The sequence below is a fragment of the Melospiza melodia genome, chromosome 1 (genome assembly GCF_035770615.1).
Source record: "Melospiza melodia melodia isolate bMelMel2 chromosome 1, bMelMel2.pri, whole genome shotgun sequence".
NCBI lineage: Eukaryota > Metazoa > Chordata > Aves > Passeriformes > Passerellidae > Melospiza > Melospiza melodia.
This window is the reverse complement of record NC_086194.1, coordinates 46,413,639-46,523,585: the sequence shown is the minus strand read 5'-3', so window position 1 is coordinate 46,523,585 and position 109,947 is coordinate 46,413,639. Positions and strand designations below refer to the sequence as shown.

General features: G+C 44.2%; 5 protein-coding genes and 1 non-coding gene across 9 annotated transcripts; 3 read left to right on the top strand and 3 right to left on the bottom strand.

Annotated features, from left to right (window-relative positions):
* Positions 1-4,456: 4,456 nt before the first annotated feature.
* On the top strand, positions 4,457-15,953 carry LZTFL1 (leucine zipper transcription factor like 1). Of its 2 annotated transcripts, none has more exons than XM_063156695.1 (10): positions 4,457-4,522; positions 7,062-7,186; positions 7,641-7,835; positions 8,356-8,416; positions 9,279-9,347; positions 10,725-10,790; positions 10,921-10,998; positions 13,688-13,846; positions 14,328-14,431; positions 14,990-15,953. In XM_063156695.1, the coding sequence occupies exons 1-10, from the start codon at positions 4,520-4,522 to the stop codon at positions 15,006-15,008; spliced, it is 879 nt and encodes a 292-aa protein (XP_063012765.1). In that variant the 5' UTR covers positions 4,457-4,519; the 3' UTR covers positions 15,009-15,953. The 2 variants fall into 2 exon arrangements, with proteins under 2 accessions (XP_063012765.1, XP_063012756.1); XM_063156686.1 differs by having other exon boundaries at positions 13,673-13,846.
* Positions 15,954-22,160: 6,207 nt separating this feature from the next.
* Positions 22,161-36,616, top strand: SLC6A20 (solute carrier family 6 member 20). The gene is made up of 11 exons (XM_063156650.1): positions 22,161-22,399; positions 26,426-26,566; positions 27,288-27,379; positions 28,078-28,305; positions 29,662-29,772; positions 30,143-30,384; positions 31,256-31,418; positions 31,705-31,909; positions 33,251-33,410; positions 34,438-34,603; positions 35,503-36,616. The coding sequence occupies exons 1-11, from the start codon at positions 22,279-22,281 to the stop codon at positions 35,650-35,652; spliced, it is 1,779 nt and encodes a 592-aa protein (XP_063012720.1). The 5' UTR covers positions 22,161-22,278; the 3' UTR covers positions 35,653-36,616.
* Positions 36,617-36,917: 301 nt separating this feature from the next.
* SNRPD1 (small nuclear ribonucleoprotein D1 polypeptide) lies at positions 36,918-42,612 on the bottom strand. Of its 2 annotated transcripts, none has more exons than XM_063156661.1 (4): positions 42,521-42,612; positions 41,916-41,992; positions 39,338-39,529; positions 36,918-37,110 (listed from the first exon to the last, which is right to left on the bottom strand). In XM_063156661.1, the coding sequence occupies exons 1-4, from the start codon at positions 42,532-42,534 to the stop codon at positions 37,034-37,036; spliced, it is 360 nt and encodes a 119-aa protein (XP_063012731.1). In that variant the 5' UTR covers positions 42,535-42,612; the 3' UTR covers positions 36,918-37,033. The 2 variants fall into 2 exon arrangements, with proteins under 2 accessions (XP_063012731.1, XP_063012741.1); XM_063156671.1 differs by lacking the exon at positions 42,521-42,612 and adding an exon at positions 42,114-42,135.
* Positions 42,613-43,431: 819 nt separating this feature from the next.
* Positions 43,432-72,654, bottom strand: SACM1L (SAC1 like phosphatidylinositide phosphatase). 2 transcript variants are annotated; one of them, XM_063156628.1, is made up of 20 exons: positions 72,540-72,654; positions 64,561-64,658; positions 62,891-62,965; positions 60,872-60,999; positions 59,822-59,971; positions 58,502-58,561; positions 56,878-56,911; positions 54,110-54,211; positions 53,284-53,369; positions 52,999-53,085; positions 52,495-52,563; positions 52,329-52,408; positions 50,792-50,890; positions 48,125-48,263; positions 47,826-47,895; positions 47,663-47,735; positions 47,118-47,211; positions 46,941-47,033; positions 46,189-46,246; positions 43,432-45,510 (listed from the first exon to the last, which is right to left on the bottom strand). In XM_063156628.1, exons 1-20 carry the CDS (start codon positions 72,596-72,598, stop codon positions 45,374-45,376), a joined length of 1,791 nt encoding a protein of 596 aa, XP_063012698.1. In that variant the 5' UTR covers positions 72,599-72,654; the 3' UTR covers positions 43,432-45,373. The 2 variants fall into 2 exon arrangements, with proteins under 2 accessions (XP_063012698.1, XP_063012706.1); XM_063156636.1 differs by lacking the exons at positions 60,872-60,999; positions 72,540-72,654 and having other exon boundaries at positions 64,561-64,635.
* A 204-nt stretch (positions 72,655-72,858) lies between these two features.
* On the top strand, positions 72,859-72,931 carry TRNAR-ACG (transfer RNA arginine (anticodon ACG)). Its single transcript has one exon. It is a non-coding gene; the product is annotated as a tRNA-Arg (tRNA).
* Positions 72,932-73,765: 834 nt separating this feature from the next.
* Positions 73,766-106,403, bottom strand: LIMD1 (LIM domain containing 1). The gene is made up of 8 exons (XM_063156614.1): positions 105,108-106,403; positions 95,596-95,697; positions 84,515-84,582; positions 83,495-83,557; positions 82,011-82,141; positions 80,820-80,871; positions 80,062-80,130; positions 73,766-79,100 (listed from the first exon to the last, which is right to left on the bottom strand). The coding sequence occupies exons 1-8, from the start codon at positions 106,264-106,266 to the stop codon at positions 78,963-78,965; spliced, it is 1,782 nt and encodes a 593-aa protein (XP_063012684.1). The 5' UTR covers positions 106,267-106,403; the 3' UTR covers positions 73,766-78,962.
* Positions 106,404-109,947: the final 3,544 nt, after the last annotated feature.

Here is a 109,947-nt window from a genome sequence, read left to right as displayed (position 1 = left end):
CACTCTTACTGTTATGGATTATGCATTATAGAGGCGTCTCAGTGATACTACTGGATAATGGTGGCTTATGGCTTCTCTGAATAGATTATTAGATTTATTTTTTTCTGCTTGAAATTCTCTTTCCTGCTAAAGCAATAAAAATGTTGAACTTACAGCATCAGTCTAGTCTAGCAAAACAAACTAGTTGACATAATCTATGTTGTTTTCACAGTTCACACTGTGTGCATTTATGAGAAAGAAAGGCAAGTGAGAGCTGCTATGAAACAGCTCTCAGAAAAGTCTCAGAATTTTCCTAAGGGAATTTTCTTTCTCCATGCACAGCTAACAAGTAGCAATAAAAACTCAGTCCTACAGTTCTTCTATTACTCAGAGACTTTGCTAAAGAACCACCAGCTATAATATCATTACCATAGTAATAGTTATTTGTTAGTCATTCTTCCAGTCACAGCAATAAGGCAGAGTTCTCAGCTGATGTGCAGTGAGACTTCTAGAGATGGATAACCTTTCCCTGGGCAGTAAAATAGTTTGTGTCTACAAGTAACACCAGAGCTAAGCAGTGCCCATGGCAACTGATGGCTCCCCTCTATTTATTAGGTACAGCCCAGCTTCCCAAAGAACAAAGCTCTGAAGTTGTGGAGACAAGCACGTGAATAAAAAATAAATATCCTTTGCTTTCTGTTGAAGAAAAGCATAGATGAAATCCTCGCATGGATCTGAGATTTGTATCTAATTTCTTCTGGATGGCAAGCTCACTTTATTGTTGGCAGTATGTTTTCTTTGAAACTCTTATCCAAAATAAATGCAGTAATTCCCCTAGAAAGTTAAAATAATGTCTTTTTTTTTTTTTTTGCCATCAACAAGACCAAATGTCATTTGAATTGTACATTTAGTTGCATTAGGGCACCATGATGTAGGAGGCAGTGTTCCAAACAGGCTTCCCCATGGAAAATACTGTGTTTGATCCTGTGGGGATGATGGTGTCCTTCTCATGAGATTGATAGGACTCTCAAGTGTGCAAGCAAAAGAAGGGAGCTTGGATTGTTAGGGAGGTTTGCAGACACAAATGCAATGTGTCTTCTCCTGCACCTTTAAAGAGGCTTAGATTTGGATGGCAGAAACATTGCTCTCAAATCCTGACTGTTCTCCCCACACAGGACAAGATAATCTCTTGTCCTGGCCACTGTTGACATTTTCACTGCCCCCGGGTCCCGGCTCACTTTGGCTGGAAGGGCTTGCAGACCTCTAACTCCTGCTTCTTCAGGTCAGATGAGACATGTTTGAAGAAGATAACTGGTCAGAATTGTTTCCTTAGAAACTACTGGTTGTGAGTAGTAAAGCAGAGATCTGTCCCAGTGGGTTGTGAGGGGAGCAGAGGGAAGCTGAGACCCCAGGTGCAGCTGTTAGTTATTTGTGAAGTAGACACTGCTCTTCGGGGCCCCTGATCCAAATGCTCCCCCTCCAAATACTAGCCATGAAAGGTGATAATTTTCTTTGTAATTCTGTGCTGTTTTCCTCAAAACCCCATTTCTGCCCTGGTGTCCTTTGTGGAAGCTCTGGAGGTTGGCAACAGCAAGCACAAAACCTCTTATCACAACCTAATGCACACTGCAGGTGTGACATGGACGGTCTGTTATCTCCTTTTCTCCTTTTGAAGACTGACATAGCACTAAGTGCAGGAGACAGCTAAAGCCAGACAACACTGACAGGAACGGATTGAAGGCTTAAACAAAAAGAAATAATGAGCATATGGTACATTCCCACAGTGGTTGCCAAGACAGACAACAAATATCTTTGAAGGTGGGCTAGAGAAATTGAAAGCAGACAAATTCCAGAATGATGATCAACCGCTGCAGTTTGGGCTTGGCTGGCAGCTCAGAAAGTTGCCGGTCCATTCAGTGGGGAGGGTAAATGGTAGTGAAGGCTCAAACTGTGCAGGATGCACATGTATCTTATTCTGTTCCTTTTCTTACTCCTGGTTATTGCCACAGCCAGAAAAGGAAACAAAATGCTTTTTAGTCTGATCCTGTGTGACAGCTTTTTGGCACCTGTTATTAGTTTCATCTTTTCCCAGCATCTCATTTGCCCTTGCTCTCTGCATTGGCAGAAGCGTAGGGGCAAAGGTGTCAGTGAAAGGGAGGTTCCTCTGTTCAGTGTTTTGTGCTGCTCTCACACCTTGGCCATTCAGAGGTTGCTCTCTCTGTGACTGGTACCTGAAAACACGCACTTCTGTTCTCTTGTGCTTCATTTCACTGGGGTCTCTTTGCTAATGAGTGTGCAGAAGCAGCCAAGGTAAACACTTCCAGGTGCAGGGATCTTTGCAGTACAGAGCAATGGCATCGTCAAGGCAGATGAACCCAGATCAGCAGAAGCTGAGGCTGTTACTGCAGCTCAAGCCTCCTTGAACATTCAGTCATTCCATTCATGCACAGTCATTCTAAGCTCTGTAGAGAGGAACTGCTGACGAAAAGGAATGAGAGAAACCCATGGCTGAACATGTTTTGGCCCAACAAGATGCCAACACTGTCTCTTAGGCTATATAAAATCCCCATAAAAGTTGCCAGTCAACATCACTGGTGGCAATGTGTGTTGGTAACACCTTTTTCTGCACAGCTTGCTGAGGAAGCTGAAGAAGTGATGCTGCCAGCATGTACTGTGTGGTGGAGCAGAGGACAGAGAGGTGCAAGGTCACAAGGCATAGCACAGCTCCTGGCCAGTCTTTTAGGCCAGTTTCAACTACTGTAGAGCTGCTTAAGCTCAGGAACAGCCTTTGTGCATATGGTCTGTCTTTCTGCACTCCCTTGATTGCCACATGGATGTTGTTTTCAGTCACGATGACAGGCTATTTTGATGGAATTTTGTCACTTGTTCCTGATTGTGTCTGAAGTAAATAAAATTTAGGTTAGATTTGCCACCAATAGAGCTGCCTACTCAAAATGGCCCATTAATCCTAAATTGGTCACTGCTGCTTTTAGGGCCATTAGTTAATGAAAATGCACTGCAGGCTGCAGTCAGTAAGACAAATACAATGTTGAGGAATGGAAATTGCAACGGATCCCATTTTCCCCTTTCAAACTATGGAAGAAGGGCAGTTTTCCCTTGGGGCTACTCTGTTTCAGAAAGTGCCTGGATGGAGCAGCTGCCCAAGTGCAGCATCTCTCCTGCCTGTGTGTTTTCCAAACAGCCTTTTCCCAGCTTGCTGCTTCCTGGTCTGTTCATCATTTAGCTGTGTCATTCCAGTGCTCTGCTTTCACCACTTGTCCAGATATGGAAGGTGATATTGGCTTTTGAAGAGTCCACTGGTGTCATGGGAGAAGGCCATTACATCCCTTCTTCCTGTTTGTAATGGGACAGATTCAATGATCAACATTCCCTCTGTCTGTGGCTCACTAATATTGTATCTCTGCTGTGACAGATCTGGTCTCCTTCTGCAGGCCTTGAAGAATTAATGGACAAAATCCATTAATTCTTAATTCACTGTTTAGTTGCTCCTTTTACTTACACTGGAAAATCCCAAGCTCTGTCAACATTACTTTTGTCCTCTCCTGAGGTGCAATCAGGATTCAATGCAGCTGGGCCACCTCAATGGGTTAGACTTTTCCCATGCATTCAGCTGATGGATGCCAGGTAATTTTTCTGCATTTTATAAACTTTTTGGGTGATCCAGGTGAAAGACTCTGGTGACAGTTACCCCACCTGCAGTACTCCAGCACAGGAAGGACATGGACCTGTAGGAGTGAGTTCAGAGGAGGACCACCAAGATGATCAGAGGGATGAGGACCTCTTCTGAGGAAAGGCTGAGAGAATTTGGGTTACTCAGCCTGGAGAAGGCTTTGGGGTTCCCTAATTATGACCTTCCAGTACTTGAAGGGAGCCTACAAGTTCTTGTAGTGACAGAACAAGGGAGAATGAGTTCAAACTGAAAGAGAGTAAGTTCAGATTAGTTATTAGGAAAATATTCTTCACTGTGCGGGTGATGAGGCACTGGAACAGGTTGCCCAGAGAAGTTGCAGATGCCCCAATCCTGGGAGTGTTCAAAGCTGGATGAGGCTTTGAGTCACCTGGTGAACTAAATGATCTTTAAGGTCCCTGTCAACCCAAACCTCTATGGCTCTGAGCTGTCCTGCTGACATGCTAATGCTTTGCAAAAATGCGTGTTTAGTGAAAAAGCCTTTGGGAAAAAAAAAATCTTAGGTGGTGTAAATAAACGGGGGATATTTCCCATCGCGCCTAAGGGCCCCTACCGCTTCAGCAGCTCACTGCTACACAGTACAGTTTTCCAGATTTCTCACTGCTACACAGTACAGTTTTCCAGACTGCACCTGAGCACGCAGGAAACACAAAGGTAAAGTTAAAAAATAAAATAAAATAAAATAAAACATCTGCTTTAGCTGGCACGGCGGCACGCGGGTCACGTGGGCGTGCCGCCGCCAATCGGAGCTCGCCGCGGGCGCTCGCGAGGCTTCGGTCTCCATGGCAACGCTGGGCCCGCAGCCGTCCGAGCGCCGGCGGAGCGGCCGCCATGGTGAGTAGCGGGAGGGGCCCGCCCGGCATTCCCGCTTCATTCCCGCTTCATCCCGGTGTCCCGGCACCGAGGCGCTCCGCCCCGGGCGGCCGGCCCGCAGCAGGGGCAGGGGTGCGGCCTGTCGTCATGCGGGAGCCCTCGGGGCAGCTGCGGCCGCCACCTGCCCTCCCGGGCATCCCTGCCATCCGTGCGGAGACTCCCAGGGCTTGGGGTTTGTGCGGGATCCGGTGGCCAGGTGGCTTATCTGCGTATCAGCGTGGCTGATCACGAGTGGCCTGTGCTTATGTGTTTATTTACTAGTATAGTTTCGTTTCTGTCTGTAATGAATAGAAGCTTTCAACTAAACCCTCCAACAACAGCAAAGACGACATTAATTTAGTTTTCTGTATGATCTCTCATCTGCAATATGTGGGACTTTGTGGGCAACATCCGTCTTGCAGCCACACTGTAAGTGGTTTTATCTAGTGCTGCTGCGGCTTCCTCGGCTGCACTGAGTTTCCAGAGTGTTTGTCAGAACCCAGGAGATCCCTCTGGCTGTCCTGAGCAGCCAAGACCCCTGCCTGGGGTCTCAGAGACCCTGGCACAGAGCCCAGGATGCCTGTGGTTTTGATTATGGAACAAGTTACCAACCTTAGATGAAGATCTGCAAGCCACGACAAATTAAGTAGAATGATAGTGAATTTATCACAGGGTGAAAAAGTAGATTTTGAGGTTTTTTGAATGGAGATTCAGAGGGGCAAGATGGAGACATCTAGGCATGTCCAGCCTTTCTTCTTCTTCTTGGCCTCCATCTTCTGCTGTGATGTTGGCACTTTTAGATTAGTTTAGAGTAGAAGCTCACTGTCTAACATAGGTGATTAGTATTAGAAAGTAACTGTAAACATTGTATATGTAGTTCTTAGAATAAAGACATAACGCCGCCCCAGGGGCAGGCAGAGTGCCTCTGTCTTGCTGAGCAGACCTCGGCAGGACAGGAGAAAGAGTTTTATAGATAAGATGCAATAAACAACCTTGAGACCGAGAAATGAAGAGCTCTGACTCCTTCTTCAAGCGCTGGGCTGGGAAAAGAGACTTTCTAGCTTCTTTCAAGGTCACTCTGACCAGCTAGAGACCCCGACAAGTATTGATTGTTCATCCAGGTATCCCAGGATAGCATTGTCACTGGAGCTTCCCACGTGATCAGATGAACTGTTTTGTCTGAGTTAGTACATTGGTGTCTCTCCCCATCATCAGCCAAGCTAACAAAGCACATTGGAGTAAATGAAATGGACCTGCCTTTGCATCAGCTCTCCAGGGACTGTGGTGACAAACTCCCACTCGTGCCCTGTTGTGCCTCCTTGTCACTCATGCTACCTGCATGAGCTGTGTAGTTCTGGTGTGGTTGCCCATGCCAGTAATCCTTTGAAATAGAGGCACACATAAAAGCCAGCTCTAAAATTACTTCCTTCTTTATTTGCCCTGGCAATATTTGTTTCTGGGTGTCCTGGTTTAGGGCTGTTGAGAAACAAAATCAGATTATCACTTAAGATCTTCATCAAAACCAGCATGGGCAGCAGGTTGAGGGAAGTGATTCCCCCCTCTGCTCTCATGAGACCCCGTCTGGAGTGCTGCATACAGTTCTGGTGTTTCCAGCTTATGAAGGACATGGAGGTGTTGGAGCAAGTCCAGAGGAGGAACATGAGGCTGACAAGAGCACTGGAGCTCTTCCCCTGTGAAAAATAGACATGTTCCAGATGTTTAGCCTGGAGAAGAGAAGGTTGTGGAGCGACCTCATAGCAGCCTTCCAGTAACTGGAGGGGGGCCACAGGGAAGCCAGAGAGGGACTCTTCATCAGGAACTGCAGTGATAGGACAGGGAGTAATGGGCACTAATTGAAAGAGAGTAGGTTTAGATTAGATATACCAAAAAAAATCTTTATTGTGGGGGTGGTGAGGCACTGAAACAGGTTGCCCAGAGAAATTATGGATGCCCCATCCCTGGCAGTGTTCAAAGCCAGGTTGGATGCAGCTCTGAGTAACCGGGTCTAGTGGGAGGTATCCCTGCCTGTGGCAGGGAGTGGGAACTAGACAGTCTTTAAGAACCCTTCCAACACAAGCATTCTGTGATTCTGAGAGAAGTCTCAAGAGTTTACATAAAAAGTAACAAACATAACATACTTTCCTCTGGGCTTTTGTTAGTACATCTATGGAAGATATATCATACAGCTACATTATGCATGTGTAATGTAGTACCAAGACATATTTATCCAAGAGCTTCATTTCCTGTACAGTCCTTCTGGTTCTGGTTCTCTGCCTCTGTCTCTCTGATTTTGTATGACTTTTTGGAGATTACTTGAGCCCTTGCTTCCAAGTGCTGGAACTTTCTCACCCACTTACGAGAGGTGCATAGGGACTCAATATACTAAAATGTGGTTGTTTTTCACCATGCTGGTTTGCATGCTAACCCTGTGAAAGCAGTCACAGGAACTAGTCAGAAGGCGAGTGTTCACAGTGGTTCTGCTCATTTTTCCTTATGTTTGTGCTTGTATCCTCCCCTGCAGGCAGAGCTGGGCGTTAATGAGCACCACCAGAACGAAGTGGTCAGCTACATGCGCTTCGCTCGCTTCAAGCGTGGCTTGTGTCTCAAAACAGTGGATTCTTGTTTCCAGGACCTCAAGGACAGCAGGTGCTGTGTGGGGTGGTGCTGAGCAAGAATAAAACAAAATATCCTAGCAGCAGTGGCAGGTTTGAATACTTTATGGGGTGACCTTTCTCTATTTAGGTTTTTATATTCTTGTATTTTCCAGAAGTTACAAGCCAAATGCTTTTAAACCCAACCTCGTCAAATTCTTAGGAATTAACAGAGATATTGACATCATGACATTGCTTCATATCTTGCTTCTGATATGTAAATTCAGTGCAAGGCTGTAGCTGAATTAATATTTGTGATTTTACTGATTTAGAGAGAAAATTCAAATAAAATAACAAATTAGTAATGCTGTGGTCATCTAATAATGACTGACAGTGGATGTTTTTAGGAAACATTGCATTATATGAGTGGTACCAGTGTAGTGAGATCTCATAACAAGGCAGAATTGTTACCTTTATCACACCTGACTCTTCTTGACGTCTCTGTTTAGACTGGTTGAAGAGACCTTCACAGTTGATGAGGTGATAGACATGCTGGATGGGCTGCAGAGTGTCGTACACAGCGAAGTGGAGTCAGAGCTCATCAACACAACTTACACCAACGTTTTACTTCTGAGGCAGCTCTTCTCACAGGCTGAGAAATGGTACCTGAAGTTACAGACAGACGTCTCTGACTTGGAGAATCGGTAACAGCTCTTGGACTATTCTTGCAACAATAAGAAAACATCAAAGTGTTGACTATTTGCATTCTTTTCCTAACCTTTCTTTTACAATAGTAAAAGAAACCTATTCTTTTACTATTGTATCAGTGATAGGTTAACTTCAATGTTTCCATCTATAAAATAGCAAGATACAAAATAATTTCAAAATTGTGAGCAAGATGTTTGATTGGTAATATTCTTGAATTAATCATTTAAGAGCAGGTGACTGGACTCAAAACTTTTGTTGTCTGGTTAGATTATATTTTAATTAAGAATGCTAAATCTATTATAATGCATGTATCATGCCGTTGCATGACATGATCTGTTGCATTTATGGTATTTGTGTAGGGCTTCATCCTGTACTTCTGACAAGAATTTTACATGCAAGAAAAAGCATAGCAGCAGCCTGGTAAAATGTGTTTCTTAGTGTAGCTCTTAGTAAAGAAATGCCTCCTTATATTTTTCCTTTGGTAAATAAATGCCTCTTTATTTTTTTTTTTCCAAGAGAATTATTGGACCAGGTTGCTGAGTTTGAAAAGTCAGAATATACCTCTTCAAACAAAAAGGTAGAATTTTATTTTAATCAAATCATAATCAAATGTCATGTGGAGTCATGACAGATGTTTAAAATGCTTAGTATTGACTCTCTGTGCCTAGGAGAAAACCAGAACCAAAACTCCACCATTTTTCTTTCAAAACAGTCTTTGAAACTCTCCAAAATTTCACATTTTGCATTTTGGCACCAAGGCTCCCTCTGAAGTGCTTTGGCTGTTTCCAGAATGCCTGTTCTGCCCCTCTGGGGTGTGCCTCACACACCTCATCCCAAGGTCAGCCAGATCAGGATGTGTTGAAGCATCTGCTCCTGGGTTTCCTTCCCTTGGCACTTGGGTTGAGACTGGGACATTCACTTGTGCCAAAAGGGACCCAAGAGCTGAGAAGATTGCACAGTACAGATATCACTCTAGTTTGTCTTGCATGAATATGGCTGCAAACCTTATTAAAGGTGTATTTATGTATATTATATTGTATTTATATATATAAAATTCATGTTATTTTCAATAACTTAAATGAAAAAATTATTAGGAGCTTTGTAAATACTTTTAACTCTTACAATCACTCAAATATTATGTTCTCCTTGCTCCTTTTTTCTTTTGGTTGCTGCAGGATTGTCAGTCTTCTGTCAAACCACATTTGCAATACTTTTATGTCTCTGTGTAGTATCTTTGTTTAACTTAAGCTCAAAGTGAAGTCCATAACTTAGGAGCCAAGGAAGCAGTAAAAAATGAATTTGAAATAAAAGGTTGTTCATTTGCTTTGCAAAAGAAAGCTGAATTGACTATCAGTGGTTATTTTGCAGGCTATAAGAGTACTTTTCTTCCCCCTAGAAATATGTATAATTTAATTTTTTCACCTTTGTTATTTCTTTAGTCCACTGCAGATCCCATTAAACCAAAACTTGCTCCATTAAATGAAGGTGGATCAGAGCTGCTAAACAAGGTAAGAACTTGGCTATTCAGGGAGTTGTGGTCAATGACCATTCTGCTTATGCAAATGAACTGAATAACTGTACAGTAATATTTGTATAATGTGTCTGTCACTATGCAGACATCACAGTAATATATCCCAGAATGTAAAATAAAATACTGGTAAATTAATAAACATTGTGAGCATCAGAAATTTATTGTACACTTCTGATCTCTAACGTGTATCACAGTATCAATCCTTCTTTTACAAAAACATTTTGGTCTTTGTAGTAATTAATTTTTCCTTTTAATGGAGTAAAATCGTAAATTAGTTCCATACAGCTAGCTGGTGCTTCAACAAAGAAGTAAATTAAAATATACAGCTGGCTGAAATTACCAGGTTATTGAACATTTTTTGTATCACCTAAAGTCAATTGTATTACATCCATTCTTTTTTGTTTTGTAAGTTGGTTAAATCCCTCCTGAAGAAACAGGCACTTAAAGAATTTGGAATTTACTGGTTTTGAAAACATTTGATTTCTCACTTGCTAAACATTTTCAGAATTATGAAACACTTTCTAGTACTTAATCCTATCAATAATTTTTATTAGGTATTGTACTCATTTTATTCACCTACACTTTTCTAAAATGTCACACTTTTTACAGTACCATTTTAAGTTTTTGATAATCAAGATAATTATCAAGGAGTTTTATTTTCTGTCTTCTGTTCTGTATTCCCAAATGATGTGTGGAGTACGTCTGTCTCAAATTGTTGCTATTTGCTGCAATAATTAAAGCATTCAAAGAATTCAGGCTTGTTTTGCTTATAGGTTAATGTAGTTCTCTTCCAAAAATAATTTCAAAATCATAACAGTTTTTCTTGAATATGTACATCTGTTGTCTTTTTTTCCCCAAAATCATTCAAAGTTCATGTGATGAATTTACTCTGATGAAACATGCGTATTTTCTGTGACACAGAACAGGAGATGCAGTAACCTGGTATTTGTCTCTTTTGAAAAGGAACTGCAGATAAATTCTTCCTTACCTGTTGATTGAAAATATGAATTATAAGCAACAATGTGATTTGCATCCCTAAACATGCAATTTTTAATCATGAATCTTGTTACAAACAAGATACTGATCTCAATAATCTCAGTGCAGTAAAGCATATGTTTAAGTGAACAGCCCTATATGTTACAGTAGAATTGGAGACTTAAATTGCTTTCTCACTGAGGCAAAAAACCACAATAAATTAATGAATTACTGATTTCTTGTGGAGGCCATTTTTATAACCATTTAGGATCACTTTTGTTTTCTTAAGTTATGAAGTGTATTTCCTTCCCTGAAATATTTGCAAAATCTGAAATGGTGCCAGGGTGTTCACAAACATTTCTTGTTCTTTAACCCAAAGACAGTTGCTCATCTCCAAGAAGAAAATGAAAAATTGAAGACCAGACTCAAGACCATAGAAACACAGGTAAGTTGCCTGTAATCTTGGATGCTTAATGTTGGTTACATATTTTAAAATATCTAAATAAGAATCCCATGCTTATTATGTTTTCAGTTAAAATACATTTCTGAGGTTTTAAATTTTCAATGTATTGCAGGCTACTGCTGCTCTAGACGAGAAGTCCAAGCTGGAGAAGTCACTGAGGGATTTACAGATGATACAAGGAGATCAGAAGGTAAATATAATTATATCCCTCTGCTCCCATTTAACACAACTGTTGCCAGCACATTCAAAATGTTGGTCTGTATGGTATGTTCCTATTCTGGCAAATAGAAGAGTTTGAGTTAGTGTTGTTCCTGCTGACGTTGTCTGTTCCTGCTAGTCTGTCAGTCAGCAGGTAATCCATAACATTAGTTGATGTTATGACATGGGTTCAGGAACTATCAGAACTTATATTCCCAGGGCTGATATTTGTATTAACAGACACAAATCCATGTCTGTCTGTTTCTTCATGTTTAAGAGTGATACCTGTCATTCTCAAGGTGGTCATGATACAAAGCAGGGACCACAAGCAGTCTCAGATGGAACTCTTTATTATTGAACGTGCCTGACCTTTTATGTACTTTCTAATTGTTTATACTTCTTCTATCCTAACTATCAGCTACAATAAATCAACATAACACTATTAGTAAAAAGTTACAGTGACTTCAGCTAACTTTCTAAAAATGCTTTGTCCAGCTACAAAGTTCTCTTCTTATCTTTTTTCAATTCCTCACTTCTCTTAGTCTCCTTAGTTACAGCCTTGGAGAAAACTCCTTATCACCTCCTTCTTGCTTCTCAGCTTCTTCTCAGTCCTTTTAGCTAACAAGCCTGCTGTTAACCCCTTCCACAGATACCTAACCTGGTTTTTAGAGCAACAATAAAACACTCATTCTTTCACACATTTGTCACTTGATGTTGAACAAGCCAGACTTGCTGCTTGTTTGATGTTTTGGTAGTTCTCCCTATATCAGCATACTGTTAAAACTGTTTCATTGTTTATTTTTATTACTTGAGGTTCCTAATCTGTTTTGTAAATGAGGACTCCAGCATGGTGAGTTGCTACTGGCAAATAAAAGTAAGAAGCCTCAAGTCATGTTGACACAAATAAATCTCTTCAGGTCACCTGAGTATTTTTCCAAGTTTCTGCCTTTATTTGTCAATAATTAGAATTTTCCAAAGTTTTCATATGTAATTGTGTCTTAAATTTAAAACATCTCAGTTCAGGCTTTCAACAAAATTAGAACAATTTAATCCCATTATTTTGAGTAATTGACTTTAAAATTCCTGCAATAGTTACAGATTAGGAAATAAGATTCAAGATAATAAAGCATTTCTATTTTAATTTTCATATTTTAATCCTGATTTCTTTTTATTTTGCTTTCTACCTGGTTTATGGTATGTACTTGGTTTCCTTAATATGTTAAAAGTTTACTTAGTAACTTTCAAAATTGTATTCAATAATATTTTTAATAGGGAACTTGATTAATCAGTCATGACAAAGATTTTCTTTCTCTGTTTTGTTAAACTTTAAATTATTAAAGGTTTAAAATATAAAGAGGTGTATTAAATCCTGGATAATACTGTTTGTAGTGTTGAAAGATTGGAACCAAATCTCATCCTGCTTTTCTGGTTAAATATGAATTGGCCTCAGTGTCAGGGCTGCTGAGTATCTTCAGCTTTTATGTTCTAATTTGCCCTCTGTATTCTGTCACTTTCTCTCAGTTGTTCATAAAGCAGTACATTTCAAACTCTTTGAGCAAACAAATGACTGCCAAACCACAGCTGGTTCTTAAGGATCAACTCATCAGATGGATTTTTTTTTAATTGATAGTTAATAGATGGCTTCACATAGAAAGCGTGAGTTACAGTAACTGGGAGTAACTCCCAGCAGTAACTGGGAGTAACTGCTCTGTTGGTTCAGTTTAATTTGAAGATTTAGAATTTTTGCATAATTGGCATATGTAATGGTTAGAAAATAACAATTAAAATGTACAAAATGGATGTAGTGCTTTTCAACACTGCAGCCTTGGACTCTGTCTCAGAATTCAAAATAAGCTTTTCATCTGTACAGGTATTACTATCCTGTTCTCAAGTCTTATGTTCCAGATAGAAAAAGGAACAAGGCTTTCTTACGTTTTAGATTTTATTGTTTTAAGGTGCTTCTAGTTCAGCCTCATCCTGAGTCATGACACTTTTGAGTTTGAAATTGAGCTTTAAAACCTGGGAATGTTTTGTGTTTGGTTTTTTGCTTTTCTTTAAATGAAAATCTATAGAACAGTTACACTATTATTATGTTTTATGACTCAGAACTGATGTTAAAAAAAGTTTCAGTTGATTCTGCTCATAAGGAAGCAGGAAAGTTGCTTTGCAACTTGGAGCCTGTTTGTGTAGGACACCTGAGAACGGTGCAATGTTGGTACCTGGCTGAGAGTGTGAACCTTAACACTTTCAGCCTTTCCTACCTGTCCCACACTAACAGCTTTGGAAATGTTTCAAAAACACGTTGTAGTGTAGACATTCAGATCTTAAATGGTAATTTACTGTTTCTATATGGTAAATAATTTCTTGTAATGTGATTCATCCTCTGGCTCTAACTAATTCCTAAACAAGCGAAATACAGGAACTTAAAATCTCATCTTGGCTGAGAAGACATTCCAGCCATCTGTAAAAAACATTTATTAACAAGATTTTAAGTTATAAATCAGTCCCTGCTCTAGCTCCTTTTTAGTTGAAGCACTTTGCAGGAGTAACTTGTATATCAGTATTAAAAGTGAAGGTGTACCTACTTTGTGTGGAATTTTGCACTTAAAATTTTAATTATTTCTTCTCTTGAATTTGACATATTTTAAATATTTCTTCTGTTGAAGAATAACGCAAACCAGGATATCACTGAACTGGAGAATAAAGTGGCAGCTTTGAAATCCCAGTTTGAGAAGACTTTGAATGATACTACTGCAAACCAAAAATTCTTGGAAGAAGACTTGGTGACAACAAAACATGACTTACTGAAGGTTCAGGATCAGCTATCCACAGCTGAAAAGGTTAGCATTTTACTGTAATGTGAAGATGCATTCCTTACTCACATTTTTACTGATTAGTGATTTAACAAGCATAAGCTACAAGATACAGAGTTTACCAGGCCACACTTTTGCCCTTGTATTTTTGTTATTTCAGTGGCAGAGCACATGAAACATAAAATAGCAAACCCACAATGAACTGCATAGTTATAATAGATAAATATTTAAAAATTGACTATTTGTCTCAATAGAAATTTTGCATGAAAAACATATTCCCAATCTTCTGAAGACTTTTAGCTTGATTTTGTTAGAAAATGAAGTTGGGGTATCTATGGCTGCCCCAGCAATCTCATTTGAATCTACCAGCTGACTTTATCTAAATTTGAGTAAGTTACAGAAAACTAGTATTGTCAAACTTGAGGAGGAAAAGCAAGTTGTTTTTTAAAAAAATACTTTTGTCTAGTCTTCATAATATGTAAAAAATAATGTTGATGTTATTGTGTAGGAGCTGGAGAAGAAATTTCAGCAAACAGCTGCCTATCGCAACATGAAAGAGATTCTCACCAAGAAGAATGAGCAGATAAAGGATCTGCGTAGAAAACTTTCCAAGTAAGTGATGCTACCCTGTCTGTCTCAACAAGATCCTTGTTCTGAATCCATGCTCTGCTCCCATTTTGTCTCTAAAACAGTCTATATATTTTCCCTTAAAAAGAAATTCTAGCAGGCTGTGCTCTGATTTTTGACAAACCAGTCCTTTGAATGGATGTTTGGTGTGGTTAGGGCTGGTGTGTGCAACAGCAGCTGCCATGTAGCAAGTAATGAGAGAATTTAGTGTGGACAGCATACAGGATATTCATGGTAGATAAGTCCTCAGGTGCTACACACAGAGATACAGATGGGAGATGCTCCAGGTGCTTTGGCAATTGTTTGGGTTTGTGGGTAAGTCATTCCTCCATTCTATTTGGTAAACTGGCCAGTTTTAAAAGGACAAAATAGTCTAAAAAGTAAATGCATTTGTCTGTGGCTTAAGTCATGCAGTAAACCATGACAGAAATATGTCACTCTTGGGTGTAATATATTGCTTTGGTTTCTTTAGAGACAAAATGTCTTTGGGGAATTTCTAGTCTGTTTTAATTAGTTTTCTATTTATTCTTTTTTAATCCTCAGATATGAGTCAGAAGACTGAAATACCAAAAAGCATCTGATCTATCAGAAGTTGTCATGGAAAGAAAATGTAGGCTGGTATTATTTTTCAATAATTTTTGTTTTGAATGGTGTATTCTTTGCTTCTAGTGTTTAAAATAATTCTTTATTAATATTAATTTCACACTGAAATTCTTATCTTACTTCCTTGTAAACCTACAATTTATAGGTATTAGTTTCTGCAGTCATGTTTTTAATGGTTAACCATTGACATTCCTTGAGAAATAGCAAACAGGACCTTGTTGAAGAACTGAGAACATTCCCTACAAAAAAAAGGAGTTTATTTTTGTTAAAAAAGGGAGGAAAAAGACCAAAAATATATGCATTAGAGTTTTTGATGTCTTCAAGGTGGAAACTCCAGTTGTTACTTTTGTGTAGTTAATGTAGTCATGAAGTAGCATTATATGTAAAAATTCCATCAGTGAAAGAGTAGGAGGAACCAAAAAGAAACGCTGATTCTGTGATGTTACTTCCCACTGGACATGTCACAATTCAGCCAAGTGTGGTCAGTAGCATTTTTCTAGAGGGCATTCACTAGATAATGAGATAAATATGCTTTATAGCCAGAGTCCTGGACTCTTTCAGATAAAGTTGTGCTTTTTCACTGTAATTGATTTAAAGCAATTTTGAACATCAGAAGACAGATTCTGATTTTGCCAGTATTCTAAACATTGAGATGATAATCTAAATACACATAGGTAAGTTAGTGGAGGAACATTTTTGGGAGAAAAGTTAGTTTAGATGTTTTCATATCCCTTCTTAATGTAACCTCACCAGAAAACAGCTTACTTCTCTTGAGTCTTCTACTTGTAATTCTCTGCCTTGCATTTGTTTGTCAGTTGCCTAATAGTGCATTCTACTTGTTCATCTGTCCCTGTTCATATGTATCTTGTATTTTACTTCAAATAAAATACTATGTTTTCAAACATTTGATCTTTAAGGAGCTGGATTTTTTTAATAGGAATGTTTTGTATAGCTATTTTTTTAATATCTGTAAGAGTGGGTGGCAGATCAGTAAAGAATCTTGCTGGAAATGAGAACATGTAAATTACAGATTCGTGCTCAAAGCCACATCACATCAAACAGCTGTAAAAGAGAGTAGCAGTGACAGGGCTGAGGGTGATGGGTTACAGAAACTGGCATTTAACAACGTTTTTCTCAGGAGCTGCTTGAACTGAAACAGATCTTTATTCCTCATTATTTCTTTAACAAGCAAAGCTGTTAAAATTGCTTAACTCAAATCTGCCATAGACTTGCAGTCTGAGTTCTTCTTTTTAAGTTTCCATGTTTTCTGTAAGTTCTGCTGTCTTTTGCCTCCCACTGTTTAAGTGAGGTTGGTTTGACATAAAGTCTCATGCCTGTGGGAGGATGTTATTGCTGTAGCACAATAGTAGAGAGTTATGGGGTGGCATCCTCCTCATCATTGACAGTTAAGATAATGAAAGGTATTCTTTTGACCCTTGGACAGTCACTAAAATGTTAGGTTCTTAATAGGCATGTACCAAAGAGCTTTTTGGCCTGTGTTTGCTCAGAACAACACGAGTACTTGTCTGGATGAATGTTGTGGGTTTTTTCTTCATAATAACGCTCACTTTATGAGATCAATTGCTGTTTCTAAAATGGCAGGTAAAGGGTGAAAAAAGCCAGAGATTCTCATGACTCCTGCTGGTCTTCTCATCAGTCTTTGACTCTAGAATATTAACTCTGTGATCAGCCCTAATTATCTACATAGGAACGTCTCAACAACAAAGTACACTGTCAGCTTCAGTATATGGCTATGTCTCAGTGAAATAAGTTGGCTTAGACAAGCATTGTTACACACCTTGTTACCTCCCCAAATGAATAAGGCAAATCTTGTAAAGAACTGTGCAGTGCAAAATTGAAACTCAGACTTTGATTTCCTGCCTTGCAGATTGCCAGTTTAGCGAGTGTGGGATCACTGAGTTGCTCGCTTTTTGTGCTGCAGAATGGCTAATTAAAAGTCTTGTGTGGAGCTCTTGATGAAAAATACATCATCTTTGGCAGGTGATGTACCTGTCAGAGAAAACCTGGAGCATTATACAGTTGTGATTTTTTTTCTTGAGATAGGTACAATATTTTGAAGATGGAGATGACATCTGAACCTCTCCTGACAGTGCCTGATGTTTCTAAAACTTCACTTCTTTCCTTGAGATGTAAATTCCAATACTCCTTTTAGCAGCCTTTGTTCCTCGTACTGCTCAAATAGACATCATCCATTTCTTCCATTTCAGTTGTTAATTCCCTAGGTATGCCTGAAGGGAATGTTTAAAAAGAAAATTCCTGGATGACTGTCTGGTCTGCAGAAATCAGATCCTTTCAGGCTGGTTGGGGTTGGTTTTTTGTTTTGTTTTGTTTTTTTCCTGCAGGCTGAAGAATATGTGAATGAAATCTAAGCATCTCAGCTTTGCTAGTGCTGACTCTGACAGACAACAAACAACCCTATGCTCCAACAGTGACTTCAGTGATTGTTAATAAATGAGACAGCAGTCCTGCACGTTGCCATCCTAAAGAGACCATATATAATTCAATGATCTTTAACTGTTCATAAAGTACTCATTAACCTGTTTTTATCTTGTGCCTAATAGCCATTTAAAAAAATGTCCTAAGGTGAGTACTAATACCTCCATTGACACTTAACCTGCAAGTGCACCTTTTTGTTTGATATTGAGACTGATATCTTGAACAGCTGAAATCTGGACATTTCCCACATACCTTGCTTTTGCGAAACCCAGTCATCTGCCAGGAGCTTAGATTTCATTCCAGCCAAAACGTTTGTAAGATTCCTTAGTTTGATTTCCTTCTTCTGGCATTATAAAGGACAGGTCTTTACATCTGTGTGACATGAAATGCTGTGAAACTACAGTGAAATCTTTACTGCCTCAGGAAGCAAATGTGAATTGTGTTGAGGTATCAGGTGGCTGAATGGATCAAGCTTAAAAGGTTTGATGTCTAGAAGGATGTGCCTTCTAAAACATTGTGAAGTAATTTGAAGGTAAGTTTGTATATGAGCAGGTAAGAATTGTTACTATAATTGTTACCATGGTTATTTTTGTAACTGACTTTGAGCAGAGAATGTGCCTAGGGAGTTACCCTGTGATTGTTAATTTTGACAGCATCCCAGGGAAGGTGTTGTCCCAGGATTCCTGCCCTGCTCTGGCTGCCCACAGACTCTCCCTGAAGATATCTAGATGTGCCTTCCTTAGCAGGGTCTCCTCTTGGACATATCCTGACACATTAGGCAGCTTCTTTGGAGTCAGCTCTTCTCCAAATAAAGGTGGGTAGGTACCTGTCATTCTGTTTCAACAGAAATTTTTGTTTGTTAATTATTTTGAAATTCTTTTTAGGAACTTGTTGAGGTAGTGCCTAGGAATGTGCAGGACTGTGGCAGGGCAGCTCACGACTGACAGCTGCTGGTGAATAAGAGAGCTGCCCAGAGACTTCCCCAGAGGTCAGGCAAGCCTTGACAGAGGAAGGGGCAACTGGCAGATGACAAGCAGAAGAACTGACTGAGTAATCCAGCTGTCTTTTAGTGACATGCCAGTTTCTGACTCTCATTTGACACAGGTCAGTTTTGAAGTCTGGGTGAATTAGGTACAATGCTATGAATCCAAACTTTATGGAGCGAGTACCCTAAAAAAATCACACAGTGGATAGAGCTGTGATGCTAAGGAAAAGCAGTGAAAATAAAAAGAGAGACTGTTTTCAGGCATGCTTTTCTTGAGAGGTTGAGGTAAAGTTAAACAGTTTTAAGGGTGATTGAGAGGCTGGAAATAACTTCAGGGTACAGACCTTAAAGGCATCATCTACAGTTTGGAACTAAGCAGCAAGTAGTAGTGATAAACTGGAAGGAATAATTGTAATCCTAGTAACTGCTTAGAGGAGTAACTGTAAGCTCCAATTACACACAGGGCGATTGCCCAGCTGTTGTCATGGCCTATGAGTTGTCAAAAATCCGGATGGATTCTTTCTTTTTCCTAAGGTAAGGAAACAGGCATCTCAAGGTAGCAACTGTCAACAGTGAATCCCAAAGAAAACCCATATGTGGAAGCTGCTACTCCCTTGTCTGTATATCTGCTTCCCTTGACAGCCTTACTGAATACATGCAGAGGCTGCAGACACTCCATGCCTTTGCTCTGATTGTCATCTGGCACACTAGCAGATACACACTAGCAGTGTTTGCATTTGGAAGTGAATTCCTCCAGGAAGTGAAGGTAATAAACAACAGAGCTGCTGACACTTTGTCCCCCTCCTGCATGACTGTCTCATCAAGGAAAGCCCAGAGGGTTTATTTTAAAATCCAAGGGGTATAGTGATATATGTTGGAGAGGTAGCATAATCAAGGTCCTGGCTACCTGGTAGAATTTCTTCCCTTGTTTCCATGACTTTTGCCAATCAAACTATTGAGCTTCTCTCCCACCCTGAAATCATGGTCCCCAACCTGTTGTTAGGACCCCAGATTCCCTTTTTGTCTGCATTTTAGGTAGCTGGGAGAGGCATTTGGCTTTTCACTGAACTGGCGTCAAGAGACACAAGACCAAGGTTTTTAGTTGATACCTTCACCTAAGTTCTTGAGGTTTTGCTTCAGTGAGAAATGGGATTCTTGTTTTGTTTATCAGCTTCTGACTTGGTTTACATAGGGCAGTTCTTCTGGGCAATCCCATCACTCCCTGATCTGCTGTGCAGATGAACCCCTTCCCTTCTCAACCACTCTGCCAAACCCTACATCTCAAATTTGTTAGGTACTGGGAGAAAAAATTCTTTCTAATCCTTCTTTAATATGAGCAGTGGCATGATCAAAATTTTTGCATATGTCTATTAGAGTCTTATCTTTGTCCCTAAAGATAAAGCCCAAGCCCTTCCCTAACCCAAATGAAAGCAGTTCAAAGAAGATAAAATCATTAACAATATCAGAAATAGCATATTGATAATCTGAGGTGTGTATAGAAAGTCACACAGCAAGAATTCCTGCGTGTTGTCTGTTTAAATACATTTAAATATATTTAAAGTGTGTGTCCCAAGGAGCCAGTAGATGACAGGCACTTTGCTGGGTGCCTATGTGCATGACCACCTTTCAAAAAAACTGACAGTAGTCTGTGATCTGAGCTATTTATGAGACTGACATTTGTGAGAGAGGCAAGGGTTCATCTCATTCCACCTGAACTTCCTGATCTGGCCTGACCCGAGATGAGACCATCACACCTCTCTGCCTGCACAATCTCCTCCAGTCCATTAGTAAACTAGTTTGAAATATAATGGGGAGGAGGTACAGAGCCAAGGAAATCTTTAACTTGATGATGCTCATCAGTAGGAGTAATCTATTCACACAGAAGCAACTCAAGTGGTAGCAATGTGCTATTTTTTAAGCCTGTCCTGTCAGCAAATTATTTAATACTGTAAGGTATTTATACACATAATTTATAATAAATCCCACCGCCAGGGACAGGCATTTGACTTTTTAATAATTTGTGAAGGTCTTGATGATGTGGGACAACTCACATTCTCTGTGTGTGTCTTTCAGTTTAACAGCTTATGGATTTAAAATTACCTTGAATTATTCCTTCCAGCAGAATTCTGGGTTATACCCATGAGACATATTGCCAGGGCTAGCTGGCATGCTGCAGTTCTGCAGGCAAGACCAGAACTGCATGGATACTGCAAAAAAAATCACAGACTCCCTCAAAACTCTACTACAGGCAGCTTTGGCAAACCCTGATGTTTTCCAGTGAAAACTTACATCTCTAGCACCACTAAAACACACCCCAAAGAATGGATGCACTTACAGGAGATGTGTAAACCTCTTGCCATCACCTGCTTTAGCAGACAGAAAAGCAGTGTCCCACTTGCTGACGCTGATAATACAGGTGGCTGGTAATACAGGTCAGCAGCTCCACCTGAGTGCTGCTGCTGGGCTCAGCAGCACTGCAGGACACACTCTGCAGTTCAGGCTCCTGTCCAGAGCCCCCAGGGTTGGAGTTCTCACCCATACCCACAGCTGGAGGCTTTGGCTCAGCCAGTGCCCAATGGGATGCTGGATCAGCACACCCAGAACTGGCAGGGACCAAATTCCTGGTGCTGGAGGAATGAGACTGACAGCAGCTGAGTGAGTCATACTTGTAAAATGATCCTGAAAGGTGCCCTGGAAAAACCCCATTTAAACAGATGAAGGAAGCTGAGTCTCTGGAGTTGCTCAGCTACTTTTTATTGCTGCAGACACTGCTGGCAGCCTCTTTTGCTGGGAGACCTGTCCAAAGTGGTTGAGCTCAAAGTGTACCTTGGCTGGGGCCCAAACCACAGGGTTCATGTTCAGAATGGCACCTCACTGTGCCTTCAGACAACCCAAAGCCCCCCTTGATCCTTCTGCCTCCACAATGGTCACAGACACCTTTTTCCACTGCCCTTTGAGTTTGGTCCCTGCTGCTGGAAAGTATTTTAGAATGGCAACACCTCAGAAAAGTTCACCTGCAGCAGTGGGGTTTGAGCATGAGGGTGAGTGAAAAGAGAGTGGCTGTTTCACCCTGTCACACACATGCAGAGCATGTAGAGGGAAAGCATTATTCCAGGAGGGTCAAACTTGAGTGTTGTCAAGTGTGCACCAAGGGTGGGGACCTGCAGGGCTGATAGGACTGCTTCAAGGCTGCTTTTGGAACTAGGGAGTGTGCTGGGTTGGTTGAGGTGAGCACCAGGGCACAGTGGTAGGATGTCTGAGAATTCTGTTTATTATTACCCTAAAAGCATTGACAGTCTCTAAACCCAGTCCTGATTGTGTGGGAACCCCTCTTCTGTGCAATCAAATTCAAGCTGGTGCCTCATGCACATGAATGCCACTCGGTAGGAAGGGAGCCCTGTGGGGAAGGAGTGTCCCATTTCCAAAACCCAACTTCAGCCCCAATGTTATTTCCTCACAGCTTCAAGTTGGCATGTGAGTCACCAAAAATCCCTCAGCTCACATCCTTCCCAGAAATGCCAGTCAAAACCCAAGCAGCTATTCACCCAAAGTACCAATTTTATAGTTCTGTGTGTGTCTATAATCTATTTACCAGCATTCCTATTTCAGTATGTGCCTGTTAATAAGATTAGTAATTAAAAAGCTTGATAGGAATTGGCAAGCACAGCTCCTCCGCCTTTCCCTCCCCTCCGAGCCGGGCTGGCGTGGAGTGTGAGGCACGGTTGGCAGAGTACCTGAGGGAGTGAAGGCAGGAGGCTCTGCTGCAACCTCTGCCTGCAAGAAAGCAATGGAGAAATCCAGACCCCTATGGGACAATCCCCTGCAGTTTGTTTTCGCCTGCATTTCCTATGCTGTGGGGCTGGGAAATGTGTGGAGGTTTCCATACTTGTGTCAGATGTACGGAGGAGGTAAGTGGGGTTAACATTTTCTTGCTTCCCTTGAGGAACAGTGGGGCAAGCTTGAAGTGCAAAAATGTGTTGTCCATGTTCATGCTCTGTCCCCCCAGCAAGGTCCAGGGCAGAGAGGAGGTCTGGCTTTCTGTTGTTGTGCAATCTGTTTTGTTGTGGCTTTATTTTATGTATTCTTTAGCATTAGGCTTTTACCTGACAGCTGCTGACAGAAGTATAGTGGTGTTGTTTCCTGTAAGTGCAATGAAACAATGGAGAGGTCCATGTTTTCTAAAAATACTGAGGTAGAGTGTGAGATGCAGATCCACATAGTATTCATTTATTATATTTTTGCCCCACTAAATCACTTTGAAGGTGTCAGAAACTGTTTCATGTTCTTGTACATTCACCTATGGGGACTTGGAAAATATTGAGAAGGGGAGATGATTATACTGATTTAACTTAAAGATCAGCTGTATTATTTCAAGTACCTGTCATTAATATCTTATCTTTTATACAAAGCCTTACTTTAGGAGATGATAACTTGACTGCAAATCTGCCTTGAAGTTGGCTGAAATGCCTTAATCAACAGGAGTTTCATAGCTAAAGCCTCCCAGCAACCTTTGGAACTAAGGAATAAATTGATTTGTCTTCCAAAAATAAATAAACCAACCAAAAAGACCTCAAAATCCTCTTTGAAAATTTATCCTCCTCCTGGGTCCAAACTGAAGGAAGATGATATTTGTGGCATATATGAGACACAGTTGTTCTTCCTTAGAAATGAAAAGTCAGTTAATTAGATCAATTAAAGACCATTATTAATAATCTCCTCTAGTATACAGCTACCACAGTTTTGAAGAATCTTTAGAAACAGGCTCTCTATAAGACAACCAAGTTTTTTTACTGCTTCATACTTCATCTGTTGACATGGCTGGGGACCCTTCTCAATCTTGCATTAAGGGACATGATGAGCATCTGCCTTATCTGCTTCTGGTCTCCTTCTGCCTTTTCTTCCTTTCAGAAAGAAACACTGAGATGTTAAACATCTTTTTGCTTTTATGCTTATTTTGTTGGCTTGTAGCTTACTTTGGAATGCACTTGTGGTGGTAGCAGGGGTTCATGCTGCTGTTTGAAAAGCCATCTCAGGGCTGAGACTTGCTATCCTGTGGGATCAGGCAAGAAAAATCCAGATAACATGGTGGGTGAAGTGTCAGTAGAAGATAGATGCTGCAGTGGCTGAAGCTTTCTTAGACAGTTCAGACAGTAGAAATTATCAATGTGCTGTAATTTTGTGTGTATTCCTCTCCACATGCTTTAAGGGTAAAGACTTCATGTCTGACACTGAATCTAGCACAAAACTTAAAATGTGTTTCTGTACACAATCCAACTGCACATGATCAGTTCTCTAGTTCCTATCATGGCAGATATCCTGAAGACAGCAAAACTCTGACTTTTGGGGGGCTTTGTGTCATTCTTTTAACCAACCAGCTGTATTGGGGTGAAAATTCTCTGAAAGGTGGTGAAAAATCTCTGAAATGTAACCAAAACTGGAACATTTGGTTAACCTGAATAGAAGCTTAAATAAGCTCCCCTGCTCATTGTAAGGGCTTTGGACTAGATGATTGTTAAAAGGTGCCTTCCAACTCAAACTATTCTATGATACACCCAAGAATTTTCTAAAAGTGTGTTTTGTAAGAATGCTTTTCCATTATTTTTCATTATATTTTCCATTGTTTTTCTCTTTACCACTTATATTTATGTGGGGAAAGGCAGCTCTTTCAACTGTGAAATTAAAACTCCTCACAGGAGGTTTTGCTTTTCTTAATTGTTTTATCCACTGCCCTCTTAAAGAGGATTCTGTGGCTTTCTAGGGGTTCACAAAACCCACTTATACAGAACATCATTTCAGGAACTTAAAAGCTGGAAATGTCAGGCTCTGGGATTAATTAGGGGGATGCCAGCTTGTTTGGCATCTTCCTTGTAGTAAAGCACGGATCCAGTCCCTGTCCCGCCCAGCAGGGCAATAGAGCCTTATCATGGATGATGCTGAGTATTTGTAACCTGAGTATTTGCACTTTGTAACCTGTCATTCTGTTCATCAGCAGTTTCCCTTCTTCTCCTCCTTCTCGCTTTCCTGCTGGGAGCATGACCTGAGCAGGGCACATTCTCACCTCACAGATGCAGTTCCTCTGTCCCTAAGCGGGCCGGGCCAGGCTCCACCGAGGCTGGGCCGGGTCTGCAGCGGGGCTGGCGCTCAGCCCTGGGTGAGGAAGCCCCCGAGCACCAGGCAGGAGCCTGAGCAGGGCCGAGGGTGCCGCTGGCCAAGCCCAGGGCCTTGAGCAGAGCCAGGGCACACTCTGCACCTTTTCCCAGCTACAGGGATCTGGCCTGGGGCTGGTTTGTGCAGACAGCTGGCACCGGAGGGAGCAACTCCTGGTGTCAGTGAGCGGGGAGTTGAGTAGAGCTGATTCCCACCTGACAAGGAGCTGGTTTATCGGCTGCCCAGAGTCACTTGTGTGAGTCCTTTTGGTTCTCCTCTTTGGGAAGAGCAGCACTAGCAGCAAGGTCTGTGTGCAAACAGGATGCAGAGCAAGGGGCAGGGGCTTAGCACTGGCACCCCCAGCTGTGGGGGGACACTGGGGTGAAGAACAAGCCTGAAGGCATTTCTCCTCCTTGCCAGTTGGCACAGTCAATGCCAAACATGTGGCAGCGCTGCTGGGAGGGCGGAAAACCTTTGCAAGGCCTAGTGCTGATTGCCCTGTGGTAGATGGCAGAGCTGCCTCAGTGGCTGCAGGGCAGCTCGCACCCCACCGGCACAGAGCGGCTGCGGGAGCTCTTAAACCTCCGACGGCTCCCTCGCGGCAGAGGAAGTTATCTAACAGACTAACAAAGGGGTTGTTAATAACAAGGGAGCTGGGAGGTGGGAAATTAATTCCCAGAATAAAACGGATTATTGCTCTGTGTTTATTTCCAGGTCTTTGCCTCAGTCGCTGCATGGAGTTCATTCCTCCACAGCGCTGCACAGAGTCCATTGCGAGGAATGTTAATGCCACAGATTAAATCCTAAATAAGAGATATTTACGTAAATATTTTGGCTTGCTGTAAAAAGGGAAGCAGGGAAACCTTCACAAAAATCCAGCTTTTGACTCAGTCAGCAGCTCTTTCTGAAGTGAGCCCCAGGTTGAATACAAGGATTTTCTTTTTTCTGGCAGAAATTGAAGCCAAAGCACATCCTGATTGCCAGACAAGAAGGTTCTTTTCCTTTCCTTGCTGTCAACCGTCTCACTCCTGCTGTTCCTCTTCCACGGGAGCATCTCTGTGGCTCTCCACGTGCACAGAAGCAGGGATGAGCAGTCCCATGCAGGAGACCCAATGTCTGTGTCCCAGGGTCTGCTCCCAGGCTGGGAGGAAAGGCCCTGGGGGAAAAGCCTTCATTCATTTGCTGGTGCTTGTGGGCTCAGGATAGGAATTTGGGAGCTTTTTAATTTGGTTTTTTGATTGTTTGTTTTTTATTTTTAAGCAAGGCCAGACTTCAACATGTCACTCAAAACTCTCTGCTTGACACAGACTTTGCTGTTACCTTTTCTTTGAGCACTTTGGCTGTGCAGCAGAACACCCTACACTGAAGTAAATCTTTCCCTCGTCCTCTTTGTCTCATTATGGGTTACAAGGTTTGGCAGGTGGCTGGTTACCCTTTAACAGCCCCAGCCCCCAGCATTGCTCAAACCGCCCAGATGCATCTGGGCAGCGCTGCCGCACAGCAGGGCCGACCAACACAGTTTAACAGCAGAAACCCCAGCCCTGCCAAGTCCCTGCGGAAAATTCCCTGTGCCCAGGCAGTCAGTGCCCACCAGCCTCTGAGACTCTGCCTGAAACCTCTGTGAGATGTCCTTCAGGATTAGTACTCCAGGAACCTGGACAGGACCAGGACCCAGAGCCAGCCAGCCTCTGGGGCACTGACAGCATGGCTTGAACACAAATAGGACAAAGTGGTGTTTATCTTGCTGCTGATCTGCTGAAGGCTGACTGTTGGGTTTGTTCTCCCAGGTGGCTTTTTGATCCCATACCTCATCATGCTGATTGCCGAGGGGATGCCGCTTCTGTACTTGGAGCTGGCCGTGGGGCAGCGCATGCGGCAGGGCAGCATTGGCGCCTGGAAAATTATAAGTCCCTACCTCTGTGGTGTTGGTATGTTCTCAGTTCCCATCTTTGTTTTCCAGCATGCAGGGAACCTGGGTGATTTTAGATTGGAGAGCTTTGTCTTTCAGAAAAAACCCAGGCGAGAGCTCAGGTTTTACTGGGTCTCACGAGGCTGAGCAAAGCCAGACACTTCATGGCGTGCATTTATCCTGTCCCTTGTTGGGCACTGGGGCTTGCTGTGTTGGGTCTGGATTCAGAGGTGCGAGTCCCCCTGCCCTCAGGCAGACTGCCAAAATCATGTTGTGGAGGCCAGTGCTAAACCCAGCCCTCAGGGCTGCCTACAGTGGGCTTTGAACCCAAGAGCACCTTCCCAATAAGCTCAACATGAGTGATAAAATGGTGCCTTAATTTCCTACTGTTCCAGTCTGCTATTTACCAATGTCCACTCTTGGCTATATTTTTATATTATTAAATGACCCTGAAAACCCAAGCCATCATCAATTTGCATAAGTCCACTTGTTTTTTTAATGATACATTGAATATCCATTCCCCGTGGCCCAGAGTATCATATCCAGGTCAGGATAGTCCTGGTGGGAGGAGGAGGCAGTGACTGCAGTGGCAGGGACATGCCCTGTGCACGTGGCTGTGCAGGGACAAAGCCTGTCCTGTGTCAGCCATCGCAGTGCTGCTCCTGCATCCCACAGATGTTGTGGAGCCCTGGGCATTTTGGGGTTTTCTGCTGACCAAATGTCTCCCTCCATACCCACAGGAGTTGCCAGTGTTGTCGTCTCCTTCTTCCTCTCCATGTACTACAATGTGATAAATGCCTGGGCCTTCTGGTACCTCTTCCACTCCTTCCAGGTGTGTGGGTTCCCAGCAGCCCAGCTTGGCCCTGCTGTGGCTGTGGAGGGTCACAGTGGCTTTTCCTTGGTGCTGGATGTTGCCTGGCACCATTGTCAACTGGGAATGGGGAGGTGGAGGGGTGTCAAAAGCTTCAGAAACCCAGGGCTTTGCTGTAGGGAAGAGTCAGGCAGTGATGTCCTCCTCCATGGTCCTCCCAGAGCCATTGGCCATTGTTTTCTCCTCACCATGGAATTCAGGTCAAGGCCAAGCTTGTGACACCTTGGTCACACGTGCCTTGGTGCCAGGGTGTCCTGCATCCTGGGATGGGCCTGTCTGATGTCGGGGAGAAGTTTGGGCCCACAGTAGAGGCTTGGATAGTGTCACCTCCAGGGGAGAGGGTTAAAGAGGCTCAGTCCTTGGAGAGAGAATCAGTCTGGTCACCCCCAAGGAAAAAGGACAGAGCTGATCTGTCCTTGGGTAGGGGGTTCAGAAAGGGTCATTCCCAGGGGAGAGGATTAGAAAGCATCAGTCCTTGGGCAAGGGAGATTGTCAAAAAAGATCATCCCCAGGGGAGAGGGTCATCCCCAGCCCCGGCAGCCCCTGCAGAGAGAAGCAAGCCCGGGCAGAAAGCCGTCCTTGCCATCATCATCCTCCCTGTTTCCCTCTGGCACCTCGGCTCTCCCTGCCATGCCCTCACTCCATGCCCTTCCTGCCAGGACCCCCTGCCATGGGCCATCTGCCCCCTCAACAGCAACCGCACGGGCTACGAGGAGGAGTGTGAGAAGACTTCATCCACGCAGTACTTCTGGTACCGGCAGACCCTGAACATCTCCCCGTCGCTGGAGGCCAGCGGCAGCGTGCAGTGGGAGCAGGCGCTGTGCCTGACGCTGGCCTGGCTCGTGGTTTACCTCTGCATCCTCCGTGGCACCGCCTCCACCGGCAAGGTGAGAGAGAGTGGGCACAGCCCTGCCCGGGCACAGCCCTGCCGAGCCCTGGGCACAGCCCTGCCCAACCCGGGCACAGCCCTGCCGAGCCCTGGGCACAGCCCTGCCGAGCCTGGCACAGCCCTGCTGAGCCCCGGGCACAGCCCTGCCCAACCCGGGCACAGCCCTGCCGAGCCCGGCACAGCCCTCCTGAACCCGGGCACAGCCCTGCCCAACCCGGGCACAGCCCTACCAAACCCGGGCACAGCCCTGCCCAACCCGGGCACAGGCCTGCCAAGCCCCGGGCACAGGCCTGCCCTGCCGAGCCCCGCCGAGCCTGGCACAGCCCTGCCCAACCCGGGCACAGGCCTGCCGAACCCTGCCGAGCCTGGCACAGCCCTGCCGAGCCCTGCCGAACCCGGGCACAGCCCTGCCGAACCCTGCCGAGCCTGGCACAGCCCTGCCGAGCGCTGATGGGCAGTGGGGAAGGGCTGCTGCTCCTTGGGGTCACGGTATCTCCCCTGCAGCACCGAGCTCTGCTGCCCTGCCAAGGTGCAGCTGAAGCAGGATCCATCAAAACGCTGAGTGATGCTGAAAAAATAACCCAGGGAAGTTCTTTAAGCACAGCCAGCTCTCTCTCATGGCCAGTTGGCAGGCTGCTGGCCATGAGGAAAGCTGCCTGCCCCAGCAGAGCCGTGTCAGGAGACGTCTATTCCTTGGTCTTTGCAAGGAAAACAAGACATCTACAGGGCATTTTTTACTTGCTTTTTATTCACAGCAGAAGTTATGAGGAAGTGGGGAGAAAAACCCCAATGTCCTGGCTGAGCCTGCACTAAGCAGCAAGCTGAGGGCTGTAATCCCCAAATCGTCTTAGCCAAATACAGAAAGCCAAGAGCCTGTAAACTAGGAATAACCTCTTAAACTTGCTGCAACTGATTCAATTAAATTTTGATTCAATTTGATTAAATTCAAGTTTGATTTTGACCTTTTATGAACTTTGCTTGCCTTCCTTGTAGAGCAAACATTGATGATGATGATGATGATGATGACCTTTGCCTAATGAGTTTTTGATAGATGGTTGTGAACTGGTGTTATGCCACCAAATTATGTGGAACTGAGTTTGCGAATGCGGCAAATATTTTAGATTTTTGTTTGATTTCCAGTCTAAGAGAACACACTTGGAATAGTAGCACAGGTCTTCAGGATTATGAAAAACTTATTTCCCTAAAATGTAAATCTAAAGTTAGATTTGTCTGATAATATTTCTTAAAAATTAATACAGGATAACAATCACATTAATGTGAAGTGAGACTGACATAACAGATTAGCTTTGTCTTACATATTCTTTAGACCAAGGTCTTTACCCTCTTTCCCCAGGTGGTCTATGTGACAGCCTCTTTGCCATACTGTGTTCTCATCATATACCTCATCAGAGGATTAACACTTCATGGAGCTGTGAATGGGCTCGTCTACATGTTCACACCAAAGGTACAGAAAAACTGTATTGAATTCTTCAGGAAACATTATCAGTTACTGGGCATGTAAGTTTTTAAAAGGTCTTGGTCCTCTTTTTGTTAATACTGAATTTTTGCTGCAGTAACATAGGTCTGGCAGCTGGGAACCTCAGCTGGGAATGGCTGGAGGCTGCCATGGTGCCCATAAGCTGCTTGCTTTTTCCTGCAGAAAAAGACCTTCCCATTGGGTTAACCTACTGCTTTCAGCCAGAGCAGTAACCCTGCCCAAAACCACCCCTGGCCTGTAATGAGTCCACAAAGGGCCCCATCCCTGCAGGCTGGAAGGGGCAGTGCTGGGCACTCGGTGGAGCTTCATGGCCTTGCTCTCTCATCTGCCTTTGCAGCTGGAGCAGCTGTTGAACCCCAAGGCCTGGATCAGCGCTGCCACACAGATCTTCTTCTCGCTGGGCCTTGGCTTTGGCAGCCTCATCGCCTTTGCCAGCTACAATGAGCCCTCCAACAACTGCCAGAGACACGCCATCATCGTGTCCCTCATCAACAGCACCACCTCCATATTCGCCAGCATCGTCACCTTCTCCATCTATGGCTTCAAGGCCACCTTTAACTACGAGAGCTGCATCAACAAGTAAGAGCCCTCTGTTGCACTGGTTTTCGCTGCATGCTGTTCTGGGGCAGCTGAGGAGGGAGGTAAATAAACAACAGCACGCAGCTCTGCCAGCACTGCCCCAAGAGCAGAGCTGATACTGCTCTAATAAAGCTAAAGGAGCTATTCAAAGCGATGAAGCCTGAGAGGAAAGGTCAGAGCACTTTGCCTTTTGACACCTGGGCGCTGCTTCCAGGCACAGGCCTGGTCAAGAGGGGGAATTTGTCTGGGCAAGCCACAGAGGCACTTTCTCCTGTGTTCTTGTCCTGGTTCATACTCCAGGGAGTGTGGGCGAGCTGATTAATAAATGCAATGATGCTCAGATCCCCCTTTTTAGGGCTAAGCCTTTAAGTTCTACGAGTTCATCCTCCTTGGAACTGATGCTCTGCAAGTGGCCAGCAGCCTGCAGGATTGTGTCCTGTAGCTGCAAGCTTGCGTGCAGTCCCTGGCACAGGGCCCACACCAGTTACACATTTACTCATATTTTTAGAGCTTTCAATCCATCTGTTGATCAGAGGAAACCAAGCTGCTAGTCCTTGCTTGTTGACCAAAGACTTTAAAGTTGGTGGGGTGTGGACGTGAGACTGCAGGGCAAAGGGGAAGAGACACCAGGCAGCGCTGGCCAGCACCCAAGATACCTGCCTGGGAGCAGCAGTGTGGGCACAGGAGCTGCTCCCTGCAAGGCACAAATGAGCACAAGGTTGCTGGTGCCCTGGCACTGTGCTGGAAATGCTGCTCTCAGCCAGGGACACTGAAGCCCTGGGACCAGCAAAGCATTCCCCCGGGGCTGATGGAGAAAAGAGATGAGGAGCCCTGAGCCTGAAAGCCATTAAATTCCTGTAATCCTTCCCAGGGTGATCCTGCTGCTGCTGAATGCTTTTGACCTGGAGGAAGGCTCTTTAACAGCAGACAACCTCAATGAGATGAAAGATTACCTCATGGCCACCTACCCACAGGAATATGCCCAATTAGCACCACAGATCAAAAACTGCAGCTTGGAAGCTGAGCTAGACACGGTGAGTTGTGGCTTTGTGGTGTCTCCTTTGCTCCCATTGAGACCAGGAGCTGCCTGGCCAGGGCTGGGGATCATTTCTACACCTCAGGATGGGGCAGGGGCTCACTTGGGTCATTAGCATCCAGTGTCCATGCAGTTGGGATAAACCAGTGAAGACCTCAGCTGCCTTTGCTGTGCAAAGCCACACCTGAGGTTACACTGCCATGACACAGAGTCACACTCTTGTGTGTCCTTTATTGAGCTGAGGAGCTGCCTGCAACTCAGTTTTCTCCCCTTGTCTCCATCAGGCTGTCCAGGGGACGGGACTGGCATTTATTGTCTATTCAGAGGCCATCAAAAACATGGAGGTGCCCCAGCTGTACTCTGTGCTCTACTTCTTCATGCTGCTGATGCTGGGCATTGGCAGCATGCTGGGGAACACGGCTGCCATCCTCACACCGCTGACCGACAGCAGGGCCATCGCCTCCCGCTTCCCCAAGGAGGTGATCTCGGGTGAGCACCTGCCAGGCTGCTCACGGGCCACACGGGGAGCACCTGTATGCATGTGTGTGAGAGTGTGTGTGTGTGTGCGTGTGCGTGCATGTGTGTGCGTGTGTGTGCGTGTGTGTGCGTGTGTGTGTGCGCGCGAGTGTGTGTGTGCGTGTGTGTGCGTGTGTGTTTGTGTGTGTGTGTGTGCGTGTGTGTTTTTTGTGTGTGTGTGTGTGTGCGTGTGTGTGCGTGTGTGTGTGTGTGTGTGCGCGTGAGTGTGTTTGTGTGCGCGTGTGTGTGTTTGTGTGTGCGTGTGTGTGCGTGTGTGTTTGTGTGTGTGTGTGTGTTTGTGTGTGCGCGTGTGTGTGTGTGTGTGTGCGTGTGTGTGTGTGTGTGAGTGTGTGTGTGCGCGTGAGTGTGTTTGTGTGCGCGTGTGTGTGTTTGTGTGTGCGCGTGTGTGCGTGTGAGTGTGTGTGTGTTTTTGTGTGTGCGTGTGTGTGTGTGTTTTTGTGTGTGCGTTTGTGTGTGTTTGTGTGCGTGTGCGAGTGTGTGTTTGTGTGTGCGTGTGTGTGTGTGTGCGTGTGTGTGTGTGTGCGTGTGTGTGCGTGTGTGTGTGTGTGCGTGTGTGTGTGTGTGCGTGTGCGTGTGTGTGTTTGTGTGTGCGTGTGTGTGTGTGTGCACAAGCTGTGGTGTCCACTGCCATTGAGTGAAGTGCCACTCCACTCTCTGACCTCGGGTGGAGCAGGGAATAGCAAATAAGCTGCTGGAAGGGTTTGCCTGCCCTTGTGATATCCGGCCATCCTGTGCAGGCCTTTCCCTTGGCAGCTCCCAAAGCACCAGGGCAGTCGTGGCTGTGTATTTCCAGGCTTCCCAGCACACCCCAGCTCCTTCAGACTCGTGTCTCCTGACTGGTGAAGCTCAAAGGGAGGGTACAAATGGCAGCATAGTTGCAGTAAGCTGTTCAGTCACATTGACAGTATCCCAACTATGAACCACCTGTCATTGGTCAAAAGAAATATGTGCTCCTGTCTGGGCATGGAAATCAGTTTTAAAAAACTTGTTTTAGTTGGATGCCCAGCAGCAACAGAAGATGCTGCATGCATGTGTGACAAGGCTGTAGCTGAGACTTGGTTGTCTTGGCCATGTCTGGGATGATGTGCTGTGACTGTGCAGGTCTAAAGAGCAGCAGTTTAATGACAGTCATGCATGCTAAGGGGCAGATCTTTTCCACAGGGAAAAGAAAATCCTTCTCCTCAGAGAGCTGCTCCGCAGAAATCCCACCAGCTTGTAAGTCACAAGAAGTGTGACATTTTCCCTACACAAACTTCCAGGTGTAATGGCAGGATCCCTGTTTTATCCACACAGGTGTTGTGTGTTTCGTGAATTGTATAATTGGCCTGATCTTCACCATGGAGGCTGGAAATTACTGGTTTGACATCTTCAACGACTACGCAGCCACCCTGTCGCTGCTGCTCATCGTGCTGGTGGAAACCATCGCTGTGTGTTACATCTATGGCATAAGGAGGTACAGCCGGAGCCCTGCTTCCTTCATAGTCTGACAGCTGGGGAGCAGCCATGGGCCAGGAATAAAAATACTGCCTTGGGATAAATATTTCTCCTGTGCTATAGGATCAGCAAGGGGATGGGGGTGTCCCCTGCCCTGCAGACCCCTTCTGGGGCCTTGGCTCAGGGTTCTGAGAGGCCAGGCTGGGCTGACACCATCTCTGCTGGCAGGGCAGTGCTAAGGAATTATATACACAGCTCCCTGCTCTTGTCTTTGGTCTTAGGAGCAACTTCTACCAAAATTCTGCTCCTCCCATGACAGGAATTCAACACCAGCACAAGAGTGCCAGTAAGTCTGGTTTCAAAGGTGGTCACCTCGCCCATTGTTTGTCTCCCAAGTCAATCCTGTGGGTAAAAGGAAGCTCTGGAATCAGAAGTTTTGAACAGCAGAGGCATTTGAAAATAGCTGAAAGGAAAGGCTCCAGCATTTGCTTTGTTAGTCTGCCAGCACAGAGGGCGTCCAGGCACATATGTGGGTATTTCCTCCCTGATGAGTTCAAAGCCTTTGAGTCAGATCCAGGTGTCGTGTGAGATGACACATGTACCATTCCCTGTGTCAGTGTTCCTCAAAGACAGTCAGGTAACAGCACTGGGAACACTCAGCTACACAAACCCGGCTGTTTTCTCCACAGCACTACAGCATCATTCCTTCTCTCTGTCAGCTGACACCAGTAACAGCCCAAGTTTATGCTTCAGACAGAAATCTCTTGCTGTACCTATTTCTAGCTATGCTCTGCAAGTTAGGATTCTCTTGGAAGCCTCACTGTCTTTGTTGACTTCCCCCTCACTGTGATTCTGGTGAGCCAGCTTTTCAGATAATTCTCTGCTCATTTGTGTTCAGCTGTACACCCTCTCTCATCTGGCATCCTCAGTTCTGTAGATGGCTTTTGAAGTAACTCAGAACAAGGTATTCATCAAGTATCTGTAGCCAGTCTCAAAAATACATGTTCAGTTTCCTTCACAAAAATATTTGGTTTTCTTTTGAACAGATTTGAGAAAGATCTTTACACCATGATTGGACGCAAGCCAAACTGGTATTGGAAAATTATGTGGGCTTTTGTTAGTCCACTGCTTATTATAAGCCTATTTATTTTTTACATCACCGACTACATCCTCACAGGAACATTGCAATACCAAGCATGGGATGCCACACAGGTAGGAATTTTGGGTCTGCACTTTTTTTCTGTTTTAGAGCTTCCTTACTTCCTGCAAGGATACAAGCTTCTAACTACACTCTTCCACAAAATGGCGTTCTGAAAGTGAGTAGCTGGAGTCAGGGCCATCCCTTAATTTTGTGGAAAGGAAAACCAGAGAATACTTGACTTAGTGACGATGCAATGATTCTGCAAAATCAACTAATTTCCCTCTATGATTCTTAATCAATCCTTAAATTTCATTCATGTTGAAGACCCAAATATCATCTTTAAAAATACACTTAAAACCCCCTACTTTTAAAGTGTATTTACTTTGAACAAAATTAGTGGTACTTAAAGAGAGCTGACCTGCTGCCAGAATAGTTTTCATAATTTCCATATACATTTTTCTTCATGGCCAGGACACTTTCTTAAGAATACTGGACTGTACATTTATCACAGAGCAATTACTAATGGATAAGCAATCACTGGTTTCATAACATTTTGTGGAAATGTTTCCATCGTGCAGGAACAAAGAACAAAATTGTTTTCATGTCATGGCCAATTTAGGACTCACAGCAGGCCTGGCCTGTTGACTGGGTGTCAGCATGAGCCTGCAAGGCTCCAGGAGAGGAACAGAGCCCTGGCAGAGGTCAGGGCCCAGCCACCTCATTAAGAAACACAAATCAAGCCAAAATCTGCTCTTTACCAAAGCTTGCAGAAGTTTCCCCCGGTCCTGCTGTCAGCAGCTCTGTTCCTGTCAGTTTTCAGTGTGTGTGGTTGACAGAGAACACCGAGGGCAGCTGTGGGCTGCCAGAGACTGCAAATGCTTCTCAGAGGTTCTGCTTAGGACACAGCTCTGCTCCTGGCCCGACTCTGGGATAGATCCCACAGATCCAACTCTGCTTTTCTCCCTTGCAGGGGCAGCTGGTGACCAAGGACTACCCAGGCTATGCCCTGGCGGTGATCGGGCTGCTGGTGGCATCATCCACCATGTGCATCCCCGTGGGAGCACTAGTGACTTTTGTAAGGAAGAGACTGAAGAGGGAACGAGTCGCAACTGTTGCATGAGAGGTGACAGCTGGATTTGGGAAGACCTTAACCCCGTCACCAGTGACTGGGCACTTCTGGAAGACAGCAGCAACCATTATTTGTAGCAGCTACTTATAGAGTTGAGAATGGTGGGTGCTATATTGACCAAAAAGTGCTCTTGGGGAGGTTCCACAATGGCTTGGGGAAAAAAAGCTCTTCTGTAACAAGATGAAGCTTTAAAGTGGCCTCTGTAAGAGGTGAGGAGAAGAGCAGCTCACAAAATGCCAGCTAGCACAAATTAACCAGCACTTCAGCCCATTACACAACATTAGGTGATTCTTTTCCACTCTTGTAGCACTGCCTGTGTGGAAACATGAACAACCAAGCAAGCATGTTCCTGCACCAATTTACCAGCAAATGCCCCCAAACCATTCAAGACACTTAAGCATACTCATTGTTTGAAATGACATCTGTATTTCATAAACAGGTGAAACTGCTTAAGTCTGGCAATGAGATGTGACAACTGCTTTCCTACATGGGAATAATCAGCAGGATGGCACTGGGAGATAAATGTGGCCAATGTGGCTTCTTTCACACTTGTGTCCAGCAAAGCAGTGAATATATATATTTGCATATATCTATATATATGCACACATATGTGTGAGCTGCACAAGTTCTCCCACCTCCAGAAGTTTCCAACTCCAGCATGCAACTGTGTGCTGTGCTGTACTTTGTATTTCCTAGGGATGTATTTTAAGTACACTGGAACATATATGTGATAAAGCTGCTTTACGAGCCCCACCCAAACAACAGCATGCCATATAATTAGCTTTGACAAAGTTCATATCCAGGTATTCTTTAATCATCAGATGTAACAATCCAGCAGTTCCATGGACCTGGTTAATTTCCCTGTGCAAATGTTTTATAAAGAAAGCAACATTGTTTAAATTGCAAGCTTCATGTAATAGAAAACATTAAAATTATATCTACGAACTTTAGAAAAGGTTGCTCTGAAGAACAGTATTAGAGACACACTCACGGGACAGGGGTTCTTAATACAGCATCTTAGCTATGGAACCATTAGAGGATGGCAAGTGCCTTAGAAAAGAGGGATTCATTTCAAACACTGTGAAAGCACAACACAAGTCTCTGGTTCTGGGGCAAACAGCAAGAGGAAATGTACAGCCCCCAGGGGTAGGCAAAATCTCGACAGTGACAAGCAAGATGTGTGCAGTCTGCGACAGCCCTAGAAACAGGACACACCTGCCTCCCTCCCCAGGCTTTGCTAACAAAGGAAAGACACCTTTTCACATTTCCGTTTATTAAAAATGGATACCATAAACAAGACCTGTACAAAATAAACCTGAAATTGCCTAGAATATGGTAATTGCCCAGAAATTGCCCAAAATATGATGAGAAGTTATCGTCTTGGGCCTCCTCTTCCTCTTCCACGACCTCGGCCTCTGCCACGGCCTCTTCCACGGCCTCTTCCAGCAACTTGGCAGGCAAAAGAAAAAGAGAACATAAAGTGAGACCGAGGAATACTTTCTTTTTGACTAAAACATTCTGTACTGAGCATAACCACCACACTGCTTCCCTGTGATAAGACATTACATTAGGTATTAAGTCTGGTAATGCTCAGTAAGTTTCAGGTAATATTTTCATCTTTTGTGTTAGTTCTTCCAGTATACACCTTCCACAGACTACTGTCTGTCCTTGGATTCACTGCAGAAAACAAGGACATGAAATAGTTGGCTGCTCTCAAATGACTGGGTAATCTGACAGGAAACCAGGATTCATTCTTTTTCTATATGTATATACAGTCTAGTTTTTTAAGAGAGAAATGCAAATTTTGACAAACTGTGAGATTCCCAAACTCATCCTGTCTCAGGCACCATGTGGAAGCTCAGCACTTTGAAAGGATCCCAGCATCCACCAGCTCCTACTGGTCTCAGTGATGCCTCTGCCAATTCCAGGTGTGATTCTAAGGCAAAGGTCTTGACTGTGTGCTCCCAGTTTTAATTACTGCTATTTAATTGTAAAGGGAAGACAGAATCATAGGACAGTGCAGGCCACAAGCCATTCCTGAATGTCATAAGATCCCTAAGGTGATAACACGCCTTTGCATCTCTGTCTCCCAAAGAAATGTGACCCACCAGGCTGCAAGGACACTCTGCAAACTTTAGATTATTGGTTAATTTAAAATGTGCTTCTGAGTGCAGGGCTCACAAAGATACTGAAAACTCTGCAGCAGCAGTGGCTCTCTAAGAGACTCCCACTGGCACCCACACTCAAGGAGCAGGCTGTGACAATTATTCTGGGATGCAGGTTAGAAATTCAGAAGAGACAGAAGGAGCAGAGACACAGGACAGATTTGACTTAAGCAAGGTGTCATTATATTGCTGGTACACACTGGCCCTGTAGAATCCACGGAAGCATCAGCCCCAGCTGGAGGATGACAGCAAGCAGGCAGCTGTGCTCACCGAGTGCCAGCACGCTTGGACACAAGGGACACGTGGCACACACAGCCCAGCCAGTATCCTGCCCTTTCCTCACCACTTGCTAGGGAACAGAAGCAAGGGCTTTACACTGCTGAAGGCCAAGGGCATTCATGGATTAAGGCAAAGCACAGCACAGCTTTGGTCTGAGAGCGTTTCCATGCACTGGGGATGCAGGGAGCATCAACTGAGGTAACTGGAGCTATCAGGGCTGCTTCCCAAAGCTGACACCAAGTAGGGATGTTCCCATTCACATCACAATGTGAGGTTCAGGAAAAAGCAATCCAACCACACTCATTTCTCTGTGTGGTCAGATTGTTTTAATGAACTTGAGAGGAGCAAAGCCCCTCTGGGAGCTTTATCCTTATTCCCCACCAAGGCAGCAGCTGCAGTGCTCACAGGGTGCTGCACAGCTGAGGTTCTTCACCAATGCAGAACTCCCTGCACGCCCACATACTTCAACACTAATTACAGGAGAAATGGTACAACATGATTCTAGAGCACAATTAGCTTTCACTTACAGCTTACTGTTTTTAAAACACACAGATTAACTGGTGGGCAAAATACATACTGCTGCTGATTTCCTGGGGTTTACTGGAGACTCATCTTTGGTAGTGTGGATTAAACTTGAGTTACAGTCTATACTGTTAGGCTTCCAAAGAGAAAGATTTTTATTCAGCAGCACTTTGAAAAAAAAGTTCCAGGAAGAGCAGAAGAGCTGTGACTGGAACACTACTGGGAGACAAAGCTGGAGATGCACTCACGGGAATACAGCCTTGATTCCCTCAGGTTCTCAAGTCTATCAAATTCACAGATACCAAATTTCAGTGAACCATGCAACACCATCTGAGATGTGGTCCTGCACTTATTGTCTGTGTGAAGCTCCCCATACAAACTGAGGAAACACGGACACCTGGAGAAGAGGAAGTAAATCTCTTTGGGTGCCAACTGTAAGACTCAGATAGATTAAGACTTACTCAAGCTGATAAACATTTACATGTTGAAAAACAGAAAAGCCATAACACAACTTCATGTGCATGAAGCTCTGCAGATGCCAAGGAGGTGGGCAAGGCAGACTGAGCCAGTGCCATGTCCAACCCTCAGGGATGAAGGAATTCAGTGCCAAATGCAGACACTGACAGACTCCAATCAGACACCTTCAGACACACAGCACTAAAATGCACACAAGGGCAGAACAAACACAGACCAGGAAAGCACAAACTCACCTGCTTCTCTTTTCTTGGATTTGACTTTTGGCTCAACATCCACTAGCAAAGTATCCAGAGGCAAACTGTCAGGCAGAATGAAGTAGCGGATGTTGTTTCCCCGGATACTCAGGGTCTCCAGCTGTACGGGCTCTCTGTTTTTCAGAGTCATTTTCACTGCTTTCAGGTGTGTGTTCATACTCACATCCACTCCTGAAACAACACAAGCCTCATGTCAGGGACAAGGTCTCTTGCTGCCTGTTTTTAAGTGCACACATGAAATGAGATTTATCCTGTTCATCAACACCTGCTTCTACCACTCATGAATTACTTCAGCCTGTCACAGAATGGAACTACATCTCTTTTCTCTCTTGAATTATCCAGTTACCATGAGAGGCCTTTAGCTCCTCGTGGTTAGAGATCTTTATCCAGGTCCAGGCAATAGCTGCTTTGTAAATGGTTAAAGCAACTCCTCTGAACAACAAATAAACTACTGCTTGTTACAGAAGGCTAACACTAATCTTTAGTCCTTTAAAAAGAAGAAAAACAACCCTTGGAGAAGAAAAAATAACCTGGGTAAATTCCCTTTTCTGTAAATCTTAGGAAAATCCAGCCACAAAAGCAACATTTACCTCCTGATAAAATACAATCAACACCAGAGTGAATTCTCTGTGGAAGTACAGAAAATACCCCACTGCAAGAACAACCACTGTGGTTACAAACTCTGAAAACAGCCAGTACACAGGAATTGTATGGAATCAATACTGTGTACACTATGCTGTGTTATGCACAATTCCAAACTGGAAAAAACATCTCAGCTGGATGCATGTACTGCGTAACAGCTGTGAGGAGCAACTAAAAAAACCCAGAAGTTTTTATTTTGCATAGAGCTTAGGTGGGATCTGATCTCCAGCTATGAAGATCAAAATGACAGTGGTTTTATTTTTCTGTCTGTCCCCCTCCCTCTGGATTTTACACAGTTCCACCTGACCCAGTCTCTTGGCTGCTGTGAGGGGCATTACACAAAACCTGTCCCCTCATCCCTGCCCCTGCCCTGGGAGGAACAGGACATTGTGCAATGTTTTTGCAGATTCTTACCAGAAAATGAGAGAGGCTTTGCTCAACAATTAAGCGTGAAAGAGCAGCGAGGTCAGGAGCCCAGCAGTGTTTGCTTCCCATCTGCTGGGTTCAGCAGAGCGTGCTGCGATCGGGCACCGAGGTGGCTCCCTCAGCTCTTAATCAAAGCTGATGGACCTGGCTGCAAAATAATGCCAGTTTTGAACTCTGCCAAATCCCCACGGATTGCTGCTGGCCAAAACAGCACCTCAACAATCCTCTGGAATAAAACTCAAACTTAACAAGAGTTGTAACCTTTTTATTTTTTTTTCCAAGAGTGCTGGGGCAGAAGAGCTTCTAAAAGCCACATGGGGGTGAGTTCAGTGAGGGAGATGCAGCAGCTTCCTCAGCTCAGCCCTGAGGGTTTGCCTCGTTAAACACACCGTGCTGCTCTAAACACATCTACCTGCTCTAAGTACAGCTCACGGGAACTCTCAGAGCAACGTCCCTCACTGAGGTTATTAGAGAAAACAAAATGGCTTGCACATGTTTTAATACCTGAGAACCACTTAATGAACCCTGCAGAATTCCCTGCAACGTCCAGCTCAGTGATATAAAGAAGCACCTGGTAATCAGGAACCCCCAGGAACGCGCAGGACAGAGCTCTGGCAGCAGGGAGGGAACAGATTCTCTCGGCCAGGATTCCTCTTTGCCCTGTATCCCACACCCAGCTCTGCCGCTCTCCAACCCGCCTCTCACACAATCAAACGTATGCAAATATGCACTTCCATCTAGACTTGCCTTAACAAAATCGTGCTCAACAGGAATAATTATTTTTTAGTCTGCATGCAAAATTTAATCGATTTAAGCCCACATCAGCTGGAAAAGGTTGCCCAGAGAAGCTGTGGATACCCCATCCCTGGCAGTGTTCCAGGCCAGGCTGGATGGGCCTTTGAGCAACCTGGTCTACTGGAGGCAGAGGGTTAGAACAGGATAATCTTTAATGTCCCTTCCAAGCCAAACCATTCTGTGACTCTGTGACCGTGCTACTAAAATGACAAGAGACTACCGAGCAAGGTTTGGAAGAGTTTGCTTCCCTCCTGCCTCCGAGCCTGTCTGCAGGCAAAGCTGCAGCGGAGCACAGAGGCTCCCAGCGCTACAGCGGATTTACAGCTCCCAGCAGAACCTCTAGAACAAATCTCTGAGCACGGATGGACTCACCCACTGCTGCACATCAAAGACAATCCGTGACCCACTGAAATTCCCAAGTACTTTCGTGGTTCCCTATGGAGAGCCGGCTGGTCACAGCTCCCGGCTGTTCCCAGCAACCCCCGACCATTTCCAGACACTTTTGCAACACAAACACGCCTCGCACTTGCACATAAAGCTATGAATTGAATTACAAAGCCCATCTCCTGCATTTCCCTGTGCCGGTCCCCGCAAGAGGGAGCACAGGACAAAAAACTCATTCAAGCCGCGAATGCCAATTGTCCGCCGAAAAGCAACCGGGAGTATTTTGCTGCATCCTCCCATCCTTCCGTACCTGTGATCGTTCCATGCACCTGCGTCCCATTCTTCAGCTCAATGGTCACAGTCTCATGGCTCAGCTTCATTAGAAACCTGGGAATTAAAAAAAGAATTTAAGAAAACCCCATCCCGTTCACTTGCACACAAAGCGGTACGCGTCGGACAGGCAGCACCCAGCAGCGCCGCATCCCGAGCTGCCCCGGACGGCGCTCACGGATCCTGCCGGGGATGTTCAGTGGCACACTCCACTCCACGTCCTGCCCAGCCACCGGCGCTGGGACGCTTCAGTGACACACAGCCGGACCCAGCATCCACTTCCAGGCCAAACGGCCATTATTGTACGGAGAAGGAACCATTTTAAAAATCGTTACAATCGCGGGAAGGCAACGCCAACCCGCTCCGGGGGATTTCCCTCCAAAAAGTAGGCCGGGGGCTTTGCTGAGCGACCCGCGCAGGCCCCGGCTCACAGCGGGGTCCCCGCCCGGCCCGGGCCGGCCCATCCCGGGCCGCTCCCGCTCCCCCCCGCGGTCAGGGGAGAGCGCGGGGCGGCCCTGAGGGCGCGGGCTCGCTCGGCGCGGGCAATCCGCCTCCATCCATCCCCATCCGCGCCCACCCGCTCACCTGACGAGCTTCATGGCGGCGGGCGGGCGTCCCCGAGCGCGGAGCGGCGGCGGGCGGGGAGCCCCGGGCGAGCGGAGCCCCTGGCACGGCGGGGCGGAGGCGCCTCTCGGTCAGGCCGCGCCGGGCCGCGCGCGCCAGGACTGTGCCGGACAGCGCCCCCCAGCGGGCGGGCGGACCCGCGGCGAGCGCCGGCAGCGCCCGGAGCCGCCCGTGGGGGAGAGGGCGGGGAAAAAGGGAGAGCATGGAAAAGAGGGATGGGGGAAAAAGGAGATGGGAATAGAAGTGTGGGGACTTGGTCTATGAAAGCCTGGCTGTTCGTAAGGTTTTACATCTACCAGCTCGCCTTCCTTAATTAAAAATAAATGTTAGAAAAGAAAAAAAACCAAACAAACCTACTTTGTTTTAAACCTGCTTTGAGCTTTAAAAATAGGAAAAAACTCAAGGCCTAGAAGCTGTAAAGCACTAATTTATTGTGAAAAAAGTTACAGCTTGAGGATCCAGAACTTTAATAGCAAGAATTTTCTGTGTTCATGTCAGTCTCTTTACCTAGCAAAGGTAAAAGGGAAAGGAGGAAGACACCTTGAATTTTCACCTATTGGTATGGTCAATAAAAGGCTGAAGTGCCGTTGAGGAAAAGAGGCATCAGCCCTGAGCAGAGGTGACACTGGGGATGCAGCACCGGAGCACTCCAGGCACAGGGGCTCCAGACAGACCCAGCCATGGCTGAGAGGAGCAGAACATCTCACAGTGCAGGCTGAGACCAGGCTCTGCCCGAGATCAGCACTGTTTGAGTGATGATCCCTGCAACAAGCACACACAAAACTGAAGCAGCCTTCAGGTGTGAATCAACTCCTAAGGAATGATTTGGGAACAGTCTGCTCCGAAGCACAAAAGGCACTGCAGACAGCACATCTAGAAAAGCTGAACATTTTATTGTCATTTAAGAGTAGTACACCATTTGTGATTTTAGAAATACAGACTCTTTGCAAAGCACTGAAACACAGGTGCCTTCCAACTTCTAAAACCTACATTATTCTAAGTCTTACAAATCTTTTATATTAGCAATACAAGTTTGGTCTTTGCTGCAACAAGTTCTTCACCAAAGATGCAACAACTTAGTTCTAGACTGCAAGACAACTGAGCCAAGTTTCAAACTCCACCTGCCATTGAGCCACCAGAACCACTGCTTTCAAATATTGAGTCTATGATGTTGTTGTACTTTGTGCCCATGAGGGAGTTCCACCTTTGAAAATTTTAAGTTAGGAGGATTTTCCAGTCAGCCACCAACTGGTATTTTTCCATTACAGCATCTAGAAGCAAATGGATACCTTGCAAGTACTAGTGCTCATGAACAGGTTATGTTTACACAAAACCCAGAGAGGCCTCCAGAAACATTCAAGGTTAAAATGAACAGTTGCAAAAGAAAAAAAAAAAAATCTGTACATATTTTCAGTCATAACACAAGGGAACACTGGAGTATCAGTGTTTTGTGTTCTAGCTTCAATAGTGACACCTGTGCTAGCCCTAGTAGTATTCTACATGTTTGTCCCTTCCCCCCATTTAAATTTTATACTCGCAATCTGAATATACAGCTGTACTTACAGGAAATATTAAACAATGCACAGCGCCTTAAGCAAGTTCCATGTCTGGTTTTGAACAAACCATATAAAATAAGTGACAAAATAGTTTAAAATTGGTCCTTATTTTTATACAGCTTGGAAGCACTAAATTTAAAGACACACATTAACCAGCACAAATTAGTCAGCAGATTTTTTTTTTTCTTAAAAGAGTGTGTTACAGTATCATGCATGAAAAGCAAGCTGCTGCTCCCAAGTAGAAATTCAGAGTTTAGACTTACTGCTTTCTTCTCAGGCTGTTATTCCCTCTGTCATAAATTATTTCAACATAACCAAGGATAGAAGCAGCTGACTAGCAAAACCATATGAAATTCATCTTTTATGTTGTGACCCATTCTTAAAGTAATGAAGTACTTTGGAACTTTAGCATAAGGAAGGTTGAATAAACACTGCAAAGGACTTTTACATTCTTTGATTTTGTTTACATCTTCAGAAAGAAAATTCTACATTTTAACTCGCTAACTACTGGATTTTCATATGGAGACTGTAGTATTGAAACAGTGCAAGACATTTGCAACTTCAGGAACATCCAATTACACTGCCCTTTCACCCAAACAATGATTAGCAGAATATTGCATCAGTTCTAGATAAACAAGACAGGACAAAAACCTCATTTTAGAATAGCATTAAGATTCAAAAATCTTTCATATTTAGTGAAAAGAATCCACACACGAATATGCACGAAGGACTCTTTAACACAGACTTTATCACAATGAACGTAATCCAGCTGTAAGTCTGGACCAGGACTTTTTATTGGTAAGAAGCCATATTTGTTCAGAGATCCCTAACAGATGTTCCATTAATAATGCTTCAACATTTGGGTATTTTGAGACATGAACAGCATCAAAGCTCTATCCTGTCAAGGCCAAAAAACCAGCTGGAACAACCCAGGTGGAGCATAAGCTTAAGCAGTCCACTTAAGCTCCAAGAACATTCCAGACACCAAAAAGCTGGCTTTTGTCTTTGCATTACTCCAGTGAGAGTGGAGCCCTGTCCACTAATGCAATATTCCAAAGACCATTGCAACTAAGACTGCCAAGTCAGGTCTCAGTTGAAAGCTCCCACCACCACAGGACACCGTTTCCTTACCCCTGACCCCCCACTGCCAAGGAAGAATGTTCATTAGGGCATTTTTGGTGTGGAAAGCAGGTCAGTAGAGACTCCAAGTGTGGCTTGAAGAATCCTCAGTACCAAGCCGCTTTCCACACACACAAATTCAGTCCATCTTCTCCTTCTGGACCAGCTTGGGTGCATCTACGAAATCCTTGCCATTGTAAAGGATGATAGCAAAAGTTCCAAAGCTGGCACTTCCCCAGAAAAGCACATAGGCCAGTGTCTCAGTCCATGTATCACCTGAGAAGAAGAGTCAGATAAACCTTTTAGCTCACTATCTCCAATTAGCAGACAGTTTTACTTTAGGACAAATGCAAATATTTCAAGCTCTCCCTCAGAGATTTGTTGCCAAAGCAAACCACAAGCCTTTCACAGATCTTCTTCTGTTTCCTTACCTTGGAATATTTGTATTTGCCACACAGTTCTTGGAACACACTGAACACAGATCTACGGAAGCCAGTCAAGAACTCTACTGGCAACAATGTTAGAAAATTCAAGGCAAAAGCAGAAGGCAAAAACCTTCATCACTCCCAACACAGATTGAGATTAAAGGGAAATCCACCAGAACCAGGCTTATGCCTGTATGTGACAGCTCTGAATTGTCTTTCTGCCCAAGAAGAGAGGTATTCCTCTGGGGCTTCATCCAGCCTACAATAAAGCTACAGGTGCATCTACATTTGGAGATAATCAACTGTGCCTTACTTGACTTCTACATGAGTTTTAATATTGTTTTCTACAACAATCATTTTTTTCCACACTAATGATACAGTGCTAAACCTCAATCTCCAGAGCCATGTTCAAGCAACCTTTAGAATGACTGAGAAGCAATTCTACACTGAATAGTTACTGGTAGCCATTTACAGAAAGTTCACAGAGAAATAAGCCAGTTTTATACAATCAAACTCAATAGTGACTTACCAGCCATTAGCAAACAAATAATGCACATGGAGAAAGCGACCACCATAATAATAGGCAACTGAGGAAAGAGAAACAGAATAATCACTTGATACAGCAATATGTACATATGTTCCTTAATTTCTTTTAAGATGGGTAGTACTGTAAAGCTATTACTTGCTTTGCTTCTCAATTCACCTGCATTGAGGTACAAATAAAAGTTTGGATAGTTCCAAAATCTGGAAGACTGTATTCAATCATAATGTTTAGAATTGAAATACACCTCCTGTGCATTAAAAAAGAGGTTGAGGCTTATGCTTTGCTTATAATGCAAATAAATACACCAGTTAAACCCATTATGTTCCCAAATCCCATTTCAAAATAGAAAGGGAAGAGTGAAAAAAGTGAAAAGAGTGGGGGTTTTGTGTTACAATCTATGCTTCTGCATGAAGTGTGAGAAAAGAAGTCCACAAGATTCTTCTGCAGAAGGAAACAGTCATTGATAGTGACTAATAGAATTTTTCCCCTTCCACCTGGTGAAGCATATTTGAAAAAAAAAACAACAAAAAAACCCAGCAGTTTTTCCAATACCTCAAGGACACTCCATTTTCTGTCAAGGGAACAGTCTGGGTTTAATCCTATAAGCAGGTGTCACAGAAACATTACCAGATTACAGGGATGCTTCATGACTAACAGACAAGTCCTACTCAGGCATAATGAAGCCAGTGACTGAATTGTTGTGTTTCTCTTATTACAAATAAAGTCTCTATACTCACAGCTAAGAACTTCCAATCTTTCTTGACATGTAAAGGACTAGCAGGTTCTACTTCATCCACTGAATAATTTCCAAGAAAAAGATCAATCGCATCCTGGAAGAGAAAGGGAGGGCAAGAGTTAGAATGCACAACAATGTTTATCCCATACATTTCCCCATGGTTAAAAACTTTACTTACTTGTCTAAACCCATCAGAAAAGTTGTTTTTGTAGTAACGTATTAATGAGTTCCAGCCATCCATTATTAAGCCCCACTGAGTTCTCTTCCCAGTTCTGCAAAAAGAAATTGTGAACAATATTTAAAATTTGTGAATGCATTCAGGACTATTATTTCAGATTTACATTCTGTCACTATCCAGATGTGTACTACATTAAATGAACACCTGCACAGGAATACATTTATCTAGTGCTGCCTTTGCATTATAACCACACATACTTGTAACAAAATTGTAAAATAAATTACACTTCTTTCCATCAGACAACATAAATGTGCATCTTCATGGCACACTGCCTTGGTTTTCATTTCCAGATAGCCTTTATGTTCATATAAACACATCATGGAATCTGGACATTTTAATCTGACTTTTTACCAACTGAACCATTGCAAAAAACTCATTTACAGCCTAAGCCCCCAGATTAGTAACCTTCTCAGATAGGAGAACTTGAAGAAAATCCCAAACATGCTCAAAAACCCAGAAGGCCCTTACAAGAAATGCTGACTTGCCTTGTGTAATCAGTCTTTAAGGCACCAGTTCCAGCATATTGTTTGGCACAAGCATTAGCATTATCAGCCCATGCTGTGAAGAGGAAAACGATAAGAAATATTAAGGAAGTTATATACTCTCTGCAGAGAAAAAGGCATTGTTTGAACTCTATAAACAGCCTACCATTTTTGTAGATTTTCTCAAAGTCTGCCTGCTCTTCAATTCTCTGTCCCACATGCAGAACACCAAGTCTCTGGAACAAAAAGCACATTGAGGCTTGCTAGGAGTTTGATAGAAAAATTAGGATTTGCTTTCAAAAAAAAGCTGTATTTATCAAACTTGAATCTAGTCAATGTGGCTCAGGTAAGTAGTACAGTAACTCCACTTTGCAAGCTCTTACTGGAGCATTCAAATGACATTTCCATTCCAAATGGAAAGCCTCTCTCCTCTTCCAGCCTGTCAAAGAAGAGTAAAGCATTTACCTGAAGCTGGGCCTGCAGAGACCTGCGTGCCAGCAGGCTCTGGATGACGTTAGTGCGATCCAGGCAGTCCATGCAGTTACTGCGGAACGTTCCTTCCTGCTGAGTCACAGTCTTACCCTCCGAGTCAACTAGAAAGTAACTAACACACACAGCACACATCTTTAGAGATAACAGTCCATAGAAACCACCTGGTTTCACAAGTAAATATCCTAACAACCCAACCACAACTGTCCTGAGCATTTGATGAGCGCTCAGCCATGTCTTCAAACTTTGATGTCTCCCTCAAATCTTGCCATTCTAGGAAACAGCACCAATGGGTGAACATTTAGCAATCTCAGGGCAGTATTCACTCCTACCATTCAGAAAGTCAATCAGCAATATTGAGTTATATGCTACTGGGAAGAGCAACTTCTGGTACAAAATCAGGGACTTGTGGGGTTTTTGTCCAGTTATTTTAGTGTCCCAGCTCCACAGATACAAAAATCATTAGCAGAGCCTAGCAGCAGAAGTAACCAGATTTGTTGGTAAGTTGTCACCAGTTCAACCCAGTCACCAATGCATAAAAAGTCATCTAACTTGTCAGGCTCATTTCTTCCAGGAAGGTACTCAGATTTTTTAAGGGTGCTCACAAAATATGGAAAAATCTGCTACAGTCACATGCTATTCTCTCCATTATATGAACATGAGGGGGGAAACCAGATATTCCCCCTTGAATATGCTAATTATTACCTCCATTTTTTAAATCCACTAAACCAGGTGTTTCCAGTGGTTGATGACACACAGCTCATTTAAAATACTGAACTGCAGACATGCATTACAATAAAACAAATATTCCAATCTACTTATCAGTTGGATGTGCGAATGGGACAGAACTATGCCTGCCCTGCCAGAGCACAAAACTTCCAGTTTTCTACTGTTTTACAGATTACAATCCATAGATTAAGTTACTCCAATATGTAATTATGAACTCTGGATTAGCATATATCCATTCTTACTGTAGAGCATTTTTATCAAGAGCCTCAGCATTTTTATCAGGAGCCTTAGAAACACAAGAATTTACTTTGATTAACCTTGTTTTTTCTTTTTAACTGTAATTTTCACCGTTCTTGAGCTAGTTTTGTTACACCATGTTTTACATTGTTGAAGACTACAGTGACAATAATACTTGTGAAGTCTTCCTTTTCCCCCCAGGTTCTGGCTACAACAGATATGAGGATAAGATAGTTTTTTATTATCCTATTTAACTAGAAATGTTTGTTCTGAATGCTGCATGTCCTATAGCTGCTCAAAAAAAATTAAAAAACTAACAAAGAAGACCTCCACAAACCCAGCTCTCCTTTCTGACAGATCTTCCACAACTGGATTTAGCCTGCAGAATATAAGAGTTGTTTACCTCCCAAGGGGTTGCAAAACTATTTTCTGTGAAGATTAGAACTCAGACTTTTCTGTTCCTATTTAAGCAACAGTCGTTACAAATGAAATAAAACAAGTTAGAGCCAGCCTTGAGAATGAGTCTTCAATTTTATATCTTGTTTTAGAGATGGCTTCTTTTAAGTTTCCATTTCAAGGAAATCTGGTTATTTTCTATGCCTCCAGTGGCAGCTGGCAGTAAACAAGTTAAAGGATTCAGCATTAATTCTAAGAATAAAGGATCCTTGCTATATAGGAAAAAACTGCAATCTTATTTCTCCTTATTTGAGGTGCTCAAAGTCAATTTATTCATTAGGTCTTAATGAGTTTTTAAGGCTTGTGGTAGACAGAGAATATTAACTACAAGCTGATGAATTTATATCATTCCCATAGCCATCACTCCAGGCAAGAGACTTTATTAACAAGACTCTTATTCTAGTCCACACCTTACCCCATTTTATTTTGTCAGGACAGACTATACCACTGCTAGTTTTCTAATGTTTTAGCTAATCTACTTTGTGCTTTAGTCACAAGGCTTCAAGAACAGGAAGGAAGCAATCAGAAAAGCAGAACAAAGTAAACTACTTCCCTAGCAATCTACAGGTCTACAAGCAGCTATGACCAAAAACCCACTTGTGGAACTAAAGATTTAAATTGATTTGGATATTTTGTGTATTTTGATATGACTACAGAAAATAAGAATGTGTTTCCCTGTGGGTTAGTTATATTAGCAAGGGCTAACAACCAATGCCAATGCAAGGTTTGGAGCCACAACAACGTGCGTTAGAGAAAACACTTTTACAAATGCCTGTGGAAGGAATATCCAGTGTTTTACACTACAAGGCAGAACGGTTTGCTGCCAATGCAACCTGGAATTACCATGGATGAAAACTAACATAATCTAAAGAGATTTGCTTTTAAATAGCTCCAGTTGTATGCACATTCATTTCTTTGTCTAAGCTTCCACCCAACCTTACAAAGGCAGCTCTTGCCACAACTCAGGGTTGCTGCAATTCTCAGACTCACTTTATGGAGAGGCAATGTGGGCTCTACATCCAACCCCCAACCACGTGTCTAACCTTGCACATGGTGTCAGCAAGACACCAGAGACATGGGCACACTAATGCACACAGATGCATCTTCTTCACAGATGACTACAGAAGCTCTGTATTACTGTGCCTTAACGCAAGACAATACAAACTCTGAGAAGTTGTCTCATTTTAACAGCACAGAGGTGAAAGAACTGCAGAGCCTCACCTGAACTCATCTTGCTGGTCTGCCAGCTGATCCATCAAAATCTGAAGCCGATCCCACCTCATCCGACTGCACTCTTTATGGAAGTCAAACGCCACGTATCTGTTCAGGGAGAGAAGTAGTTTTTCCAATTATGTATGTACTGCAGGTTACAGAAAATTCTACAGTAAGAGCCTGATCTATAAAATAGGTAGTGACAGAGGACTTGTTTTTCTTCAGAGATGACAGAGCACTGGTAAAATCTGCAGTTGTGCTGAAAGTCATTTTCCTGATGCTGCACCCTTAGTGTGAATGTTGACACCATTTGAAATTCTTCACAAAATGCTATTAGTCTGGGGAAGCACACATTGTGGTCCAAGTTCTGTGTATGTTCCATTCAATGTTCTGGCTAATATATTTCCTCCAGAAAGTACAAAGGGGATACAAATCTTAACATCTTTTTTTCCCCCTCACCAGGGTTCTTTTGTTCTCTGTTCACTTTGAACTAGACACAGGTGTTGAAATCCAACATTTTTTGCGGACATAATTCCCTCAATAAGTTTAGAAATATGAGACAGGTTCTGTTTAAGCAGCTAACCTAACTGTCATAAGAAAATTAAGCAGCTACTGACTTGGAACAAAATTTCAACAGCTGATTTCTGGCAAGAAGTACTCTAATTGAGTGGTACTTGATTAATTAAACATAACACTCCTCCCCTCAAGCATTCATAACCCAAACCTTATTTGACAAGATTTCAGGACTATGCAGGAAGAAAGATGAACACTGAAACAAGTAACTGAAGTCTCAAGTTTGACTCTGGCAGGTCAACATCATCAAAAACAATTAACCAAGAAAGTGGATTTTGATAGCAGTACTAAAATAGGGCTGCCAAATACCACTTTTAAACATACACAGTACATCACCAAAATGCACCTTCACATCTTGGTTTCCACCAGATGACTTTATACCAAATATGCACAGAATAAAAAAACCATGGCACGGTAATATCAAGGATAAGGTAGAGGGGCAAACAGCTGTGTGAGTTGGATACAAGCTCTCCCTCCAGAAATTAACAAAAGCAAGCACAGACAGGTGGTAAAATTGTGTACTGCACTCTGTATCCCACAAAGAGATGGAATTTCCCATAATCCAAGTGGATTTTCCACTCTTGGCCCATTGTTACACTGAGCTCCAGGCATTTAAATTGCTTTCTCCCCTTACTGTTCCATCCTGTTTTGCTCACACTCAGCACTCCCTCACTAAGTTAGCAATGTAACCAAGTCCTTTTGCCAGAAGCTAGCTCTACAGGGCATGACTTTCTTTTTCCCAAAATGCAGATGATCTCCATTGCATACTATGGCTCCAATACTGGAATTACCATTGCCTCTTAATTTCCTTCCTTATTCTGTCTGTGTCCTCTCTTAGGAAGTTACTTCATAAATATAAAATGCAAACAAATAATTTGTTTGGTAAAGGCCCCTGAAGAGCTGACCACTCTGCAAGTCTCAGAGGGAATGCTTAACTTGTAACACAAAATGTATCACTTCATGTCACATGTACCTGACCATTCCATTTGCCATGCTGTTCACCATTTTTGAAAAGGTTTGCTCAAGAGGCTTCTCTGAGCCTTTTTGGTTGACCTGCGAAAAGGGAAAACAAAGAGAATTACTCAGAAGCCTGCTTAGAAGAACAACAACTTTTTCAGGAAGAACAAGGGAAAGCATACCAAGTTGACAATCATTTGCTTTCCATAGCTAATTATTTGTGAGTCAAAATGTCTTTGGAAGCCATCCATCTAGAAGAGAAAGGAAATGGGTTGACAGATGTACACTACTATTAAGATCTGTGCTTTACAAGGAACCACCATTATAGTATTTTTGATGATTCTTATAACTGTTTGATGTTCTCTATTGTGCCAAAACATTCCCACTTTCCTCCTCCCAGTCCATTCAGTTCTCCTCATTAAACACGCTACAGATAAAGAGTATTGTACAGATACTAAAACTGCTGCAGACTGGATCCAAAGAGAAACTATCCCACTGATGCCAGCATTTTTTTCAGCCTTTTAATTCATTACAAGAAGTACAAGATTTCTTGCTATTACTTTTAAAAAAATAATGCTTAATCCAGTATTGCTGATTTTTATTCTCCTGATTACAGTTTGCAGCCCTATCACACAAACATGAGCCCAGTAACATGTCAAAACCCCAAGACACAAACACTCACATACATGGTTTACTGACTTGCTGATCTGAGGCTTTGGTTTATACTTGAGGTTTGGTCTTTGAGACCAGAAAAAAGGAATAGATCCGCGGGTCTGCAAAAGAATGGTAATGGTTTTAAACAGCAGAATTTACAAAACCCACCTGACATTTAAAAATAAAGCAGATAGGTTTATTTTGTTAAACTAATTCAGTCTGTTTGTTTAGTTTATGCTTTTAAATATAGATTGCATATAAGATACACAAACAAGACAGAGCTATCTATGTATCTTTGTTCCTTACAGTGACTTTACCTGAACAAATGATGCTTTGCTCCCCTTGTAATGCACAATTTGTTCTGTCTCCACAAAGTTAGCAGCGTGCCCTTCTGAATCAATACCTGTGAAGGAAAAAGACCATGTTAGCTGGCTCAGCCTGCCTGCAAAACAGTGACAGCACATCAGCAAAAGGATTCCTACCCCTCCCTTTTAAGCTCTCACAGGAAGCACAGAGTTGCCTGACAACATAAAATTAAATGCAACCTTGGTAAAAGTTTAATATGATCTGCACCAAATTTAAGCAGAACTGTGCTTCTTCGAGTTAACACATGTTGACATTTCTAGCACTAGAGATTCTAATTTAATAGGAAATGAAATACCAGTGCTCTGACAACAAAATATTCAGAATTCTGTAACAATGGTACTGCAGAAATGGACAAATTTCTTCAAAAGCATTTATGTTGGGACTAAGAACAGAGAAAGTAATTTAAATTCATTGCCCTGTTTGCTTTTTAACTTGAAACAATTAAAGAACACCACTTAGGGCTCCCCTGCCAGCACCAGTGATGCTCTTAGCTCGATTTACTGCTAGACCAAAAGAGCTACTACACACTTGCACTTAGCATCAATGAAAACAGCCATCTGCTAAAAATCACTACAAAACTTTTGCAGTTATGTCTTAAAGACCTGAAGAAGAGTCTGTTTTAATAAATACCAAAAAATGCTTCAGTTCTTAATATTTTCTTTGGAGGAAGAAGCCCAAGACAAACTAAACAATGTTTTCTCATTTACTCTTGAAGGTAACTTGGATGTGCAGATAGAACACATATTATTTTTCAAATAAATCAGTTTTTTCTTTTACCTCTTACATAGTAGCGTACACCAGCCCTGAAACAGCTTCTTCTGGATATAAGCAGCCAGTCAAAACACTTGCCATTAATAGAACAAGAGTGCATAGTGATAACTGATGAACAACACTCAGGAAAAGCTCCAACGTTTCATTAGGATATTTTTATACATCAAGGTAGGAAACTTCAAGGAACCAAGAAACTACACTCAAATCAGTAAACATTTGTCACCCCAACAACAGCTGAACATTAAACTTGAGAGACAGTAACAGTATTAGGATCAATATGCACATTGCAAAACATCGCTCTATGGTGATGTCACTGATGAGCAAACATTAAAGTTGCTGTAATTTTGAGAAGATATGATTCTAAAGAAGTTTATTCTGGGTCTTATGGTCCTAATTAAAAATTAGGAATCCATCTCATCCATAATTTCATTAGACTCCCTTAAGAGTTTCTTGCCCCTATTGCTTTTAAAGATAAACAACTACTTCAAAATTACCCCTTCAAATTTTTTTCTAGGCTTTTAGAGGAGTAAATATCTTGGGGTATACATTTTGTATCCATAAGTGCAACATACATCGCATCTACAAATGCCAGAACTAGCAGTAAATAGACTGGCTTTCTAATCTGGGTGAAGAAAAAGAGAATGAACACACATGAAGACTCCAGTGTGAGCTTCTCACACAACAGCAGTTTCCTGTAGCCCAGGCTACATACCCAAAGTGCCAAATGCACCTGGGACTACCCAACAAACAGGGGCGAGGACAATTAGTTTCAGCTTTACTCTTGTTTTATGCTACTTATAGTGGCACTTATTTGGGACTGCAGTAAGCTATCAAGTCTTAATAGAAGCCAGCACGCATGAAAATTTCTCGTAGATTCACCAGTTTGCATGTTTTGCCCCTAAAAACTGAAACCTATCATTTTAAAGCAAGCAAAAGATCAAAATGGTCAATTTTTAAATTAGTCTACTGCAGTCTTCTCTTTGAGGGATCTAGATACTTGGTCTCAAGTGAAATTTAGGCTCTGTATCTATGATTCAAATGGGACATAAAGCAGCTGTCTCACATGAGCACCTCAGCTCTGTTATAGAACACACCGATTTCATACATGAGTCATCTTGATTCCTGTTTGTATTTATGCCAAAACTGTTTGTAAACAACCCCCTAAAATATAATACAAATTGTCCTCATCCAGAATGTTCTCTCAATTCATAAATTAAGGCTGAAAAATACCCATTCCTCTGTTTCCCTGGAAAATTACTGCCAGGTCCTCTACCCTTTAATTCAACATTTGTACAGCCAACAGTATTCTGCAAGAAAGGTTACCTCTAACATTAGCTGCTTAGCAATTGTCAGCCTATTTTCTGTTGGCAATCTGTGCTCACTTAAAATGACAACTTGCTATTAGCAACTTCCACATATACAGATAAGGACAAGACAGAATTTACTGTTCTTTAGAAGGGCTTTGGTTTGGAGCAGCAAGGTAAATACTAAATGTATTCAGGGCTTCAGGTGATTAAAATCTCAACTATCCAAGTCCATTTTTTCTCATCACTGCAAGACTAGAAGCCCAGCACACATAGTTGAAAAAATATATTTGGGTTTACATGGGGAAAAAAAAAAGGGCAACTTTGATATTATTGAACTATCTGCTAGTGGTGCTGTAACAATTCTGCTGTGGGGTCTTCCTAGCATTTTTACTGCTAGAAATCCCATTTCTTCCAATTCCTGAGTTGTCTAAAGTTTTGCTGTAATTTTGTTTTAAACAAATATTACTTATGCTAATTTTTTTGTACAGTGAAGAAACAGACTGAAGGAAGGTGTTAATTGCAGTCTGTCAGTTGTTAATTGCAATTTACCCAGAACCAGCAGGATAAGGATTAGGGTGTTTCAATGTCTCCCTTTTGCTATCTTTCCTTTGTCTCTCTGCCTACTCCCACAACATTTTCCATTAAATGAAGTCACAGGGAAGGACTGAAGATCTGCCAGCTGCTGACAGTCCTATCAGATCAACTGATTCTATCTGGAAACCATTCCCTGCACACACCTGAGGGGCCTTTGCAATGGATGAACAAAGCAAACATGGCATGAGTTGCTCTGTCCAGTCTTGCCAGTCTTTTTCCTACTGTCAGTCCAGGAGCAACTACCTGGGACTTACTGTTTATCACACACTGCCTCCAGAAAGTGTTCAGCTTCCTTGCAGCATTCATCCCTTCTCAAAAATAAACTCATGACTGCTTTGCTAAAAAGGCTGTTTCCCAAAGTGTTGGTGCAGGAAAAGCAGCTGCCCAGGAAAAGCATTCCAGGAGCCTTCAGCAGAACTTATCCTTTTAGTCATCAACATCCATAAGCACTCCTTCAAGTCAAAACTGTCCTCCCTTCTTTTGTATCTAAATTAAATGCATCCTTATAGCAAGATAAAAAAGTACTAAAGCTGATGGGAGAGCATCTGCCATATTAATCTTAACCTTCCTATTGACAGTTATGCAAATACTTTAAACCCATAAAGCAGAATATTCCAGGGAGTTAACACAGGACTAGACTATCAAACAATATGTAACACCCATATATGAACAAACTATAACTTATTTGTGACAATGTAACACAGGACTAGACTATCAAACAATATGTAACACCCATATATGAACAAACTATAACTTATTTGTGACAATGTGCTGTATGTTATAATTGCCATAACAATTAAGCAGCCTCACAGCAGCCATTTTGTTACTGGACCACCCATTTTGAGTACACAGTTTTACACAACAAAAGGATACATCCATGCATCACTGGTGTAGCAAACCTATGGATCTGAAAAACACAAACACATGTGAAAAATATTAAACACTAGTAGCCAAAAAAGGTAAGCGAGTAACCACGCTTTGCCTAAGGATTTTGTGGTAGTTTCATATGCTTTATATAATTTACTTTTTGTTTAAGGTGAAGCATTCCTTTCTGAGGACAAAAGTTCAGGGAAAACAGCAACATATGCAATCCTTATCAGTAGGAAGAAAAAAGTAAAAGTCTAATCCTAATTAAGCAGCCTAGACAAAAAGCAAGCTGCTTTGTCCTCCCTATACATGGCATTTATTCTCCTACAAACACACCAGATATAAAGCAATACTTGCTGAAAATCCTTTGACATGGTGTGTTTGCTTTACCTCCACAGAAGGACATATGCAGAGACAGTAGTTACAGAAGCCTTCAGTAAGATGCATTTTTATGTGATTAATGCTCAAAATGCCTGCTCCAGGGTTTTTCCTATATTTCCATTCCTGAATAACTTAATCTTTCAAGAAAACTTTAAAGTTCAATACTAGAAGTCAGAAATTCCACACTTAACATTACCTAAAACTGTTCCTGCATCAAGACACCTGTAATCAACGAGAGGGGAAGCATGGCTAAAAATACCAGTTATCTCCCTTTTCAGCTTCTGTGCTTTGCCCTCTAGGTCTGTTTTCACTAGCCAGCCACACTTGATTTTCCTTTGCTGTTCCCACCACAGCTTCTCTCTCATTTCCCAAGCTTTATTTGCATAGCACTATGCAAACTTTAGACCCAGTAATATGCCCCTGGAATATGTACAACAGCCCTTCTCCAATTGCTATCTTCACATTCCAGAAGCAGTGCACAATCCAGCCTTTTGGAACAGCGCTGTCTGATGCACCAGCACATCTCCACAGGTTACTGAGGCAGAAATAGAAGCCGTGCGTCACTTGCTTTGATAAATGCAAAGCACTGGTGGAGAGGGGAGGCTGCTGGAGTGCAGGCAATCCAAGGAGTTTAACAGACAGAGGAGGTCTCTGGCAGGAAGGAGCTTAGACAGTCTGGCCATTCAGGTGCCACAGCTGTGGCTCGTGGTCATGCACTTGTATTTGCTGGACTAAGTGAATTCAAGGGTTACACTTCATTTGAAATAAACTGGAAGAATCTAAATTGTCAGTCTCACTCTCAATTACCAGCTTTATGATCTGTTCACTAGCAAAATGGAATATAAACTGCATTCATAGAGAATGATGTGAGACAGTCTTAGGGAAAAAAGTGATGAACTGGACCTTGCCGATACCCAAAGATAAATAAGTAGCTAAACTTCAAAAACTTGAAAAGCATACACTGTGCAGTGTAACTTCCCCTTTGGTTTATATGAGCAGCTATCTTCACAGCACAGTATTTTCAAATACTGACACTTCCAAAAAAGTAGCTTTCTAGAAGTACTACTGAGGGCATTAACAAAATTGGAAGTCTGAAAGTAGAAGACTCACTGCGCTAAACTAGATGATGATTAGCCATGTTACACTAGATTCTGGCTGTCTGAAAGAGACAGAATCACAAAAAGATGTTGCATACTTATAGCAAAAGTATATTTGTTCCCTATTACCAGAATCATTACTAAGTGTTTACCTCTGGTTGAGCAATAAATTCTCTCAGAAGGTGCCCATTCCATACAAACCGTGGATCTGCCTGCAGTAAGAAACAAAAAGCCAAGATGATTTTAGAGATTGTCAGTTCTGCTTAATTCAACATAAAGGCAGTATCATAGCATTCACAGCATCATGTAAATTTACATGAACGGGTACAAATGGAGATGAAGTTCCCTTCTTTCATCAGTAGCTTTCATATCCTCAACTAGAAATCTAAATTAAGATTGAAGAGAGCTATTCTTTTAGCTGTTCTTAAGGGTGTTGCATGACACTTCTAAACCACTGACAACTGAGCTGCAGAACATAATGCATTGGTGCCTCTACGCTGTGGTTGTTTCCTTCTACCAGTACTGTTGTAAAAAACAACAAATACAGATATCAAACAATTACACCCACACTCCAAACACAAACCAGACTTCTCTTGCAGAGAAAAACTGGAGATGTTCAAAATTGCCCTAATCCTTTTGAAGAGCCATTATACTGCAGCCATGGTCATATGAAATTACACTGCAATGAACCATATGATATCTGAATTTACTTGTAATTGATGTTTTTTTACTGTACTTTGCCTTTCAAACAACCTTCTGAAATGACACAATTTTAAGGCAAACCAATCCTTTTGTGTCCTTGCTCTCCCTGGCAAGAGCACTGCCTGAGCAACATTTGATGATGCAAAACAATCCCCAAACGATTTTCCAATATTAAAAAACCAAACCAAAACAAAACCCCATCAATACATACACAAGAAAATTTCAAGTTCAAATTGCATTTGGCTGCTGTCTTTAAGACAAAAGCAGCATACTAAATTCATGCTTCACACAAAGAATTGGAATACTTCAGAAAGAATACAACATCCCAAGACTGACAGCCATAAAACCTGCAGATCTATCCCAAGTTATCCTGGAAAAGAATATGACAACTTATTCCACTTTGGATTCCTTCCCCTCACTCAAAGGAATTACTTGCTTTCTCTCAATTGCCCAAAATGCTCAGCTCCTTCTTGTAATTTAGAAGTGTTCAATATGAGAGGCAAAATTTAATTTCTTTTGGATTTTTCAAAATCAGTTTAAAGTACACTTTAGGAGGTACTTCCAACTGCCGATCTGGAAGTGTGACAGGAGATCAGAACAGATCTCTAGAACGTTGTGCTGCTCACAAGCTACGAGACTTGTGTGGACCAGTGTGTTCAGACACAGCCCCTAACAGCTTGGAGAAAACACCAGCATTATTTAAACATCATCTGCATCAAACTGACTGACAATTTTCAAGACACAGACACGAACCAAACTCAAATGCTTACCCTCTCTAGAAGGCTCATCTCCTGGAACTCTGGACTGGTGTTGGCCAGCCGCTGCAGGGTGTGTGTTAGGTCGTAGGTTGTTGAGAAGTAAAACCCGTCCACGCTCAAGACATGGTTAAGCATTGATAAAAATACTTTATTGTCCTGCAACTGTTGGGATGAGGAAAGAACAAAAGAGCTGTCAGATACTGCTATCAAAATATTTTACTCTTGTAAGCTACCACTACTTTTTGAAGTGATGAGATGAATTTTGCTAGTGCTCTAGCAATACATGACATCATCCAGAGATTACCACACAAGAAGGAAAGCACGAGAGTGCAATTCTGATACCAGTTCACTGGTAACTTGCAGCTAGCACACTGCAACCAAATTCTGCAACAACAGTGGAGAGCAGAGAACAGTATTCCTGTGAGGCAAATAGCTACTGATATTAAACAAATCCTAACAATTTCCAAGCAAAAGGGAAACTGTTGGTTTCCCTGAAGACTATTCAGTCAAAAAAACCCCAAAAAAACAAGATGGTAAGACAAAAGAAAAGTTATAATCTATGCTCTGGTTCAACCTCACTCCTTTCCTGAAAAGGCATCAAATTCCCTTCCAGCTCCATTGGTTAGATACCCTGACCTGCTCTTTATCAATCCACTACAAATCTGTTTTAAAAAAATCTTCCACCTATCTCTCTCTCAAAAAGGTAAAAGTCAAATTTTCCCTGCTGAGTAATTCAGTAATTGAACAATTCCATAAAGAAAGCAAGACAGATAAGGTGACAGCTATGCAGTTTATTGTAGGGGCTGTCAGAAGAGTAAACCTCTGAGAAAGACTTAACAGAAGCATTAGGAAGGGTGTACCATTTAACAGAAGCAAAAATGCACATCCATAAACTGCAACGATATTCTAAGTTGTACCATGTGAGTTTGTCACCTTGAATTTTATATACTTTTTATCACCTTGACTTTATATACATCCATACCCAAATATTAGAGCCATTCTAGTAACACGAACAAAAGCTGCAAAAGGCAGGCTCCACACTCCCCTAATCAATGTACCTACCTGAATATCAGTTAAGTGCAGCATGGTCTTTTTGTAGGAGAGGATGTCAAAGTCTGTTGCTTTCCAGATTGCATGACCAAAAATCTCACCTACTTTTTTCCTTTTTGTTATTACAATAAGATATGTGCCTGTAAATCAGAAAGAACAAAGTTAAAAAAAAAAAAAAAACAACAACAAAAAAACCCCAAACCTGCATGTATTAAGAAAAGCAGCCTATACCCATATCAGAGAACTGAAACCAAGAGGACTTTATGTTCTTAAGTGTAGCAAAACACACAGGGCTGGAGCAAAAGCAAAATGTACTTTCTAAGCTACCTACTTCTCTATGCTCAGAGATCTTGAGCTGCTCACTAAGTTTAAGGAACTTGAAAAAAAGCAGACAACAAAGTGTCACCTACTCTTACTTCTGATCAGTGACAGTCTGAAAATCTTCAGGTTTGCCAACTCAGAAAGAGGCCAATGCTCTTGAATGTGGTTTGAAAAGCACAGAGTAAGCCCAAAATACATGAAAGGAAGTATGCTTCAAAAGCAAAAAAGACTATTCAACTTATCATTGGAGGAAAAAAATATTCCTCCTAACAGATTCAAAACTGTACAAAGATTTGGGGTTCTTTTACCTATTTAAGATAGGAAGTGTGCTGTTTCCCTGGCTGCATGAGTAACAAAGCAAAAAACCCACCCATAATCATGGACAGTTCACTCAGAGCAATTAATTTACACTTGCTGGTGAACACAACACAACCATATTTCTAAGCACAGTGTATTTTAGTATCACCTTGTTTTTGAAGAAAAATTTTACTCTTAATACTGCAATAGGCAAAGAATAATTATATTTGTTAAAGATGCTGCATTGCTAGACACAGGGTCAGTTTTACAGTTCTCAGCAGTGAACTGCCTAATAGCACTAATAAACAGAACATTTAATTTAACTAATAACATCTTTACTTTGACAGCTGTATGCTAACACTCGGTGCAAAGCTCTGGGGGACAGAATGAAAAAACCCCAAGCTTTTAAGAGACTTAACATATTCTATATTTTATTTAATATTCAGGCAGATGAAAAGTAGTCATTACCAAGCCTGTAAGTGATGACAATTCCCCTTTGGGGTAGTTCAGTTTCTAAGACACATGTATCCATTCATTGCTCTTACTCTGCAAGACCACAATTCTTTAGAATATGGGCATAGAAAGTTCAGCAGTTTTAAGATGCTGTAGAAATCACTGCATTCAACACAATGACCCTTTGCCTCAGTTGGGAATCCTGCAGTGAGTGATCTTTAATCCCTTCTACATATGGGGATTTTATTCAGTATGTATACTGCTTATTACATCATTTTTCAGAGTATTTCAGTCTCAAACTCTACCAAATTCTACAAAAAGGATTGTTGGAGCAGCAATGCTTACTTTCCCAAAAGCTTACACATTATGCATCAGGTGTATTCATGACACTGGCTGCTTAGACCTGACCATTGAGACACTTAGAAAAACTGGACAACTTATATTATCCTAGAGCTCTCTGAAATTAAAATTGTTCCAGTCTGCCCTTGCCCTTTTCATGCTGGATTTTCTTTGTATTTGTAGGGCAGCTGCAACACAATCACTACTTGAACAGCTGCATCTACTTGTCTATCCTCCAGTCACTCTCAGCTATTTGTGTACCATGAGTATTGATCAAGCTTCACAACACACTTGACTGTTGCACCAAATCCTGCGGCTCAGATTAAAATAGTTACAAAGAATAAGCAGATGAGCTTCTTTGCACTCATTTGAAATGCATTCCTTATAACTCAACTACCAGTTAACCCTACCTTTAGAGTACCTCCTGGTTTAAGAGTTACCCACACATTCATCATAAAGTAGATTTGGATGCCTCCATCCTCTAGAAGCCACATGGAAAGCCTATCATACTGATGAAAGTGCATCCTCAGATACTTGCAAATACTATTTTTGCCTTTAAAGCTTCTTCAGCAATCTATTTTGTCTAAGTATTTTTAAAGAGCAGAGTTCTGTTCTCCTTACCTGCCACCAATCGGATTGTTCCCAAAATGCCAAATATAGGCCTTGTAACAGCTGAAGGGGGAACATCTTTTTTAACTGAAAAGCAGAAAAAAATAACATCAGAATTTCAGGCTACTTCTTTCATGACTGTATTGGAACACAATTAGAACTAGGTTTCTTCAGCCTTCCTTGTCAAATCAAGTTTTGCTACAGTATATTTATAAGTATATAAATATATTTAAGTACAAGAAACAAAGCATCAGAATTTCAAAGCCTGATGGAGCTTTGGGAGGAGGATCTAGGATTCTAACCCACCTTCTAACCAATTCCTCATGTTTAATGAAACTAGTCATTCCATTAAATGAATTCAAGCTTATTTTCATGATAGCATAGCAAGTAGATTCCTCAATAATGTATTGTCCTGCCAGCTTCCAGAAGCTTTGTTTTGAAGCCATCAAGACACAAAGGATAACCAAACCACAAGTGCTTGTGCCTCCCAGGTCTGTTTGTATCTTCTGAACCTTAATCTATTTCTGTCTCAGAAGACCTAAGCTGTCTCTGCAAAACTACCAACAGCAGCACACACATGGCAAGGGACACAGTATTCTAAACAATACACCAAAAGATCCAAAAAGGATCCAAATCTCAATTAAAAGTCTTACCATGTGTAAGTTTAATCTATCTACATTTCTAACAGAAGGGATTTTAGAGAAATTGAAAGAAAGTAAAATCATTCCCCAGAATGAAGCATTTTCCCAGAACTCAGAAAACTGAGAAGGGTAACCCTGCAATCTTCTTTTGCTTTAAACACCTTGCAGGTTCACCTGATAAAAGAGCAGTAGTAAGAGAGATGCAGACTGACAAAAGACTTGGGATCACTATCTTGACAGTTTTGAAGGAGAAATTGAAATAATCTACTATGATACCAAAAGTATCAGTGGGATGGGCACACCGTTCTTACATGAAGGATACAAGAAGCCTTATAAAAGGGAGATAATGACTGCTTTTATATTACTATTACTGTAGCATTTCTGTCTGTTTAGAGATCAGTAATACTGTGCTACCAAACTCCTGAAGTATCAAAAGGGAAGTCACCCAGTGCCTTCATTTTACTGTTATTTAATCAAAGTTCTTTGTTTCATACTCTTTTAAAAATGTAACTAAAATTTTCAAGACGTCATCAGGCTTAAGACTCTTCCCACTGACATCTGAATCTGGATTTGCAACACAGAATGAAAATTTCTAGTAAGAAGTTTTTTTACTGTTGCTATTTCTGGAGGCATTATGAAAAGTCAGGTTTCAGTTTTATATAAAAGACAGCACTGGGACAATTTGCAAAAGCTGAAGAATGCCAGTATTCAATCCTTTCCCTGTTTGATCTTGAGCTTCTAGCACCAACCCCAACCAGCCTGGATGAGTCAGCTTCCCCTGTTGTGATGGACAGTCTTACCAAAGAACAGGCAAGCACTATCACCCTGGGAACCCTCAGCATCAAACCCACAGCCAAAAGGCATCTGAAACAAAGCTCTGCAGAACAGAATGCAAAGCACTGTTTTAAACAGTAACAAAGTAAAAACAATTATGTCAGTATTATCTCAGTAATGTCCTGAAGATCTTCTTGGACTCCTAGAGCAAAACAGACAAAAAGGACAGAGAAGACTGTATTGAGAAATACTGGTGAGGAGATTCACCTGTAAGAGTGACTTCTGTGGAGACTCTGTCAATGGCAAGCACATCATCTGCTCCATCATCACAGGCTTCCACATAGAACTTCTCTGGCGTTATATGCCTGTAAGAGGAGAGAGAGGAAAAAGGAATTAGTTTAGCAGAACTTACTTTGGGTTTGTTTATTCTTCACCAACTGAAGACAGAGCAATCAATTTCACACGTTATTTCAGCTGCAAAATAACAAAATTTTCACTGGATTGCTTCTCAGGCCACTGATGTTGGCAGTGGGCAAAAGAAAAGCAAAAAAAACCCCAAGTCCAGCTCATCAGTTATTGCAAAATTCACAGCCTGCTTAACAATCTTAATCCTGTTTTATTACCATAAGGTAAAGACATGGAAGTAAATTTGTGTACATAGTGGTCCACTCTGATTCCTGTAAGCTTGAACCATACCTGATAAGCCAAAACCTAACACAAAGTCAGAAGTTTTTAAACCAAAAACAGATCAGACCACATCCCTAATGCAAGTCTAATAAACATAAATTGTAAACACACCTGTTTCACATTAGTGTTGTAAGTATTGCAAGAATCCACTGGAAACAACACAGAAATGGAAAAGTTCAAGTGGCACACGAATTTATTGAAGCAGGGGTCTCAACACTACCATTTCCCAGGTGAGTTAGCCAGGTCTACATAACCCACATGGCATTAACAGGTACCCCTGCACCAGACAGACAAGTCACACATCGACTTCCTGTTCACACCTCATGGCCATCTTTGCTGTCCTTCCCCCCAAAACCAGCACAAAACCCAATGCTAGTCATTAACAGTTTTTAGAAGTGTTCCTTAAAAACACACCCATTGTGGTAATTGCAAGAAGCCAGACAGGTTACACTGTGCATGGATAGGAGGGATATGCAGAAGTGGCTTGTAGCCATACACAGGAAATGCTCAAGAAACAAACAAAATGCCCCAAACACTCTTAAACTATTGCTCTTGACTCTTACAGTGATTTTCTTAGTTTAAGGTTTGACAAGACATGGGGTCAGAGTTTTAAAATTCTTGTTCTGGTAACAGGGTAGGTATTTTTAGGCTCCTTCTCCCTAAACAGATCTTGCATTTCTACACATCTTTTATTTTTTTTAATGCTTCGGAAAGCTGAATTAGAATCCTAATTTAGATCAGAGGAGTCTGATAGCCAGGTTTGGTAGCAGGGTGAGGGGGGCTACTACAGAACTGGGTGCTGTGAGAAGCTGCTGGAAGCCTCCAGTGTCTGACAGAGCCAATCTCAGCCAGCTCCAAGACAGACCCACTGCTGGCCAACGCCAACCCACCAGTGACAGTGGCAGCACCTCTGGGACAACATATGTAAGAAGGAGAAAATGCTCACCACAACAGCAAAATCAAGCAGCAGAGAGAGGAGAGAGAACAGGAACAACCCTGCAGACACCAAGGTCAGTGCAGAACGAGGGGCAGAAGGTGCTCCAAGAGCAGCAGAGATTCCCCTGCAGCCCTGGTGAAGGCCAGTGAGGCAAAGCCGTCCCTCTGCAGCCCAGGGCACAGACCCACCTACAGCCCTTGGAGCACCACAGCAGAGCAGGGTGATGCTGGGTACAACAGGGTGCTAATGACACCAATGCTGGAGGTTTGAGGAGAGCAAATACTGAACTGAAAAAACCCACCAAACAACATAATACAACAAACTGTAAAGCAATTAATAGTTAAGTGTTTATTCATTAGATAATTTAACTTCATTATAGTCTATGAGTCCTAAAATGGGAAACATATCTACAGTATTTCCTTTGTAAATCAGCATCCTTAAATCTTTCATGTACACATATTAAATGCTTTATCTTTGAAAATAAAACATGAGAGTAAGAACTATAAATATGCAGTACACTGAAGCCTTAAAACACCTATTTTACCTCCATTGCTTCTGTTTTTGATGAAGTGCACATGAGCATCCCCAGCTCTTTAGGGGAGTTTCACAGCAATAATGGGAGCTGTCTTCATGGCAAAAAGCAAACATGCTTACACAGATAGAACAGGGGCAAGAAAGCTTAAAGACACCTACAAACACTCACTTTGGTAATGAAGCAGAAAAGAAAAGAGGATATACCATTTAAGGCGCAGTCAGAAAGCTACTGCTAGCTGGCAGGAGGCAGCAGGACACATTTTTTCCCCAAGAGAAAGCTGCAGCTCATTGGTTTAGTTGAATGCTCATCTTTCTGTGGGATGTCAGCTGACACACAAGATTCCAGCTAAAACAACAACTGGGAAGAGACTCTATGAAGTTCAATATTGGATCTGTTGTGCCATTAACACAGATGCTTATGGACTCTTACTCATCTGAGCATCTCAAGCAAAGTAAGTTGAAAAAACACATTAACTTAGCAGGTCACAAACAAAGTGCTGAGAACTACAGTTTCAGTTTTTGAACACTCTCTATGAAGAGCACAACACAGACAAGACATCTACACTGACTGTACAGAGCACAAAAAGCATTTCCATCCATGATAATATTTTTAAAAGCTGCTCCTTACACTATAAAGTGCAACATGGCCCTGACACTACTACAGTCTTGGAACAGAGATTCACATGCATATTGGTTAAAGCCTGTTTTTAACCAACAGAGAAGCAGCTTACAAACCTCAAATAATTGTCATATAACAAATGTTGTCTTTATCACACGCAAGAATAACAATTTCTCCCTGAAGAACAAGAAGTCTTTTATCTCAATATCCCCAAACTGAAAAGAAACCAGAGAGAATTAGGGCTGCCACTGCAAATCATGCTGTTCTCTCAATGTGTGTCATACATCCTGCTTTGCTAGATCACATCCCAGCATTTCTCTCTCTGAAATCCTAGACCATGTTATTTCCTGCCACTACCATTGCTTTTAACAACTTTATCATCCTAATTTCCTTTTATACACTGTCTATAGTTTAAGGAAAACTAGAAGTTCATGTTTCACATTTATTCAAAGTCCTCTTCCCATGGCACCCTCCAGGACCAAATTTGGTGACAAAAGTGTAGTGGAGAATGTAAGGCAAATCATCCCTGCTTTCAGCTCAATGGACCAAAAAGGCTTCAGCAGCTTGCAGCAGTCTGAAACAGAAATGTTGACTCTTGAGTGAGAGGGCAATCAGGGGTAAGAGGAAATGAACTTACCAATCTACAAAGTTGACAGAACCTGAACAAATACTACACTCTGGGGGTCATCTTTAAAAACTGCCTTAAATAAAGCTGTGCAACACAAACAGGAAAGCCTAAGGCCCTGCAAGATACTGAACTTGTGCTTCAGAAGAAGTGGGATAATTAGTGCTCTACAAAATCTCCAACAGAAAGATGATTCACTTAGTCCTTGCCTCATTTGTGCAAGAAGTTCAACATTTCCTAAAATATAGTTGAGGAAGAGGCCAAGACTCCAAGCAGTTCCAGCCCAAATGGTGATTTACAACCTCACCAATTACCAGAACTAGCTAGTAGGCTCATTCACACTTAAATGCATTTTTCTGTCCTAAAATTGCTAGAGTCAAGATGATTTCCTCTCACTTGTCTTTCAGAAAGGAAACTGATGAACACTGCATGCAAGAATTGGTTCATCTCCAAACTGTGCTCACCAGCAAGCCTGTATGTCTATCACAAGTTTAGACAGCACACATGCTCATTTTGATCATCTGACAGGGAGATAGTAAATGGTGAAGAAAGGATCATTCACAACTAGAAACTGCAGATTCATTCTATTTTTTTAAATGAAATAAGGACAGATGAAAGTCCAAGTGACAGTATTGTATAAAAAAATAACAATCAGGAAAGCAGTATTTCATAGAAGCCCACAGTGTCTGCAGTTATGAACTGGTTTTCATACACCCAACCACATTCTGGTTTTGTATAAACTTCCTCTGTGACAGTGGAGCCTGCCTTCTCCTCAGCTACATTGTCTCTGCTGTCTAGCACCATACAACACATCAAGGGCTCTCACCACCTTGCTGTGTCACCATCTTGCTTCCCTTAGAACTTAACAGCATGCCAAATCTTCACAACATTTGAGTCCTTCTATTTCCTTTTTTTTTTAATTGAAGGAAAACTGACCACCGTTATAATGAACTATTTCTCAGTACTGCTAAAGAAGAAAGGATGTGATAAGTGCAAATGTTTTACATTTTTACTATAACTCACGTTACTCAAGAGAGGAAGTATTGAAGAACTGCAATAACCAAATTCCCATTTCAAATATTACTGAAGGTGACTTGAATTATTTTGATAGTCTTCTGCAATTGAAACTGTGTAGACTAATGCTTGAGATAATGCAAGTCAGTAGATTTCATTCCTACAATTCAAAGTTGCAGGGGAAAAGTATTGATTCCATAAGAGAGACATTAAAAAAACCCAAAACCAGAACAAACCACTGCTTGCTTACATCAAGTGTAAAGTCAGACTCCTTTACAGTTGTGAGATAGTATTTCTTTTGTTTATGTATTTGTTGAGAAGTTTCACTTCCTTAGTTATGCTATAAAGCAGCTCTGTGTATCATACAGATGATGCACAGTTGCATCCCACACTTTAATTAGGCTGATCTTACACACAGGAATATTCCTGTGCTCAGATCCAGCATGACAGAGGACCCAGCATGCTCTAATGGCCACTAAAGATAGTGCTTCACTCAATATCACTTCAGCCTTCTAGGCCTCAACAGCCAAATCCTTACTTCAGTAATTGATTATTTCACCATAAATACTTAACATTGCTCTAATGCAGGAAACTTTGATGTCAGCCTCTGAATACTGTAATAAAGCAACCCAGAAGCACAGCCTGTACTGCACAGAGATGCATTTAGGATCTTGAGCACAGCAAACTGCTCTGCAGTGAGATACAGGATGATAGCTTATGCAGAGTCCCAACAGTATGTTAACTAACAGAGTGAACACACTGGTGGTTTCAGCACTCCAGAGATTCCAGATTTTCTAGGTGAGCAGGTGTGCTAATTATATGTCTCCCATAAATATTACTCCTTGAGCAGAAACAGCTCAAGGAATTGGAACATCTCCCATGCAGCAGTAGTTGCTGCAGGGAGAAAAACCCCAGGATTTAGAAAACTAATGGAAATACCATTTAAAAACAACAAAGAAAAGGCAGGTATTAAAGGCTACATAGTGTCTATTTCTACTGAAGTTTCACTCTAGAGGAAAATAATTTACTGTATAAATTAATGTCCTGCTCAACCAACATCCCCGAGCTTTACCATGACAGCTGCTTAGATGGAGCAGGAAGAAAGACTAGCTAAAAATCCCTTTCTATAAGTGTTCTTCAAACCCAAATGCCCTTTCAGCCCTCCCCCAAACACACACACGAGTGGAAGGCACTGTGTTCCAGGGCAGTGGCTACCAAAGACTGACAAATACTTTCACAAAGCATGTGAGGCAACATAACTACAGGCAGGAGGAGTTAAATCTGAAACACAGCTAGGGTCATGGACCCACAGGATACTGAGAAGGCTATCATCAAGGTAAGCCTTCATCCAAGCACAAAGAAAAAAAGTGATTTTAACTGAGCCAAAACAACAGTCAGAATTTGCTCTATTCTGCAGACACGTGTCCTTCAACAATCAGTTTTAAATATTAACTGGACTGGCAACTCCATTGCCAGCAGTGGATGCAATACCTGCAATAGCTGTTTGAATTTTACAATTTATTCCTGAGGCTACCAGAAGAAGTTAATTAAATATAGCAATGCCAGAGGTGACAACTGTGGATAGCAGTTTTCAGGTTCATAGTTTTCCCAATAACTGTTGCTGTAACTCAGTAAGTGCCACAAGCAGGACAAATGCCAGACATCAGCTCTTTCACTGTTACCACCTGAACTTGAGTGATGACACAGGTCAAAGCACAAGGGGTGTGAACCACTGCTTTTGATATGGTGGAGAATACAAGGGGTTTGTTCTGAGAGCTAGAACCTGTGGCTGGATGTACAGAACGGGGCCCTGCAGAGCACAGCAGTCAGGGAAGCTCCATACAGACTCCCCAGAAAAGGGGCAGCTGCAGAATCTGACCTTATCATCTTGAGAGTGAGTAATCAGCCAAAAACCCAAACCCAAACACTGCCACTGCTAAATCCCCAAACTGAAGTCTAGCCTGGAGTTTTCATGAGAACATTCTCCTTTGACCTTGACAAGCTGGTAGGTTTGACTCATGACACAAGTTATGGCCCTTATCTTCAAATGCTGGTAGAAAGGCTGCAGCCACTATCACAACTTGGTATAATGACAAGAAAATAAGCTCATTTTTCAGAGCAGAAAACAATTCTGTTTTCATGTTGATGAAAAAACTCATGTTAAACTACATCCGAGACAGCCTTGTTCTAAAAAGATCAAAGCTTACTTTTAGCCAAGATTAAACTTTGAATGAGAGAATTCTTTACTAGCCTGTATCCAGAAAAATGCTTTTACTTGAAAAATTCTCAGTAAGAACAACTGTGCACTACAAGTCACACAACTGCTACTCACACAACTCACCTTGCTCCTCTGCAGCCAAAAGGATCACAAGATCAGTGTAAAGAAAGACAAATACTGCTAAGGTGACAAGAGAAGGAAAAAAAAAAAAAGAAAGCTTTCTGCCAAGTGAAGTCTTTCTACCATCACTGATGATGTTACTCTTCAGCAATACTCAATTATCTCCAAGGCTGGTGTACCCTCACATACCTACCTAACCAAAATAAGAAGACTGGTGACTTTGAAACACATAACAGCATTACAGCAAACTGTTTATACAGACCTGCAAAAGATCTGTTTGCTCTGAATGCAAAAGATGACTGTCAAATGAAACTCAACAGAGCATAAAGTACAGTTAAATCAGGCTTAAGAGTCACTTTCAGATTTTGCTGCCTGAAAATGGCATCTGTAACTCAATCATGGAGTTTCCAGCTACTGTTTAGAGGTCAAAAGCCTGGGAATGCCTTTAGGACACACAAAGACACTTCACTTTTGGCTTCAGACAGTCATGAAGAGTCTCATGCTCAGAGCAATATCTTCGGGAGTTCGAACTGGTGTGAGGGTTTATAATGGAGATGCCTCTTGCAGCGTTAACTTTGTGCTGCTTTCGGTTATGCAACTTCTGCTGCTGTATTAAAGCAGCAAACAAATATCTGGCATACACACACGTTCAAAGGGTTACAGTCTCCCCTAAAAAAAATTTTTGTTTTAATAATAGAATTAAACTGGGTAGTTAGAAGAATTTATCTGGAAAAGTCACAGCCGGCACTGCACAGCAGAGTCCCGAAAGTTCAAAGCCCTCAAAGTTCAGTCATCGACTGGCTTCCAAACCATCGCACATCACAAAAAAAGCAGATTTGTGTGATGAGAGAGCGATGGGCAAGCACGCCTAGGGAACCTTGTGCTGGCAAGCAGCGCTGCACACTGACAGCAGTGCCCGAGCCCCTCAGCAGCAGCAAGAGGGCAGAACCCCAGAGCTGTCAGGGCTGGGGCACCTCCGGAGAGCACCGGGCCCGACGCCCTGCCCAGGCACGGCCACCCGGAGCAGGGGACACAGCAACGCGGCCAGGCGGGGTTGGGATGGCTCCAGGGACGGAGCCTCCACAAGCAGCGGGCAGCGCAGGCTGCTCACGGCAAGGGAAACCCCTCAGGCACTGACCTCCGGGACCGCGGGAGGGCAGCGGGACAGACAGACAGACAGACACGGGAGCCGCCCGCCCGCCCGCCCGCAGCGCCGTGGGATGGACGGCGACAGGGGACCGTGTCCGCGGCCAAAGTCCTCCCTCCCCATCCTCCTCCCGCACGCAGCCGCCGCCTCAGGCCAAGCCCTCCGCGGTCACCCGGGGGAGCGAGGGGGCCGAGACGGGCAGCAAGGGCGGAGGACAGGCCGGGGGAGGGCAGGGGACAGCCGGGGACGGGTGACCGTCGCTCCACCGGCGGCTCCTCCCTTCCCTTTCCCTCCCCTTCGGCAGGTGCCAGAGCCGCGCCACCCCCGTCCCAGCGGGTCACTCACAGCTTCAGGCTGGCGTAGGCCGCCGCTGCCGTGGTTCCCACCGGTGCCGCCGTCGCCATCCGTCCCCTCGGGCTGTCCCCGGCCGCGGGCTCCGCTCCGACCCGGCCGCTCCCTCCCTGCCCGACTGACGCGTCCCTGGGCCGGAGCGACGGGGCCCCGCTCGGGACAAACCTCCGCGGGCGCGCTGGCGAGCCCAGGCCGGGGCGCCGCCTATGGCAGGGGAGGGCGGGGCCGGGCGGGCTCGTCAGCCCCGCCATTGGCTGAGGCGGCGAGAGAGAATTGTGCTGAAGTGCGCGGGGGCAGCGACCGCTTGCGAGCAGGGCCAGTGGCGCAATGGATAACGCGTCTGACTACGGATCAGAAGATTCTAGGTTCGACTCCTGGCTGGCTCGGCTGCTCCTTTTTCATTCCTTGTCGCAATTATATTTTTTTTCTTTTCTGTTTTCAGCGAAGGATGCTGCCTACAGTCCCCCCACTTCTTATATGCTCACCGCTGCCACATCTTTGCCCTCAATGTGGCAGTCTCCAAACCTCCCAGGGCTGGGTGATGTTACAGGGCTTCCTGCCCTTGGCGGTGCCCCAGCTCAGGGACAGCTGCTGTCCACCACCCTTCCTGATCCTGCAGGTTATGGGGTTTGGCAAGGAGCAAACCTGGGGCACCTCCTGGCCCACAAATCCAGCTCTCTGGGTGTCATGCCCCAGGTTTGGGCAGCTTCTTGCCCCATGGATGGGGAACTATAATTAGTTATTCCTATGTATTTGTTTCATTTAGCTGACACCTCCAAGCTGCTGTGTGCTGCTTGTCCAACATCCAGTCTTCGGGTCTGAGGCATCTGGTAGCTGATAGCAGGGGCACCATGGGAACACCATCCAAATCCCTCAAGGAACCCACCCCCATCAATGCTGCAAAGGAGACTCCCATGCTGGGGTCAGAGCCTGCTCCCAGGTGCAGGAAATCCCTCCCCACACCCTCAGCCTGGGCCTCCCTAGAATGATGCCAGAGCAGGACAGCCTCCAATGGAGCTGCAGCAAATACCAGCCGCCTGCAAAGGACTGGAAATTCCCAGGAACCCCACTGAGGTGGTTCTCCCCACCCTCAGCCACTGAGGTGGGGGGACAGGCATAAGGAAGAGGTTGGGAAACCATCAATTCACAGCATAACTCCCCCCACCATGGACTCTGGGCAATGACAGTCATTTTAAGTTTAGGAAAGACTTGACTCTGAGTGTTGCTTAAGATACTGTCTTTAATCACTGAAATCACAACAGGCCAGTGGCTACCGGTCTCCATTCTTTATAAATACTTAACAGCACAGAGGAAAAGAGGGCTGTGTTCACAGGAGGCTAAGGTTAGTTACACCAGCACAAATCCTAAAATACTCTCTCCTGGAGCTGAGCTTTGAAGGAAACATAAAATAACTAGTACCATTCAGTATCGTTAGGCAGGCTCTGGATTTGCTTTCTGGATGCAGAAAGGCAGAGCCTGGGGGTGTGCTGGGTCCCTGCCTGGCCCTGCTCCGCAGACCTGCTGCGTGGGGAGGAGGGCTGGGCTGGCCACTGCAGCCCTGTCATCCCTCCACCAGGGCCACAGGGCATTCCTGCCTCTACAGGACTCTCTGCCATGGATTTGCACGTGAGGACAGTTTCTTCTCATCTCCTGTTGTGTATGAGTGGGTTACAGATGCACTGCCACAACAACTTCTGGCTGCCCTGGAAGAAAGCTTTGAAGAAAGGATTTTTATTGCTCAGGAAAGCTTTGCTTCTCTTATGAAAAAGGGTGGGTGAGCAGTTCCAAGCTCTGTCTGGGCTCGTGGCAGGAAGATGTCTGCCCAGTCAGCTTCAGTGAGGACAGCCAGAGCCACTGCAGCCAGCGAGCAGCAGGACTCAGAAATGGAAAAGAAAAATGAACAAATGCTGTGCCACGATGAGAGATGCAAAGCCCGTCCCAGTTTCTCCCAGTGGCACTCACAGGATGGGGGAAAGGGAAGTGCATCTGGTCATGGCCCTTCCCTGCCTGCAGGTACTGACTCCAGGGGTATTGCCCAGTGATGAGGCAGGCCTGGGTCAACGTGGCATTACATTCATGCACACAAAGTTCCTCAAAAGGCACCTACAAACACTTGGCATGGGCACAGCGGTGTGAAAGGCAGGTGTGCCATGGGCACAGCAGTGTGAAAGGCAGGTGTGCCATGGGCACAGCAGTGTGAAAGGCAGGTGTGCCATGGGCACAGCGGTGTGAAAGGCAGGTGTGCCATGGGCAGCACCTGCCACACATCATGTGCATGGACACAGCTGCACAGAGCACCCCAAAAGTGAGAACATAGCAAGTTGTCAAGGCCCACACAGTATTTTTTTTTTTTTAAGATAATCCTTTCTTTGGAATGGCCAGCCAGACCCATGGCAGCTCTTGGAAGCCTAGTTTCCCCCTTTCAAGGCTGCCACATCACACCTGACTGCTGATGAAACTCCATCATCATTTACAGACTAAGCAGCTATTCACTTCATAGTAAAAAGATCTAAAACAAAAAAATAAAAGAGCATTTAAATCTTGAAAGACTGGGAAAACGTTTTAAAAGCCCCCAAATGAAATTCAGAAGCTGAAGAGCCACAGATCTTTTCAAATGCTCTTTACCAGAGTGTTAGAAACTGCTGTTCCCTGTGTTTTAACATCAGGGCAGCTTCCCAAAATGCTTTGATCACAGGTGCTTCTTACACTTTAAATTACACAAAAATGTCTGCTGCTTCTGTAGCTGGGGCTTTCCCCCGGCTCTTATGCAAAAATCCCTATTTAAATGAGTTTCTGTGTTTTAAGCAATAGAAATTTAACATCATGAATGAACATGATCTGAATTAAAAAATCTTTTAAGCTCTGATTCCTGAAAGCAGGCTTCAGGGAATTCACTTGAATAACTATTTGCATGAGAGTTACTCATTAACAGCACAATGGGACTTCCGAGGGTCCCTTACTTTAAAGCCAGTCAGAAGAACTTGCTGGGGGAGGAACCAAGACTAACATTTCATAGCATGTTTTCATAGCTTCTTAATAAATTAAAAGGCAACAAGATTCACGTGAACAGCAAAATCCAACGTGTACCAGCCAGAAGACAGGTGGAATTTAACATGTTTTTTGAAATTCTTGTGAAGAGGACATAAAGTGTCACACCTCCAGCTGCAGAGCTATTTCTCCCTTTGGGGGAGCTGCCTGAAGGCAGGCAGGGAGGGCTGAAGCTCCACAGATGCCTGGTGGAGGGTCGGGAGGAGGAGAAGGTTCCCCTCTGGGCAGGATGTCCTGCCTCCCCCTGTGCCAGACCCACTGCCAGGCAGCTGCAGAGCTGGGGAAAATCAACAGGGACTCACGCACTCACAACCGGGGAGAAATAATACTGAGCTTAAAGGAATTCAAACTCCCAGAGAGAGAAGCAGTGCAAGTTAGCACACACAGGGGTGCAGGGCAGTGCAGCAGATGCTTTAGCTTCAAAACCACAAGATCACAGGCTCCTTTTTTCAAGAGCTTCACACTGTCACTTCCAGCTCTTTTTGTAAATACAGGAAAGGAGAGTGTTAGCATTTAATAATTTATAGGGGACCTTAAAACTGGAAGTAGGGCAGCCTTCATTTCCCCAGTGCTGAGGGACAGAGGATGGCTGACAGGAGTAAGAAGACATTGTGTGGGAGCAGAGGCCAAACTCTGGTGATGCAAAGAGGGCTCGTGCAGGACATCTTGCCACAAACTGCTGCCCTTGAGGCTTTCCATGAAAGAAAATTATCCTTCTCCCCATTCCCTTCTCTCCTGCTTATGTTGAGGTTTTGGGGAAGGCTGCAAGGCTGAGACAGAAGTTTAAACTGCAGTTTAAAATTAAAATACCAGTCCCACTAGTGTTTTCAGATCTTTACAAAATGAAGGCCAAAAAACGTGCACAAGGGCTTGATCTAAAAAATCAAGAGGTAGCAAAAGCATGAACTAAATAGCAGCTGGTCTTTCAGAGGCAAGAGATGACCAAGGCTGGTATTTCCAGCTCACTTCAAAAAAACACGTTGGTATCTCGTTGCCTTCACTGCAAAAAGCAGCCCAGGGCACAGAACCACCTGCCCAGGACTATTTGAATTATTTACTAGGGATTGTGAGCTGGTGTTATTTTCCACCTCAGTCCCTTCAGACAGTCCTGAGATCACAGTCACACCTGGAACACCCCACCCCCTCCCTGCTCCAGCCTAGCTGTGCTGCAGGACACAAGCTGATGGGATGCACTGGGGTGAGAGCACTATGGGATCTGCCCTGGCTGTTGTTGCCCTCAATCCATCCTGCTTGGATGCAGCACTGCTTACAGCTCCCATCCCTTTCCTAACCAGCATCTGGAGGCTAAATTTAAGGCTCTAGGAGGGCTCACATATTTGGGGTCAATTTTACCTCCTCTAAAATCATAGGTAAACTCTCAGAAGATATATTTCACAGTGCTGAAGTGCCCTCCCTTGAGCTTTCAGTCACTCACTGAAGGGATTCATGTCCCAAGCTGCACCAAAGCTCTGGATGGCTCCCAGGCAGGACCAGCCCCCAGCCCCAAGCTGCCATCCCCATCCTGAAGGGCAGTGCAAACAGGCAGAGGCACTTGCAGCTGGATGGGGCAGAGGGCTGGATGGTCAGCTGGCACCATGAAACTCCAGGCCAGGCCCACCAAGCTCTGAGGCTGGGGCAGTTTCACATTTCAGCCACGGGGAGATGATTTACAGGCAGAGAGACTTGCTGCTACCTGACACCTGTGCTGCTCCAGATGGGCACACGTTGCTGTCTGACTACATCAAGTGAAGTTCAAGCTACATCCCTGCTATTGGAAAAGAGGTTTGGTTGAACTCTAATGGGTTTTCAGCATGGGAACATTTTGGGAGTCCCACTGCCATGGCTCAGCTAATTTATTGTCATTTCCACACCGAAAAGATCTTCAAGAATGTCATCCCATCCTTTGCCAGTCAGAACCAAATTTACATCTTCAGCATAGATACATGAGGATTTAACTAATTTTCCACACAAAGAAAGAGTAGTTAAGATCCCCAACTGCATCTGAGGCTTTAAATTAAGAACTTTTTGTTAAACAAAAGTACCAGTACATGAGGGGCTGCACAGCTTTGGTAGGGACAGAACATGCACTGCAGGCACACCTATCAGAAATGTAACACATCAGGGGAACAGATTGCTTTGAATATAAAGCAGGGAGCGGGGGAGTGGGAGGGTCAAGAAAAGAAACAATTTGCCTTCCTGCTTTCTCAGCAGAAGGGAAAGTAAGGGCCAAACTCTCTAACCCCTTGCTCAGATAAGCTGTTATTATTCATAGGAGCAAATCTGTTTATGCCAACATACACATCTGAGTTCAGGTTGTGGAGCTGGGCTCTAAATCCCTGCGTGACAAAGCCTTCATAACAATCCCAAGTTCACTTCCCAAACTCTGAATAAGCACCACTATGAAATGGCTTTGTGCTGGGTAAACACCATGAAAAGGAATAGCCAGACTGAGGGCTGAGCTGTGAGGCCAAACTGGAAAACCCAGGCAACTGTCTGTGTATGGAGAGCTTTTTTCCAAAGAGAGCTCTGCAAGCAAGAATGAGGGTGGATTTCTCCCATGTCCACACTTTCAGCATCCCGACCTTTCCTTTCCAAATATGATCCACTATTTAGACTCTGACACAGCAGACTGGCCCCTGTGTGTCATGCTGACACACAAGCCTGGGCCCCAAGTCACTGCAGTAGCTTAGCCTAGCTTGTTCCAGTTTTTGGTTCTGTTTGAAATGGGATGTTGGCCTCCAGTTGCCAGACAGCATTGCCTGGTTGGTGCTTGGAGAGTTGGTACTCTTACAGCCAGACTTGATACTGGGGTTCAGGGAATTAACTGAAAGGTCTGAGTGTGCCATTTTGCATAGACTCCTTTCTTTTGTTTTCCTAAAGAATTAATAAAAACGGAGAGTCTCTAAAAAGCTGGTACTAATAGGTTCAGAGAACCTGGTGAAATGTGCTTTCAGGAAACAGTAGACTGATGGGATGTCCCCAGCAGGCAGGCAGGCAGGCAAGCCAGCCTCTGGCTTTTTAATTGTGCATGGCACGATGTGAGTTCATAGGCACGAGAGCAAATTGTGCTTTCACTGAAGAATCTTCCAAAACGTGCCCAGAGGAATCTCCAGGCAGCAGAAAAAGACATGTAAAAGTAAACTGATCAGTTTAGGTAACATGCCACATTCTTGGTCAAGTAGACATGGTTTGATGCAGCTGAAACCCACAAGCATACAAACTTGGTGAATCCACCAAAAATCTCTCATATCCTTTGACAGGAACATTGCTGACTGGCAAAAAACATGCTCAGAAAATCAGCTGAAGGTGGGGAGAGGGGGATCCTGTAACAACTCTTCTGTCACCGCTTCCCAAAGCTGGCCACAGTGACTAGTAGTGGTGCTGGTAGGCAGCTGCTGGGGTTGTGCCATTCTCTATGTGCTTCAGGTGACAGGAGTGACAAAGCAAATGTTCATCCAGTGGGTAGCAGCGATGTCCGTCTTCGTCGTTCAGCTCCATCCCACAGTCCTGCAAAGAGAGGCTGTGCAAATTATCAGAGCTTGTGCCCATCTCCCAGTGTCAGCTGGGGTCTGGCTTCTAGGACAGTCATTTTGTGACAAGGACAGACAACACCCAGCCAATAGCTCCTTCCCAATAGGTCCAGCATGTACCAGAAGAAGAAAAACATCTGACACAGGCATTTTGATGGGCAGCCTTGTACAAATTTGTTCAAAGCAGTTTTATTGAATAAGCTTTATCTTGTGGTAAAGTGCAACCCTCTGTATTTTAAATATGCTTGTGTCTCCTTACACTGTCAGGTAAGATTCACCTCTTCACATTACAGTTGTACTGATGTGAAATCAGATTGTGGAGTCAGGGCCTCTCTTTTTACTGCATTATAAGCACAGTGAGAAAAAACAACTACATATTTTAATTCTCAATGCAGAAGTAAGGCAGCTTTCTGAGAAGACCTGCACAGACTAAATGGTTTTTAAGAGCTGGCATCTCCTGGAATTTTTTCTTGTGCAGCCACATCCTTTCTCCAGCCTCAAGGACACATTCATTTCCCATGAGAGTGAAGGTAATTTACACCCCGCAGGATCAGTCACCACCGTAGCATTTTTCAACAATCTGACTTGGAAATCAGATACACTGATGTGATCTGGAGCTGGATGCTTCTGGAAGGCAGCAATAGACCTTACTAAGTCACCCTGTTTCCTGCATTAACAAATAAACTGCCAAGTTTGAAAAGCAGTAATTAACTGGTTGCCCATAACTTTACAGATGGCAAATGAAATTAGAACTGAAACCCATTGCTGCAAAAACTTTTGTCCTCAATCTGGAAACTTCTCAGTCACTGACAGAAAGGGTCTCACACTGAAGATTTGAATTGCTCAGCTGCTGTAAGGCAGGAGATTTATTTCCATCTTAAAAACAACAGCAGTTATGACTATTAAGTGCCCAGTCCCTGAGAAAGCTGCTGACCTACCTCGCAGTGATAACATTCCACATGGTAATCCTTGTCCATGGACACAACCCGAATGGTCTCATCAGACCCCTGTGAGCATTGGAGCAAAGCAGAAATTACAAAGGATTACAGCAGGATCAGACACATGCACTCTGTAGATTGCTTCCTGCAACAAAATGAATGTTGAGGAAATGCATTTGGGCAGCTGGATGGAGACCACAAATAAATCCTGCCACTTGCAGTTATTTTTACAGTAAAGCTTCATCACAGACTGACTGCAGATATGCTCTAAAATGTGATACCAGAAGTGTAAAAATGTTCTCTGTTTAACAGTAACAGCTATCAGAAATCACAAATGAATCACTTAGTAATTTCAACAGATCACATTTTTCACCATTGTAAATTAGTTTTGCCTAAGATTCATCTCCAAGCATTAAAATGTGTTAGTCCCACAGTGGTCACACAGAGGACATTCATGAGTACCACCAGCATCTATTGACATAAAGGAAAATTCCCCTGAACATAAAACTAGCAGCAGCATGACCCTGCAGGAGATGAAAACAGCAGCCTGGCAGAGGAGCAATAGGCTTCACCAGTGAACAAAAGAAGGGTCACATCTCAAGAACAGTGCATGAGCTTAGACCAGAGGGTTGCACTCCAGAGGAAGCAACCATCTCTCCCCATCAACAAGCACATTTGTTTTGACACATGGTCAAGTGTGAAAGAGAGCAAGGCCTGACACTCCTCCCCCAAAGGGATATGGAATTAAAGGCTCTCACCTCAGAGGGCAGAATGGGAAGTCCACACGCTGCACACTTTGGAGCTAAAACTCTGGAAGAGCAATGAAAAATTGAAGGCAAGTTATGGAGCAACATAAAAAGAGAGGTCTGTATGTTCTCAGTGATAACATGAAAAGTTGCAGCTGTAAATTACTTATCCACAGGAAAGCTTTGCATCCTGAGATCATCAATTCATTTTAGCATTTATTTTAAGTAATGCTTGGCACACGTTGCTCAATCAGGCAAAAAGAGACCTTATATCTTACACTTAGTGCCAGAAAAAATACAAATTTTCCCTATAAAATTCTTGGCTGCTCCTGAGAGATTTGGAAGAGAAAATGAGGAGGAACTGAGCAGGACTGTCCCCAGAAAAGTACGTTAAAAGAAGTGGGGAGAAAAATTTCTGCCTCTGGGCAGAAAAATTCTGAGAAAATGCCACATGACTATACAGCTTCTTAAGGCCTTATAACACAATAATTAATTAAATTAAATTGCAAGGAAATATTAATTATTTCCAGATAATGATGGCATGCAATGGCGCTAATCTTGGCAACAGGATTGTAACAACTCTAGTCTTGGTGCAACACAGAAGAGTTCCAAGGGCTGTCTGAGCAACACTTAATACTCTCCCTGCTCAGAAAATGGAGAGAGGACCAAAGCAACCCGGAAGGACACACAAAATGTGTGCAGCTCTAATACCATAACTACCAGCCAAGAGCACAGCCATTTTATTTTACTGTCTAAATAAGAAGTGATTTTTAAAGTGGATTTATCAGTTGTTCAATTTAGAACCGGCAAAAAGTTTTGCTTTGCAGATTCAGTGGCAGTTCTTTAAAAGTCTAATTCAGCCCTTCAACAACTCAAAAAGTAAATCACATTGATTTCCACAGGCATTCACAGGCTTACCTTAAAGCAGACTAATTTTGTACATCACTGAACACTTCAGGAGCATTATTTCTCACTCTCTCTGCTTTGCAGAAGGGGCAGAGAACCTCTGAAACCCAGAGGCTATTTGGCTTCATCAGAGTTACGCAAGAGTCAACAGCTGGATAAGAGGAGAGAGGAGGAATTTCTAGGATCTAGCCCCACCCTCAAAACTTCTAACTCTGTCTCTGTTTTCTTCTAACTAGCTGAAAAGCTAAATTAGAGGCTTGCTGCTTGGAACACCACTGCTGTTTATTTTGCCCTTACTTGTGGTAATCCCTGACACAGTAGATTTTGTTTTCAGAGTCTACAGTGAACGGCACACCGTCCAGACACTCGTTGCAGATGACGCATCGGAAGCAGCCCGGATGATACGATTTCCCTAGAGCCTGCAGGATCTGCAACAGAGCAAGAGAAAGGAAAAATGCACATCAAGAGCCAATTAAGGTGAAAATAGTAAACACACAGCTTTACACCAGATAATGCTGCATACTCATCAGCAGGGCTGTGTCTTTTTTCCCCTGTTTCATCTGAAAAATCAGTTGACAAGGATGGAAAGGGCAGCTGAAATCAATACACAGCACCTGACTCTAGAGATATTAATTATTAGCATGGGTACTAAAACAATTTAGAGACTCAGTCAAGGTGTTTAGCATGACAAAGGATAGAAGTGACAGAATTTAAAGAAAATAATTTCTGAAGTCAACAAGTAGAGAATACTTAGCAAGATCACAAGGCACAATGTACCAGATGAACAAAGGAAATACACTTTTATATTCCCCATGAGAAGTTGAAACTGGTATTATTGCTAGGTTTTCATAATTCCTTACATACTGAAGGGCTTTGTACTTGCTTGCCTGGCTTTCTAATTAGCACAGACTATGGAAACACAGCTCAGACTGTGTTGAACTCAACAGCTGCAATTCACTACCTGGAATACCATGGTCCGTCAGTAGAAGGATCAGACTTCTGAGTAGGAAACAGCTTCCAATTGTAATGCTTTCCAGTGTAAGCAGGCAAACAAAGATAATTAATGATAAGCATTAGAAAATGTTGGGAGGCATGCTGTGAACCAGAAATTCCTAATTTCTTTGCCTCAGCTGTAGTCTTACACCACCAGCTATACCAGTCTCCCTCTGAACTTCCTATAACTGAATGCTGATCCCCTGAGTGTTCCCCACCCCATGCACATCTGGAATGGATGGTACCTGCTGCAGGCTAATCCTGCTTCACAGATCTAAACTGAGGTCTGGATCACACACCCTGGGTCAAACCTGCTCCCCAGAGTATCAGCACCCACAAAAAACAATGAGAAAGTGACTTAATGCAGAATACACATGGGAAGCCACAGCTTGACTGCAGGACAGAGAGGCTGAGAGAGCTGCTCTGATGCCTCACAGCAAGGGAGCACTGCAGAGCCACGACACTGCTGAGCAGGAAGCATCAACAGGATTACAAATACACTGTCCAGAGAAGTCCAAAAAAGGGATGAAAGACCTGGAGGCTCTGCTTTTCAACACCCACTGAAAACAGGCAGAGCAGTGTCTCTGCATGATGTACACTAGGGTGCCAGATTCACTTCCTTGAAAAAATCAACAAAAGGCTCAGTGGATTTTCCTTCTGATACCAGTCTCACACTAGGCAAACTACCAGAAGATAACAGACAGCACTGGATATGAATATATTTTTCTTTTCATGCATTCTAGTAAAAAGCTGTGGGAGTTTTTTCTCCTAAAGCAATTATCACTTACCATGTCCATTATCAAATGACCACAAATGAAACACCTGTCAGCTGACTGCTGGAAACCAGAATACTGCAAGGACAGAAAAGAGTTCACTTAAAATTTCACAAGGCCACTCAAGCATAAGCAACAGTGTACTGTGGAGTGCTATTTGCATATTTGTTATTGGTTCTTTTTCTGTGCTCCTTAGACAGAAAAACTAAATTTTCCAATCTTTTTTTGTTATATAAAGGTGTGGATGTGTTTCTGAGCGCCCAGGCTCAAAAGGAGTACAAGTTCCTGTAACTTCCAAGTCCAATTTAAAGTATAAAAATAAATACCATAAATGCACATGCAAATGAGGCAGTTACTAATAAGACTTATTTACATGCTTATTTGACCACATGAATCCACAAGACAAGAACCTGCTTGTGTTTATCCCATACTTATGTTGTAGTATCTGTATATATAGGCCTGGAAAGCCAAATTTTTCTTTGGTTATATGGTTATAATTCTGTTGAAGATTCTCTAAGGTCAGTGGTATTGTTCCAGCTCCCTGGTAGGATAGCAATCAAGTCTGGCCTACTGCAATTTTTTTGCTGTTTTTCCTGAGATCTATTAATAAGACACTGTCTGTCATGTCCATGCACCTTGGACACAGCACATAATCTGTCTGAATGAAGGAAATGCACACTTGGAAAGTGAAATATTTTAGGTGAATTTAATTCTTTTATTTTCACCCTATGTAGAATATACTGAGGAGAACAAAGATGACCTTACCTCTCTCTAGGTAAGGATTCACCAATAAGTAAGCAAATACAACTTTTTCAAGTCTCAAGGAAGGCTTCATCTACCAGGACTCAGGGGTAGTGTATGGATTTTTATCTGGGGTGTATGGATTTTTATCTGCACCAGCCAAGAATGGAGGTGCAGATAAAAAAAAAAGCTCTGGGGTGTTGCTTCATGCTTAGGTACACTCACACAAAATCCATTGAGGGCAACAGAAAGATATCCATTAGGTCTCATCACAAGAGTCAACTGAGTGCTTACCAGGAAATCTTCTTCACAGTACACCTTTCCATTGACAAAATAAAAGGCTTTTCCTCTCAGCTTTCGACCTAAGGAAAAAAACACAGAGATAAGAAAAAGATCAGTAGAGAGCAAGGAGAAAATGTGATCAAAACCTGGCTACTGAGAAGCAAACAACAATGAAGACATCCAAGGACAGATGTCACAGCTGGAAAAGAGCACCTAACCCCAGCGTGGGTCTTCCCAGACTCCAGCGTGCCAAACTCTCTTCCACTGGTGGCTGCTGATGAATGCCAGTTGGTGGATCTGGACAGAAGTCCCACTTTTAGGTAGGAAGTAGGAGCTTTGCAAGCCTGGACCATCTCCTGGCAGATTACCATGTGTTGTAACTCTGGGAAGAGTGAGGGAGGATGCACTGACTCATGCTGGAAAACACCCAAGGAAAGGAGCAAGGAGGAAAGAAGAAAGGGCATACAGAGAGTGACACACACTTAATTCCCTAAAATGTCATGACCCTACTGTTTTGCTATGAGCAGCAGCTGCCAGACAAGGCACTGCAATACCTGAGCACACACTCTGCCCCAGCAGGCTCCAACACCAAAACACTCAACAAGCTTCTCTGCTACCTACCAGCACATTTGTTACTGCAGCTGCCAACAAAAAGCTTTGAAACTATTAAAAAAAATAAATCCAAATGTCATAATCAAGACAAGATGACAAAGTTTTTCCAAGAAAGGACTCTGCATATGGAGAGGATTTGTATTTACTTCAGCTTTCATATTTATGCCTCCCATTCACCGTCTGTTTTCAGTTCCATGTAATCATGGCAATGTTTGCTCACACTGCCACCACTCCTAAACTTCTCCCAAGAAAAAAGGGCTAGGTTTTGTTTGTTTATAAAAAGATGCTCCTACCTCTTAGCAGCCTGGTTTCCCTACTGAGCCCAGGGTTTGAAATGCAAGCCTGGCACTGGAATGGTTCTGCACTGGAGCCCCAAGCATGTGCCAGGAGACAGAGCCCAGGGCAGGGGGAGCAGCACTGCCTGGGCACAGCTGGAGCAGGACCTGCAGCAGGCTGGTTTTGGACACCTACCAGGCACTGCTGGAAGGAAATTGGGTCTGAGACACTGGGGCCCAGAAGCCTCCTGCTTGACATGCTGAATGTGGCCAGCATAATTTAAAAAGTGATTGTCAGCTGCTGGGTGCATAGATCTGAACATCACATGGGACTGGACTGGGGGTCACCTTATGGTATGCACCCACCTGGCAGCCTTCAGTGAAGAACCACGCTGGCTGCAAGGCTTTAGGGAAAGGAGGAAGCCAAGTAAACCCAAGAAACAAGTGGGTTTTCAAGAAACAAATGCCACAGTTTTCTGCATACGCCAGAGGGCACCCTCAGGCTGGGAAACAACTCCTGCTGCCAATTTCTTCCTCTGCTGCTCTCAGCTTCTCCCTGCCCACTTTTGGGATGGACTGCTCCCAGGGTCTCTTCGAGGTGAGGAAACACTTTCTCATCATACAATTGGGAAGGCAAGATGCAGGAAAAGCTCACTTCCCCATGCTGCACTGGGAACTGTCTCGATGGAGCACCAACCAAAATGGAGATGCTCCAGGGAAGCTCCAAAGTTTTGCCAGTGAATTGAGCCAGACCAGCATTTCATCAGCAGCCCTTAGTGCCCAGTCCAAGTCCCAGGCAGCAGGGCAGGTGGAGGACAGGGCAGTGTGTTTTCTCAAGGAACAAGCCCCTGTTTGCATGTGCAGGAACTTTGGGGTTAAACTGTGGGCATTGCTCAGCTCTGTGTTTACTGGAGCAGTGTAGAAGCCAAAAGCACATGTCCCTGTCACAGTCACTGTCCCCCATTCTCTTCAAATCCCTCCTAGGGACAACCATGTAACCTGAAGGTCAGAGATGACCCAGAGCACCAGCCCATCCTTGCATCAATGCAGGCATTGGATAGGACATGGAAGAAAACCTGACAATCCTGAAAGTGTCCCACTTTGATTTTTCTCATCCACCCTCTGTTGCCAAGGTTGCTGAAACTGAAACAGGACCCAGAGTTCAAAATAGAAAGTATCTAATCTGGGACACGTAATCTCTGTGACTTATAACCCAGGGTGTGTATTTGCATGATAACCCTACCTGTGTGTCTGCCTGTCCACAGGTAAGCCTGGCATGCTCACCAGCAGCTCCAGAGTCACAGTTTCTGAGGAGGGACAGGAGAGGCATGGGAATACCTGAGATTTGCATCACCTTTGCGGAGGGTGGTCCTAAGCAAGTTAACAACTTAATGCTGCTAATGCAGCAAGAAGTACTCCTGAAAATCTTCCACTGATTGAAATGCAACACTGGGATTTGGCGCTCCCAAAAATGAAAAACAAACAAAACCATTTAACTCTGGTTTTAAATTACATGGTAGCAAGGGCTCCAGTTCAGTGCAACGGGCAGGTGCCCAAGTGACTTTCCACCTGCATGCAATGTGTCTCCTTAAAGACAAGCTGACAGTGGTGAGGAAAAACATACACATGGGGCCATGCAAAGAGAAACACTTCTTTGGATCAAGGCCTGGTGCATGAGCAGCAGACATTCCAACAGAAGGGATGAGGTTTGGATCACTGCCACAACGCCATTCTTCCATGGTGACAAAAAAAGCATTTACCAGCCATTCTGCACCCAGTGTATTTTTAACACGGTGACATTAGCAGGTTAAGATTGATGGCAACAGACTTTCAGTGAAGGTGCCACAGCCAGCACACTATGTCTGGGCTTCTGCTGTAAGCTCATTCAGCAGAGGGATAAACCTTTGTAAGGGATTTATAATTTGGCTGTTGGTATCATGTGAGTCCCTGAAGAGTCGCTGACACCAAGAGCACTTTGAGGCAGGACAGGGATGATTTAATTACTTTTGTCAGATAAGAGGGAAGCATTTTAACTATTTTTAGTTCTCCATGACTTTCTTTAGGCTTCTGGTATAAATGTAAAAGGAAATCAGCAAAACCCATGAGTAACCAGGTGCTACTGCAGCCACTGTGGGAGTGGTTCATGCAACCACAGCCCATTTCTTCCCTGCTGCTCTCAACTTCCCCAGTGTCTCTTTGAGATGAGGAAGCACTTTCTCATCATACAATTGGGAAGGCAAGATGCAGGAAGAGCTCACTTCCGAGGCTGTGCTGGGGACTGTCCCTGTGGAGCTGGGAAATGCATGTCCTTGCTGCAGCCACAGCAGTAAAGGGAACAGCACTGGGACTGCCCCACAGCATAGAGCAGGGTGGCAGTGACTTCTGTCCCTGTACTGAGCCCCCTGCCATGGGACAGTGCCCTGAACTAAACCAGGCCCTCTCAAAAGCAATGCTTCTGACTGTGCCTGCAGAGGCTGGCACAGGTTTCATCTGAGCATGGACATGCTGCTTTACTTTCACCAAAAGGATGGACTGAGAAGTTAAATGGCATATAAGGAATCACATATTGATAAATGCCTACTTTCAACATGTATCATGATGAAATATCCTCTGACAAACCCAGGAATATTTAAGGTGTGTTTGCTGCTTTCAGGATCAATTGTTCTACTACATGTCTTATGCCGCTGCTCCTGACTGTATTTCACTTTTGCTTCACCCTGAATTTAGCTAATCTCACACCCGAAAAGATTCAGACAATTAAAATTCTTTGGCATTTAAACTTTACTGTCTTCAGTTTTTTTACAAGGTATCTTGTTCATCTTTTGACAGGAAGTTTGAGCCCTGAGCTTTTATACACTGCTCATCCCTCACATGTCTGTCTAGTCTGTTTAGCTGTGGGACCTTCAGGATGACCTCGAGGTCATTTCAGCACCAATTTCAAAATATTTCAAGCTTAGTCACCAGTGCCTTTGTGCTAAAATAAACACACTTTGCTAAGCAGCTGATAATAGGCATACCACCAGGCTGCACTCCCAGGATGCCAGTGCTTTTGTCCACTGTTTTCTCAAATGAAGGCTCTCTCCTTTTGAAGACCACGCAGAGAGAGTTTAACCAGAGACTTGAAATGTCCCTGGCAAGGAGGATCCTGGGAGATCCATCATTTGCTTGCTGGGGATTTGGACTTAACTTTCTCTTTTGAAGTTGCTTTTCCATTATTTATTAAAAACAATGGGGTCACAAACCCATGTTCAAAGACAAGAGATAGCTTGTCAAGGCATACAATGGAACAGGGCCATGTCTGGATCCCAGGGCTCTATGGAGATACACAACCAGGATTGCTGCATTGCTGGAGAGGCAGTGTGCAGGCTTCACTTATCACTTATCTAAGCACCATGCAATTCCCTGTGGTATCTGCACAGCAGATGGGCAAAAATCACTGCTGACTGGCAGCTTCTCCTGGGTCCCTTCCACACTGACAGCCCTGGGCCTCTGCCATTACAAAAACCAGTGCTTTTTCAAGTGCCACAGCTGTAAAATAAATTTGGCTATGTGATTACTGATGGCAGTAAATTCAGCCAGCACGTGTGTTTTGGGAGCCCTCCATGGACACTCTGCTGACAGGCAGCACGGTGTCCCACCATGTGCAGCAGACAAGGTCAGGCATCAGACAGCTCTGCCTAATTTCTGACATCTCTCCCATTTCTCTTGGCCACCATTAAAGCTGGATGCAGCACTCAGGCTGACACAGAAGTGTCAATATTTCCAATCTGCTCTAGAACTGAGCCTGCATGAAAGGGTCACTTCAATGGCTGTACATCCTCAAATCAGGCAAATGGCAGATATTCCAGGACAGACCAAAGTCTTGCTGAAACCATGGGCAGGAGGATAGGATAGCTGCAAGAAAAACTGTACTGGGACACAGTAACTCCATTACCCTTTATGACGTTCAGTCTCTCTCAACTACACCAGTTGTATGCTCTGTGCTCTCACCATACATTTGAGGCAGGAAAAAAAGCAAACAAACTCAAGCAAAAGACTTGGTGGCAGTTTTTTGCTGTTAAAAAGTGTTGCTTTATTCCTCAAAACTCTCAGGAAATGATCTGATGCCTGAAAGCCAAAAGCATGCACATGCAAGAAAGGTCAGCTGCCTCTAATGGCAACACAAGCACAGGTGAGGGTGGAAATGGATCCCCAGCCAGAAACACTGCAAAACCACAGCAGCCCACACAACTGAGTAACACCTCTCCTTTGCCATCAGGCAAACCACTGCAAGAAGATATTCATGAGTTCTTCATTTTAGGGAAAACCCCTAGAAGTGTCAAAATTAAGAGGTAAAATACCGTCACCCTGGGACAAAGCAGTGCCTTTGATCCAGACAGTCCCTGCTCAGGAACTGGTTTTCATCCCAGTGCTCAGCCACTCTGCATCACTCTGGAGATGGCTGCCCAGCTCCCCAAAATGCACCAAAACCAGGTGGCTGTCAAGAGCTGGCCTCCCACCCTGTCACCCAGTGACTCATGGAAACACAGAGCCTCAGAGGAGGAAGGAGGGGGAGGCAATCTCTGTGACCTCGATGAATTAACTGCATGTTGAAATGACATGAGAAAGTAATTTTCAAATTTCTCTGGTTATGGAAAGGGCCTCATTACTTACTGAGACACTACTCAGAAAATTAGTCACAGTATCATTAAGATGTTGTAAGAAACCCACTAAAATCTTTGCAGCACAAATTGATCCTATGCCTGTTCTTTACAGAAACAGTACTTTGAAGACGACATTATAAAACAGAAAGACTAGAAGGACTAGCAATTTATTCCACATAAGATTTCAACCTTTTTTTCCTCCTCATATTGTCCTGATGATTTCAGACTTTCAGCCAGCACTAAAACACATGCAATTGACTGAAACCACTATTACACTGGTAAATCCCTGACTGCATCCATCCCCTTGTAGAGCTGAACATCTGCACCTTTCCCTCAAGGATATCTACTGAGGACACCTGATCCATGCCAAAGCCCCTCCAGCCCAGGCCTCGTATCACTACTGCCCTGAAATCTGGCTAGGACAGGAACAAGTACTGTCACCTTACTGTAAAAGCTGTCCTGGCTTTTCTCATCTATAGCAAGCACTTCTTGTGACAAACAATAGGATTTTTCACCGGTGAGCTGAGACTGAAGACAAAAAGTCAGCAAGAACATAACAGCCATTTAGACTGAAGCAGAAAAATGTCCTGATGAATTTCCTGTCCCCTAAACTGTAGATCCAAGCACACCTGAATCTTTTCTGACATGATTTTTGCTAAAAATTATATTGTTTATTATGCATAAACAATGCATGCAGACTCTGGCATGATAATCTTACTGAAGGGATGCTGAGGGTGGATTACTGACAATGCTTTGGACTCTCCACTCTGAAGATGTGCACATTTCTCAAGCGAGTTGATTGGTGTGGTGAGTTTTTATCCAATTATAGACACTAAGTTCTGCCTCTATCAGAAGAGATGGCAGTTTCTGCATCTGAAGATAACCATACACATAAATGTGGCCGTGGAGAAATCCACTTGGCAAGGCTTACTATCCTGCTGTCTGGGATTAAGTCACATGGGCAGAAAACAGTGACTTTTTGCTTGTAAAGTTATTTAACTGTGCCAATAAAAAGCATGGCCTTCTTTTTCTAGGAGTTACATACCAATACAGGACATCTTTACTCCATATAATTAGCCCAAAGACACCAAGAGCTGCATTGCTTTAAGTAGCCATGCTTCATAATCACTGCAGCAAGACTAATTAGGCCAAGCAGAGGGTTATGCTTGCAGAAAACACTACTTTGATAGCTTAGCTACCTAATGTAGTAAACGACCCTTGATACCTCTAAACACAACTATGTTGTGAAATATCGAATATAAAATAGATATACCCAGAGGGTGGCAAGAGGCAGCCAGCCTGTGTGATTCCAAAGTGTGTCACTGGAACAGCAGCCTAAACCCTGCACTGATATCAACATTAATCTGAGCTTGCAAAAACAGAAAATAAAAATAAAGTAATGAAGTGATGTTGACATGTCAAAGACTGAATTCTGTAATCTAGTAAAGGCTTCCAACCTTTTCTCCTGCAATCTAAGCAACCATTTTCTGTAATCTATGCAAGGCTTCCAACTCTTTGCAGTAAGGAGTCAAAATCTGGTCCTCACTTTGGCCCTCATGTTGTAGTTCAACATCAAACACTCCTTCAAATCACCTTGCAATCAGTTCTTTCTTTCTGACTTCCTTCCTCATTTACTGATTTCCTTCCCAGCCATCTCCAACATTTCCCTTGCACATTTTAGCTTTCTGATTTCCTCTTGAGGAGCAAGTGGTTCAAGTGCAAGACTCTTCTGCTCTAAACTACACTTTCAGCAGAGCAAAAAGGTCTGTTTTCCAGGCAACCTGTGGTATTTGGATACAAGCCTGGCTGAATCCAAGAGAAAACACTAAAACTTAACACAGAAGGTTAGAGTGATACAGTCTAGCTAAAAGTACATAATTTGTAAGGTCTCTTTACTGCCTAAATTGTAAATATCAACATCTGGAGACACATACTTTTTTATACCTCTGAGGAGGTATAAATTACAGATTTAATTTAAATGGTTAATGTGTAACAAACCATTTGATAGCTGCAACCTTGTGTCCAACAAGCTGTAAAAAAAAACCCCAAACCCCAAGGCGGAAACAGACACCTTGAGACTGCAGGAAACAGCTCAAGGTGCTTGGAGGCCTTTTTTTTTTAACCTACTTTCATAGCCCTCCTGTAAAGCAAATTTCATTTTTTACTAATCCTGCAGAAAGAACCTGAAGCTTTTTCCCTCTCCCTCTCTGCAACAGACTGCCTTGTTTGTGCCTCTGCCCTGTAACAAACAAGAAGATAAACGAGATATTTATGCCAAAGTAATAATTCTAAATCTGTTGTTTTGACCTCTAAGCCAAATTTTCTGCATTACATGCCACTGGTTCAGATAAGACATTACATTTTTTTCCTGCCAACTGAACCCTGTAGTGTGTGCACAGCCCTGTTCAATAAACTGCTCTATCATTTATCTCTGAACATATGTGCATTGGGAAGCTGAGGGTGAAGGAAATTTGGCACTATATGAGGTATCACCCCCCACCTAACCCCTTGCTTCTTAGACCCTCTTGATTTTCTGTCTGGGGAAAACCAATGCACATTTGGACACAAATACAGCTAGGAGCAAAATTAGAAATCCCTGCTCAAATGAGAACGGCAGGACAGTGGTTATAAATATCTGGAGGACAATATGCTTTACCTTAATAGGTAATTTTGTATATTTTATTTATTGGACTGGGGGATATTCAGTGTTCCACCAGAGAAGAAATTTTAGGACTGAAATGAGGGGCAACCTTGACTTCTCAAAGTCAAGTTTGTACTGGATGGTGTCCAAGATGAACTCCACTTGACCTTAAAAGCACTACTTACTTTTCAACTAGAAACCAGAGTTTCCACACAGGCTGCTCAAGATGTGCTTTGCAACTAGAAAGACAACACCAAATAAGTATTTATTTTTCTGGCAGACGAAAATGGCCTCATCACACTTCCTGCAGCGACACAGGCGACAGAAAGGCTGCAGAGGGGCATGTGTCCTCTCTGAATGAACGACAGAGTGTGCCCTTTGTCCCCACAGCAACTGATGGTCTGTGGGGCTGGGAGATTACTTAGGCCTACAAAAGGTGGGATTCCTCTTGAGAGGGTTTCCTCCCTGAGTGCAGGGCAGGATGTCCTGTACCTCCCCAGGCAGCCACAGTGCAGAGGTTTGACGAAGCAGAAAGTCAGCCCAGAGCAGGTAAGGCCACAAAGCCTCGGAGCGAGTGAGCAGGGGCAGTGCAGGAAACCACCCCCTGCACTGAAGGGTTTCTTGCAAACCTTGCTGCTTGCAGAGGTCTGTGCACATGAGGGAAAACACCCACAACTGTGGGGGCCTTCCTCTGGCACCACTCTTTCTGGAGTGCTGGGAATGCTATGCCACCACACACCTTCCCCTCCATCCATCCATGCCATCCTGCCAGCTGCCACTGCCTCCAGTTTCCATTGTAGTATGGCCACTGCCACAATGGGAAGGACTTTATCTTTCATGACTACTCTCCTAAATATAACAAGCTGAATTAGGCTCTCACTTATATGCCCATGACTTGCATTCCCTTTTTCTATCTTGTTTTGAAATACAGTCTTTTCTACTGAGGGAAATATCATTATTGCTCCCACACCCCTTTCTTTCCCCACCTCCCCATAATTTTCACCAGCCTTGTTTTCTAATTTTACTTTCAGTTTGAAACCCTTTGCCCCAGCACATCTACTGAGCACATTTCTCAGTTACAGCCTGGGTAAGAGAGAAAATGGGCTTCACTTTGCTAAACTTGGCTTCTTTCCATCTTTCTAAGTCTCACCTGACATGCCCACCTTTACATCTTGCACTGGAAATGTTTGGAAACGGTTGACTTTTAAAATAAGCAGCAAATAGCTATTCTTTCAACCCTCACCAACCCACCTCATTAGAAATGGGATTAAGTTAATTTTTAACCAAACACAGACAAACAAACAGACGTAACCACGGATACCTCTGCAACCACAACTACTTTTCCAGCACTCGTCTCCAAATAAAGATTGTAAAATTCATTTTAAAAGGAGGATCAAAAGTGTTTCTTTCTAAAGCACCAGTTGTATGGTAGTAATTTTAGAAATTTAAGACAGCTCAAATCTGCTGCTGGATTATTTTTAACAGGAGCTTTGGGTGCAAGGGCAGTTCAGAGACTGCCTCACCCTAGAGGGTGAGAGGTAACTGAAGCAAAGCCTTGGCTGCAGCCAGGAAACCTCTCCATGGGAGAACACAAATTAATCTCAAATTAATGTCTAAGAAAGGACAGAAGAGTGAGCAGCTGACTTCTGAGCCTCTAGGAAACTGCCACTACATGCAAAAACCACTTTCTCTTTTCAGTTTTCCTATTTTCAGTCAGATGATGGTGAAATACTCTACTAAAAACATAGGTGAGGCAGGACAGCTGGTGTAGGACAGCTGGGAAATGGGCATAGTTCAGGGCTCAGCTATTATTAAAAAGCATACACATCTTTCTATATTTATTCCAACTTTACAGCTCCAAATAAAACACATGCAGTCCTGATGAGTTTATAACTAAATACAACTCAGGAGGAAAAACCCTCAGTCTCATCTGGGAAAACCAAACTCATATATACAAAAGCAGCAGAAAATTATTATTTTTTCTGCCACCACATATACAGCTACACTTCTAAAAATACACTACTACCACTGGAGTTAAGCACAACAAAACAGAAAAACCACTGTCTTACAAACACAGCCACGGTTTAAAATCAAGTGGCCAGTTCTTCATTCCAGCCCCATCGCAGACCTCCTGGAAAAGCTTCTTAGGAGGATCCATACATTGCTATACAGCCCAGCAACCACCAGATGTGGGTCTGACAAAGTGACCCACAGGGAGCTCAGCAGGGCCAGCTGAACCATTAACTCTGCTTCTTGGGTAGATTTCATAGGGCTCATCATCAATGCTCCCAGCCTGATACCTTTGTAACCAGTTCCCTCCCTGCAAAAACCATAAACCAAGCTGGCAGAGACATGCCCCTTATCTCAGGGCATGGCTGCATGTCCCTGGAGAAAGAGCAAGCAAGATGTGTAACCTGGGACATTCATGCACTTATGTGCTTTAACTGGAGGTATTTCACAGGTACAAAATGATTTTAGCAAGTAAAAGATAATGCACACAGCGAAAACGCTGCCACTGGATTTACCCTGCAGCAGCTCCATCTGTAAAGTAAAGCCTGCTGAGACAAAAAACTGCCAGCTAAGGCATTTTCACTGCCACTTTGAAAAAATACTCTTGTAAGAAAATGTGGCTATAACAGAGAGGCAGAGGAATGAAAACAACCATCCCCCATACCAGAAGGCAGAAGCCTGGCACAATCCAAAATATCATTTCTACATGCCTTGCAACAATCCATTCAAAAACAAACAGCAACACCACCACCACCAAGTCACAGAGCTGCAGCAGACTCCAGCTGGGAGGTAGTTTAATAACTGCTTTCTTTTCTCCCCCCTTTACACCAGAAAAATGTTAAGCCTGAAGAGTTTGCTGCAGGGGCTGGCCCCAGGGATACTGAGGGATCAGACCAGGCCAGGGATACTCACTGCAGGCTCCACAGGTGAAGCAGCTGTCATGGTAGAGGTTGCCCATGGCTTGGCAAGCTTGGTTTGCTCCATACACGCCCTTGCTGCACTTCACACAGGTACCTGGGGGAGAGAAGAGAGGTCACAAGTGGGACCCAACAGGGTGCCTGGGGATACTGGTTGGGTGACAGCACATTTAGCTCCTCACGGTGGCTGAACAGCTTAGGACCATGTGGTTCACTGAAGCCACAACACGTAGGTGACATCACCGTCGCCTGCCCTTAGAGGTGCTGTTAACAGTGGTCATGACAGCCGTCAAACCTCCACAGTGAAACACTTTTGCAAAAAAATGAACTGCACAAGAACAATCCTGTCCAGGTACAGTGACATCTCCTTCCTTCTCCCATCCTTCCTGACAACTTTTATATACATCTAAAACTGCTTAAGGGCCTTTAAGGACCCTCATAAAAGCAGTGAGTATCAGTGAGGGGTGCTCAGAGCTCCTCATAGACAATAGTTTCTGGCAATTATTGTATAAGATAAGCTTGTTGGTCACAACTGATGTGAGGAAAGCACAGCTCTTTACTTACCTCCTTTAAATCATCCATTTCAGACCCTAGTTGTGCCTGCTGAAGGCCCTAATGGCTCCCCAACAAAACAGAGCCAGACTAGCTGACACCTACCTCTCTTAACAAGGAAATGGGACACCAAGCCATTTCACTCACTTCAGGCATTGCCCTGCGATTGTGACAGGCTGTTTTTAAAGCAGCACTACCCTTCAGCTACCTCTAACTGAGAAATTTGAATCTCTGATTGAGCAAATAAATGAGTAAGGGGCAGTGTGAAGGAAAAACAGATTATGTGTTCCTGTCTCTGGTCTGTAGTGACTCTGATGTGACTTCACCTTGCATCACTACCCAGACCAATTAATCCTAGCTCTTAAAATCCCTGGTCAAGGGACTGTGAGTCACACCTCACTCCTACGGGCCCAGGAGGAGGAACAGCATCATCCTGCTGGAGATCCTTAGTTATGCTAAGGATGATAAAAAAGTTTCACTTCTTCTGGGGCACTGCAAGCTCCAGAGTAATTGAAAAAGTCTGGAGAAAGTTAGGAAGAAGTCCATAGTGCTTACAACAGCGCTGAAAAGTAACTCAGTTCTGGCAGCACCAGGCTTGCACTGCCAGGGTGAGTAACAATTTCTTCCTGCAGCCAACAGCCCTGGCGGTCAGTTTCCACACCACAGGGATAAAACCACTCAGGAGTCCTTTGCAGTAGCACACACATGGCTGCTGAAAAGCAGGCACTTGGTTTCCCCAGGTTTTTGCAGAGCAGCCCTGGCTCTCTGTGCATCCAACCAGCACGCTGAAAGCCATCCTAGTGCTGTGCCAAGCCCCACTGCACCCAGAGGCAGAGTCCACACCGACACAAACCTGCAGAGAGGGCTGCAAAGAATAATTAGTTACTTTGTTTTGTCCAAATCCTACGCCAATGAAATGCTCACTTGGCTGTGGGCCCACCCCAGCACTCAGGCTGGCATCGAATGTACAAAACTTTCCGGGTCTTTTTGAACTGAGCAGGTTTATCTCATTTATAAATTGTACAGGCATTAGAAAAAGGATAAAAAAGAAAGTCAAAGCAAAGATAAGAAAAAATTGGCTTTTCAAATGGATGTGCTCTCCCAGGAATGCACACACTCAGGGGCAGCCTGAATTTCTGTGCAATGATCTGACACAAGAGCTAACGACTCAAAATTCCCTCTTGAGTACAGCAATGCCGAGCAGAAAGTTTAGCGAGCAGAAAACCTGCCAATTTTCCACGACACCCACCAGGCTTTCCACAGAGCCAACGTATTTATTGCACTGCAAGTGCTGCATTTTCCCCTTCTCTTTGCCAATGAGTGGCTGCTCCAGAAAATCTCACCAGCATGCTCCGATTTCCTCCTCTCCACAAGGCAGCCGGGTGACACTGACTGTGGATGAGCAGCAAGAAGAAGCAGGAGGCAGAAGGCACAGCAGCTGAGTGCAGGCACAATGCCCAGTAAAGATGCTGGCAGGCATAAGCCGCTATTAAGTAGTCTAAGGCAAACCCCATGGAGGGCAGAAATTGCCTCTGCCCTCTCCTGTCTATCCCATCACTGCCCCTCTGGCTTCCCAACAGGACAGATCCTGCAGGAGCTCTCAAGGCTCTCACATCTGTAACTCCACCTCCCACCCCTCAACCTTCCCAACCACTCTTCCACCTTCCTTTCAGTCCATGCTCCATTTCACCCCCTGATTAACCCTCTTACCCACTTCTTTCGACATTTAGGACCCTAAAAAACGGAAAATAAAGTCACGGAGTGAAAGGGCTTTTAAAACACATTGACAATGCTTTTTGTAAAAACTGTAATGCGCTAAATTACTCAACTATGTCATAACCAGACATGCTATAAATATTCATACATATCCTGTGCCAAGGTTGACAATTGAAAAATGGCATTATGGCACATCTGAATCTAGTTTATGTTCTTACATGTATCTGCTAAATCTTACTTGAAAGCCTATTAAATCTCACTAGCGAGTGAAACTGCTCTCTAAATAAGTCTTTGCTCTTTCCAGATATAATATTCTGAAGTATTTTAACCAACATACTTGAGCCTTCATCTCTGACACTCAGCACACCTGGCCTGAAATAGGAGGGGAAAAAAAGTTATTTTTATTGATTTTTCCTTTCAATTATTTTTTTCCCATTCACTCCCTGCTGTTACAATGATCCTGATCCTTTGGCTTAGGCTAAGCAAGGAAAAAGCAAGGAAAAATCTGCTCAGCAGCCCGTGTGCAAAGCCAGTGCAGCCGGGGCCAGCTCCAAGCGCATCCTGCTGCAGAGGGGGCTCCCCGCCCTGCCCCACGCCAGCTCCATGGCTATTTCCCGAAACACTGCTGACTGTGCTTGCTGCTGCTGTTAAAGTGTCAGCGGCATCGCTCCAGCCCCACATGCCACTGACACTAGTCAGCAGTTCTGGGTCATTTTCTTGGCATGGGGTGGCTTTTTAGCAAAAACTTCTGTCCTCAGCGTGAAGCAGAGGGATCCTAAGTAGCCACAGTTCAGCAAGATCACTGATTCCTGCGCTCAGTAACTTTGCAGCTCCCAACAAGTGTTTATCCAAGTACCAATCCCAGCAAACATCCCCTCTGAAATTATGATTTTTAACCTTAGACAAGGTTATTAAGAAGAAATTACAGGTTTCCCTTTTACCACCAGGATGACAAACCACACATGCACAGCACCACTACATTCATGCCTGAGCGGACAGGCAGAATGGCAGCCAGATTTGGGAAGGAAAAGGGATGGAAATTGCTGATTTCAGTTCAATTTCTGCCGGCAGGGCAGCCGTCCCTGGACAACAAAGAAATCTCTGTTCCCTTTCGCATCACGCAGCAAGCAACCGCCCGCGCTGCAGCTGAGAGTCTGAACAAAGGGACCTTTGGAGCAGAGCTGGGACCAAAAACATGCCCTGGAAGCCACTTCCCAGCACTTGCCACACTCCATCTCAGCACTGCAGACCAGGAGGGCTCTCACCAGGAACGGCCTCGGCTCACATGATCCAAGAGGCTGGACGCAGACCTCAAGGGCTGTGAGAAATGGAAGCGAACCCGTGCTCAAATGTCAGTCCCACCCTCAAAATTCAACAAGTGCATTTCCATTTACCACCTGACTCAAAGCCCCTGGAGACATTTTTTCCTCCAAGTGTTGCTATTTCACACTCACCAGAAGGAGTTCAGTTACTTACTGTATCCCACTCACTAAAAATTCAACACAAGGCTTGCTGAACAGCAGCGTTTTCCGGGACTAAGTCTTATTTCCACATTTCAGACAACACCAATCTACAGACCAAGACCACAGTTCTTCCAATAGCATCCCTCTTCTTTTCAGCAGCCTTCACCTCTACCCTCACCTCCCTTCTCAGCAACACACAGCACAGCCAAACTTTCCTACAAGTGCTCCTGGCTGGGCGTACTAATATTGTCACTTCATTTTGAGCAGCCAAATGTGACAGTGCTTCAGTGGTGAGATTTCTTTGCCATGCCAATTTGGTCCCAGGTAAGAGGAATGCAGGGGCAGGATGATTCCAGCGGTGTGAGTCTACTTATCTGGCTAATTCAGAAACAGCAAGTCTGTCCTACTCCTTCCACATACTCTGTGCAAGCCCCATTTCCACAATCGGATTGACTCCTCTCCATCAGATGTAACTGATTTTTGCCCCTTATTTACAGGAGGCTGGATTTATGGCTGCGGAAGAACCCCCAGCTGGACTTAGAAAAACCACTCCTCCCTCTGGCAACATCATTCCCATCTGTCCACACATGCACACAGTAGATCTTGATGCCTCTTGGCAGAAGTTGTACCTTCACAAGGGTCTTCCCCATCAGAATTCTGCTTGACACTCACTCTGACAGGGAGGACCCTGTGCAGGTGCAGCTGCTGTGTCTCCAACTCACCTATTTATCCCAGGAGAAGCAAGCCCTCCACTTGCACACACGTGTTTCAAAGACTGTCTGCTGAGAAAAGCATTCACCCTGTTGCACACAGTGTGATGCTCAGTTCTCCTGGTTTTACTTTAGAATTTTTCTGGAACTTGAACCCACCCACCTTCCTATGGCTCTCCTTTAACCAAGTAATTCCTGCATGAAACTCTAAATTACACACATTGCATGCCTTGCTATGCTGCTCATCCACTACTGAGCAGTAATTCTTGCTGAGAGGTGATTTCAAGGAGATTTGGAGGCCTGGGTGAGATGGAGTGCCTGGAAAACCTGGCAGATTGGTTCTATTCATCACAGGGTGACTGGGTTGTCTGCACAAAGATGGACAGGTACTCCCTGCCCAGAGAACCACAGAGTTGGTAAACACAAGTTTTCTGTTCCCTTTTTCATGCCATTCTTGACCCCCAACCTTGCTGCAGACCTTCATGTACACACTGCCAGTGAAGGATGAAAATGCCATCAGACTCACGTCAGTGACATTTTAAGTACCTTATAGTGCCATCAGAGATTATGATAACTCCCATGCCACACGAATGAGGCTCCTTATTTCTTTCAGTCCCACTCTTACTGTATTCTGGCTGAAACACTGATTGCTCCTTTGCCTCTTTGCTTTTCTTTCCTTTCTTTCCACACCTCTTTGCTTTTTCTTTCCTTTCGGTAGATTTTTCCTTAGCTTGCAAACCCAGCCGAGCTCCCAAGAGGAAGGGAGGAGAAGCACATACTGCTGTAATCTTGAAGAGCCATATTCCAAGCCAATACTTATTTGCTTGGTTTCTTGCAGTGAGATAAGCTTTGCAATCTGTACACACCCACTACTCCAAGTGTTGTGATCCTTCTGGCTTTCCTTCTTCCACCAGGACCTGTCTCTCCCTTCCTCCCCCTCCTCTCTGCTGCAGGCAGGTGTCTCCTTTCAGCTTTGGTATTCTCCCAGGAGAAAGTAGTAAAGGATGCCTCTGCTCATTCTCGGTGGAAATGGCATTGTCATCATCACCCACAGACAAAACAGACTCAGAGGAACTTTAATTTTAGTCAGAAATTCTCCACTTGTCAGCCCTGAGATTACCTTTGCTGCACACAAAGTGTCCTGGTGCCCCACCATCAGCAGGGTTCAGTAAAATCCCTGGGTGTGTACAGCCCCAAAGTTAAAGATTGTGGTTCCAGCAGTGGTGAAACACCAACTTCACTGTGCACCACACTTCCAAAGAGCACTGCTGGCCTTTGAGCTGCTCACATCCATTCAGAGGTGCTGGGCTCCCAGGTCTCCACAGGGCTCAGCAACTCAGCTACTGCTCTGCTTATGCCAAGGGAAAAAAAATCTACAGACTGTGCTAGGAGATATTCTCTGCCTGACTGCTGGGAAGCATCCCAGCTTTTCACTGCAAAACAAGATGCCCAGGGCCCTCCTAAATCACCCACAGCTTATCAGCTCTGCTGTAAATAACAAGGAAGCCAGAATACAACAGCTAACAAATATTTGTAACACAAAAACCATTCATAAAAATGGTTTTATAAAAAGCTCTTGGTAAGGGAGTAGATAATCCTCATCAGGTGGAGATTTCCATCTAGCTGTATGAAAAAAGCACTGTTAAAAACGTGATGCTACATGTTACACCTCTAGAAGCATCCATCTGTGCCTGCAGACCAAGGCACTGCATGCTAAGACAAGCAGTCAAACCTCCCTGCAGACCCCAGCACAAGTCACTCCCAGGCAGTGCAGGCAGATGCTTGGTGTGGTTGTGCATCTGTCTCACCTGAAAACTCATCAGGCACCTTCAGTCTTTGGGATGGTGTCACTTCACCTAACCCTAAACATTTGGGAGGGGCTACCAAAGGATTTGCAGCTCCCCTGATTGCTCCTATTTAATCTACTGTCACCAAGAGGAGATGAAGGCTGATGCACCCAAAGCAACTCCATGGGAAATCAGTGGGATTTGGGCACCTCACTCCTGAATGTTCTCTGGAAATAATACACCAAAACCTAAACACATCCTAAGCTGGCTTCCAGTGACACCTCCCAGGGACATGGGGGCCCTTCTCTGCTGCATGGGAACCAGTCTCTCTCACGGGAACCAGTTTCTCTAGAAAGCAATCAGTTGCTCTCTGAGCAACTTCAGCTTTTCCTTCCCCAAGCAAAAGACTTGGGTGATACCTGAGACTCCCTATGTCCTCCTTGACAGCCCACATAAATCAAATCAGCACTTCAAAAGCCCTCTTGGAGAACTGAAATTCCTCCAGAGACATGCACAGCCCATGCAGCTCACACACAGGTCACTACTTCCAAAAAAACAAAAGGAAAAAAAACCAGAGCGAATTCTTGGCTTTGTGTATTCCTTTCCTTTCACTCATTATACCTACTCTGAGCAGACAAAAGCATTCTGCACAGCAAGCTGGTGCTGACAGATAACCAGACTGCTGCTCCTCAGCACAGCATCCTACCTGTATTTTACCTAGTCCCTGGCTTATCCTTTTCTAGGCTTTCACTCACAAGCACACATTTTCACACAGTGAAGGAGAAAGCAGCTCCTTTACTGTGATCAGATTTAATTGTTCTCTATAAACATCTGGTCCTGACTGAGAAAGACAGTATGTTAATCTGACAGACAGACCCATCTTCAAAAACATTCCCTTGTTACAAAAGTAGCACACAAAATTAGGAGAACTGAAAATATTTTCTATAAAATACTTGGGTCATTTGTACTTTAGTCTTGGTTTCATTTCCTGGCTCTGATGAACTTCAAAAGTGCTGCAACAGACTTCCCTTCACTGGGGAATAAGTCTGCAACAAAACAAATTATTGATCCTTTTTATCACTATGGCATAAAAGTGTTTATTTTACATACTAAAGTTTGGTAGCTTGAGAATAGGGCATAGCAAAAAATGGCTGAGAAGGCCAGCTGTGTCCTTTGTTCCTTCAAAGGAAGTAAGGTAACTGCAAAAAATGAAAATAAAAGTGAGAAAGAGAGGGGGAGGAGGAGGCCCAGAATTAAAATACCTCGATACTTGTTCCTTCCTGTTCCTTGGTCTTCAGCAGGGCAAATCCACGGAACCTTTGTCTGCTGAACTGAGGTTCCACAAAACTTTACTTTTCCCTCTGCCAAGACTGCATAATTTTTTTTTTTTTTTTCTTCTCACTCTTCTCCTTCCCAAATTTCTCAGACATCACATCCTGGTGCAAAACCTCGTGGCAGGAGGATGTCAGAACACCTCCCTGGGGATCAGGCAGCCTCGGTGTCTCCTCCCTCCCTGGGGCTCACTCAGCCACCTGACCAGCCGGGCTCTCCATGCTGCCGAAAATACTCCTGCTTCACTATAAATCTCCCATGGGACAGAAGCCTCCTCCTGCCTCGCATCCTTATTTTGTGACAAAAATGTAAAATTAATCAGGCCATTAACGGGGTTCCTCTGCCTCCTGAGCCATCCCCAGGCACACTTTGGATGAGGTATGATCCAGCTGTTTACACACACCGCGAGGAGCAGACACAGCAGGGTCTGCTGGAGAGACCCCTGACACCTCCCCAGTGGAGCTGAATGTCACCTCCAGAAAAACACTCCCATTTTCGAGCACCACTCGCCAGGAGCCTGCTGTCCCGACCCCATCCCCGTTATCAGCTCCTTATCACGGCATTCAGCCCCCCCAGCGAGGCTCCCTGCGCTCATTCAAACCGCGCGCTTCCTGCAGGGGACGGAAAGCGCCAAAACTTCTTTCCAGGCCAAAACACTGTGAGCAGAGCAGCTGAACGCATCACTTTCCTGCGACAGCATAAAAAATGCCCCTGCCCTGCCACAGGGCTTAATCCAGTCTCGGATACCAAGATAAACAAGCCCGGCACAGCCCTCTGCGGGCAAGTCCCCCTGCCTGCTGCCAAGGAACACATTTAGTTTTGCAATGTGCAGCTCAGCGCTCGGTGGTCCCCCCAGCTACACCCCCAAAGCTTGGTGTGAAGCTCTGGGGTGGCTCAGACCACCACGGAGCCACCCACCGACCCCAGCAGACAGGACCCTGTGCAGGCTAAGATGCACAGAACCCTTCCTCAGCACCAGGCTGAACAGTTTAATCTGTCCCTGTTCCACTTCTGTGACTGCAGGTCTAAAACCATGAGGAAAATCCATACACCTGGCCTGCTCCCATCGTTTCTTAAGTTAACCATGGAGTTTCCAGCCTTCCCAGCAACTCACTCTGGGTTTCCCTCTCCCAAAAGCTGAGCTATCTTATCTGCTGGTAAATTGTGAAGTGGCACAGCAGGGAACGGAAACACGCAATTTGACCCTGACCTCCCGCCATCCTGGGGTAGCAAATCAATTTAATCCAGGAGGACATTCAATATTCTCATCTGGAGTCCTGGCATGTAAGTGGTTCCTTTCCACTGCCAAGTGCCAGTGATAACCTCTGGTGGTGGTCTGGACTCGCCACAGACCCCAGAGTTAGGGAGGAACACACCTACTGCCTGTTCTTCCATCTTCAGGATGCACCAATCATTTCACTGCTGATGGGAATCAGCATCTGGGGGCAGAGGGAAATCCTGGCAACTTTGGGAAACCACCGCCCTCCCCATCTCCAAGCTACTTCTCTCTTCCTGAACTCCGTGTTCTTCTCCATGGCGGCAGCCTATGCAGGCTGGATGGCTGCCTTCCCACCCACACGTGGTCGGGAATCCTTGTAAGACACACAGAACCAGGAGCATTGGCAAGAAAAGTTAAGTGCCTGACTGCTGGCTATGAAGGGCACTTCAAAATACACTGTTTCAGCTTCTTCCCAGAACCGTCCCCCGGCAAAGCTGCTAAACTACCTTTGCTTTAAAATTAGAGAGGTAGGATTAAAGAAAAAGGTGTCGCAGGAGGAAGAGCTTCTAATCCCTGTGATAAATAAAATTTAAATAAAAAGCCTCTGCTCTGGGGAACTGACAGAGCACAACCAAGGAGATGTACAGGCCAATGCAATCCTGCAGGTCGGAACCCTGCCGCGACACTGCAGTGAGCCCTCCTCGTGCCGACGGGGGACTGCCTCTTACCGAAGTAATCGGCCTTTGGCCGAGCATCCATCTCCTGCTCCAGGCGCTGGGTCAGCGCCTCCAGCTTCAGCTCAGCCGCCGACGGCCCTTGCTCAGGCTGCGGAAGGAGGGTCTGGCAGGGTAGCTTCACCTTTGCTGTGCTGGAGCCATCCAGGTGCCCAGAGTCTGACCGTGGTCCGCTCACGCCCTCCGGGAAAAGCATCTGCTGGGCATTGGGAGCCACCATCCCTCGGGAAGCCAGGCGTGAGGAGCCGGGCTCAGCGTTCCCGCTGCCGCTGCCAGGCCTGTGGTTCTGACCGTGGGCCACGAAGTGACCGCCTGGGCCGGGGTAGGCAGCGGCGTGCTGGTATTCCACACTGGGAGCAGCAGGTGCGGAGCCTGGCGGGAAGGACAGCGAGACATCCTGGTACCACGGCTGGCTGCCATCTCCTCCGCCTTTGGGACCGCAGGGCTCAGCGGAGCCTGAAAACCCCCGAGCGGGCTGCGCTGAGGGTGCCGAGAAGGATGAGGACCTCTGCTGCGGCGGGGGCTCCTCTGGCCCCACCGAGGGTGCCGAGGGGGTCCCGGCGTTTGTGAAGGAGGAGGACCTCTGTCCGGCTGGCATCGGCTCACGGCCCCCGACACCTCGCCTGCCCTCGCCGCCGTTCTCCTGCCCGCCGCGGCACGGCTGGGGCTCGACGGGGCTCCCGGCCTGCTGCTCCCCGCGCCCCACGCCGGGCTGTGAGGCCCCCGCTCGGGGGATCCTGTCGGGCTCCGCTTCCCAGCCCCGGCGCCCGGCCTGGCTCCCCGGGGCCTCGGCACGTGCGCCGCTCTCCCCGAAGCCGCGCTCCGCTCCCTCGCAGGGCCTCGCCCGCGGCCCCTCGGCGGCGGGGGGCGGCTTCGAACCCCGCGCCACCGGCGGGCTGGGACGGGGCGGGTGGAAGGCGGCAGCCCCTCCGTTCATCGCGGCCATCAGCATCTCCTCCTGCTGCTGCTGCTGCTGCTGCTGGAGGTGGATCTTGGCCATCTTGGTGGCGAACACCCGCCTGGTCTCCTCGAACTCGGGGTTGTTGCCGGCAGCTTTGTCCACCCGAAAGAGACCGTCCTTGGAGGCCTCGTACATGTTGAGGTCCTCGATGAACTTGCTGGCTTCCAGACCTAGATCGTCGTACTTGTCCATCCTGCCCGGCTTAGCGGGAAGATCCCCGCTTTCTTCTTCTTCTTCTTCTTCCTCTCCTTGTTCCTGCTCCTCCTCCTCGCCTCCTTCCCGCCGGGATCAAGGCAACGCCGGCAGCGGCAGCCGCTCCGTCCCGCCGCGCTCCCGCCGCGCCCGTCCCCGTCGGGGGCGTGGCTGCGGGCGCGGGAAGGGGGCGTGGCCACAACGAACACGCCCCGACCGTCCCCGCTGACCGCGCCCCAAGCCACGCCCACCCCAGGCAGCGCGCGCTGCTCGCCCCCGCGCCGCGGCGGGGGCGCGCGCGGTCCGTCCGAAAGGGTCGCGTGCGGCTCCGAACGGGCTCGGGAAGGGCTCGGGTCAGGCTGCGGAGATGGGAAGGGGGCTAACCAGCACGCTGGTTAAAGTCACCCGCGTGATGCAAGGAAGGTGGGTTTGCCTCGTCTCCCCGCTGGATAATATTGCTCCTTTTCACCCTGCAGCCTGTAAATCCTCCTGAAGAAGCCTTGTGAAAAATCACATACACCCGTCGAGGAAGAAAAAAAACCCAACAGTCCTACTCCCACATGAAAAACTGCGAGGAAACTCTCATTCCATAACTATTGGGGCAATTGGTCTGTATGGTAGGAAATGGTATGAATTTTCTTGGTGTAGATAGACATTCTATGCTGGATAGTCACGCTTAAGTAAACATGACTTAAGCGTTAAGTTAACATGACTTAAGTTAACTTAAGTCTAACGTTTAAGTTAACCTGACTAAAGGGCCCTGGATCATCGCAGGAAGATGACCCCTTGCCTGAAGGTATCCAGAGGTATCCTCTGGATGCCCAAGATAACATCAGCATGCCAGCCTTCTGGACACCTTCAGGAACCCCCAACCCGTTATCCAGCATCCTACATGTAACTGCAGGAAGACCACCTCCAGAGACATTTAGATCAGGAAAGAAGCAGATGGATCATGACATGTTAAAATTATTGTTGCTTTGTAATTCAGCCTACCTGTGATACATAGGGACTGGGCAAATCATGCTGTTCCCAAATGCTCAAACGGTACAGAAGCTGTGTGTAAAACTGCATTTGGGGTGCCCCAATGAGATCGGGACACTTCATGCCTGTGACTAAATACTCACCCATGTGAATCTACACTTTACATCCCAGCCTCCCTCCTCTGTCAGCCTGGGCCACTTGCAAAATTTTCATGGCAAAACACAGCCTGGGGCTGCCCAGAGGTTGGAGGGCAGCAGAGGGAACTCTTCTGGGTTCCTGGGAGAGGTTGGTTGGTAGGGAGCTGTGGTACCTCTCTTTAAACTCACTGGTGCAGTCGATCCTGCGGGCCCAGGCACGTGTCTGGCATTCCCATAACTTGTTATTGTAATTCTCCCCCAGGCTCCAAGAGGGAGGGCCAAATGTTAAGGAATGTGGAAATTCTCTGCCTTTAATAATAATGAATTAGGCTGTGATCAAAACATGTCAGAAGTAAAAAAAAAAAAAACAACCAACAAAACCTCCTGAGCAACTGAGGCCAGACCTAAAATATCCTGCCTCTTCCTGTGAGATTCGGCCCAGTGTGCTTAAAAATGATGGCACTGTGAGCCCCTGGAAAAGGTGCCTTGTCTTCTTTCAGGGCAACCTTGGAACTGCTGTGGTGTCTCCAAAGAGGGTCCAAGCAGGACTGAGAGGCTGGAGGCTTGTCCCTGCAGCAACAGACTTAGGCTGGAGCTTGAGCTGATAAATGATGAACTTTGGACTCACAAAAATTAGCCCAGCCATAGCACAGCTCTAGATAAGGGAGTTTATGGTTTCTAGGGAAGACAGGAAGATGGGAATCCTGGCACAGGGCAAAGCAGCAGAGCTCCCCCAGTCCTCAGGATCTGGAGAAGTGGCACCCCAGCATATATTGCTACTAACCACGATCTGCCACTTTTTAAGGAGATTGATAATGCTGGAGCTTTTCACAATATCAGGGAAACATCCCAACTATCAAGCAATCTCCTCTATCAGACTTTTCCAAGACCTCCTCTGCTGTGGGGGTAAGGGAAGGAGGGGTGTCACAGTTCTCTCCCTAAGCTGATCCCTACAAGCTCTCTTTCACTGTGGGAGAAGCTGGGTGCCTGGGGGCTAAACCCCATTTTGCACAAGCCCCATAAGTTCAGGAGGAGGGTTTAGCCTCCATCCATGGTGCAAAGACAGCAAACCCCTGCCTGTTCCAGGGCTTTTTTGGCTGGAGTGGAAGGGGTTTGCCTCCCATTTTGTGGCTGGAAGAGGCCACAGTGGCCGCCATGAGCTGCTTCATGCCAGGCAGGGGTAGGCTCAGGCCACCAGTTACCAAGAGCCAGAGTGACTACCTCTTCTTTGGGTCTTGACCAAAACTGTCAGGTTTGAGGCAGAGCTCAGCTGGGGCAATGAAAGCCAAAACAGTTTCAGTGTCTAAAAAGCATCCTCAGAAGGGGTTCCTGGAAGTCTGCTTTTGGCAACACCCTGGGCTGACCAGGAGAACTACAGCAAGTGACTGAGGCATGGGATGCCTCCTCCTTATCGCCGGCTTCAGGATGCTTTTGGAGATGGGCTTAGCTGAGATGCCTAGTTTTCAGTATGAAAATGGGCAAGCTTCAGTGTTAAAACAGTAAGTAACAACAAAGTTGGTACTGAAGCACATATTGAGTTCATATTTGTATGGAGAATGACAGAAAGGAAACAGAGCACCAGGTAGATAAGGATGGGAGTGTGAGCCCCAGCACTGCTTTGCTCACTGGAGCAATATGCAACGTGGACAAAGAGCACTTGGAAAGGAAATTACACAGCGTCCACCTTCTTGCCTCCTTCTCCCCAAAGGATGTGAAGTTAATCAGGGGAGGCCATGCTTCTGTCCAGCACATCAGACTCAGACTTGTGTCTACTGGAGTTTTTTTTTATTCCAAGACACAGAGATGAGGCTCTTCCATCCCTCTAAAAAACAAACTGTTTGGTGGAGCAGAAGGATTTGGGAGCAGATGTCTTTATTTTCAGCTTTCAACACACAAACCAAGGAAGAATCTAACTTCCATCAGATCACGTGGTTTTTTTCTTTCTTTCTTTTTTAGGGTCATGCACACATTTTCTGCTGTTAGTTTTTATCTAACATCTGTAAGTCCTTTCACAGTCCAACCTGCAGGAGCTCACCCCTTTGCAGAGGGAAGGAGTGGGGGGAAGCAGTCTTCTTGCCAAATGGCCGCTCTGGATGCTGCTGACCTTCACCAGCTCTGTAAAGTACATTTCCTTCCTATGCCAGAGGATCAAATCAGCTGTCTGCAGAACAATGCTTACGTGGAAAAGGCTGCTGAAGCCCTTTGGATAGGGAACCCCTCGCTCTGGGCCTGGCCTCCTTCCAGGCTCCGCATGCATGAGCAGACACTTTGATGGCGAGCGCCTTCCAGGGGGGATCGCCGCCAAGCGATTCAAAGGCATTTTGGAGCTGAATTCGCAACGCTTTCAGTGAACATTAGGCAGCAAAATACCTTTGAAGTTTCCTGCTCGGATTTATTCTTTCTGTGAGATTTGGGCTAGGGGTATTCTTAAGTGAGCAGATGATTAACTTGAACTTTCTACTAGACTGGAGATGTAATACTACACGGACTTGCAGACCCTTCTGCTGTGATTAGATATGGTCCCACATGTTTATAGTTTCTGTGACTTTTACAGCCCACGCCT

Excerpts from the sequence above, each read along its gene's own strand:
- LZTFL1 (XM_063156686.1), top strand. Across the intron at positions 9,348-10,724 it reads GATCAGAGCTGCTAAACAAG|ACAGTTGCTCATCTCCAAGA; the intron begins GTAAGAACTTGG and ends TTTAACCCAAAG. Across the intron at positions 10,791-10,920 it reads TCAAGACCATAGAAACACAG|GCTACTGCTGCTCTAGACGA; the intron begins GTAAGTTGCCTG and ends AATGTATTGCAG.
- SLC6A20 (XM_063156650.1), top strand. The coding sequence starts at position 22,279 with ATGGAGAAATCCAGACCCCTATGGGACAATCCCCTGCAGTTTGTTTTC. Across the intron at positions 29,773-30,142 it reads TCTACATGTTCACACCAAAG|CTGGAGCAGCTGTTGAACCC; the intron begins GTACAGAAAAAC and ends CTGCCTTTGCAG. Across the intron at positions 31,419-31,704 it reads TGGAAGCTGAGCTAGACACG|GCTGTCCAGGGGACGGGACT; the intron begins GTGAGTTGTGGC and ends TGTCTCCATCAG.
- SNRPD1 (XM_063156661.1), bottom strand. Across the intron at positions 39,530-41,915 it reads GGTGCATGGAACGATCACAG|GAGTGGATGTGAGTATGAAC; the intron begins GTACGGAAGGAT and ends GTGTTGTTTCAG. Across the intron at positions 37,111-39,337 it reads ATCCAAGAAAAGAGAAGCAG|TTGCTGGAAGAGGCCGTGGA; the intron begins GTGAGTTTGTGC and ends TTGCCTGCCAAG.
- SACM1L (XM_063156628.1), bottom strand. The coding sequence starts at position 72,598 with ATGGCGACGGCGGCACCGGTGGGAACCACGGCAGCGGCGGCCTACGCC. Across the intron at positions 62,966-64,560 it reads CACAGAAGTCACTCTTACAG|TTAAAAAAGATGTTCCCCCT; the intron begins GTGAATCTCCTC and ends TCTGCTTTTCAG. Across the intron at positions 61,000-62,890 it reads AACAATCCGATTGGTGGCAG|GCACATATCTTATTGTAATA; the intron begins GTAAGGAGAACA and ends TCTGATTTACAG.
- LIMD1 (XM_063156614.1), bottom strand. The coding sequence starts at position 106,266 with ATGGACAAGTACGACGATCTAGGTCTGGAAGCCAGCAAGTTCATCGAG. Across the intron at positions 95,698-105,107 it reads GCCAAAGGCCGATTACTTCG|GTACCTGTGTGAAGTGCAGC; the intron begins GTAAGAGGCAGT and ends TCTCTCCCCCAG. Across the intron at positions 83,558-84,514 it reads ACTGTGAAGAAGATTTCCTG|TATTCTGGTTTCCAGCAGTC; the intron begins GTAAGCACTCAG and ends CTGTCCTTGCAG.